The sequence below is a fragment of the Antechinus flavipes genome, chromosome 5, assembly GCF_016432865.1.
Source record: "Antechinus flavipes isolate AdamAnt ecotype Samford, QLD, Australia chromosome 5, AdamAnt_v2, whole genome shotgun sequence".
In the NCBI taxonomy this organism is placed as follows: domain Eukaryota; kingdom Metazoa; phylum Chordata; class Mammalia; order Dasyuromorphia; family Dasyuridae; genus Antechinus; species Antechinus flavipes.
In genome coordinates, this window is record NC_067402.1 from 85,955,367 (window position 1) to 86,099,545 (window position 144,179).

The following is a 144,179-nucleotide window of genomic DNA, read 5'->3' on the forward strand; positions in this document are numbered from 1 at the left end:
TGCTCTCCAGATCTAATGCTCTGACCTAAGGCCAAGCTCTCACTGTTTCTCCCCAATTTCATACAGAAATGCTTGAGCTAGTCCCACATAATAAAGTAACAACAATGCAGATAAAGGCCAGGCATTTTACAGCTATGTGTATGGGGAATAGATTTTCTCTTTTCTATGTATCTGATTAGCTTCCCACCCTGAATGACAAAAGGAGTAGGTGTAAACTACATAGAAAGCGGTAAGTTTCCAGTATAGGAAATTCTATGAAAGGAGAGTTTTAAGAATTGATAGAGTAGGAGTGCTGGGCAGAAGGAGGCAACACCTCTAGAAAAGAAATAGCCTGTGACAAGAAGGAGTTGGTCAGAAAATTAGGCTACCCTCTCGTCTTATTCTGAGCTTTGAGGTTTGTGGGCTTTGCTTCTATTCTGGCAATTCTAAGCTGGCAATTAGCAAAAAGAAGCAATTTTAATTGTATTGGTTTAATTATATTAATGCTTTCTTTGTTGTGAATTCCACAAATGGAGCTGACCTATTAAGATATTCCTTTCTATTATCTTTTAATAAATATCTATATATTTCCATTATAAACATATCCCCTATTCTTGAAAGCCAGGAATACATTTCATAATCTCTTTGGCTTTACTCTAACATATAGCAACAAATGAGAAATCAAAAACAGCCATTGCCCCATTATTCATCGATATCTAGATTTTTCTCAGGTCTATTCCTGGCAATAATGCCAATATTTACATCCTAGTAAAATCAGGCTGTGTAATCTACTCACTGGGAAATAGGCCCCTTTGCTACAGCTGAATTATCTATCAGTTGGAGAGCATTTTTTAAAATTTATTTTATAATAACTTTTTATTGACAGAACCCATGCCAGGGTAATTTTTTATAGCATTATCCCTTGCACTCACTTCTGTTCTGATTTTTCCCCTCCTTCCCTCCACCCTCTCCCCTAGATGGCAAGCAGTACTATATATGTTAGATATGTTGCAGTATATCCTAGATACAATATATGTTTGCAGAACTGAACAGTTCTCTTCTTGCACAGGGAGAATTGGATTCAGAAGGTAGAAGTAACCCAGGAAGAGAAACAAAAATGCAAGCAGTTTATATTCATTTCCCAGTGTTCTTTCTTTGGATGTAGCTGCTTCTGTTCATCATTGATCAATTGAAACTGAGTTAGGTCTCTGTCAAAGAAATCCACTTCCATCAGAATACATCCTCATACAATATCGTTGTTGAGGTATATAATGATCTCCTGGTTCTGCTCATTTCACTTAGCATCAGTTCATGTAAGTCTCGCCAGTCCTCTCTGTATTCATCCTGCTGGTCATTTCTTACAGAACAATAATATTCCATAACATTCATATACCACAATTTACTACAACCATTCTCCAATTGATGGACATCCTTTCATTTTCCAGTTTCTAGCCACTACAAACAGGGCTGCCACAAACATTCTAGCACATACAGGTCCCTTTCCCTTCTTTAGTATCTCTTTGGGGTATAAGCCCAGAAGTAACACTGCTGGATCAAAGGGTATGCACAATTTGATAACTTTTTGGGCATAATTCCAGATTGCTCTCCAAAATGGTTGGATTTGTTCACAACTCCACCAACAATGCATCAGTGTCCCAGTTTTCCCGCATCCCCTCCAACATTCATCATTATTTTTTTCTGTCATCTTAGCCAATCTGACAGGTGTGTAGTGGTATCTCAGAGTTGTCTTAATTTGCATTTCTCTGATCAATAGTGATTTGGAACACTCTTTCATATGAGTGGTAATAGTTTCAATTTCATCATCTGAAAATTGTTCATATCCTTTGACCATTTATCAATTGGAGAATGGCTTGATTTCTTATAAATTTGAGTCAGTTCTCTATATATTTTGTAAATGAGGCCTTTATCAGAACCTTTAACTGTGAAGATGTTTTCCCAGTTTGTTGCTTCCCTTCTAATCTTGTTTGCATTAGTTTTGTTTGTACAAAGGCTTTTTAATTTGATATAATCAAAATTTTTTATTTTGTGATCAGTAATGGTCTCTAGTTCATCTTTGATCACAAATTTTTTTCTCATCCACAAGTCTGAGAGGTAAACTATCCTGTGCTCCTCTAATTTATTTATAATCTCGTTCTTTATGCCTAAATCATGGACCCATTTTGATCTTATCTTGGTATATGGTGTTAAGTGTGGGTCCATGCCTAATTTCTGCCATACTAATTTCCTGTCAAACACTAGATTGCTATAGGCGACTATTCTGTCTTGTGAACCTAACTTATTCCACTGATCAACTAATCTATTTCTTAGCCAATACCAAATGGTTTTGGTGACTGCTGCTTTCTAATATAATTTTAGATCAGGTACAGTTAGGCCGCCTTCATTTGATTTTCTTTTCATTAATTCCCTTGAGATTCTCGACCTTTTATTGTTCCATATGAATTTTGTTGTTATTTTTTTCTAGATCATGGAGAGCATTTGTTAGCATTCAATGGGATGAATTTGTAAGATACATGTTAACTGGTACATGTGATGTGAATATATATGCAATGATCTGCTATAAATTGGCTAAAACTACTGAAGAATAAACAAAGAACTGTTTCACAAGAAAACAGAATTCATTATAGTGGGAGCAATTTTATTCCAAGATACACCAGAATAACACAAAACAAAATTTAGAGATATTTGGAGATAAACATGTATATAGATATTGAAGAAAAGGTCTTTGGGAGAAGTATAGAGATAAGAGTTTATAGATGGAGAAACTATCCCCTCAGACTATGAGAGAACAAATTTCCTATTTTGAAAGTTTTAAACATATTTTGGAGAATTATGTCTAATTGGTTCTTTTAAATATTAAACAATCAAATATTCCTTCAGTCAGTTGTTAGTCAACAAAAATTAATTCAGTGCTTATTTGCCAAGCATTGAGCTAAATGCTAGGGACTCAAAGAAAGGAAAAAACAGTTTCTTGATCTCAAGACAGTCACATCCTAATGGAGGAGATGACATGCAAACAAGCATATATATGTACAAAATATGGATAGAAAATGGAAAGTTATCACAGAGGGACATAATACCAATAAATAAATGGTTAAAAAATAAATCACATTGGCAATTGTATAGGAAATAGATCAGATCAGGAAAAAATTCGAGATCAATTAGTAAACTCTCTTTTCTCCGATTTAGTTGTTTGTTTATTTTTGATTACATTTTAATAATTCCTAAAATTCCTTTGATTTAATATTTATTAGTGATATATTCACCCTTTTTGTCTTTGATACTATTAACTTGGTTTTCTTCTCTGCTTTTTTTTAATCTTATTTATCAATGGTTTATCTATTTTATTATTTCTCATAAAACCAACTTCTAATTTTATTTATTAATTCAATGTGGTTTTTTTACATTCAATTTAATTAATCTCACATTTAATTTTAAGAATTTCTACAGTAGATTCTTGCAATAGATTAGACATGAGGTGATGAGAGTCTACACCAGAATGGTAACCAGTTATTAAAGCAGACTACCAAATGATGATAAAAAAATAACTGAGTCAATGTCTTTAATGCTGAGTTTATCTAATGTACTGGAAAGGAATATTGGCTCCTCATTGGTCACAAAGGTGCTAAAAGGAGGCTGATAAATGCTGGCATACAGATTGCCTGTAATGGTTGGTGTACAAATTATTACCATTGATGACCACAGAATTCTTGATCTTGATGATTTTGAATTTTATAAGAGACTAGATGCATCCATGTTTCCTGGGGGCTGATGATCTAAGAAGAGGACCATTCTTCTATCTCATAATAGAATTTATACTGTTTCAGTCAGAAAGTCCGTTAAAACAGAGGGATAAAAATACTAAATGGAACCATTTCTTGAGACAAGAAAAATCACAAATCTACCAGGGTATAAGGTACTTCCACTTCATCCTTATTTCTCATTTTTTATTTGTTTGGAAAGCTCTGAGCTAATGAAATCTGTGACTTTTCTTGAAGAAGGAAAGCTACCTTCTCAGTATGGATCATTTGTGGTTTCCAAGAAAAAGAGCAGTGAAGCAGTAATAAAAAAAAATCTCTCTCTAGTCATCTGACCTAGAAGTGGGTTTTCATAGACCTAGCATTGGACGATACCTTGGACATTATTCAGTCCAATCCTGTCATTGTGCAGTCAAAGAAATTGAGACCCAAGGATGTTAAATAATTTGTCCAAGATCACATAGATAATAAGTGCCTATAGTTATTCCTTGTCTACAATAATTTATAACTGAAGAATTTCTTCTCCATATTAAAATTTCCTGGAGTAAAACTCCTATCATTTAACCAAGATTAATAATAGCCTCCAGTGTATCAAGTCCTCAGTACAATCAAATTATAGTCCATGCTTCTATTCAACAAAACTTTTATTCTATTTGTTTTTAATTTCATCACTTGTTAATATAAAATTACCTCATAATGTGAAACAAGAAATTCCATTTTATTCCTTTAATTTTTTTTGACTATGAATTTTTTACATATAGATAAAAATTTAGATAGAATACAGAATTTATCAATGAGAACATTTTAGATCCTGAGCCTTTACATTATACTTGGAAAAAGAAGGTAGATCTTTTATATGGGCAGCCTGCCTATGAAATCATAAAATCTTATTTCTTGTTCCACAAAAACGAAACTGGCCTATAGATCCAGAAAAATGTCTAGGAAATCCAAAAATAACTTTAAACAATGAAAAAATAGTTTAGTATCAACATTCTAATACCCTAATCCCAAACAGAATGACAAAGTGAATTGTCAGCTTCCCACTGATTTTGTTGGCTAGGTCTAATCATATAGGCAGATGAGTCAGTTGACTACTGAATATAAAAATGTGGACATTTACCATCTACCAGTCTAGTGACAATGCAAAAAAAAAAAAAAAAAAAGGTAGCTGAGGTTTATCTGGCATGACTTGTTCTGGATCAAATTGCTTGGATTCCTTATGAGTAACACTTCTTTTTCTAGATGCTCACTAATTATCCCTTTGAAAATAAATTCTAAAATGTTGCTATGAAACTATATTGGCCATTTGACAAGAAGGGAAACATAAGAACATGTATAACTCCCTCAGTTCAAATCCCTATTGGTCAATTTTGTTTCCTCTTTTCCAGTTCTAACTAATTCCAGTGCCCCGATCACTATACCATGCTGCTTCACAAACCAGAAAGTGTTAAGTATATTGAGTATTATGTTGCATCAAAAAAGAAATGGTTATGTCCTGACTGATGATCTGGGTAGGAATCAGCTTCTGAAAAAGCTCTCTGTGTGCAGTCAACCTAGCAACTTCAAATAGCAAACAGTAAAATCAAATAAGAAGGAAGAATGTATTTGAGGCTACTCCAGCAAGTGACATGTGGTGCATACCCTGAGGAAATCAAAGACATTAAGTCTTGTAGTCCAGAATTGGGAAATGCCCCAATTACGTGGGTTTCCCTACTGATATGCCTTTCTGCTAGGTTACTGTAAGTTTGTGCTCTCATTACCTTGGTAGGAGAGTGTGACCCAGATCTGTGGTGGACTGTTACAATTATTCTTACTTTTGCTTTCTTTTTTTTTTTTTCCAAGTAAATATTTTGTTATTTTTCAGTTGTTTTCATTCTTGTCTGACTCTTGGTGACCACATTTGAAGGTTTTTTTTTTTCTTGGTAAAGATACTGGAATGGTTTGCCATTTTCTTCTCCAGTTTATTTTATAGATGAGGAATTGAAGCAGACAGGGTTAAATGACTTGCCCAGGATCACATAACTAGTAAGTGTCTGAGGTCAGATTTGAATTCAGGAGGATAAATCTTCCTGATTCCAGAGCCAGTACCCTATGCACCATAGCATCACATAGGTACCCATTAACTGCTTTATCATCGAGTTAATATTATCATTTTAGCTGATTTATTTAAATGGAAAACACCAGTATTAGGACTTAGTAGCTATAGTTGAGTAGTAGATAGTTCCTCCATATCAATAGAGTGTTGTAGCTACCTCTGTTATGAACCCTCTGACCTGACAGTCTGTGAACCAAACCAGAGATTAGTCTAAAAAGGAGTTACCTAATATGTTACATTAACCTATTTCCAATTTGGATCATGAGCTTTACACTTTGTAATGTTCATCAGTTTATATTCCTTGTTTGTAGGCTTCTGTCCTATTGCTACTGTGAAATGAAAGAAGAAAATTAGAGCTTAGACAAGTCCTAGACAAAACTGTGGAGTTCAAGATGGTCTTTTTTCTGTGTAGGATTTCCCTTCACAGGACCTACCTTTCCTGATTATCAGAGGAAAGCAAAACCTGCAGTTTAAGAGAAAACAAAGCCGTATACCAAAGCTTCAATTACAGAATTTTACAAATTGATCACTAAGTGGGGCAAGTTTTGGTTTGTTTTAAAATCTAGGTTGTGGACAAGAATTCCTTTCTGGAAATTTAATGGGAAATTCCTGGTTACTAACATGAGAGTTAGGTGGGCATCATTAACCCCTTAGAGCAAAGATCAAGATTAATATACTGGAAGAAAGAATAAAATAACAAAAAAGGCATAGTGTGTAATTAAAACAATTTACAAGAAGTTACTGAAAATGAAAATGACCCATGGATAGGAAGACATTGAAATTATGACAACATTTCATGTGGAAGTTTAAAATTGATATTGGCTGTATGATATATTATATGATATATAAAATATGATATTGACTGTAATGAGTAAATTGATCTGACATAAACAGCTAATTTAAAAATGATCTATATGGACATTTCCTGCTCATATTTATTATTATTACCATTTGGTGTTGATTATGTGAAGCACCTTCCAAATCTCTTCTTGGAGAAAATATCCATCTTATACAAATAGGAAGTTTCTTTGGATTCAGACTTTTTTCTTTTTTTAATCCTGCCTCCTATTTTCTAACAGTTTTACTAATTACTCTTAGGCTCAACTTTAAATTGAAGTGACTGAATATTAAAATGTATATGGATTTAATTTAGAAGGATATTGTCAAATCCTGCAATGAATAATTCTATCTCCTTGTCCTCTACAAGAGATGTTGGCACCTAAGTTGCAGTTATCTTCATGGATGCCTTTATAAAGCTCATCATCAGCTTTGCTAAACTATGTGATCAGATGTCTTAAGAAATGACATTCCTCATTATTTTTGGATGAATGATAAAACAAACTCTGCCAACTTCTTTATCTTCTTCTCTAAGAAGGACTCCTGAGTCTTCTTACCATTTAGCTGAAATATCCTTTTCTCTTAAGGTTTTATTTATAGCCTGATTCAGAGCGGTAACTAGCACAAGGCTGTTGTTTTTGTATGTTGTTCAGTCATGTTTGACTCTTCGTGACCCCATTTGGGAATTTTTGTGGCAAAAATACTGGAGTGCTTTGCCATTTTCTTCTCCAGCTCATTTTACAGATGAGGAAACTGAGGCAAAGATCGCTAAGTGACTTGTCCAGGGTCACACAGCTAGTGAAGCTGGATTTGAACTCAGATCTTCTGACTCCAGGCCTGGCACTCTATTCACTGTACCTACTACTTTATTCCAGAGAGCTGATATAAGAAGAATAGTTTGGGTACATTTTCAGTCATGCCGGGCTGACTCCACAGAGGACTACAAGGTTTAGAGGATTATCTTAAAGATGAAGAAGATAGGATTTCAGTACTGAGAGGTAAGAAAAAAAAAGATCCCACTCTTGTTCTAAGGTTCCCAATTTCCAAGGATGGTTATCATTGTTATGCTTCTTTCTTATGCCCAGTTCCTTCTATTGTTGTGCTGGGGCAACTTCTCCCAACAGAGAGTACTGGGGCATCCTTAAGCTACTTATGCTGGGAATGTCATTATAGGGGACAACCAGACCAGCAGTGATCCAAGAACAGGCTGACCTTGCATTGTCCTCATCCCTACATGCCCTGAATTCTCAGTCATGGCTCTGACAAGAATGTCACATAAGACTGATGTGATTGCATTTCCCAGGAGTATGTCTGCTTATCAGTCACTGGGTAAATATTTAGAAAGTCTACTAAGCTAGGTTAGTATCTATAGGGTGATCAAAAAAGAATGTGATTCTTAGGATTCTTTGCCCTTTTTTGGACACTCAGTCATTGTCATTAAAAAAGTATAAAAGTGCACCAGCCCTGAAGTCAGGAGGGCCTGAGTTCAAATCTGACCTCAGACATTTAACACTTCCTAGCTGTGTGACCCTGGGCAAGTCACTTAACCCCAATTGCCTCAACAACAACAATAACAAAAGTGTAAAAGGCTACCATGAAGGACCAAAGGTTATTTTGTATTTTTCTTTGTTTCAAGGACTGTCATAGAATTTATTGTAGAATGGTTAGTGTATTGGTGATAAACCTCTCTGTAGTTAGCTAGACAGGAACTGTAAAAATATATCTGTCTGTCTGTCTGTCTGTCTAATTATTCTCTTGCTGAGACCATTATTTGAATCATTTCTACCCTGATAGAAACTGCCAAAATTTGAACTCTTTGTGTATAGTCTTTGAAAAGCTAAGATTACTTCCCTGCCTCAGTAAGGCATCAGACTCTGTTAATATCATTAGAAAATGTACCAATGTAAAACATCTCCATTTCTTTTGGTAGATGCTAAATTACCTACCCTTTTTATATTAACCCTATTTTGTTTTCTGAAGGATCACTCTATAACTGACAGGCATTTTTATTTGAATATTATGAACAAATTTCATTAATGCTTTATTCGTTTTTACCTGTTCTGGGTTTATTAAGATGGTATTAAATTAAACAGCTCCATCAAATCTCAGCAGTTGTCACTGTGCCCCACTGAGTATCACAAACTGAAATCTTATGATTATTTGGGGGGAAGCACCGTAATTACATGACTAAGATGAAAATCCTAGTGGCCAGGAGATACATATATTTGTGACACTTTCATTAAATTTCCTTTCAAAAATCCTGAAAAATATTACTTATAATGATAGTTTGTGCTTACTTTGAGGCCCTTTCCTCCATGGATCTCAAAGATTTGATTAGTATTAATTAGCCCCAATTCCCCTGTTTTCTTATCGGTCAAGCATTCAGATTGATCTCTTGAGTCTTTTGGAGGCTAAATCATGAAGTAAAAAGAACATGACTGGGAGTTGGAAATCTTGGGTTCCAGTTCTCAATTCTGCTATTAACTCACTATGTGATCTTATGCAAGGTTCTAACTCTCTAAGGGATTACTTTCCTCATTTATAATACAAAAGTGTTGGACTAAATGATTTCCAAGGTCCCCTACTGCTCTCAAACTTTGTGGGCAGTAATTGGCAACTTCAATAAAAATGATTACTTCTCGTTTATACCTATAAATGGTTCTTTTAGTTGAAAGGAAAAGATATCATAATGTACTTAATTCACAATTTCTTGACTACATAATACATGCTCAGAGAGAAAAATGGCAGAGTAGATAGTCAGTCTCCAGTTTGGAACAAATTGGGTTCATGTCATACCTTCCAAACATACTAGCTGTGATAACTAAGCAAATCACTTAACTTCTTGGTGTCCTTAGGTGCTTGGTGATCTGCATTGTTTGAGGATGAGTTAAAAAGAAAGTATATTCAACAACTCTGCTAGACACCGAGTCTATTATTGCTATGGCTAGACAGAGCACTTATTTTATTTTGCCTTATTTTTATCACTATCTTTTATTTTTACATCACTTTCATTTCCATATATATCCCTCATCCTTATTCATCCATTGTAACATCTGTTGTTAAAAAACAAAACAAAACTATAAATCAATCACATATGACAGTATAAGTAATTCTCCGCTTATCTTTTTCCAAGTCTGCAAAGAAAGGATGAAAGTAATTTTATCAATTCTTCCCTTGGGTCAAGTTTGGTGTTTATCCAGGATTTGGTTACACTTTTTTTTGGTTCTGTTTTCATAGTTATAATAATTGTTTAAACTGTTTTCCGTTCTGCTTATCTCACTCCTCTTTTTTATCCACTTCTCTGAATTTTTCAGATTCATTATTTCTAAGAGCACAGTAATATTTCATTGTATTCATGTATCCCAATTTGTTGGCCTATTCCCTAATTGATAGTCATCTATTTTGCTTACAATTCTTTGTTATTCCAAAAAGTGATGCTGTAAATAATCTCATATAGATTCTTCTTTCTGTTTTTGATCTCCTTGGGACATATACCAGCAATGAAATCTCTTGGTCAAAGGGACATTTAACTCATTTATTGGCGTAATAACAAATTGATTTCCAGAATGGAAATTTTACAGTTTACCTGCCAAGAGTGTGTTTTTTCCATAGTCCCTCCAATAATTTCCATCTTTGGTTATTTTTGTTCATTTTCTAGGAATGATTTAGAACCTCTGAGTCATTTTGATTTGTATTTCTCTTATTTTGAGGGAGTTGGGAGGCTCTCTTGTATTGTGGCTAATAGTTTGTAACATGTCTTTTGAGTTTTTTGACCACCAGTACATTTGGAAATGGTTTAAGCAAAGTGTTTAACGAGCTGCCTTTCCCATACATTTTCTAAGTAAATTAAACTTAGAGTTTCTATTGCTACAATCACAGTTGTTTTAGATTTTTAAAATAAGAATGTCTAGCAGGTTATCACACTGCTCATATCTACATCCTCTTTGACATTTACTTAATTGACACTTAAATTTCTCCAATTAGACCTCATTATGATTCATCTACCATAGTAAAGGGTTCCCTCCCTATATTCCAACCAAATCACACTCATCTCTACCTGAATTGTTTTACTTATGCAGGCTCTCTTGCCTGGAATGTTCTCCTCTCCAAATTTCACCTTCTCCTTTGTTCATCAGCCTTCTTCTTCTATAAAGTCTTCTCTGATAATATGACTTACATGAATATCCCTTCTTTTAACTGCTAGAGTATTTGTTGTCTATAACATGTTCATTTAGTTATATATATATATATTCTTATAAATATAAATATATTTAACAATAAGCCAGAAGGCTCGTGCAGGAGTCTGGAAGATCAGTGTTTCTATTTGGCCTCAGTGGATAATCACTCTTTTTCCACTGAAGAAGGAAATGGCAAACTACTCCAGTGTCTTTGCCAAGATAATCCCATGGGCAGTGTAGACATGCTGTGCTCTTCACCAAGAATCTGACAGGACTAAACAACATGGACATAAGCTGGGGGAGGTACTTTACCCCCGTTTGGCAGATTACTTTCAAATGAGGGTCACACAGCTAGTTCCTCAAAGACTTATTTTGTTTGGTCATTTGATTTTTCAATAGGATTATAAGCTTCTTGAGGGCATCTTTTTTTTCTCCTATTTTTAAGATCCCCATAATGCATAGCACTGCCATGAGCCTTTATCAAACACTTACTATGTGGCAGTCATTGCTTGCAAAATAGTATAATTTGCAGTCACATGAATAACTAATAACTCAAGAAATAGTTATTTAACTTACCCAAACACATTTTACTTAGCTCACTTTTTATTCATTTTTGGGGGAGAGTTAGAATTTTTAACACAAAATTAAAAAAGATTTCTTTGTCCACTGATCAGGTCACTAACAGTCAATAGTCAATAAACATTATAGCCACTATATAACTCAGGCACTGTGCTAAGTGCTAGGGATATAAAGGTTTGAAACAGTCCATATCCTTAAGAAGCTAACAATCTAATAGAAGATAACATTTAAAAATATCCTACAGTGGGGTGGAAAATGATTTGGGGAGATGTCAATTTCTAGGGATAATGAAAGCCAGAATATCATCTGAGTGGGAAATGACGAATTGAATTTTCTAGTTGCTGACAAATCAGGATCAGGCACTAAGAGGGGAAAGGAACTAAGTTCTTTTTAATCTTATGTTTTACCTTGATAAAGGCTTGTTGACAGTGCTATACACTATGGGAATGAACTCATGCTAAGAGCACTAGACTTATAGTCAAGAGAAATTGAGGGTTAAACCTAGTTTCCAGTATTTGTGAATCACAAGACACGGACAATCATAAACATTGTCCCCTCATCTGTAGAATGAGTATTTTGACCACCTGTAAATGCCTTGTGACAGGGTTGTTACATCATATGATATAAAGTACATAGAGAAGGGTTTTTTTGGTATTGTTATTATCAATATCAATGTTAGGGAAAAGATCTGAGTTTACATATTTACATGAATTTTGCTTCACAATGAGCAATGTACATATAATATATACTCATAAAGTAATAAGATGGATTTCTTTAAGCTATATGAAAATATGGTATTATTTTATAGTCATGTGGCATGTTTATAGAATATCTAAAAATCATTTATTTAGATATAACAGAATACAGGAAAAAGTAAAATTTCCTCCTTTTAATAGTATTTTATTTTTTCAAATATATACAAAGATAGCTTTCAACATTCATCTTTACAAAACCTTGTGTTCCAATTCTACCCAGCCCCTTCCAAAGATAGCAAACAATCCAACACAGATTAAACATGCAATTCTTCTAAACACAGGAACAAGTAAATATTAACATGTTATTTATCCTATAAGATGGTTTTGGCAAATAAAAATCGCATTTATATATCACTTTAAGGTTTACAAAGTACTTTACAAACATTATCTGATTTGATACTTATGATAATCCCAAGAGGTAGGTTATTGTTACCCCCATTTTATAAATGAGGAAACTGTGGCAAACAGGATTCTTAAGTGACTTGTCCAGGGTCACATAACTAGTAATTGTCTCTGGCTAGATTTGAACTCAGATCTTCCTATCTCCAGATTCAGCACTCTGTTTCACTTTGTTCTACTCTTTCACACTTGTTCCACATTGTTTAGTATGTGAAAGGGATTTTACTTCAGTACCTTGGGCATCCATGATTTCATTGATTCATGGCATACTGTATCCCCAGTAGAGAGCTAAAAAGCCTAGAAGCCTTAATTTGTCTTTGTGAATGACCATGGCTGAAAAAAAATGTCAGCATCCAACAAATGTTTTTCTAGTACTAAGTTACCCTTAAATTAGATTAGGGCTATGTGATGACATAACCTTTGACATTCTCCCACTTGTCTTCAAGCATGGTCTCCTTTATTCCCAGCATCACTTTTCATTTCTTTCTCATGCTTAGAAAACTTTAATCACATCAACACTCACCAAGTCTCTGAAAAGAGTACATTACTGGATGAACTTCATTGAACCACTTATCTGTCCCAGTGGACAGTTTCCTTCCTTGGTCATCTATATCCTATATGTGTCATCTTCCCTTTTAGAATTTGGGCTCCTTGAGAACAGGGATTGCCTCAGTTTGGGTATTTTTATCCCCAGCACTTAACACAGGCACATAAGAAGTACTTATAAATGCTTTTAATTAACTGATTGGTTCATTCAATACAAGTTACTTCCATACATAATGAGGAATTAGAGTCAGACTTAGGATATTGTATATATATGAAATATTTCAAAATTATATTTATATTCTTTCACTAAAATCAAATAATTGTAATGTTAGTTTTTAATGTGAATTCTCCATTTTTTCCTAGAAAATCTCTTAACCTTTTCAATTTAATAAAACATCTCATCCACTGAGTTCTAATTGATAGAAATAAATTGTTAATACTAATACATTTTTATATGGTACATGTACTTACTTTAAAACGATTGGGAAATAGCCCTTCTAGTATATGACACCTCACCTAAAAGACCCTTTAATCTATCCAACTATTTTACTGATCATAAAGCAATAAATGCAGAATTTGACAATTCTCCCTCTTGTCATAAACTATCTAATTATTGAAAATTAAATAAATCCCAGTAGAGGATGAATCATTAAATATATAGTAAATAATGAGGTTAATTAATTTAACCCTTTCTAATTAGGGAACTAATTAAATCAGAAAATTAAAACTGAAAAAAGATTGAAATCAGTATAAATTAGAGCACTTAGGTATACCAATTGTCTATTCTGGCTTTATCTACTCTAGTTAGATAACTATTATTTAACTACAAAGGCATAATCAATGGAGTGTTCTCAAGCAAGTTAGAGAGGAAATAAAATATTTTTTAATATTTTATATTTTGACTATGTTTTCTTGATCCTATTATGTCCTATTATAATTAAGTAATAAAATTATAAAAAGTAATTTAAAATTTTTCTTAATCTTAATAATCAACAAATGTGACCTGACTTACTACAGTTACAAGCTTACCTGACTTACTACAATTATTTAACAGTTGGCTAATATGAAAACAATATTTTTTTCACAAATGGCTTTTGTTACAGACATTCTGGTAATTTTTTTTAAATTAAAAGTTTTTATTATGAATCTAATCATTAACCAACATAAGTATACTTATGTTACTTAATACTTAAAACTCAATAGTATAATTGTAAATCCTTAAAACAGTTTATTTTTAAAGAGGCAAATATATTAAATTTGTTATGGTTGTAACAAAACTACTCTATATCTCCTTCTGCAGTTTTTTCTTCTAAAATGTTTTATTAATGCTTCCCCTCCCTTCACTTATCCACTAATCTATTTTCTCATCTTTTTTCCTCTCTCCCCAAGTCATCCCTTATAACAAATATATGGAGTATAATAAAACAAATCATTATATTGGTCATTTCAAAGAATCCATACCTCATTCTGACTCTCAGAACCAATATTTCTCTGTCAAGAGATGAGACATATAATTTCATCATCAGTACTTTGAAATCACTATTATTTGCTGTTTTGGTTAGAGTTCTGAGATCTTTCAAAGTCATTTTCCTTCATATTATTATTATGACTGCATAAATCATTCTTCTGAGTCTGCTCATATTACTTGCTCAATTTGAACAAGTTTTTCCATGTTTTTCTGAATCTATCATTTTTGTAATTTCTTATGCAATAATTTTCAATTATAATTTGTTCAGTAATTCACTAATTTCTGGTCACTTGCAAAGCTTTTTCTCATTTTGCCTTTTTTCCAACTAAGCTGTAATATTAGATTTTTTTTGGAGGTTAATTCTTAGAAATGTTTTGTAAGAAATCTAAATACAATAAGCAGATGTGAAATCTTATTTCTTTGAAATAAAAATATAGGATTCAAGCAGAATTTAAGCTCCATGAGGGAAGGGAGTATTTTCGTTTTTTTCTTTGTATCCTATATTGCAATAAATGCAGAATGAAGGCAAAATGAGAAAAGAATTTGGTATCACAAGAAAGAAGGGCATATCATTGTAATGATCAGCATTAGGATTCCATAGGAAAACAAATTGGAAAATAGATCTGAACAGTTAGAGATGATCCTAGGGTTCAAATGATTTTTCACTGCTTTCGTTCTGGTAATGCACCTGGGATGTGTGTATATGTGTCTGTTTGTGTGTCTGTATTGTGGAGCTGCATGAAGATATCTAGAGTAGGTATATGATTTTGAAATTTAGAAAATTGGGGAACTGACTAGAAGAGGAAATAAGGCAGAACTTTCAAAATAAGATAGTGGAATGGAATGGCAGATAGTGTGTGTGGGGAATGAGAGGGCATTCTTTCAAGGATATTCCAAGATAAACAGGCCATAGTCATGGCAAGATATTTTAGGGTAAGGGGACTCAGGTGCTAAGTAAAGTTCCAGGATGGGGCAGTAGAAGAGATGGTGGTTTTGAAGTACACAAAGTCAGGAACAGGACCAAGGAGGAGCATACTCTGATACACTTCGGTCCATCAAAAACAGGGAGCCTGACCAAGGATAACAGCCTGAATCCTAAGTCATCGGCAAACAGTTAAATGAAAATTTTTCCCCAAAACGTGAATATCTAATTCGCTGACAATAATGAATAGAAATAACAGATGCTTCCATGTCTACATTCGTACTCTACAAATGCTTTTAGCAAGCAGTACAGCTCACAATGACTTTTCTTAACCCTCGTTTGAGAGGCCATATGTAAAGCTCTGAAGTATGGCATATACCACGTTCGTGGTTTTCTGAAGGAAGTTTTCAGCTTAAGCATTTGCATTTTATGTCTTTCTCAGAGAGGGAATATCAAAATGGAATTCTCAATCTACAGATCCTTCTTCATCAGGGTGTTTCACCTGAAATAATCTACTTTCAAAAGCAATGTTTTCATAGTAGTGTGCCATTAAAGGCATAGACTTCATGATGTGTGGAGTGTGGTAATAGAATGCCTTCTTTTTCCCCTGCTGGTTCACTAGGAATTAGACCCATAGCTTCCAGCATTCTGATGACACTGCCTAAGAAGCTGATTTGTTGGGTTTCACAAGGTAAGATATAAAGAAAAGAATTTTTCCCCCCACAGGCAAAACATGGATAGTATAGGGTGAAAACTCTACAAAACAACAAAAAATTGGTGAAACAAGTGGGTTTGGAGGTGGAAGGCTTAGGTTCAAATGCTGCTTTAAACACGATGTGACATTTAGCAACTTGATACTTGAATTGTTTTGCAGATCATTTTCCTCATTAGTAAAATGAGATGGTTTGACTCAATGGTCTCTAAATCCTTTTAAGGTCTAAACTTCTTATTCTGTGATAAGATTCTATGAAACCTAATCAGCATATACTGATTGGTTAAAAGTGAAAGGTGAACCTTACTCTCTCTTACATGTGTCTGTATTTTTGTGTTATTCTCCTCCTTGGTTCCCTATTTCCTTTCTACCTATTTATTTTTCAAATTCTACCTCCAATAGTCTTTTTTTACTGAAGCTATCTTTACTGAACTTCGTTTATGACATACTTCACATTTTAGCACTTAATTATTGAACATTTAATCATGTTTTATGTTGTTTATGTGGCAAAATTTCCCATCTTATTTTGTAAGTTCTTGAATGAAAGACATATATTCCATTTGTTTTCTGTTCCTTAGTATACTTAATCACAGCTCTGGTTTTCATGTGTTCATCAAATACTTCTTGATTGTTGAAATTTATTAGGAGTTTGCTGTTTTAAAATTCTATTATGATACTTTTGTAAAGCAAATGATTTCCCTGGAATTTCAAAGTCAAGATTTTGATATATTAAATTGCAATGTATATTTATATTTAGTCATTTTATAAATTGCTTTTCATTGTGGTAGGTGCTATGGAAAATATGATGATGTATGTATATTGAGGTTCAAAAGGGAGACTGCAAAATGTTGGAGTCACAGACCAGTATCTCGAGGTATCTCAAAAGAATTTGCAGACTTAAACTCTCTCCCAGTCAAGCAGCAAAGTTTATTGTAATTGTAATGCCAATTGAAGTGGGCTAAGTTCCAAAAGGATTTTATCAAAGAACCAGGAGCAAGAAGACAAATTTATAGGAAAAGACAGAGATCTGCTTCTTCATGACAATAATATTAGCTTAATTTTATAGCCCAGAGGTAGAACTGAGGAGTGGTCTATTCATTATTGTGTCAGGAACTTGGTTTTTACTGACCAGCAGATTATCTATCTGACAGTTAGCAATATTTGTAGGATTATCTTAAAGCCAGAAAACTTTAGAATCATTGACAGACAGATTGTTAGAACAATAGCACTCTAAGATCAGAGGACCTCAGGATTACTGCTGTATTTTCCCTAGAAGCTGTCCCCTGTCACATACATATGAAGGAAAGCTGGGTGCTTGGAGCACTAAGTCTGGAATCAGGAAGTCCTGAGTTCAAATCTAACTTCAGATGTGTGACCTTGGGCAAGTTATTTAATCCACTTTATCTCAATTCCTCCACTATAAGATGAGCTGTAGAAGGAAATGGCAAAGCACTCCAAAATATTTGCCAAAAAAATCCCAAATAGGGTCACAGAGTCAGACATATAAATATGTGTAGACACACAGAACTAGTGTATGATACTTGAAGATGACTATTAATTTCATTTGTTGTTGTTGTTGTAATAAGTGTTGCAAAGACTAATAAGTAACCAGAATTCTTTTTCATTCAAAAAGAATGTTCTTTGTGTTCATGGTTCTAGTTGCCATTTATCAAACTTAATTCTACTTGTGATTTTTCCTCCACGTTGGCCCAATTTCTTTTCATGAACAGAGCTACTTCACTGTGGGTCCCTGTGTGCCAAACTAGTGGAAGCTCTAGCTTCCCAGTTTCTCCAGTTCTCATTTGACATTATTTCCTAGGATTTACCTTCTATCTGCAATGAGTCATGATTTTACTAAGTGATCTTAATGCATCATAGTGTCTAAGTATCCCATTGTCATTCACTTCTGAGGTCAGCTCAGAGCACTTATGTTAGAATAATTCAAGCATTCATTAAATAACAAGTGTTTATATACCAAGGTGATGGGATTAATAAAAAGACAAAAATTGCTACAAAGCTACTAGATGTAATAGCTGTATTCTAGGTTCTTATATTCCCATTAAGTATCTTATAGGCAATATGGATCAGTTACTCAAGATTCTGAATCTGAAAATAACTATGCAGTTCAAGATTTAGTTGAAAAACAAACAGAAAATGGAATTAAGGAGATATAAAGTATTTTGGAAAGGTGCTGTGGTGCTAATGTGGTAGACATCACATGCACTATTAATGTAACTTATTCATTTTGATCAAAAGGTAGTTTTTCTGATTCTCTTGGTTGGTAGTGTCCAACCTCCTACAAACCTTGTTTTGTTTACATCATATCTTGTGCTGGCTGATAACATTAGTTCAAGTCTATATCTGCATGAAAAATAAATCAATGAGGCAGCTGGTGTGAGTTGTTGAAAAACCCTCTCATACTTAAAATTCATAATTTAGGGAGTTTATTTTTGGTTATTCAAATAATAGGCTCAAATTTCTATTTCTTTCTCCCTCTGATTTAACCTTTAGTAAAAGCAAAACAAAACAAAACAAAACAAAAACTTCCTGGTTTCTAAGTTCTCACTGACTTTCTCAGCAAGCTTAAGTAAATTAGTTACTTGACCTGAAGCTCATGTTGTAGATTAGAAAATTGAGGGGAGGAACGGGGAGACAGTATTGGTTTACAGCATCTAATGAATTAAAAAGGGGAAAAGAGCAAGTATTTATTAAGCTCCTATTAAATGTCAGCCCTCGATGTAAGTGCTTTACAGATGTTATTTCATTTGAAGTGATTCAGAAAATTGGAAAGTTGCTCATACCATGCTGATTTGTATTCTACTAAATTACCAGACCTAGACAATCAGAGTTGATGAAACCTGATCATTTTAAAGTTTAGGGTAACACAACAAATATGTAACAAAATCTTAAGAAATGCAAAATGCTTAATCTAGTGTACAGTTGTTCATACTACACAAGACATACTGTAATTAAATAGCTGTGTGCTACTTTATGTATAGAGAATAATAACCACCTATTTGGGGAGGGCTCAAAATATAGTCATTTTATTTTAAAAATTCTCTGTAGAACCAATTTTGATAAGCTTCATTGCTTAATTTTTAAAAATAGAATTTTATTTCCAATCTGTTTTTTGTTTTTGTTTTGTTTTTTTTTTTTTTTTTGATGCTTTTAGTCAGGGTTATTCTTCATGACTTCAGGATGTCAGTTTTGTGGACTTTATTTTTCCTACTTGCCTAGCACATCTACTCTCTGAATGAAATTAGATTTTGTCTCAAGATTTTTATTTATCATAACTGGCCAAGAGGAACAGTCTTGGTCATGATTGACACACTCTTAATGAACATTTTCTTTGCTTGAAACTGGTTTGACTCTGGTCCTTTGTGGTGATGGCTCCCTAGGATTTAAACGTGTGCAGCACACTGACCTTGCATAGTTAGCATCTGATATTTTATAAAGTCTGACAGGTTGATGGGATTTTAAATATCAGATGGACACCTTAGTCCTACAATTTACCTTATTGAATAAATATTGAAAGTCAAAGTGGAGGTAGCCTATTTCTGCAATAGAAAAAGCTACAAGGATTCTTCCTTTTAAAAATCCAATCAAATACTTGTTTGAGTTGTATCTTTAAGTCTTTCAGTTTAAAATCTTATAGATATAGACTGTGCCTAACCAAGCAAAGCAGAAACGTGAGCAATTATCTTTTTAAAAAAGAATTTGACACCTTTTGCTTTTTTCTGCTACTAATCATTTTCCCTTGTTGTGCCCCCCAAAACCTACCCTTATTTAAAAAAAATGTTTATATGCATTTATAATATCTCTTCCATTGCTCTTTTGTGTTTAACATACAAAGAAACCCCCAATGAAAATTAAAACTCTCATAATAAACATGCATAATCCAACAAGACAAATTTCCTCACTAGCAAACCTAAAAATAAATGTCTCTCATCACTTCTCCAGCAGGGTAAATGATGTATTTCTCAAATTCAGCTCCCTGGACTCATGGTTTAGCACTGCTTTGTTCTACAGTCTTTCAAAGTAGTTTTTCTCTGTATGAGCTCTTCTTCTGTTCACTTAGCTTTATATCAGTGCAGAGAAGTCTTCTCAAGTTCCTCTGAAATTATTTTGCTATTTCCTATGGCATTTATTCTATTACACTAATAACCAATTTTTAAAAGTCATTCCTTAATTGGAGGATAGTTCTTTAGTTTCCCATTTTTGGCTTTTGTAGAAAGAATTGTATTTTTGAACATATTATATCCCTTTCTTGTAAAAACCTAATAGTATAGCTGAATACCTTTTGGGGAATAATTTCCAGATTGTTTCCCAAGTGGCTGGACCAATAATTCATATGCACAAGTAATGCATCAGTGGGTCTGATTTTCCACTGCAAGTCAATCAATAAGCATTTACTAAACACTTACTATGTGCCAGGCACAATGCTAAGCCTAGTTCTCCAAGTTAACATTTTCTGCTTTTGTCATCTTTGCCAGTCTGATGTATGAAGTGCCTCAGAAGGTTAATAGTTAAGTAAGACCAATTTATGTTCTTGTTCAGTCATATCTGACTTTCCCTAACCTCATTTGGGGTTTTCTAGGCAGACACTAGAGCGGTTTGACATTCTTTTCTCCAGCTCATTATAAATGAGGAAACTGAGGCAAACAGCAAGGTCACAGTGTCTGAGGTCAAATTAAAACTCAGGAAGATGAGGCTTTCTGACTCCTGCCTGGGGTACCACTTAACTACCCTCACAGCCACAGCAATCCTGACAATATGAAATACTTCATACCTAAACTCCCATTCTTTTACCAAGATACAGTCTTTAGGAGCCAAATTGACCACTGCTTTTAATCTGGATATCCTTTAGTGTCATTTTCTGTTACATTATTGTAGGTGTATATATATATATATATATATGTAAATATACATATACACATATATGTATATTTTGTCTTTTTTTTTTCTTCTATATTAGCTCATGTTTTCCCATGCTTTTTTGCACTGTTACTTGTTATTTCTTATGGTACTATTGATTATATTTTATCATGTTCATTTGCCATTTGTTTAGTTATTCCCCAATGAGGACTGGGGTAATCAAGTTTATTTCCAGTTTCTTTGCTATCACAAAAGGTATTGCTTTAGACATTTTGGTTATGCAACATGTACTTTTGTCAGCTATTATCTGAGAAGCAGTATGGCATGCTAGATATAGTGTCAGCCCTGGAATCGGAACTTGAATTCAATATTCACTTACTGGCTATGACTATGGGCAAGTCACTCTACTCCATGTTGTAGACAGTTCTCAAAAGATAGGACTTAACATGGGGTTTCTGAATTTATTTGTAAAAAATATAACTAAATTTTGATATAATTGGCTTCCTTTGTAAATCTCTATATTTTATGCATTTAAAAATACTGAGAAAGGACCCATAGATTTCAATAGGTTGACAAAGGTCCCCGATACAAAAAAAAAAAGTTGTCATGAATTGCAGAGCTGCATTGATAAGGAGAATGCTTCATGGTTCCTTTTTCCAATAAAGTGACAGGTCAACATCCCAGAAAGTAGCAATAAAAGGGCACATGAATTAATTAGAGACCTAGTATTTAACATTTTCTTTACTACTTATGTAAAACATTGTGATTAAGTATGTAAACATCTGTGGGCAATATTTTGCTTAATCTTGACTATACTAAGCTGGCAAAAGAGCCAAATTGTCAGTTCTTGAAATCAGTCAGACCTTGGTTCCAGTTCTTTCTTTTAAACATACTAAGCAATGTGATAAGGCCTCTAATTCTCTAAAACTATCAATTTATAAGGAGTTCCTGTGGGATTTCTATCCTCACACACTCCATTCCTTGTTAACTTGTATAAAGTATACCTGAAGCAAGGTATACTTTTTTTCTTTATACAAATGTAAAGGTTAATTTTAGTTTACTTGGATTTTAGTTTCTATACACTTTAAAATTAGATGCACTTATATGTAGCCAATAATTAAAAATTGTGTTAAAAGGAATGGGCAGATCTGTCTAGCTGATCCTGAAGTAAATCATCTACATTTGCTTATATTTTTGGAACTAGTGTACACATTATTTCCTCCCTGGATTGGAGAGGAATTATAGTAATGATGGCCAATTTTTAAAAAGGATGAAGGAACGAATTAATCTGCTGTATTAAGTGCCTCAGAGTAAAATAACCCTTGATTAAAGGATTTCAATTATTTTTCTCTTGCCCTCACCATACACATATGCCTCAAATTAGTTTTCTGTTTGTTACATGGAAAGGAATTCTAGGAAGAATAGTTCGTATTTCATAAAATGTAGTTCAGTTAGTCAGAAGGAAAAATCTCTGTGGAAAAACAAATTTGATAGCTAAAACATCTCAATATACTCCTTAAGAAATTACTAGCCTACTTCTGGTTAGAATGCACATAAGATGAAGTACAGGAGGTGTAGAATAATACAAACTTTGTTTTTTTCAGAACATTTGTCACAAAAGATTTGAGACTAGGTTGTTCTTAGTTCCACAAGGCAAAAATTTATTACACTTACAAATTAAGAGAAAAAAAAATTAAACAATCCTTGCTCAAAAGAAATTATGTTCTACGAGCTCATGTTCCCCAGTTATTTAAACTGCAACTAAAAAAAGATGGAAATTTAATCGGCAGAGATTTAAGCATACAAAGCTATCCCGAATCGTGTAGGTAGGTCCCTTCTCCGCGTTGGGTGCCTAGAGGGAGAGCGTTTCTTTACAACGGCAGTGCAGACTTCATGTACACATCACGATCCGTCCGTGCCACCTCAAGTTCTGAGTTTTCTACGTTGGTGCTCCTTTTGGGTCACCTAGATTTCAGGATTCAGTAAATAAACGTCACGGCCAGAACTGGGAATGCAGGAAGTAAAGAAAGGGAACTGCTGGGCTCTGAATGAAGGGGGAGTTGTGGAGAGTAGAAAGATGGTTCCAAGCAGGCGAGGGGAAACCCACCACAAGAACCACGGGCCAGGGAACAACTCGGCCCTTAGGATTCTTGGTCCTTAATCCAAAACCTCGTTTCCCAAATTACCCACCACGGACTAGGCAGTGAGCGAAGAGCAGCGGCCAGGGACCGGCAATAAACTGAGCCAGAGGAACCGAGGCTCCGCTCCGCTCCGCTCTCCTCCCCTCCCCTTCCCGCGCAGTGGTCGCCGGGTCAGCAATGGTGGCCGGCGGCTCAACCCCCACCTCGGGCCCTAGAGCTGCACGTGAGCAGCAAACCAGGCCCCAGGGGGCGCATTCGGGTTCGGGTTCCCCCGGCGAATAGCCGGGGCGCCAGTCCCGGTCACTTCCTGCGGGAAAGAGGCGGGACAACTGTTGCTCCTCGTGTGACCCCCGAGAAAAAGGGAGACGAGTTCCTCAAGGTCACACACACGTGTGTCCCAGGGAGCCCCACCGCTCCCAGCTCCGACTCCACCCGGGCATTCGCCGGGTTTGGGCCGCTTCTCGTTCACGCGGGAGTGTGGCGTGGCGGAGTTTTGAACTTGTACGAACCCCACTTTCCTAATCACTCCTTGTGGGTCTCGGCGGCTCGGGAGCTTCGGTTAGCGATCGGGGCTGGCCAGAAGTGCACGGATGTTCCAAGTCCTGGCTGGAGAACCCAACCCAATGGGCCGAGGTCCCGGGCCCCAAATGCTACCTAACCTCCTCCTACTGTTCCATTTCCATTTCCACCTCCACCTCCACCCCAGCCCGGGCTTGACAGCGGGGCTGGTCCTGACCCCCGCGGGCCCCCGCCGGCGCTCCGCCCCTTCCGCCCCGCGCCTGCGCTGCCCAGGGTGAGTGTGTGAGGGAACGTGTGTTGATGGGAGGGGCTGCCCTACCCCCTTTCCCCGGGATCTGCTCACTCTTGCCCCAACGTGGGGGTGGTGAGGCTATTCGAGCCCTCGGGTCCCGCCGGTGAGAGGGCTGGTCCCGGGGCCACTGGTTTTCTCTTAGAAGCGGGGTATGCGAGGAAACCGCCTCCGCGCCCCTCGCCCCAGGGAAGAGGCGGTGAGAGCTGCCGGCCCCGCTTCCTTTTCCCTTGTCCCCCTTACTCTCCTGAGGGGAATGGTGTGCCCCGCAGGGCGCGCGCTGCTCCCGCGCTTTGGCCGTTCTGAGAGGGAGGGGGGAAAAGAGGAGGAGGAGGAGGAGGGAGGGAGGGAGGGAGGGAGGAGGGGGGAACCGGACCCCGATTCGTAAAGACTCCGCCGGGACCGGACTATCCGGGCCGTATAAGCCGGAGGCGAAGTCGGGGTGCGCGCGGGCCGAAGTGGGCCTCGCTGGGGGGGTGGGGGGGGTGGGTGGGGTTGGGGTGGGTGCCATCGTTGATTCTTCCGGATCCAGGGAAGCCAGTCGAGCCGCCGGGATCATGTCGGACGAGGAGTTGAAAGTTCCCGAGGAAATGTTCAAAGAGGTCAAATTTTACGCGGTGGGAGACATCGATCCCAAGGTACCGCATCCGCTTACTCTGCCCGGCTCCTCTTCCGTTACCTCCTCTACTCCCCCCTCCCACCCGCGACCCACTCCGGGTGGATATGTACCCTCCTTAACACCTTCCACCCCATCTCGCTCTCCCCCTCCCCCCGTCCTCCTCCCCCTAGTCTGCGGCCGTACCATTGTCGAGGTGGTCTCGCGCCGGCCTGCCCGGGCTGGGGAAAAGGAGGCTGGTCTCGCGCCGGCCTCGCGCCGGCGCAAGGGGCCCCTGGGTGGTTGAAGGAGGAGGGTGAGCGTGAGGGCCGGGCTCGCGCCTGCTCCGCGCTCGCCGGCGGCCGGGCGGGGGGGAGCGGGCTGCGGGCGAGGAGAGAAGCTCTCGCCGCCGGCTTGGGGGCTCGGAGGAGGAGGAGGCGCTGGAGGAGGAGGAGGAGGGGAGCGGACGGGGTCACGCTGGCGCCGTGGACTGCCCAACTCGGGAAAGGGAACGGGAGCGTTTGGGGGCGAGCCGGCTTTCCCTGACTGGTGGAGGCGGCGGCGGCGGCATCTGCGCAGCAGCCGCCTCGGGCCCGGGGGTTGCTTAGCAGGGCTTCCGCGCCTCTTGGAGCGGGCAAGGGAGCTCGGGCCTAGTTGTCCCCGGCTGCCGCCTGACGTCGCTCTTTGACGGGGGAACCCGGCGCTTTGCTCAGTAGTGAGTAGCTCTCCTATGTCCGTGCTATCGGCCTGGGACAGCCGAGTGGGGACGTCCAGGGTGCTCGATCGAGTGGCCGTGCGGCTCGTAGGGCTGCTGCGGACGCCTCGGCATCGGGACGGGACTGAGGGAAGGAGGAAGGGACGTGGGTGACCAGCCTAGAGATGTCGAGCGGTTTGGGCACAATCTACAAGTGGGATCGGGTTTGCTTTAAGGCCGGGGGGCGGACTCTAGGGTAAGGGTCCTTGCCCCGAGGGTCGGGAACTGGTTATTTTTTATTATTTATTTATTTTTTTGGAAAAAACGTCTTTAACTATTTCTACGTCTTTGACCTCTGGTAACCCTGTGTATTTTATGTATCTAAAAATCGTGGCTTCCGATGATTGTCAGAGGGGTTCATGACAAAGAAAGGTTAAGGACCCCTTCTCTGGGCACTCCTGTCTGTGTGGTCAGCTATCTTTTATCCAGCCCCTGCAGCATTAGAGACCCTGTGTTAAGGAAGGTCTACAAAGAAAGGGAGCCCACCAGCTCATGTCAAATCTATAGGTGCCTTTATAAAGATAGGATGCGTCTAGAAATGTACACATACACACATGTCCCTTTAGCCATGTTTTGCTAGTTAAAATGATTTGGAAGGATCATGCTTAAAAGCAATGAACCAGATTTTACAGAAAACTAAAAGCTATCAAATGGCAAAAAGAAACAAGCTAGTTTCACTGAATTTTAATGTCACAGATTCCTCTACAAATGTGTTTTCTAAAAATAAATTTTATGGTCTTGTCAAGAATTTTTGGGAAAATACTAAACAATTTTATATTTTTGTCTTCTACAGCTGTATTAATAGATATGGGGAATTTTATTGTGTACATACAAAACATGAATTGTCATCCAGTTTTCTAAATAATATATTCTCATTCTTAAAGGATTGTGGTGAGAGTACCAGATTTTTCATGGTGGTCTTATTTTTATGACCTCATCTTTTGAAATAAACTTTTGTTTGTAATTTATTTGTATAGATATAACCTGGAGTAATGAAAAAGTAAGACAAGCCTCTTAATTTCAAGGAACTTATAGTTAAAACCATTCAGATGCAGGATACACAGTTACTAAAAGAATTAGAAAGGAGGAAGAAGGAAGAATTGATTGGAATGACTGATGAGTTCATATTTCAATGATTGTTTCTCTCATAGTCTTAAGTAAATTCAGTATGTATGTTTGTTTTGTCTTAGTTTTCTTGTGTCACTAATTTAAAATTAGAGATTAATACTTCAAGTTTAAAGATTGGATGGAATCATAAAAATTACTAAAGTTGCATCAATATATGTATAAATATAATCACATAGCACTTTATCTCATATGAAAGTAAATATGAAAAGTACCCTGGGGAATGCCATAGGATATTTAAAAAAATAGGATATTTTAAAAATAAAACTTAATGGACATTTAATAGTTGTCTTTGACAGGAATCTTTCAGAAAGAGGAGGGATCATGTATTTTACAAGTATATTGATTATTTTTATCTTGTTACTTTTATTAGAACTTTCATGTGTATTTTAAAAGCACATTAAGGAAACATGGTATAGTGGAAAAGAATATTGATTTGGAGTTAAGAGTTCATGGGCAAAGTATGTCTCTATCCATGAAATGAAATTAGATTAGATAACCTACCTCTAAATTTATGATTCTAAAGTCTGGTTGAAAATTTTGGGAGATTTCATATGACTTTGTGTAACTTTAAGTTTTAGAAGTTCTTCTTGTTTCTTGGTTTAAAAATAAAGGTTAACTTAGATTTTTTTAATTAAATTTTTTTTTCAGCTGTCAGATATTTTTTTTGTCTTAAATCTTCCCCCCTACCCCCACTCCCCAAAAAAGGGAAAAACCGAACACACAGTTAAGCAAAGCAACTTTCCACATTGGGAATGTAGAGAAAAATGTGTGTGATAACTTCTGATTTGAAAGTTGGCATGCATGAGGTTTAAAAGCTAGCACGCAGAAATAAATAATAAACTATTCCTCATCTGGACACATTTTACATAATAGAGATAAATACAATTTTGAATTGATTTGAAGAAAGTAATAGCACTATCTGACCATAGTTAAAAATGCTTTGTTTTGATTTTAATACATTTTAGGAAGGCTATTGACTTACTGGAGGGCAACTTAAAGATTAGCGCACTCAAAATTATCATAGTTTCATTGAAAAAATTGAAGATGGCCCAGAGAAGAACTTGGATTATAATTATTTTTCTTTAAATAATTGAAGAATTGATTTGTAGAAGATGATGTTTGTTTATTCTGCACAGCTATAGAAGGCAAATTTCAACTCAGAGTATTTCCTAATGATTGGAGCTGTCCAAAACAAGTCCACTTGTTGAGGAAGTTATAGAGACAGTATGCATGTGTCCGATGGAAGTTAGACCAGATCTGAAGAGGTTCTAGATCTATATTACACAATGATTAATATTTTAAGTATACAAGTATCATTATAAAAAGATATTGGTATCTTTTTTGTGGGCTTTTGGAAATTTCTTATAATCTAAGATTAAAAGTTTATATGCCATAGTTTAGTAAAAACTCTATAAATCATTTTATAAAATTATCTTCATTTTAAAAGGTAATAATGAAAACTGTCTATACTTAATTATAAATGGTAATTATTTGAAGTTCTTAGAAATTTTAGTTACTTGGAAAAAATGTTCTATATATATGGCATATTTTTAAATCTAATCCTCTTCATTCAGTTTTCATTCAACAAATGGAGTACTTAGGGAAGTATATATCACACCTATCATGACTAGTTGGAGAGAGAATGTGAAAAATTAACAGTTCAAGAGATTTTAATTTTCATTGAATGCCACATTCATGATTTTGGGTTTAGAGGAGGTACTATTATGGGAATAGAATATATGGAGAGATTTCATGGAAGAAGTAAAAGTTAAGGATGGCATTCAAGATTTGAGACTCAAATTCATAGCAGTGTTGAAATGATAAAAACAAATTTTTTAACTGTAAAGTACCTTAATACTTTAAGAACCTATACAAATGGAATTGTATGTGTATACCTTACTCCTTAAAGGTTTTTAATTTGACAGTAAAATATTTATTGAATATTGAATGAAACTCAAAACAAACCACTTACTACAGAATTCTGTAGCACTTATTACAGAATTCTATCATTGAGATCCCAATGTGGTAATAGAAATTGAAAGATGAATAATCAGGAGATGGCATAGATCAAATGCTGGAAATGGAAAATGCTGGACTTGGATTCAGGTCCTGTTTCTACTGTTGCTACTGTGAAGTGGGGTCAGCCTCAATTTCCTCATTTGTAAAGTGATAATTGGACTAGATGACTTGAAATGGTTTTTCTATCTCCAAATTTATGATCTTGAGATGTTTTTAAGCAATTTATATTTTTTCTCTTCTTTCTCTCTTTAATTTGATTCATTTGCTATAAATGGTGCTTTAAAGGTTATTTATCAGTGAAATTCTGGTATTTTCACAAAATACTGAGAAGAAAATGCTCCATTAAAAAAAAAAAATCTGGCCTTGAATATGAGAATATTCTGAAGTTAAATAGTAACTGAACTGTTTCATTTGATTTGATTACTTAGAGATTATAAATATAGGCTCAAAAATACTTCTAGACTGTCTACATAGTACTTTATTCTTTCAGGAGTATTTGTTGAGCATAATTGATATGTAATGATTTGTGATATTTAATGATTCAATTATAAAATGTACTGAACAGGTTCATTTTGTGAGCTAGAAAAATTGTGTTGTTAAAAGGGGCTTACTTTCATGTGTTAAAAGACTCAAATTTGCTGATTCTTATTCACAAAAAAGGGTTTTATTGAACTGTCATGATTTATTCAAGTGAAGAATGAAATATATTGGTTTATTTCAGTGCAGATATTCTTTTTCTAGGTTATCCAGTTTTTGAAAGCTGGAAAAGCTAAGGAAGTTTCCTATAATGCACTAGCTTCACATATAATTTCAGAAGATGGGGACAATCCAGAGGTTGGAGAAGCTCGTGAGGTCTTTGATCTCCCTGTAGTAAAAGTGAGTAGTAAATTAAAATTTTTGTATTTATTTTACTGATGAATAATTTAGACAAATATATTAAAATCTAAATATGATTCTTCTCAGGGCCCATGTGGTAGTACCAACCTTATATCTGAACCCTTTTTGATAATCAAACTTTGGTTGATAATGACAATATACCAAATTCTACTGGGTGGAGATTCCAGTGTTACTACTGGACTCCCACATTATTTGTATTGTAGATTATACATAGGCTTGGGGAGCTCTGAAGTTAACCATTTCATAGTTTCATTCCAGTTGAATAGATGTTTAATAATAATAATAAATAAATATATATATATATGAATTATGTGGTTGTGTATATTCACATTTTATAGATAAGGAAAATAGCCTCAGGTGCCTGACTTCCCAAAAAGACTGTTCATTGTAACACGCTACCTCTAAAATGCTGGAATGGGATTCAAGCCTATGGCTAATTTAAAAAAAAAAAAAAAAAGAAACTATTGAATTTCAAGCCTAATTTAGCCATCTTGATATATATCATACTTGATATACCATATCAAGCACTCTTTATGCTTTGTCCTGGACTGTATGCTTGACAGTAGAAGAGAAGAAGAAATTAAATAGACACTGTCTCTACCCTCATGGAGCTCATCAATTTTTTCATGAAATTCTTGGTGAACTGCCAGAAAACTTATTTTTAAAATCACTTTTAAATAAGAAAATAAAAAAAAAAAACCCACTTATTCTTTGCAGCTGACCCAAGCCAAAAATTTCATTTGGTTTACCTTTTCTTTCCCTATAGTAAGGACATTTGTTATGGAAAGTGAACATGCAGTCCAAGTCCAGAGCCAGTTTGGGTATTTTAAAATTATGTCATGAAACACATTTTTATTTCTCTAATCATAGTGTTTTGCTGTTAGAAAGGAGATGCTGTCCCTCTGGACTTGAAGTGGAAGGAAAGGAATCTTATTCTAAGATTGCTTTCTTTATGACTCAATATCAGAATAATATGAGGGAAATAATCCTAACTTGAGGGATAGGCAGAAAAGCATCCTATTTGCTATGTTTCTCATCTGGTTTGGGTATCACAGGTATGACTCTTTAAGATTGGTGAGCATTGTTTAGCATAGTTTAAAATTCTAACATGGTTTAAAATTCCTCAAGGCTAAGTTATATTGAAAATTTATTTTAGAGTCATTGCCCATAGCTTAAGCTTAAGCCTAAGCAAAACTTAGGGTTTTTCATTATCTGTATTTTTTTTTTTTTTTTTGGGGGGGGGGTCTCACTAACACAGATAACTGAGAATTGACTAGCTTTTTGTTGTCTGTATGTAGTTTATTGTCAGTTAATAGACATTTACTAAGGACCTCTAGGTTAATAGCTTTCTTTCTGTCTTTATTTGATTCACATTGACTATTTAGCTTTCTGGATCCCTATCTGTTATTTTTTGTTACCTTCTATTTAGATTATGAATAAACTTGTATATACAATTTTTTGGCTTTTTTTTTTTTTTTTTTTTTTTGGTCCAAGAATGTGAACTGCTTGAGGGCAGAATCTGTTTTTGTTTTTTTTATATCTCCAGCACTTAGCAATGCCTTGCATATAATAAATGTTTTGTTGATTGATATAACATTTCCAACACAGTTTAATTTTTAAGCTCTAAGTTCTAGTTGTAGTTCACTCACTAATTGTCATTGGACACAAAGCATAAATTTTTTGTCTGTAAAGTTGGAATTATAATAACAGATATTTGATTATGAAGATAAAATGCAAGAATATGAAATTAGCAAAATGGCATTAGTAAAATATTAATTTTTGCTATGTATTTAAGTTAATGAAAATTTCTAAGTTGAAAGCATTACTTTTTAATAGCAATAACTGATTAAAAAAATAGTGCTTTAAAGTTAAGGCAACAAGGAAGTTTTGGTTTTTTTACTTAATATTCATTTGTAAAATTTATTTATATTTGATTCTACAAACTTTAAAATTTTTGAACTTTGCCTTTCAGGATTTTCACCAGTTAGTTTTATACCCCCTGCTTTTTATTCTGCTCTAACTCAGCTTTTCCTGATAACTTACCATAATTTTTCTTGCCTGTCCATATTCATTCTTTGTCTAGATCATCTTAACTTCGTAGAGTATATTTCTTTTTGCCAATGTTACTTGTTTTTATCATATGAAGGATAGCTGGATTGTAGGGAAATTCTGCTATGCTTACAAATTTATGATGAAAACTACAATAACATGTAGTTGGACATCAAATTTTATTTTTCATATATACCATTCCTGGTGACAAATTTCTTAACTTTTCAAGCTCCTTGAGGACAGCTATGATTTTCTGTTTTTGTCTTTGTATTATTTGTTTATTTCCAACTAATTGGTGCTTAATTATTTTTAGTCCAACTGGTCAACAAGTTTTCTACTGTGTGGCAGGTGCTGGAGATATAAAGACAAAAATGAAAATTCTCTGCCATTTAATAGTTGTAAAGCACTTAACACTTACATAGTGGGCACTATTTAAATGCTTCTTTCTTTTTTTGCTAGCTTACATTTTATTGAGAGATTCTATATGCATAAATAAGTGCATATAAAATCATGGTAGGAGAACTTTTAGAGAAAAAGCTCCAGCAGTTTGGGGTGGGTGGGGATATATGGCCTCATATAGAGTCGTACTTGTAACTAGCTTCAAAGGAGATTAGGGATTCTTAAAAGGTGGAGATGAAGAGAAAGGGCATTCCAGGTATAGAGGACAGCTAGAGAGGTAGACTGCTGCCAGATAATAAAGAACTATTGGAGATAATAAGGAACCATTGTGGTTTATTGAGCAGAAATGTGAGATGGTTGTATTTGTACTTTATGAATATATCACTTTGGTAGTGAATAAAGAGAAATTGAAGATTAGAGAGAAGGTTCTTTATTTAGTCAATTTATTGTCTCCAGCTCTTTGTGACACTATGTCACAAAGATGCTGCAGTGATTTATCATTTCCTTCTCCAGCTCATTTTTCAGATGAGATAATAAAGCAAACAGACTTAAGAGATTTGCCGAGGGTCACACTTCTAGTAAGTGTGTCTGAGGCCAAATTTGAACTCAAGTCCTCCTGATTCCAAGGCCAACAATCTTTCCAGTATGTTGTCTAACTGTCTTAGAGAGAAGGAAGGTATGATTAAAGGAACAAGCTTTCAGAGAAAAAAGAAAGGATTAAAATTCAGAGACTTTTTTTTGTTTTAAGTATAAGATAAAGCCTTCTACTTAAAAGGAAAGGAAGGTGGTAGTATAAGAGATTTAAAGGGAAATGGTTTGGAGCACTATGCAAAATCTATCTGGTAGGCTGTCAATTGGCAAAGGATTGCTGAGTTGATGATTTAGTCAGACCTGAAAGAGATCAAAGGGAATTGACCAATTTGTCAAGAAACAAATGGGAAATCTTTGAAAAAAAGCTTTGTGAAATTTGATGTAAATGTGCTCCATGGTCAACACTGAGCTGTTAAAAACTGACCTTGAATATGACTTTTCTGCTTAGTTGTACACACATAACATCTAGATGTTTTATTATTATTTTTAAGTGTTTCTTAGAAGAAATATTAGCGAAATATGAGGTTTTATTTTTGTTATAAATTACAAAAAAATTTAATTTCATTAATTTTTCTTTTCTCTTTTAGCCTTCCTGGGTGATTTTATCTGTTCGGTGTGGAGCTCTTTTGCCGTATCCTTTTAGGGGATAAGGGAGTAAACATATTGAATTTGAGATTATAGTAAATTCTTGATTAAAAGACTTTTTAGTTTGGAATTAACTTCTACTTTTCAACTCCATTTCCTAAATTACCCATCCCACATGAAAATTATTAGTTATGTAATGGCCATTACCAGTGTAAACAAGAGGCAAAAGAAAACAAAATAAAACTAGATCACTGATTATTTACAATTTAATGGAATATTAGGTCAGGATAGAGAAAATGAAAAATTGTTGAAGTTGAATTTGGCTATGTTCAATTTTGTTTTATGTCATCTTTTAGTTATATTAGCCAAAAGATTCATAATAGTGATTTGAATGGTAAAATTTTGTCTTATCATTTTCTCCCATAGTTTTGAAAGAATTTCTCCCAATGTCTTATATCTTAATAACATGGAAGCTGGTGTTTGTGTTGTCTTCTTTGTAGTAAAAAATGGATTTTGTTAATATTTGTTACCGAATTCCCAATGTTTCTAGCTCTTGCTATATAATTTCCAATATACCTCTTCATTGCTTAAAAGGAAACCACATCTTCAGTTTATTGCCTCCTCTCCTTATATGACTCTTTGTTCACGTTTAACTTCCTTTAGTGTCATATTTTCCTTCTTAATTCAGTTAGCTCTCACTTCTTCCTCCTGTTCTGTTACTAATCTTTCTTGTGATTCTAATCCCACTCCTTCCTTGTATCTACCCCTGGTCTGTTTATAATTCTGTTCTTGATGCTTCCTTTTTTACTGTGGTTAATGTTCTTAAAAGAAAATCCACTATATGAAAATTTCCACAAAGCAAAATAAATTCTAGAAAAGATTATTTGAAAGAAATATCTGATATTATAGGGAAGGCATAAAGTCAAAGGTCCTTGACTAGAAAGTATTTAGAGATCATCTGATATACTGTCTGCTAACTTTATGACTTTAGTATCCGCTTAGTATCCGCCTAGTATCCGCTCTGTCATTTAGATAAGAGAAATGAGTTCCAGCAAGATTGTGTCTTCAAGTTTTTTGTAGAGCATAGACTTTTAGAGCTTAGAGAAAATTTAGTGATCTCCAGGTCCAACCCTCTCACTTTAGAGATGTGCCAGATAGCTCATTTAAGTGCATTCTGTAGTCCATTGTAGTATCATAAATGTGAAGAGAAAGGTCAGTTTTCATGTGTAAATTTTTATAGATGGCTTTAAGAGGCAGCTTGATGTACTAGCTGTATGTACATGCATGTACATGTATACTACTATGGATTTGGAGTCAGGGAAGCCTAAGTTTAAATTTTGCCTCAAATACTTAGTAGCTGTGATAATGGGTTCTGTGTCTCAGTTTTATCATCTGGAGAATGAAGGGATTGGACTTGATATCCTTAGACTTCCATTCTAGTGCCAAGTTTATGATCTGGTGATTTAAAATTGACAAACAAACATATCTTTAAAGATGATTCTTCTTAAAGTCATTGTGCCCAGATTAGTAGGAAAGCTCTAGTTCAGAAATGAGGATTCTAACCTTCAGTTTGCCATTGATTTTAACTATCTGGCAGTGGGGAGTTAAAAGGTAATTGGTTTGTCTGGTACTGGGAATACAAAGACAAAAACCATGCTATCAAGAAATTCAGAGGTGGGTTATATGTTACACATACATGGGTCTAAACAGGATATAAATGACAAGGTAATAAGAGGACAAGCATTTTGGTAAAAACATTTGGTAAATAGATGACTCTTAAGGAAACTAGGTTTTAAGGGGCAGAAGCAAAGTAAGATATCATTGCAGACATGAGATAAGCACTAAGGTGAGATCTAGTGTTGTATTTGAGGGACAGCAAGTAGGTAATTATGATTGGACCATTTAATTTGTAGATTAGACTTCATTTCTATAAAGCGAAGCAGTTGGTATGGTCTTTAAGATTGTTTCTGTAGAAAGATTTTATAATCGTATGGCTTAAAAGAATCACTAGAGTGAGTTTTTTTGGAAGTGTTATAGTGATGTATGTCTTTTTTTTTTTTTTTTTTTTTTTTTTTAGTTATCCAGAAATCATTTGGGCTAATAAGTCATTTCCCTTGAGTCAATTTCAGTAATGGGTATATTTCTCATGAAGATTCTTGAGGCAGTAAAGAGTTGCTCTTCAGGCTATTTGCTGTGCCAAGAATACTCCAGGATTTACTTCTGATAGGATTTAGACCCCTTTGATCTTGGAATCTCTGGAAGGAAAAAAAAAAATCTCTTGAACTGCTATATTGCAGGATCAGATCTTCGATATATGGAGCTCTATGTCCTGCTGTTTTTTTTTTTAAATAAGAGGCCTAGAATTTGAAACAAAAGAGTTTGAAATCTCAATTGTGTTTCTTGTCTTCCTATTTCAAAATAAGGTTTAGCTACTTTTCTACTTGGTGAAAAAGTACTTTTCAGAAATTGTCCTTTGAAAATTATAGATACATTATTTTAAAAAGCAATTTTTCTTGAGTAGAATTTTTGAAAAGTATCATAGAAGCTTAGTTCACCCCCTTTCATTTTGTATATTGAGTCTTGTGATATCCAAAGCCACACAAGTATATAATGGCATATTTCAGAATAGAATCCTGGTCTCTTGATTTGTAGTCTAATGCCCTTTTGGTAAAAGTATCTGAATAATAATAATTTCATCCTTCTCCTTCCCAAATCTGTTCTATTTAATATGTACTTTAAAAAATTGCCACATTCTCAAATTTGAAAAAGCATGTACTTATTTGTGTATGTATATTGTTAGGATTTAATTTATTCCATTGGCTGTGTAATTCAATTTTTGTAGCAGGTAGGAAAGTGGTTCAGTTTTGTAATTTGCTTTATATAGCTCATTTAATTAGTTCATAAAACAAAGGAATTCGATGTCTACCCTCTCCCTTACCTATCTCCATGTTATATTTTCTCTTATTGTCCAAGATTCTATTCTTAGACTTTCATTTTTACTTAATCTAGTACTTGTTCACTGTGGCTTAACATGCCTCTTTGCTCACCCTCAACCCATTTCTTCCATAAAGACATTTTAGGGGTAATTTTTTGTTGTTGTTGTTGAAAGGGGAAAGAAAATGTTCAAACATTGGATGCTTGAAATTCTAAACATAGAATGTTTTGTTGCATTGTTAATCTTAATAGCTGTTATCCAGAGTGAATGGTTTTTCTCCAGAATCTTGTCAGATCTTTTTTGGAGTCACTGCCTGCCTTTCTCAGGTAAGCATCATTTTGAATGATTATGATATTTATAATCCTAATTTAACAGATTTCTGAGGATTTTTTTGAAACCTTTCTGAGATAATAAAAATCCAAAAACAATTTAGGGGAGATATTAATTAAATTGAATAATATAGATTTGCTAAACATTTTACATCATAATTATAGTTATTTTTAGTACCAAAATTTATTTATTTATTTTGCTAGGTAGGAGGCATTTTTAGGAGAAGAGCATTCTAGATTAAATAGTTCAATTAATAAATTTTATTCATGATTTGAAAGTGATACATAATTCAGGCTATATAGCCAAACCATTTGAAATTTAGGAGAATTTTTAGGCCTAGTCCTAAACTCTCACCCAGTGTGATTTGAGAATTTTGTTCTAAATACCCAAAGTTCTTTTAAAAATTGCAATTCTCCCTTTCCCTCCCCATTTCATGGAGCTTCTGAAAGCATTAATTTTGAAAATATAGATAATAGTTCTTATCTACACATAAGCCAGTTGCTTGGGGGGGAGGGGGTTCTTTGATCCATGGGACAATATAATTTTGTTTTAAAAATTATTAATCTGTGTTTTAGACAATGAAATTTATGTAAACTGTTTTCATTTAACAATTTTGGACTTGGATTTAAACTCTGTGTTCTCTTTGGGGGCCATAATCACTTAACCTGCCTGGCCTTTGGTTTTCTAATCTTTAAAATGAGGTAGTTGAACAATATCTAAAGTATTTTCCAACTCTAAATAGATAGCAATAGCATTATATCAACATATAAAATGTCTATGACATCAGTTATTTCCTCTTTTCTTCCTTCATTTTCCTTTGTCCATTTGGCTACATTTTGTCTTGTAATCTGTGTATATATTTTGTTTTTGTTTATGCTCTTAGGGTCTAGCTTTTTTTTTTTTTTAATTCCTGTGTGTTTTTAGTTTGGTTTTGGGAAAAATTTCACCAATTTGTAGTTTCACTAGTGTACACTGGGCTTCTTTGTTTTCCAACCTAAACAATGTTAAATTTTTTGGCATTTTAACCTTAAGACTTTGTCTAATACATGAAAATTGGTTTTTTTAAGTGTTGAAGTTAATAAAATTTTCATTTCTGCAGGTGATGATGGTATTTAAAAGTGGCCATTTTGAAAGCCTTAAGACACCATATAAAGCATAGATAAAGTGTGTATCTTTACTAATATGCAGTCTCTGCATTTATTGAGTTATTTCTAATGCAGTGAATTGGATTTCTAAATTTCACATTCAGAAGTTCATCAAAATCCAAAGGAGAGATAGATTTTGAATATACTTAGTGGATTTAGGGAGTTAGATCATTTTAACCCCAATGAAAAGTCTAATATGAGATGCTTGACATAGGGGAAACTGAGGGTATATCAATTAAGAAATAATTCTTGAATCCCTGCTTTGTGTTTCTTAGGTCCTGAGGGAAAAGGATGTATATCAAATCCTAAGAGTCAGGATTTGTAAGAACCTTTATAGATGAGAATGTACTGAACCAACAAGAATATATTTTATACATTTATTCCTGCTAAAATTCAGTTTTGTATTTGTTTTCAAAAGTCATTTACCAAATCATAAAATATTCCATGTACTGTAGGTTCCAGGCTAGTGTATTACGTAATGATAGGTGTTAAGAAAAAGCTTTTGTGATTATAAGCTATATATCTAGAAATACTCTATCAAAATCCAGAAAAAGAATGCTTGTTTTAATTTGTGTCCTTATCTGGAGTAGTGTGCTTAGTTCTACACACTGCATTTTAAGTGAAATCAATTTGCTTTTAGAGGAGGGTGAGCAAGATGGTGAAAAGTTCAGAAATGTATCAGTTCAAGATTTTTTGAGGAAAGTATTCTTCAAGCTAAAAATTTAGCTTGAAGAAAAAAATTGCTAGTGGGAAGATTATAGTGGACCTTGGAAATTATATGAAGGAGTTTGAATCTGATCTGATAAATTTTAGGGGGGGGCGGAGCCATTGTAGATTTTTGAGTTAGAGGAATGATGAGATTTTTATAAAGATTAATTTGGTTAGTGGTATTTAAGCCAAATAGGAGGGAAAAGGATATTAGCTTTAGAAAATTCATGTGAAAAATTGAAGGCTTGGATAAGCGTAGAACTTTGGGGAATAAAGGGGAAAATGATGAATTTTAGGGAAGAACTGAAACTACCCCCTACCCATTTCTTTTCAACAGACTACTTCACCTCTTTATTGGGGGGGGGGAGGAAGGGAGAAGATTGCCTGTCCTTTTCCCCTACTTTATATTTCATGACTTCTTTACATTGTCCCCCATTCTTTTTATTCTAGCCCTTGAAGAAGGCGGGTAGCCCTTCTTTTTGCTAAGAACAGTCCCTCTTCTTAGGCTTTTGATCCTGTTTCATCTTGGCTACCTTGGAAATGTTGCCTCTCAGTATATGCCCTCTTTTGCCAGTTCTGCTTGCCCATTACCTCCTTCCTTGCTGTTTAAAAATTTGGTTTCCCCATTGTTAAAAAAAATTGATTGGATCTTGCCATCTTCTCAAATTATCATTCTATATCCTCTCTTTCACAGCTAAACTCTTAGAATCACATGCTAACTAAAATATTCTTTTCATCTTTACTGTTCTCTTTCTTTTCGGTCCCCAATTCCACCATATTACTACTGAGTGCTCCCCAGTGATTTCTTAACTGTTCAGTCTGATGGCCTTTTCCCATTGTAAGCGAGCTTGATCTCTTTTTGCTTTTGTCACTCTTCTTTTCTGGTTTTCTTCCTATTTATTTGATTTGTTTGATATCTTTTGCTGGATCATTATCTATTTCCCTGCTATGTGGATATTCTCTAAAATTCCTTTGTGGATTTTATTCTCTTCTCATCAGTTTCCATGATTAATTTGTCTCATACGATTCCCAAATTTGTATATCCATGTATGCATATAATCCTAACTTCTACCTTGAACTTTAGTCCCACATTGATAATATTTCTGAACATCTTCAACAGAAAATTTCAAACTCATTATATCAAAAACAAATACTATTGTTGTTTTTCCTAAACCTCCCTTTGAGGATACTCACCATTCTTCAATTTAATTTAGATTTGGAACCTCTGTTATCATTTACTATATGGTGTCCTCAAAGTCTTAGCCATTTTATAAGCATTTATATCTAAAAGCTGCAATAATATTTTTGGAGCACCATGTATTCTACCTCAGTTAAATCAGTAACCAAGACATAAATTCTATCTTTACAGCATTTCTCATGAGTAGTACCCTAGGTAGAGCCCTCTTTATCTCTCATAGACTATTTTCAATACCCTAATTGGCCTTTTACTATTTATTCACTTGCTTCTCCAAACCACAATTCTTCCAAAATGATCATTTCATATTTATGCTAAAAAAATCTTTAGTGACTTTTTTATTGCTGCTAGGATAAAATAAAGACTCAATTTGCTCTGTCCAGTTTGAAATCATCGCATTTTTATTCACTTAAATACTTCACACTATAGTTGAGTCAAACTGAGCTATTTCTTGAACATACTGCTCCAGGCCCTTTTTCTATGCTTTCTTGCAGTCTCCCCCCTTGCTTGGAAACTCTCTTTTTAAGATCCTTAATTTCCTGTAAAACCTAGCTCTTGCGCTACCTCTAATACAAAAATATTTTCAGGTTCTCTTATATCTCCCCCTACTACTGAATGCTTGATTCCCTCTAACACCACTGTGAATTTACCTATTTGAATATATGTTATTTATCATTAGAACAATATAAACACTACATGGACATGAACTGTTTTGGCTAAAGCCAGGCACTTTGTACCCCCAGTATGTAGTATAGTGTTTTGGAGTGCTGTATTCAATTGAACTTATCTTACAGGTGAAGTGATTGAGTCACACAACAGTAGGAGAGCTAGTATGTAGCTGGCTAATAGTAATACCCTAATTAAGAGTTACACTAGAGTTCAGGTTGCTAGCATTATTTTCATTATACCATGTAAGATATAGAGAAATTCCTTTGTTATTTGTTTTGAGTAAAAAATGTGAAATTGCAAGGCTAGTAGTTACTTTGTTTTCACACTTGGCTGTATGTAGTCTTGATTGGCATATGTTGTATGGATTTGAGTCCTGACTCTACTTATAACTTATGATATGATCTTGACCTGTAATTGCTTTCTTTTTCTTATCCTTGTTTTCCCACCTATGAGATGAGAATATTGAAATTTTGGAGCTAGCTAGTCAAGTCTTCATAATATGTTTCTTTGTTATGGTATCTATAATAGTTTTATAAGGTAAATTATTAAAGAGAACATTCAGTTCAATAAAGATTAATTTATGACATAATTTATATATTATTTTTATTGGTATAGTAAGATTCTAGATTGTAGCATAATATACCATTTTAAATTAATATTATCTTCAAAAATGATTAAAAACAATATTGGACATTCCTTGATGCTTTTTGAGTAACAAATATTAGTTAAAAATTAAATGAAATATATTTTTTCTAAATTTTGTTATTAGTACTTTTCTATGTAATTATTTAAAATTTAAACAAAATAATACTAACAAAAGAATAAAACGATAAGGCAGAAGGATTTTCCTGCTGCATAGTAAAGATTCTACCATGAGTACCAGAAGTTGTAAAACAAGCTTTCATGATTAAGAAATGAGATTTAAAGGCAGCTATTAATGGAAAAACAGAGCAAATCAAGTTTTTAAGAATATGGAGAAATTCAGTGGATGATTTAACTGTTAAGGTAGGTATATTTAGATTTTAAGATATTCATGCAAGTGGATTTGTTTGTAGTTATATTTATTTTGAAAGTTGAGCACATGTATTTTACATGTTTTAGAAGTATAAAAATTGAATTTAGATTTATGGAAAATACATATATCATTAGCTTATTTCTCTTTCTTTATTGACGTTTTATTCCCTAGTGGTCTAAATATTTTCTCCCATCAACTCTCATACTTTTTGTAATTATTTGAAGGTCTCATTTCATTCTTCAATTTAATTTTATCATATGACAAAAATGACAGAAAATTAGTTGTGTAGATATATGAAAAGATAGTATCATTGCTTGTTTTCTTCTGTCAATTTCTCAGACAAGATTGGATTAATAGTTTTATTCGGGCCTTTTACTGCAGGTTCTAGATATTTTCTGGTTATAGATATTTTTGGTCACTTAATATTTAACTATAAGCACTTAGGCCAGTTACGTTAATTTGAGAATGTTCATATAATTTAAAGAATCTTCCAATTGAAATGAATCTTTGAACAATGAAACAAATTTTTTTTTTAAAGAAAACATTTTTCTATTTTATCTTTTAGGTTAGCAAAGAAGAAAAGTTTCTATTTTGAAAGAGATGTTATATTGTGTTTTAATGCATAAGTTAAAAAAAAGACATCTAAAGAAAAAAGTACATTACATAACTCTAAGTTTTATTTTTAACTTTCTATTAGATTTCATCTGAAGACCGAAGTGCGCTGTGGGCTTTGATTACATTTTATGGGGGGGATTGCCAGCTGAGCCTCAATAAGAAGTGTACTCATTTGATTGTACCAGAACCAAAGGGGGTAAGAATCTTCCATGTACAATCCTTTTATTATATAGCACTGAAGTATTCCCAGATACTTTTTTTTCCTCTTTGAAGGTTTTCTTCTGTGGTTTATTAGATTCAGCTGATGATTGCATTTACATCTTTCATGTTTTTCAAATTGTTACAGATACTTTTGAGCTTTTGAACATTTCCAAAAACATTTTAGCTTTTTTTTTTTTACTACTTTTGCATCTTTACATTTTTAATTTAAGTAATTTGAGTTATGTATTATAGTATTTCATTATTTGATTAGTGTGAATCTCAGCTTTAGAAATATGTTTCAAAATAATTATTGTATACATGCATTGTCTTCTGGAGTAAGGGAAAAAACAATTTTTGCCAATACCAGATCCTTTGCTTCAATGTAAATGAAACTGAAAAGTTTATTCTTATATGTGAGCAAAAGTTTTTCTGTCTACTGAATCATTTAAAAAGGTCCTAACATGATTACTAAAATGGGAACTAAGTGGAGTTTTCATATTTGCTTATTTAATGGCCTATAATAGCTAACATTTTACAAATATTTAGAGTATTTAAGAAAAGCTTATTTTTCAGAGTTTTGATATTTTAAAAGTCCATTTTTAATACATCAAAACCTTAAATTTTCAATTAATGATTTTGTGATGATTTTCAAAAATTTATTTTGCTGTGATAAAGTTGAAACAGATACGTATGTATCCTAAATTATATTGTCTTTTCCTTTTCCTTGATTCTGTATCCAAAAGAATTTTGACTTTTAGAGTATTCATTTTGTTAAATTGCATATTCTCCAATGATGAGAAAAAAAGTAGAAGATATAGAATTTAATGAATGACTTAAATTTACTTATCCACTTAATGTGTGCAAAATATTGTTCTGTAATAATGATAATGCTGTCTCTGAAACCAGTATGACTTACTCCAGTGTCTGCAGTTTCAGAAAAGATATGCTTATATCAGGTGGCTTGAAAATTCTGGGTTTGAATTCTAGCTTGATTACTTCTGAAATAGATGATTATTGGGCATTCATTTTATTCTTTATAGCCTACTTCTTCATTAGAAAATGAGAGGGGTGAAAATGATGATCCACAAAGCCACTTTCAGCTAATTTTACAAATATTTACCTTAGGCTTTGAATTTGATTTTCATTCATTTTGCCTTAGCCCAATGTAATTATTTTTCTTTTTGAATCAAGTTCAACTGCAGATATTTTCCCATGAAAAATACAGTGAACTCTTCAGGAAAGGAATTGAATAGTGGTAAATTAATGTTTTGAACTTCACTTTAAAATTTGGCTTGAATTCAAACTTATCATCAGTTTTGGAGATTTTTGTTTGTTTTGGTATTGTTGATTAAAATCTATCATCAATTTTTTAAAATTTTGATATTCCTGATTCATCACTTAGAAGTAATAAATGTTATTTCCTGATTCTACAACATTTCTTCTCTCATTCCAGCCCTCACTAATGTTTTCTTTGGACTTTGAGACATAATTTGTTAAAAATTGATTAAAAAAATTTTTTTTGAGCTATTGTGACACTTGTAGAAGTAATTCCTGATAGTAAACATTAGTGGTTACTGTCCCAATTAGTGATAAAGATTATAGTTATAAGTTATAAGTTATTAATAAGTACCTACTTTAATTTCAACTCACATTTTATTTTTATTTTTTGTTTTTGGTAAGGCAATTGGGGTTAACTAACTTGCCCAGGGTTACACAGCTGGGAAGTGTTAACCTTAAATCTGAGATTTTGAGGGACTTTAGGGCTGGTGCTCTCTACTGCGCCACCTAGCTGCCCCTTTTGAAAGTAAAAGGCTGGAGCAGAATTCACTATCCTTCAGCTGAAGCAAAAAAAAAAACAGGGGAAGCATTTTTTTTTTTTTTTATAATAGCTTTTTTTAAAAAAAAATATGTAAAGCTAGTTTTCATCATTCGTCCTTGCTTGTGTTCCAAATTTTTCTCCCTCCCTTTCACCTACCCCCTAGACAGCAAGTAATCCAGTATATGTTAAATATATGCAATTCTTCTATTCATATTTTCACAGTTAATTATGCTGCACACACAAAAAAAATTTGATCAAAAAGAAAAAAAGGAGAAAAAGAAAGCAAAATGCAAGCAAACAACAAAAAAATGAAAAAAATTTGTTGTGATCCACAACTATGTTGTGATCTACATTCAGTTCCCACAGTCCTCTCTCTGGGTGCAGATGGCTTTCTCCATCAAAAGTCTGTTATCATTGGCCTGAATGACCTCATTTATTAGGTCCTTACTGAGTATGCTCCCTAGTTCCTGGGAGCATACAGCTTGTACAGAGTTAGATAAAAGATAATAATCTGAGGAGAAAAAGAACTAGCAATGGGGAGAGCAGAGAAGGATACACAGGAAGTAAGGCCCAATCTTTGAAGGAAGGTAGCATGATCTCATCTTGTTTAGTGCCTTCATTTTATAGAAAAGGAAATGGGATTGAGGGTTGGGCCCAAGGTCACACATAGTTGATGAGAGAGAGCATGAATCCAGCACCACCTTCTTCCTTTGTGATAAAGATAAGGGCTGCATATAATCAATTATAGAGTTATCTACATATAGCTAATTTAATTTTGGGTGTCTGATGATAATATTAGCATAGGAAACCCTCTGGTAATCTGGGGAATACTATAGATCCCTTCTCTAGATAATATTGGAAAAAAATATGTAGACTTAGAAAAGAAACCAACTGTACTGAAGTACAATTATCAAAAAAAAATTTTTAAATAGTTCTTCCCTCTTTCATCTAGATGGACGTATTGAGAGAAGAAAAGTACTTTCAATCCCGAGCTTCAGGAGATGCCCTTACTTAGGAAAATGAGCGCGAATCACCAAAGGATATGAAGGAGTAGATAGATAAATCTATGAGACAGGAGTATCATGGAAGAGAAAAAAGAATATCTAAGAGGAGGGTGGTGATTAACTTTGTCAAAAACTACAAAGTAGTTAATGAAGATGAAAACTGAGAAAATGTTAGTGTTTAACAGTTATTAGATCATTGATAACCTTAGGGAATGGTTTTAGTACAGTGAAGCAGAAGCCCTATTTTGCTACAAAAAGTTTGAGAAATGGAAATGACAGTAAGTTTGATCAATATTTATATGTAGCACTTTAAGGTTTACAAATCACTCTTCACAACAGTCTTCTGATATGGATATTACAAGTATCATTATTTCTCTTTTACAGATGAGGATAATTAATACTCATTGATTTGCCTGTGTTCACATATCTGATAGATATCAGATTTCATTCATAGTCATATTCATATTTTCATTCATATTTTGGTCTTAATTGACCCTAAGATAACATACTGCTTGTAAAAAAAAAAAAAGATGATAGAATGACTTTTTAAGGTTTACAAGGTATGTTATAATGTAGCTGTCCATCTCATAACAGAGGACTCAGAATGTGGAGTGAGATGTGTTTTGACATGGCCAATGTGGGCATTTACTTATTTTTTTTACTATTCATATTTACTACATCAATATTGTTCTTTTTTCATTTTGGGGATAGGGAATGCAGCAAGAAGAGAAAAAAGAACATGAGGCTTTTCCCCTCTCTGCCAGCGAACTGAAAATTGATCATTAAAATGAAGGTGGTGCTAGGCAAAAACAGAAGGACAAAATGCTTAAATATAGTAATGTAGTTTAAATAGAGTAATATAGTTTATTAAATAAAAGTAAAACAAAATTTAAGATGACAAAAATCATTGATAAGCTCTGTAGAACTATGGACAATTAAAGCTCACCCAAACATTCATCAAATATTCATTTCATATAAAGGCCCCACAAAAGGTGCTTGACACATAAAAATAAAAACAGCACACAGAGATTGATCAAGTTCAAGTAGTATTGCTTTCTTCCAGGGGTCCTCAAACTGTGGCCGGTAGGCCAGATGCGGTAGCTGAGGACGATTATCCCCTTCACCCAGGGCTATGAAGTTTCTTTATTTAAAGGCCCACAAAACGAAGTTTTTGTTTTTACTATAGTCTGGCCCTCCAATAGTTTGAGGGACAGTGAACTGGCTCCCTATTTTAAAAGTTTGAGGACCCCTGCTAGATTCACACAAATTGGACTTCATTATGATAATGGCCTTTTTCAGATCTACCTATATCTCCTAAGAGGTTATATTATACTCCTATATATAGGAGCAACTTAGATGTATCTGAGATTCATTTCTTTTATTACTGTACATAAAAGTTCATACACTTCTGGATCCTTCTATAAATTGGTTGAAATTAAGTGATCAAAAACTAATTATTTAAATTGGGAGCATGAAATCTGTTTTTTGCTTGTTTTACCTGTGAGGATTATTCTGAGTTAAAATTCGTAGATATTTACCAATTACTGCTTACCAGTAAGTCATTAACATAATACTTATTAATCCTAATATTCAAAAATAGGCTAATTGAAAAAAAAAAGTTAAGAAAGTTATTCCTTGTTGTGAATGTATGCCTTTAAGACCACGTCACTGGTATAAAAATTCATTTTTTTCCAAGATTTTAAGATCATTGAGTTGCAAGACCCCTTACTCTATATTCATACTGCTACCACTGTGATTCAGGCCCTCATCTTTCACCTTAGATTATTGCTATAGCTTCACAGTCTCCTTCCATGTATCTCACCACCAGTCCAGCCAACATACTAACAAAATAATTTTATTTTGGCCCATATTTGACCATGACTCCCTTTCTCACTCAATTCCAGTACCTTCTTATTGCCTTTAGGATAAAATATAAATTCCTACTTAGCTTTTAATGCTCTTCATAACCTGTCTCCAAACTATGCTTTATCTTTGCTGCCTTTGCTTTGATCCATCCTCCCTGAATGGACTGTACTCTGCTTATCTTTGCCTCTTTGAATCCCTCCATTCCTTTAAGACCCAGCTTCTTTTAAGACCCATATGGGGTTCTCATAAATGAATGTGGGGATCATGAAATTAGGATTTATTATCAGTAAATATTTGATTTGTATACCTATTTTATATACCCATGGTCATGTAAAAATTTCTCAGGTGAAAAAGGATGGTGAGTAGAAAAAGTTTTAATAAGCCCTGCTTTAAGATTCAGTTTAAGCATTTTTTTCTGCATGAAGCCTTTGCTGATCTCCCCAATTACTAATCCCTTAGCTAACTTCTTAACTATTTTGTACCTGTATTTATTCACTTTCTATTGCTATTATGTCTTTGTCATTCTTGTTAGAATGTAAACTCCTTGTGAGTAGGGGTTGTTTCATTCTTTGTACTTGGATGATGTCTGTCACATAGTGAGCACTTACTAAATACTTTTATTGAATGGTATAAAATATTATAAAATGACAAATCTTAAAAATGCTTCTTTCAGTAGGGATGACATAATATTGTTTTGTTAGGTAATAGAAATTAATAACATCTTGAATTCCTGAAGCATTTAAATTGACATATTTTATTGACTGTTTTTGTGTTTATATCACCATTATGCCCTGAATTCTTTCTTAGGACAGAGAAAATCTATTAAGCAAAAGCATCCAATAGAAACTGTCTCTAAAAGTAGTCTCTCATCTTTCTGCCACAAGGGAACATTATGTTTTATCTCTTCTCTTAGACTTTCATTAGTTTTTCAATTAATACTTAAGCTTCCTTTTATTAATGTTTCCATTTACATTGTTGCAGTTGTATATAATAGCTTTTTCAAAATATTTTTTCTCTAACACATTGTGATGACTTGGCAAATTTAGTTTGGATAGATATCTTCATTTTATAAATGAGAACACTGAGGCTAAGGTTAATTGACTTATCCAATATTGTAAAATTATGATCAGAGCTAGAACCAGTTAGTCTTGAATGGACTGATTAGGTGAAGTTTTCTCAGATTGAGACTAAGTCATATAATTCCTATTCTCAGAGCAAGAAAATCAGGTCTTGAGCCCTGGGTTGAAAGGTATCATGTGGTCTCTAAAAATCAGACCCTCTGGAAATTAGTGAAGTTACAGGAAGTGATAGGACCCACAGGAAGCAGACAACATTAGTCAAGGGTGGTTATGTCCTTTTAGTCTACCCAATGAAAAGGCTTGGGTCTTTTGCTTTTTAAATCCCCAACAAGCCTGAAGCTGGTCAGGTTTCATGAATACATGGTAGGAGTTGGGATGACTCTCAGGTGTGTGTCTGGGCTTCTCCCTGCAGGGACTAAATAAATGCTTTCTCTTTGTACCTGAAGATGTCTCTGATCAGTTAACTTGGGAAAGGGGTCTAGCACCAGTCTCACACAATCTGTTCTCATGAGTCAATCTAGTTCTTTTTCTATGATAATTTTGCAGCTAGAAAAAGTTATGAGTTGAAATAGAGATGACTGTAGACTAAGTGTAAATTAAAAAAATTTTTTTTTCATCACAAAGTTTATCTAATTGAAATTGAGACAAGTTGAAGTGGCATTTTAAATTCAACTGAAAAGACTGAGGAATTTATTTCTTAAATCTTAAGTCCTTTTCTGAATTATCTGAATGAAACTTTATCAGTACTTAAACTTCTTAGGGAAACAATGTCCTTCACCAATCCTTTTTTTCTTTGCCTGAGGCCTACTATCTTTCTTCTTCGTATATACATAAAAGGTTTAGAACTAAAGCTCTTGTCTGGGAAAATAGATTAAGGATAGTAAGCACACTTAGAGAAGATAGCTCTTATTTAGTTAAGGTTGTTTTCTTTTTCATTGCTTTGTGGAGACTTAAGATAATGATCCATCTTTTGGGCCCACCCTCTTTCCTCCACCTATCCCTTGGAGATAAGGATTTTCTTTGATTATTTCAATTAGTGGAAATATTTCTTGGGTTTATCTTTGATTTGCTGGAGAAAAAAAATTCTTGTAGAAAAGAGTGGGCCAAGGAATAGTTTTGGCAAAATGTTTCTCTGGGGCTGTGTAAAAGTTAAATAATGATCATCCTATTTGATGAAATAAATTCTTAACTGTAACCGAAACTGTGGATACCTGTTCAATTTTGTTATGAAGTATTCAAGATCGCCGTATAATGTGAATTACCGTGATTTGTGTTAGATGTCATGTCTTAAGGCATGAAGAAATGCTGTCAATTCTGTCATGACTGAAATTAAGATAAAGAGACACAAAGTTCTGAGCAAATTTACTTTTATTGATAAACAATTACCAATAAAATGGTTCTTGGCTCCTCAGCAGTCAAAAGACTACAAAGATAGGACTTACTAGCTTTCATGTAATTACATGTGAAATACAAGAGAACAAGAGGTTGTTTCTAGCTCTACATTCCAGACTTTCTTCTAATAGACAGCCTCTCTTTCCATCTTGTTGCAATAAAAAGCTTACTGATGGTGTCTACTTACATGACTGCTCAGTGTCATAGTACTAACCAACCAGACTTGCTTCAAGGACAGTTAGTATTGCGAAGATAACTAATTTCTTGGAGTTCACCTGCCTCTTGACTTTGTAGTAAGATAACAGATCTCTTAATTGCATGTTGGTGTGCAGAGCTCTTTAATGACATAACAAGTCTACTGTAATTGTTCATGGACTATAAGATGTAAAGATGTATTTTTTTTGAATTAAGGTGATCTGTAGGACAGCTGAATTTTAAACTAAAAGAGGGGAAAATGGAACTTTTGGACTCATGAACTTCTGAACTTAATTAAGAAGTATGACTCAGGCAATTAACAGAATAGAATTAATTATAGAATAGAATCATGTAAAATAAAAAATTAATATTTGAATTTCTCAGTTTGGACTTTTATCTTTTTAAAGTAAAAATGCTCATTATATTTAGAAAATCATTTAAGAAGAAAATTACATTTTAGACTCATGCCTGCCAGAAATAAACTACAGATTGTCTTTCTAAAATAAAAATTTTTCAGAGTACAATTTATTATTACTTGTGTGTCTGTGTGGAATATATCGATGTTTTATTCTTTAAAGAATATCTTTTTGAAAACAGGTTCATTTGAAAAAGATTTGACTAAAAAATTTCAGTAGAACAAAATAAAATGATCTTCTTTGAAGGTTAACATTTTTACTAAAATTTCCCCAAGTAGTGACTCTAAAAAGAATAAAAGAAAATGATGAGTTGTGTTATGGTAGATGCACTAAAGTGGAAGACCACTGAAGGATAAATGTCATCATGAGATGTTTGTCTTCTTCATTTCATCGAAATTTTTGAGTCTGAACAATTATAAATATCTGTAAATGCCAAAATGCAGATTGTCATCTATACTGTTTATATTGCAATTTAATTGCTTGTTGCAGATAATGATTTATTTCCTCATGACAAAAACAGATTTTGGTAAATACAGTTATATTTAGTATTATTTGCCAACATAGTCCAAATGAAAAATACAAAATACTTAATTTAGCAGAATTCATCTTAACATTTTTTTTCATATTTATTTGGATATTAGAAAAGCTTTCCTTTTGCAATTATAAATTCTGGTTTTAGAAGTTCCTCACACATAGTGCTCCCTCTCCATATTTTGAACATTTTCATTCTTTCTTTCTTAAGCCTGCAGTGGTTTTGTTCCTGGTCTCCACCTTCTAGCTTTCCTGATTTTCCTCAAATCTTGGATTCTACAAGAAGTCTTTCTTAGCCTTCAGCCTTCCTTAATTTTTTTGTCTTCTTTTTTACCTCCTCCCTAATTTCCTTTCTCAGATTTATCCTGTTTTCAGCTTATTTGTACATAGCAGTATGTAGTTTTCAGTTGTGTCCCATTAGAGTTTGTTAAAAGTGAGACCTATAAGGTTCATATCTATTAAGTCATAGAAGGAATATTGAAACCATTGCCTCCTGGTATTTATATTAGTATACCTTGCTGTTTCTTGAAAGTATCCATAGTATACTTTCTGGGGGAAGAAAATACGTTCTGCCCTAAACTATTTTTCAATTTTTTTGAATTGTACTTAAAAAAATATTGCAAGTTTCTTTTTTTTCCCCCTTCTTACCTATTTTTCAAATTGAAAAATGAAGAAAAACAAAATCTTTGCATAAGTCAGGCAAAACAAATCCCAAAATTGACCATATCTAAAAATATATTTTTCATTCTGTTCTTTGCCATCAGTCTCTGGCAGCTACATGACAATGGATATTGTGCCGGTCTTGGAGTCAGGAAGATCTGAGTTCTCATGTAGTCTCAGGCACTTCTTAAGCCTCAGTTTCTTCAACTGTAAAATGGAGATCATAATGCATCTATCTCATAGGACTATTAGGATCAAATGAGATATTAGCTATAAAGCATTTGGCACATAGAAGGCACTTAATAAGTACTTTTTTTTCTCTTTTTAGGAAGTAGTTACTGGGCAATTAGGGCACAGAGTAGAGTGCTGGACTTGAGGTCAGAAAGATTCATCTTAGTTCAAATTCAGCCTCAGCCACCAGCTGTGTGGCCTTGAGTAGGTTACTTAACCCAGTTTGCTTCAGTTCCTCCTCTAAAATGAACTGTAGAAGAAAACGTTAAACTATATCAGCATCTTTGCCAAGAAAACCCCAAATGGGTTCATGAAGAGTTCAGTGTGATTGAATTGATTGAACAGCAACAATAAAGATTTCTTCATTATGGGTCTTCTGGAATTATAACTTGTCATTGTATTGAGAGTTCTTAAATCTTTCAGATTTATTCATCTTTACAAGGTTGTTATTGTGTATTCTTTTGGTTCTATTCATTCACTTTACTTTGCATCAGTTCATTCAAGTGTTTCAAAATTTCTCTAAAACTTTTCCCTTATTTCTGATGGTATAGTAGCATTCCATTTCCATTTTACTTGTTTGTTCACCCATTCTTCAGTTGATACATACCATCCCTTTAGTTTCTAGTTTGTTGGTACTATAAATAGAACTACCTCAACTATTTTCAATAAATCCTCTCCCTTTTTCCTTTTTCCAGGCAATTGGTGTTAAGTTGCCCTTGCCTGGGGCCACACACCTAGGAAGTGTTACTTGCCTGAGACTAAATTTGAACTCAAGTTCTCTTGATTCTAGGGGCAGTGCTCTATCTGCTGTGCCATTTATCTGCCCCTGCTCTGAGTATTTTTGTATATATGGGTCCTTGTCTTCTTTCTTTGATCTCTTTGTGGTGTAGGCTTAGTAGTGGTATTGCTGGGTCAAATTATATTCACATTTTAATAATTATGGAGGTGTAATTCCAAATTACTTTTCATAATGGCTGAACCACTTTGCAGCTCCACCAACTGTGCATTTCCTGAAATCTTTCCAACAATTGTCATTTTAATTTTTCATCCACTAAACAATATTTTTGTGTGGCCATCTGTTCGTTTTTGCTTCAACTATTGTTCAACTTCCTAGCTGATCTCTTGAATCTGTCTTTCCTTATTCAACTCTTTAGTAACTGCCTGAGTAATCTTGATAATGCATATGTATGATTGTTACTTATTTAACTGAAAACCTTTAATATCTCCCACACCCCTAAAAACACCTTAAGTTCCTCTACAGTCTGGCTTCAGTTAATACCTTTTCTAGCTTTATTTCATACTTTCCTCTTTACAAGACTTTGTATTCAAATTATACTGTCATATTAGTAATTTTTCACTCCTGTAGTTTCATTCCCCCATTCTCTGCATTTGTGTAGATTTTCATCTGTTTCTTAACTCTAATTCCTTCCATCCCTTTTCTGTCAAAATTTATCTTTTCAGCCCACGAAGTATCATGTCTGTCAAGCCTTGCCCAGTTCCCTCAGATGAAAGTAATCCTTCTCTTCAAATTATTATAGTACTTCTCCTTTGTCCTTATCACCTGCTTTGTTTTATGTTAATTTGTATATATGTCTGATTCTCCCATTAGCTTAATAGCTTTTTTGGAGCAGGTATTATGTTTCTCCATGGGTCGAACAGTTTTAATTGATATTTCATGATAGTGTGGCAGTGATACTTGAAACCACACATTGAAGAGTTTATCATATTGAAATAGTTTTGCCTATGTTTGGAGAGAACTGATTGTTTTTTTTTTTTTTTTTCAAGAAACAGCCTTAATAATTAGTAGTGATTTATAAATAAAAAGTTCATTGTTATGTTTTTCTAATACTCATAAAGATTCTACTTTAGGTGAAAGTAGAAAGATAATTATTTACAGGGAGTATTTGTGTTTATGAAATTACTGATTCTTGAAGGATGTCCAGTGCTTAGCAGGTATATTTTGTATATTGTGTGTGCATAATAAATGTTGAATTGAATTAAATGATTCTGATATTTTTAATGATCTGTTAGCTGTAGGAAGATGGTCATATCATAAGAAGAAATAGGGGAATAGGAATGACATTTTCAGAAGAGAATGAATTCAGTTTTAGAAGAGATAATGACTAACATAATTTGAAATATGATTCAGAGTTAGAGCTGGATCTATAGTTTTAGGAATCATCATAGAGAATCTAGAAAAAAAAAAACATAAGTGGAAGAATTGCTTGACCATAATTGAATTTAAATTTTCTTTGACTTCCCTTGAGAGGCAGCATGGCCTAATGCCCTGCCTGTGAGCACTTGAAGCAACTTTCTGAGATTGTAGATGGAGTTTCCTAATGCAACTATTGTTTGTATTAATGAAAGTTTGGCTCCTCTCTAGTTCTGTTCTTGTTTTCTATTACCATTAACAGAATTCTCTTTCTAATTCTCTTGCTTCTTCATCCTCTTACATTCTAATATTAAAAGCGATATCATTATAAATTTAGTATTTTCTAAACTAGGTGTACTTTATTATAATCCTACATGTAAAAATACATTTTACATGTACTTTACAAAAAATTGTCATAGAATTCCTCAAATAGAAGTGCTTTTAATTTTTTAAGTGTGAGATTTATTTTACAAAAATTTATTTTATATTGAATTTTTCATGAATTTATAAAATGAGTCCTCTAGTCATTTAAAATAGACATTTTTGTTTTAAGTTCAGCATGCTGTGACTAAATGAAAATTTAGGTTCTTTCTACAGGTAAGCTTAATGTAATCATCTCAGAACAATTTTTTACTATGAGTTTTAGTTCCATAGTGGTTCTTCTATATTGTGGCATGAAAACTGTAATCTGTTTTTATTTGTACAGGCTTCCAGGAAATTAATTGATTACCAAGTTATAGTGAAAGGAGAGAAACTGAATTGTAGGGCTTTTAATTTATTTTTTATTTTCTCCTCAGGAAAAATATGAATGTGCTCTTAAACGAGAAAGCATTAAAATTGTGACACCAGACTGGGTCCTGGATTCAATATCTGATAAAACTAAAAAGGACGAAGCTTTTTATCATCCTCGTCTAATTATTTATGAAGAAGAAGAGGAAGAAGAAGAGGAGGAGGAGGAGGAGGATGAAGTTGAAAATGAAGAACAGGATTCTCAAAATGAAGGCAGTACAGATGAAAAGTTGTCAAGTCCTGCAAGTTCTCAAGAAGGATCAACATTAGGTGATCAACCATTTTCACCTAAATCAAACACTGAAAAATCTAAAGAGGAATTGATGTTTGATGATTCCTCAGACTCCTCACCTGAAAAACAAGAGAGAAATTTGAATTGGACCCCAGCTGAAGTCCCACAAATAGCTGCAGCAAAACGCAGACTGCCTCAGGGAAAGGAGTCTGGTTTAATTAATTTATGTGCCAATGTCCCACCAGTTCCAAGCAACATTTTGCCTCCAGAGGTCCGAAGTAATTTAATGGCTTCGGGACAAGGTCTCCAAAGCTCTGAAAGACCTGAAATGATGGCTACTTGGAGTCCAGCTGTACGGACATTGAGAAATATTACTAATAGTGCTGATATTCAGCAGATTAACCGACCATCAAATGTAGCACATGTAAGTCGCACTTTAAAAAATTCCAAAATAATGGATTTTCAATTTCAATTCAAACCTTTCAATTAAAGGTTTTATATGCATTAGTCATTTCTAGTAATATTGTATATTGTCATTTTATTTTCAGGATTAATTAGTTTTCATAGTATTTATTTAGATCAATTGAAACAATAAGAAGTTGGTATCTTCTTTAAATACATCTATTTTAATTGTTTTAGATAGTAGAAGCTGTGGTCTAAGGAGCAGAACAGTAGTTAAAAGTTTTCAAATAAATTGTCTAAAATAGTAAACTAAACAGAAAACGATGTATCTTGAACATTGTATTTATTAACATGCCTGTACATTTCTAAACCTTAAAATGAGAATTACAGTTACTAAATCATTAACATTTATACTTAAACTGATATAAGGGCTTAAAAATCATTAAGTACCTAATTAAGGCTCTGATAATTTTGTGCCACTATATATACTATATAATACATGATTAACTTTTTGATTAATTTGTTTATAAAATACAAGCAGCTCTGTATATGCAAAACAAGTCAGATAGTTGGTTGAACATCTAGGATGGGAGACAGTAACTACAAGGAACATAGCTTTATCAAGAATAAGTCATACCAGACTAATATTTATTTCCTTTTTTTCCAGGATTACTAAACTAGTAGATGAGGGCAATGCTATGAATATAATTAATCTTGTTTTTAGCCAATCTCAGTGATTAATGATTCATTGTAAATGTGATGGAAGGGGCCTTATTATGTACCTCATGGATTTGTTTGGCCTTGTGCTGTTTATGTCTGAAGGTCTGGAGAACCTCATCTTTGCAAATGACCCCATAAACTGGTCCTGGAGCCATAAACTGGTAGGGTCCAAAAGGCTCTAGAGAATCTAGAGCATTAGCTTGAATCTATTGAGATGATAACCAATAGGGATAAATGGAAAATCTGGTTCTTTAGGTAAAACCAAACATGAGATGGATGAGGAATGGATAGACAAATTCTGAAAAGGATTTGGTAGTTTTGGCTGGCTACAGATGTACCTAGTATGAATCAGCAGTGTGAAGTGGCAGCCCCAGAAGTTGTGTGAATTATAGGATTCTGGCTTCCAAAAATAGGGAAGTAATCCTCTGTTGGACTTCATCTGGATTATTGTGTTCTGTTCTGGGTGCTACAGTTGAAGGACCTTTTTAATCTGGAGGGTGTTCAGAGGTCAGTAGCTGCAATGGTAAAGGTCCTTGAGGCTCTGATAGGAGAATTGGTTGAAGAAACTGGTCATATTTAGAAGGGAGAAGATTTGGGACATGACAGCTGTATTATTTGAAGAGCTGCTATCATTTTGAAGAGGGACTAAATATGTTCTGTGTAGTCCCAAAGAATAGAATCTGGAGAAGGGACTAGATAGAAGTTGTCAAAAAGCAATGTTTGGCTTTCTTCAGGAAAAATTTCCTAACAATTGAAGTTGTACAAAGGTGGCATGAATTGCTTTGAGAAGTTCCCAGTTTTGGGGTGTCTAAAAGCAGAGGCCACATAATGATTTTTAAGTATATTCTCGTGGTTATTATTTTCGCATGTGAATGAGTTGAACTAGAGGGCCACTGAGGTTCTTTCCAACTTTCAAATTCTGTGCTTCCGAGTTAAAATTGGAGAGGAATAATAACTTGGAATAAAATTTTGAAGATTTAAACTGTAGTTTACTTTATAATAATAAAAAATATTAAATTTCTAAAGTGGCAAACATTATGTTACGTTATTATGTTGTTTGCTTTAATAGAAATTTAGAATCCTTAAATAATAAACATAAAATAAAGTTGCTGAATATAAATATTTAAAAACATTATTCACTTATTCTGTACCATTTCTTTTGAGAATAAAGTTTGGAGAGGACTTGCACAAAGGAAAAGGGACTGGAAAGAAAATAAAATAGTTATTATAGTAACATTGTACCAGTATTTTAGAAGTGGATTGATTAATTCCAATGTGTTGCTCTTACTGGACATCTTTTTGTGGGCTACCATGAAGAAGCCGAGCCAGGTACATAGCGGAATGTACTCTCAGGAAAGCCTTTATGCTTTTAAAACTGGCAAGAAAGAGAATGAACAGCAAAGGAAAATTATGGTTTATTTGAAGGTGCTTTAGTTTATGATTAGCTGTTTTAGAAACTATTTGCCTATATCTAATACTATGTTAGAAAAGCACATGGGGTGTGCTGGAGCCAGCTTGAAGCGTATTGTAACATTTTTAGTATGAGCATTTTTACCTTGGAAATTGGAGAAATCACATACACACTTACTTCATTGCAAGTCATTTAGTCAGTGTTGGAGAAACACACATTGTGCTCTTCCCCCCATACCCACACACCCTCTCTTCATTACAGGTCATTCTGGCAGTGTTTTTTAAAAGCTAAGTTATGCCAGCTACTGTTTTAGAAACTGAAGATGCAGAGACAAAAATGAAACGGTGTCTGCCCTCATGCAGCTTTTGTGAGGCCAGGTCAGAAAGTTAAATTAATGCTTGATTGTGGGAATACCTTGAATGCTAAGGAATTTCTAATTTGGTTTGGTGGTAAGTGATAAACCATTGAAGATTTCTGAGTAGTGCAATAATGTGAGTTAATGCATATTGTTCTAGTAGTGGTAAAAAGTTTAAAATGAAAGACAAATGAAGAATTGAAATAGGGAAATTGGTTAGGGGATTATATTGTTACCTTTGAGAGTAAAAGCAAAGGTGACTGATGGCAAATGATTAAAGTTTAGTCCATTGGACTTGGTCATTGTCATGGCATAGACATTCAAGAAAGGTGTAATCAAAAATGACTTTTAAGACTTTAAGAAGGTTTGACTAGTAGGAAGATGGTAGTGGCATATATAAATAATATAAGGCAAATTGATAACATGGAAGATTATATTATTATAATGATCAAATTTGACTCCCAAAGAATGGGAAAAAATCACTTTCTTTCATTAGAAAAATGGGTGTATAATATTTCATGTATTGTCTGATAATGTCAGTGTGTTGATTGGTTTTTATTTAACTGTTTAAATTTTTTGTTTTAAAATCATTGTTAAAAGGAAAGACTTATCTGAATAGTAGAGGGAAGGAGTATATCCAGAAGTCAATGGTTACATAAAAACAAAATGTTAATGATTTTTAAAAAGAAAGAGGGAAATTTTGAGGGAGGAATGTGGTTTTTGTAGGGAGGAGTTTGTACTTACTGATTTTGGGGTAAAAAGAAGAGGCGCAGTAGACAGTTGACATGGCTCTGAAACTTAGGAAGGAGAGGTGAGAGATAGAATTACAAATTTAAGGATTATTTTTAAATGGGATGGTCATTAGGAAGAATGTAGAGATGATGATTGAAACCCACATATAAAAAGAGCAGAAAAAACTGTAGTGAAGAATGCAGAAAGAGAGGCTAAGAAGAGACATGGGGGAATGCAGTTAAAAGAACCAATATAAAGAACTATACATAGATTATCAAGATGAAGGAAGTTGCTAAAGTGGCAAAGTCTGGAGGGATTCAGGAATATGAATATTGAGAATTTGGTTATTACATGGTTATTGAAAAACATTTGAAACGATAGTTTCCCTAGTCATGAAATGAAAGTTTTTGCAGAAAGTTGATATTTTAGTGATTATGCAGAACTAGCAATCTTTTGGATATTTGAAAGTAAGAAAAGAATTGATAATAGTATTTTCAGAGGCATTGGTGTATTTAAGGAAAGGCTTTTTAGGGTAAGCCAACTGATGCATATTTGTAGGCAGAAGAGGAGCCAGTGGCAAGGTAGGTATTTATGTTTTGCTTATTTTCAATTTTTTAAAAATGTCATTAATTTTCTTTCCATTATCAAGCATTTATTTTTTCCCCTCTCACCTCTCTTGCCCCTGAAAAAAAACTAACTTTAATACCACAAGGTGGGTATTAAAAATGCAAAGGAAAGGATATACTAGTGGAATGAAGTTAAAATAGAACTCAGGAAGGCTTGGAATCAACTGAACAGACTTGCTATGAAGATTAAATGAGAAAATACATGTAAGGTTTTTTGTAAAGAAAAAAAAAGTTGTGTAAACATCAGTTATTATACCCATTAATATAACTATATCGAGAAATTCACTATCACTTGGAACTCAGTGACATGAATGGAGTGGTTTACATTGGGTCTAAGGCAATAAGGACAAAAGTATGGATGAAAATATAGAGAAATTTGGAGATATGAGGGAAGAAAATTGAGGAAACTAATGTCAGATGTCTTTGGTTTCTATAAGTGGAAAGTAAAGTTGTAGAGAATAGTAAATTGGGGATATAGGGAATAGAGTTTTGAGGAGAGTAAAAAAGATTTGAAACAACATAGTAGGAATTCAGAAGATTTGAGAAAAGGAATTGCCAAGCAGAAAAATGAAATAGTCCTCTTGGACTGTTCATGATCATAGCATGCTAGGAATTTTATTTTTAGTTCAGGGCACCACATTTTAGGAAGTACATTGATAAATTAGGAGACCAGATTGGTGAAATGCCTTGAGATCTTGCCATATGAAGATCAATTGAAGCAACTAGAAATATTTAGCCTGGAAAAGACAGGATAAAGCATAATTCACTTATTTGAGGGACTTTCAGGTAGAAGAGACATTTAATTTGTTGAGAACTCAGAACAATCATTGGAAATTTCACAGAGTAAACTTAGCCTATATAAAGAATAACAATTCTTAATTACTATTATATGAAGTGGATCAGTCTACTTTGGGTTCTTATTAAAGATGGATAGTCTCTAGTACTAGTGAAGATGAGGGTCTTAGTGGAAAATACATGATGCATCAGATAGTAAAGTTGGGTCTAGATTTAGGTAAAATAAGTAAAAATTCTCTAGTCAGAACCTGATGAAGATTTAGAAAAATAGGAACGAGTTAGAGTAAGATGAGCTCCAACTAAAATACTCAACTATGGCTTCAGTAGGATGAAGAGAATGGAGTTGGAGGGGCAAGAAAATGGATAGAGTAAAATTTCAATATTGGGAATTTTTTAGCTACAATAAAGTCCACAATATTGATGAATGACTAATAATAGTTGATGGTTTTATAGTTTTTTAAGATTGCAAAATATTTTTAAGTATTTTATATCATTTGCTCTTCAAAGCATTTCTGCATGTAGTTATAGCAGCTTATTCTTTTCATTTGACATATGATTGAAGATCAGAGAAGTTGTGATTTGCCTGTAAACATAGTACAGTGAAGGAATACTGATTCTGGATTCAGAATCTTGATTTTAGTAACTGTGTGTTTGAGCAATTAGCCTCCCCTCATTTTCTTATTTGTAAAATGAAAGTGATGGCTTTGAAGAAGTCTAATTTGAAACCTTTTCTCTTGAGTCCAACTAATACACTTAACTCAGCTTTTCTACCTTTACAAAGCAAACAGTAGAGATTAAGATTGTTGCAATTAAAGACATTTAGAAACTGTGAAGTCAGGCTAGTAGACTTCTTTTGTAAAGGCAATGCAATATTGAATCCTTGGAAACCTTAAAAGTTCACCAAGGTCAAATCCTAGTTATTACATAAAGATTTTCTTCAGCAAAATAAGGCTGAAAATTTTTGCTTTTTATTTTTTAAAGAATAGTTTGGTTTTCAGGAGTCTGGTAGGCAGAATGTAATGCCAATTCTAGACCAAGCAAATGTTGGTCCCATCTCATGAGAGAGAATGAAATCTCAAGATCAAAGATTAGTTATATCTTATTTTATATATGATTCTGAATTTTGGATTGACCCATTAATTGACCTGATATGTCAAATAGTGATATACTTCTGTGTCATGTTCAACATTAAAAGGCAAGGTAGGATTAGCAGTAGTGAGGTACTGGAATACTGTTATTAAAATGCTGTTTTTACTGTAATACATTTCTTTTGGCTAACCATAGGCAGAGAAATGAATGTCAGTAATGATTTCTAAGTAATCTTGGTAATTGTACACCAAAAGGCATGTTAAAGGTATGCTTTAATAGATGCAATTTAGTTTTTAAATTTTGGGAAACATAAATAGAAAGACTAGTGTAAGGCCTTGCAAGGAGCAACTACAAACTACAAATTCGAGGGCAATTTTTTTAACTAATACGTTGCTCAACTTAGTTTGTACTTTGATTCATTATACCATGGGTCATCTTTTATGGCATGGGTTCTTGGAGACATAGCACAACTCTGAAATGTTCAAACTAGTCTAGGAAAGGCTTCAGGTAGGAACTCGGCAATGATTATATGTCCTTTATCAGAGGACCAGCCTAGCTAAATTCAAAGGAGATATCCTTAGAATTATCAGAAGGTTGGATGTAGAGAGATCAAGTTTTTGGTTATAATTATTTCCAGAGACTGTGATCTGTTTTAGAGGAGGGAATGCTGTCCCTTGGAGTGGGTCAGATTACAGAGCACCCTCAACTTATACATAGGAACTGGGACTTAATGGGATAGCTATTAAGAAACATTATTTAATGGGGAAGAACATGAAGAAAAGTTTTTTTGGAAAAAATTAACTTGGCAAATTGAAATGAAATGATGGAAAAAGTAGAGGTAAAGAGATCAGGTAGGAGACCTGGTGATGTAAAGAGGACCTAGAGAAAATGGGAAGAAAAAAATGACTCAAGATTTCAGTTTTATGACAGATCATATTTAGTGTTTGAAAGTCCCAGCATTATCCTTTATTCTCCCCCTCCTTTCTACTTGAAGTACTATCTTTATCCCTAGCTAACTTTAATCACAATTCTTGTATCCTCAGCCCTGTGTTATCCCATCTTCTAGAGGACTGTGATACTGCAGTCTAATCATTTTTATCTTCTAATGTTTCCCTGGTTCTTTCTTATATGTCTACATATATGCATATATTCTGTAATCTTAAACAAGTTTTTCGTTTGCCTCCAAACTTCTCCATAAATTGTCTAATTCATTGCTTTTATTTCTTTACTGTCTCTCCATTTTCTTCTCCTTAATCCTTTATGATCTAGTTTTTTTCTCTAGTAAAATGGTTCTTTTGATAGTTCTTATTCTCATTGCCAAATCAATTTTTAAGAAATGTAGTATTATTCCTATCTTCTCAGCAATATTTGATACTGGTGAACACCTCTCTCCCCTTCCCCCCTCCCAATTTCTCTCTTCTTGTTTTTATATTGCCAATGTTTCTGGTTCCTCATTTTTTCCTCAATTCCCTAAGATGTATGTTTCTGAAGTTTTTCTCCCATTCTTCACTTATAAAGTACTTTACTGACTTAAAAATATTGTTGATAGGCTTTTCCAGCAACTTTTGATACTTCATGACCCAGTTTGGGTCCCATAACTATTAAGTGTCCAAGGTCAAATTGGAACTCAGATTTTTTCACCTAATCCTGGTGGTCTATCCAATGTGCCATCTAGCTGGCTGCCAGCTCTTTAGAGTTGGAGGGAAGAATTACAGATGAGAATATAAAGGCCCAGGGAAATTAAATCACTCACAGTAATATCAGATTATTTTGAACACAGGTCTTTCTGACGCCAAGTAGTCCAGCATATTCTGTCTGCTGTGTCAAAATGCCCTTTACCTTTTAGTTCTTGTCTGTCTTTTCACTTTCTTTTTAAAAAAAACATTAATTCCATAGCTTCAACTATTACTTTTTAATCAAATGATGACCTCCCTCCAGCTATTTTCCTAGACCTGACTTTCATTTATATTTTGAAAAATGTTTTCTGCAAAAAAAAAAAAAAAACCCTCAAAAATTAACTATTCAAACTATTTCCAAAATTGAATTCATTATCTTTTTTTGTTTGTTTTCAGTAGTATTTACTTTTTCCAAATACATGTAGTTTTTGATAGTCATTTTTGTAAGAATTTGTGTTGCAGATTTTTCTCCCTCTACTTCCTTCCCCAAGACAGCAAGCAATTTCATAGATTAAATGTGTGATCCTTTTAAACATTTCCATATTTATCATGTTGTGCAAGAAAAATCAGACCAAAAGGGGGGGAAAACATAAGGAAAAAACAATAACAAAAAGGTGAAAATAATGTACTTTGGTCTACATTCCGTCTTCATAGTTCTCTTAAGTACAGATGGCATTTTTCCATCCAAAGTCTATTGAAATTGTCTTGAATCACTGCATTGTTGAGAAGAGGCAGGTTTATTACATAAATTTTGTTACTGTGTACAGTTCTCTTGGTTCTGCTCACTTCACTCAGCATTGGTTCATTTAAGTCTTTCCAGGCTTTTCTGAAATCAGCCTACTCATCATTTCTTATAGGAGTTCATCTTTTTAAAAAATATTCTTGGACCTAGATTTCATTTTATCAAACCTGTTTCTAAACAGAAACTCATTTATAGTATCAGTTCATTCAGGACTCACCCAAAGTCCCCAGAAGTACAACTTAAATATCTCATCTCTGGACTTAAAATTCCTAATTCATTAATTTCTAGTCTTCTTAGCTTCCTGGTCTCCTTTTTCTTTCATTTGTCATATTGTTTTTTAAAATAAAATAATGACACCTAGATCTGAAAACAGTATTGTAAAGATGATACAATGTAATACAAGAAATTTTTTTATTAACTATCTCTAATGTATACATAACACCATGAATTGGGGAAAGATAAAAATCTTTAAATAAAATACCAACACTAGCTATAATACTTAATATTATATTAATGCAATATAGAGTTAGAAAACAAAAGTATAGGATCTGAGGAGGCAAATTCTTACCAAAGCTTTAGTGAAGAAAGTTTAAGTCTTCATGGACAGTTGAGTTAGATTTGAAGCACAGATAGACATTCAGAAAGCAAAGGAAAGGAGGGGAGGGTATTTAAGGAATAGTTGAATGAAAACATGAGTGTAATGATTCAGTAGTAAAAAGTTGTTTAATTTGTTTGGTGTATAATACACAGTTGCAAAGATAGCTAATACTGCTGGGCTGTATTCCTTTAATTCTTGAATGTCAGAGGAATTTAAACTGGAAACAATTGATTAAAAAATATTTATTAAGCCTTTGGGGCATTGTATCAGATTTAGGGATATAAAGACAAATGCTTACATTCTTTTGGGAGAGACCACATGTGAATAAATATATATAAAATGATAATGTATGAGTGTACATATGTATAGATAAATAAAAATATATGAGATATATGCAGAACTAATAAAGGTGAGTTCTTTTTGTTGGGAGGACATAAAGGATGAAATCAAAGTTTTATGTAAAACAGAATTTTAGCAGATTTTTTGGAACTTGAGCAGATTATTTGAAGGAAACAAGGGATTCTGAGAGTTAGAGGAGTCAAGGCATGGCAAGTAGCCAATACAAAGATATAGAGATAGGATTTTGGGGGGGGGTCAATGGGGAGCAAACATCAAGGTGGCCTGTGTAGCTGAATTAGAATGTGGGGAAAAGTATGAAGCTTGGAACAAGGTAGGTTGAGGCCTGGTTATAAAATACTTCAACAGCCAACCAAGGGAATTATATTCTGATCCTAAAGTCAGTAAGGAGCCATTGGAAATAGCATAGTCAGAAAATTGGGTAGCTGTATAGAAGGGGAGAGACTTGAGTCAGTGACTCAGAGATCTTGGCAATTTTAACGGTGAAAAATCAAGGAAGTCTGAACTAGGCTAGATAGCCTTGTAAATAGAAGGGGCTAAATAAAAAAGTGTTCTGAAGTTAGAAATTACAATATCTGATAGCTGATGAGTTGTGTATAGTGAGAGCAAGTCACTGGATAATGTCAAGATTGTGAACTTTGGGGATTGGTAATATCCTCAGCAGAAATAGGGAAGAAGAGGGTGGAAGGGTTTAGAGAAAAGATACTTTTGTATTTTGATGTGATAAGTTTAAAGTCTTTGAGGGACAAGTTCAAAGTGTGAAAAAAGGGATATAGGGATCAGGATAGAGCCAATGACTACATCCAAGTCAGGGACAAGAAAAGTGAGTCAGTAAAGGAGACCAAGAAGGAGTGAGAAATAGATGAGAATCAGGGAGAACGGTGTCATGAAAACCTAGAGGTTATTACTGTGTTGTAGACATTGTGGGTTATCGTTATTTGAAATTTTTTTTTCTAGATAATCCTCATGTCCCAAGAGATTACCTTAAACTTTCTGTTTGCATCAGTTTCCTTTGAATTATGAAATCAGAAACCAGATTACCAAGATTTGAGAAATGAATAAAAAGAGAGGAAGTGGAGTCAATAGGAGTAGATTGAGTTTGGTTGTGAAAGGGGAGAGAGAGATACAGAACAGGCTTGAGAGAAATGGTAGCATATAGTGGGGGCAAAAACTGGATTCAATGTCAAAAGGACCCTCTTTGGATCATTTCTTCTACTGTTTGACCCCTGGCCAAGGCTTTCTTGGCTTTGGTTTCCTGATCTTTAAAACAAGGATGATTGAACTAGTTGAAGTCCTTGTAATCTTATGAAACTACTTTTCAGGAAACATGGAGGTTGGCATTTGTTTTTGAGACAATAATGTGGAATTGTATAAACCTGGTCATATCTTTACTTTATGCAAAAAGCCCTTCTGTGATCACAAGTAAATGACTTGCTTTTCAAGTTAAATTGAAATTCCTTACCTTGCACTGATATTTCCTATTAGTAATGACTTTTCCTTCCCTTGGACCATGACTCACTTTTTAATTTTCTTGTAGGTATCATGTCTAACTTGTATTAAAATTATTATTATCTTTTTTTTACTAGATTGTGTAGCCTTTAAGAGATTACCTTAAACTTTTTATTTTCCTTATTACCTTTTTTTGTACAGTATATATCTAATGCATGTTATTAGTTGGCATTGGATTTAAGGAAAAAATCATTTGGTAAAGAATGGAATCAAAAATAATTGTAAGTTTTTAGGCTTATGGGAAATGAAAACAGCAGTGATCTTAAATGGAATTGTTGGCTAAGGAAGCAAGTTATGGAAAATAAAATAAATATGCTTAGCTCCTGAGCTTTTAAATCCATATACAACCCAGCTCCAGTTTCTTTTTCCAGTCTTAACTGGGAATTACTACCTGTCCTAACTCTGTGTTTTAGCCAAACTGGTCTTCTCACTGTTCCTCACAAACAGATCTTTTTATACTGTCTCTCTGTTCCCTGTCATCCCTGGAATGCACCTCCTCTTTCCCTAAAAAGCCCTCTTTTTTTTTTTTTTTTTTTAAGGTAAATCTTAGGGCACCATCTTTTTGCAGAGTAATATCTTTCTGATTCATCCCCCCACCTCTCCTCCCCTTCCCCCTCTAATCTCCCCTCTTCTGCTCTACTAATGCCTTTATTTCCTCCCCAACTACCTTGTATTTAACAACTTTGTGTTTGTTAACTTATGTAATGGGTACTTGATTGGTATTTATGCTATTTGTTTCATATGTGTTTATTGTCTTACCTTATTAGAATGTAACCTTACTGTGAATAGATATAGCTTCATTCTTGGACTTTTATCTCAAGTAACTATTAGCATAGCACCTGGCACATATTAAGCACTTAATACGTTTATATTGGATGACTATCTCCTTTTGACAAATGAGGAATTTGTGAGAAATTAAGTGGGTCTCATAGCTAGTTAATATTTTGAGGTCAGATCAGAAATCAGGTCTTTTCTGATTCTAGGTCTAGTAGTTTATCTAGTCTGCCACCCAGCTGCTTTTATATGTGATATTATCAGAAGTATTCTAAAAGATACTGCTAAAAATTATAAAATTCTGAGTAAGAAAAACAAAATCCTGTTTCTAGTAGATGGCAAACATACTTGAACTTAAAAAGGAAGATTTGGGATATTAAAAAAATTGCTTTTTAAGGTGGTATTTGAGAAAGGGCAGATATTTCTGAACAAAAAATTAAAGTTAATGAGAATAATTAAGGATGGAATTCATCTAGTGATGAGGGTCAGCAATAAAGCCTGCAGTCTTGCAAATTTAACAAAAAGGACTAAGCTGAAAAGGAAGATGAAAGGAAGAAACTACTAAGCTTATATAATATAAATCCAAGGGTTCTTAACCTGGGGCCCATGAATTTGGACATCTTTAATTTAAAATAACATGGTTTTTCTTTTTTAATCTTATATATTATATTTTGTTCATTTAAAACAGCATGAGAAGGGATCCCAAGACTTACTAGGTTGAAAAAGGGATGCAAGACACAAAAAAGTTTGGAAATTCTGCCAGAGAATAGGTATAACACACAAAAATTAGCAATAGAGATGTTTAATAGTTAATAAAGGATAAAGTCAAAGAATGAAGGCCAGCAACATCAGTGGTTTCATATATCTGCTCAGAAAAATATGATTAACTCATGGGAACTAGAGATCCTAAAAGAAGGATCCAAGTTTAAAGGAGAATTTTTTTTTTTTAATAGGGCAAGCTGGACAGACAAGGAAACTTGGAGTTTTAAAAAATGTATACAGTGGTTAGGTATCGGGCAGCTAGGTAGTGCAGTGGATAGAGCACCAGCCCTGAAGTCAGAGGACCTGAGTTCAGATTTAGCCTCAGACACTTAACACTTCCCAGCTGTGTGACCCTGGGCAAGTCACTTAACCCTAATTGCCTCAGCCAAAAAAAAAAAGTTAGGTATATATTACATATGTTTAAGGTCAGTTGAAAGGATGAATACCAACTATAAAAGAACAAAATGGTTCTGTGAAATTATTGTTAATACCCTTTAAGTACAGAATGGGCTAGTGCTTGGTGAAGAATATTAGAGATTGTAAATGAGATTTTAAAAACTAGTTCAGGGCTAGGAGAATCAGAAGAAATAGGATCCCTGCTTGAGCATAGAAGAACTGAACTACTTACTGGGTTCTTATTTAGCTGCTTTATCTGTCAGGGAGAAAGATCTTTGAATTGGAGACAACAACACAACTAGCAGGGAACTGAAACTTGAGTTCATAAGGAGATAATATTGAAAATGAGAGCACCTCTTTGCCTTGATGAACTCAAGTCACCAGGCCTACATGAATGAAACTCCCAAGATGTTGAAAGAATGGGTGAGTGGGATTTCTAAAAGATTATGGAGATTGGGAAAAGTTCCACCAGACCAATTTTGGGCAAATGTCCCAAGTTTTTGAAAATGGGTAGAGTGGAGCATGTAAATTATGGACTAGTGACCTTGGATTTTAAATAAATTTTAGAATTCTATCAGGAATCAAAAAGGATGATTATAGAACATCTAGAAGAAGCAATGATCAGTGATCACAAAGGGCCAGTGTGACTTCACCAAAAACAGGTTATACCTCACTAACTTCAGTAGCAGATAACAGATAGGAGAATTTTATAGATCAGTTTACATTGATTTCAGTAAAGCATTTTGTGAAGTTTTTCATGTTTTTTTTTGTATTGGATTCAAAGATATTGACATGTGTTGAGAGTAATTCAGTGACATAATAGTGAGATTACTAGACTAAAGGATAGATTCTCCCTGACACTTCATAGCTGTATGACCCTGTGCCTCACTTTCCTCAACTGTAAAATGGAGATAATAATAATAACACCTACCTCACAGGGTTGTTGTGAGGATCACATGAAATAATATCTGTAAAATATTTTGCAGTCCTTAAAGTATCATATAAATGCTAGTTATTAATCTGTTGGACAGTTGTTGGATTTTGTTCAGGTTAAGTGGCCAAATTCAAAGTATCATAACTAGTAAGCTGCTATCAGCTTAGAGTAATATCTCTTACAAGGACGAATATTATTTAATATTTTTGGTTCATTTCCTCTTCTACAAAATAATTTGAACAGATGAGGTGATCTGTATGGTTCCTTTTAGTTCTTTCTAAATCTGTGGCTTTTATATTAGTAACTTGGATAAAGATGTGGGTGTCATATTGATAAGTTTTGCAGATGACACAGCTGGGAATTATAGCTAGCATGTTTAATTCATGGAATCCGAAAAGTCCTGAAAGGCTAGAAAATTGAGTTGAATCTTCTAAGATGAAAATTAATAAGGAAAACGGTAGAGTTTTATAGTGGGGTTCAAAAAATACTAACTTCACCAGAATAGGTTGCAAAGAATGATTAGAAAGTTTATCTGCAAAAATGGAGGTTTTAGTGTTCTACAAATTCAGTATGAAGCAACAATGAAAACGACTGCTCCAGAAAGGTAATGTGATGTTAAGTTGCATTGAGAACCACAGTAGCTGGAGTTTATAAAGAAGGTGATAATTCAGTTGCATTCTATCTAGTTTAAACCATACCTAATGTATTGTTCATATTTAATAATGTTTGAAATTTCAGAAGAATGTATGTTACAAATTAAAATGTATGTTAAAAATCATGTCTGTCATACTGTGCAATTAAAAAGCAAATAATGTTGTAATAATCTAAAATGTTATTCTGAATGGTAGTAAAATCTCTTTTCATTAGAATGTAAGCTTGAGGGCAGGAGCTGATTTTCTTTGTATGATTAGAAGATAAATAATGATGGTTTTGCATTAGAAGAGCTATAACAACAACTAATTATTGAAGGTTTGGTTTCTGTTATACTCCAATTGTGTCCAATTTAGTCATACTAAAACTTTAGAGAGGAAGAAGTGAACTGGAGACACAATTCATTGGGGGAAAAAAATCAGAAAAAAACCTTTTATTTTCTAGTATCAGTAGTTGGCTGCATTAAAATAAAGTCATCTTTATTTTAATGGATCTTTCTGTGCTAGATTGGCTCAGATTCAAGCTAAAAATACAGTATGTTTCAAGGAGGGCTTCTTTGAGTGTTAGAATTAAAGTGATGAATTAGTGCCTACTACTCCTTAAGACTCCATACTTGCTAGGCCTTAATTTGTTTGGAAAGGAACACCCATCAAAATAACTAGAGGGGGAAGCATTTCATGGAAAAATGATTTAAGCTATAGCAGACCTCAGGATAGCAACTATGTAACCTGTCTTCGCTAGTCCTTTGGGAAAGGTCCTAGAGTGATCACATTCTCCTACATCCAGAATCTTTTCTGTTCACAACACACCAATCATGAATTCATTTTCATTAATATTCATTTTCATATCCTTTTTTATGATCCATTAGCTGTAAATTATTTAATCATATAAATTCAAATGTTGATGGCTTTTGCGTATCAATGTTGATTTACTAAATTAGTTACCAACATTACCAATTAAAGTTTAGGATACTTTTTTTTTTTTAAGTTTTTCAGAGTTCGTTTCTCATGTTATTAATATGTGATAGCCTTGAAAAATGTACTTATTTTCTTTCAAGTAAATTATTATCAAAGTGTGGCCATATCTTGTATTTTTGATAATGACACTTCATTAAATCTTTGTTTTCTAGATCTTACAGTCTCTTTCAGCACCTACAAAAAATTTAGAACAGCAGGTAAATCATAGTCAACAGGGACATGCAAATGCCGTGTTGTTTAGTCAAGTAAAACTAGCTCCAGAGGCACATTTGTTGCAACAGCAACATCAAATACAGCAACAGCAGCAGCAGCATCAGACACAGCAGCAACAACATCAGACGCAGCAGCAGCAGCAACATCACCCGATTTTACATCTTCAACCTCAGCAGCTGATGCAACTTCAGCAGCAGCAACAACCACCACAGATTTCCCAACAACCTTATCCTCAACAGCCTCATCAATTTTCACAACCACAGCAGCAAGTCCATCAGCAGCATCAATTTCCACAGCAACAGCTACCTTTTCCACAGCAACAGTTACATCCTCAGCAGCAGATTCATAGACCTCAGCAACAACTACAGCAGTTCCAGCAACAGCATGCCCTTCAGCAACAGCTCCATCAGCTGCAGCAGCAGCAGCTGCAGCAGCAACAGTTAGCACAGCTCCAACAGCAAAACTTACAACAGCAGCAGCAGCAGATACAGCAACAACAGCAGCAGCAGCAATTACAACAACAGCAGTTACAGCAGCAGCAGTTACGTCTGCACCAACATCAGCAGCAACAGCAACAAATGCAAAATCAAACAGCACAACATTTGAGTCAGACATCACAAGCCCTACAGCAACAGGTTCCACCTCAGCAACCACAGCATCACCACCAGCAGCAGCAACAGCAGCAGCAACAGCAACAGCAACAACAGCAGCAGCAGCAGCAGCAGCAGCAGCAGCTGTCACAGCATCATCAACTCTTTGGACATGACCCAGCAGTGGAGAGTTAGTAATTTTTTTTTTTCCTCCTAAAAGTATTGGTTTATTTTGAGGGTGGGGATTTTATCATCACCACTACCATCATCATCATCATTATTATTCAGCAGGGAGAATGTGAATCTCTAAAAAGAATTTACTATCTCTGGAGGAATTGTCTAATGCTTTCAGGGTTTAAAGCTTTTACTTCAGTGTATAAATTATTAAAGCTCTTATATAACTATATACTTAGACATATGTATAATCATTTTTTATAATCCAACCTAGAATATCAGCACCAGTTTTTAGTTTATAGTGAGTAGTAATAATAACTGTTTAGCTACCTTTAATTCAGTTTATTATTTTAATAAATTGAGTTGAAAATTTTCTTGCAATGATTTTCAAGTCTTTTAAAATACTTCTCTGGCTGATAAGCCCCCAACCAAACTAATTGGTCTCCAGAATTTCAGATTTTGCTTGGTAAGATACATTTTTAATATTTGTTTATTAAAAGTTTATGGGTTTAATATATTTTGTTTTCCTATGCAATTCTTTTTTAGTTCCAGAAGATGGTTTCTTATTGGGATGTGTATTTGCAATTGCTGATTATCCAGAGCAGATGTCTGATAAACAGCTGTTAGCAACCTGGAAAAGGGTAAGACATGTCTCAAAGAACTAATAAATATGTCTTAGTTAAGAATTTTTTTTTCCTGTACATCTGAATTTAATAGTTAATAGGTAACTTTTACATAGCATTTTTAGGATTTTCAAATCACTTTACATAGATTATTTCATTTGATTTTTCCTGTAAAATTGGTATTACCTTTATCTGCATTTTTCAGGTAAGGGAACTGAGACTGAGGCTCTGAGCTGAGACCTTGACTTAGTCCACTGCTTTATCCACTAATCCTGTTTGTATTATAATTTTTGCAAATAAGTTGTAAGTAAAGTGACATGATTTAATGATTTAGAGTGCTAAATGTTTGAAATCCTCATACCAATATTAGCTCTGTGACATTTAGCTAATATTGGTATGAGGCATATCCTGTACCTCAGTTTGCTCATTTGTAAACTACAAATCTTAACAAGGGTCAAATCAGGTCATTATTTGTAAAGCACTTTGCATGCCTTCAAGGGCTATAAAATTGTGAGTTTTTATTATGATAAATGTTTATTTTAAAAAGAGAAAGATGCAGGAATCATATAAATAGATGAATAAAGATGGGAAGTAAACTGAAATGAACCATAGAGTTTTCTTAAGTTATTTAGAATAGAAACTTAAGTGTTATAAGTGCAGTTTGCAAAGTATTATTAAGGTTGGCCTTAGTTTCTTCTTGCTGTTATTGCAGTTAATGGAAATAATCTCATAATAGTACTTTCTTCATTAATAAAACATGGTTATTTTTTTTCTCCTTTTATTTTATTTTATTTTATTTTTTATTTTTTTATTTTTAAATTTTATTTTATTTAATAATAACTTTATATTGACAGAATCCATGCCTGGGTAATTTTTTAGAACATTATCCCTTGCACTCGCTTATGTTTCGATTTTTCCCCTCCCTCCCTTCACCCCCTCCCCAAGATGGCAAGCAGTCCTATATATGTTAGATATGTTGCAGTATATCCTAGATACACTATATGTTTGCAGAACCGAATAGTTCTCTTGTTCTACAGGGAGAATTGAATTCAGAAGGTAAAAAAAACCTGGGAAGAAAAACAAAAATGCAAATAGTTTACATTCATTTCCCAGTGTTCTTTCTTTGGGTGTAGCTGCTTCTGTCCATCATTTATCAATTGAAATGGAGTTAGGTCTCTTTGTCAAAGAAATCCACTTCCATCAGAATACATCCTCATACAGTATCATTGTTGAAGTATATAATGATTTCCTGGTTCTGCTCATTTCACTTAGCATCAGTTCATGTAAGTCTCTCCAAGCCTCTCTGTATTCATCCTACTCGTCATTTCTTACAGAACAATAATATTCCATAACATTCATATACCACAATTTATCCAGCCATTCTCCAATTGATGGGCATCCATTCATTTTCCAGTTTCTAGCCACTACAAACAGGGCTGCCACAAACATTTTGGCACATACAGGTCCCTTTCCCTTTTTTAGTATCTCTTTGGGGTATAAGCCCAATAAAAACACTGCTGGATCAAAGGGTATGCACATTTTGATAACTTTTTGGGCATAATTAACATGGTTATTTTTAATGTGACTTTGTAAAGCTGTGATGCGAAATCGTTAACTAAGCGACCATCACCTTGACAAGAAAATATTTTCTATTTAGCTGTAACCATTAAAAAATTTATGCTTCACTTGAATTTACTTAAACTGAAATGTGTTCTTTATATACATAATGCTTTGAGCATTCCAGTTGGATAATTGAATTTTGTTTATTTAAGGCTTAATTGTTTAAGGTTTCAATCTTTTGAAATCTAAAAATCTATTCATTTTCCTGCTTTAGCTAATAAGAATATCCTGAATCTGATTGATTCTTTCTGTGGTGATTGTGGATCAAATAGTGGGTACTTCAGGATTTTCATTCTTGAATTCAGTTCCCATTGTGCAGTATGGTAGACAAATAGAAGATGTAGGAAGAAGGAATGAATTTTTTATTGAACTTAGGTTCTCCTCTGTAAGATATTTTATGTTTGTTTAATGAAGTAAATTTTTTGTATGTTTTCTTATTTTGCTTTTCTCTCCTTAAAATAGTGATGGTCTCTATCATTCCCTTCCTTACAATTTTAAGTCAGATTCATAATTAAAATTTAGGTTTTGTTGTATTATAGATTAGAGACATCTTATAATTTCATATTTTGTAAAAAAAATTAACGTGTATCTTACAGTAAATTTATTGATTGAAGTTCATAATTGGTTAGACTAATAAAAGACGTGAATTGATTTTTCTTGGATTACCAGATAATACAAGCACATGGTGGCTCTGTCGATCCTACATTTACAAGCAGATGTACACATCTTCTTTGTGAAAGTCAAGTCAGTAGTATGTATGCACAGGTAAGTAATTAAAATAAGTGATAATGAAAAATATCTAATGTTAATAGTTTTGTTGACATAAACTATGTGGTTTTGGCAAATTTTCATCATTTTTTGGGAGAGAATCTTAATTACCTTCAGAAGAAAGAAACTTCTGTTTAATGGTGAATTTCTGTAGTTCTGTAAGTTGTTCCTGTGGTATGCTATTGATGAGGGAGAAAGGAAGGAGAAATTCCAGGTAATCTTTTAGCTATGATAGGAATAAATCCTCATTATTTGCTTGCTGCTTCAAGCAATTCCTGGTTGATTGACTAAATTGTGGGTCACTTTTTTATTGCTTATAAGAATGGATTTGGAAAGGTAAGTGTGGATTCTTACTATTTCAGGGACTTTAGAATTTCATAGGGACGTAAGTTTTGGGTCAAAATTTCTGCCTTTCTTATTGGTTACTCCTTGGTTTCTTCTTAGTTTTATTTGTTTACCTAATGAGTCTTTAACTATGTAATTTTATTATCTTTGAGGAAGCATGCCCAATGTCTTATCTGGTTAACAAAAGTTGCAAATTCTGCTTCTGGCCATATAACAACCAAAAAAGTCTGTAGAAATGTTTGAGTTTTTTTCCCTAAGTGATTTTTTTCTAGGTTGTTATTGTTGGGAGGTTAACTTTGCTGCCTCAATATTTCACTAATGAATAAAAAAATCTCCTGACCTTTCATTAATTGTATCTTCTTATAAATTTTGAAAAGTAAAATCATTTCAAATAAACTGAAATTATCCAACTATATTGTTAAATCAAATGCACAGTAATTTAGTTTAGATCCTTAGTAAGTCCCATTGCATTTCTTTGATTTTGTCATTCTAAACAAAGATGATAGTTATATTATATATAAGACAAAATGTAGTTAAATGGTTAGTCCTACAGTAAAAATTCTAAAATTTTGTTTTGACAGGCGCTGAGAGAAAGAAAAAGATGTGTTACTGCACATTGGTTAAATACGGTCTTAAAAAAGAAGAAAATGGTACCACCTCATCGAGCCCTTCATTTTCCAGTGGCATTTCCACCAGGAGGAAAACCATGTTCTCAACATGTAAGAAAAAACTTCAAGCTAAATATATATATATATATAAATGTATATTTTTGAATAATCTATTAAACCATTACTTAAATCCTATTGCAATTCACTATTCCTATTCTACTCTTTCTTGGGCCAAAGTAACATGATAGCCTTGGTTATATTGTGGAAGAAGTATTTAAACAGAAAAAATGGTCGATATTTTGGAACTGTTGTGTTAACTGTAGTAATGTTGGCTATATCTCATATTTGCTTTTGATATCTCTTGTATTATTACAGATATGCATTGGGTTTTTTTTTTTAAATAACAATAGGATTTATATAGTATTTTAAAAGTTTGCAAAGCACTTTATGTATATTATATCTTTTGATTCTCACAACCCTGTGACATAGATACTATTATAATCATCCTTTTTTTTTAGGTGATCTTATTAGTGGTTTAATGATTTGCTTAGAGTCTTGAAATCAAGCTTTCCTGACTCAAGTCCAGTGTCATCTACTGTGTCATCTTTAAATATCCATCTATCTATCTAGATATACATATATAAATAAATACAATTTGTATTATCTTTAGCATATAGCTTCTTGTATACATCTTGTATACATATTTAGTTAAGACTTGTTTATTGATTTTCTAAAAACTATCACTTTAGGTTTTTAGATTGATTCCTAGATATACCAGTTGATTGCCTCAAAGAAGGTGTTTTTTTGATGTTTTGTTGATTTTAAGGATTTTTTTTAATCACATGATTAAATAGACATTTCCTCTTTCTCTTTAAAAATTCAACTTCCACTATGTAGGGTTAGGAAAAATATTTTCATTATACTTAATTGATTTCTCTTTGAATGCTATCTACATTACTTTGACCATTAGTGCAAATGAGAAGCCTTAAACACATTGTTGCTTTGTTGATTTGCAAATATGTTGTCACCTCCATGATAATGAGGAAGCTCCTTGAGAGTAGCTAATTGAATTTTTTTTTTTTCTTTAGATCCCTAGCACTCATTTTATTGTCTGATATTCAATTGGCTCTTAGGTTTACTGATTAATAATCAACCAATATGTCCCCCAATTCTGTGTGTTCCTGGAACTTAAAAAAAAGAGAGAGAGAAAAAGTAGTACTTTGGGATTTTATTGTAATGTCTTTTATGTGTTTTTTAACAGATTATTTCAGTGACTGGATTTGTTGATGGTGACAGAGATGACCTAAAATTAATGGCTTACCTGGCAGGTGCCAAATATACAGGTTATTTATGCCGTAGCAATACAGTGCTTATTTGTAAAGAGTAAGTGATTTAATGGAAGTATTTTCAATTTAAGTCTCACCAAAAAATTATGCACATTCTTTATATGGTATATATTTCATAATTTTGTTTTTCCTACTATAATAAAATTCTTTCTGTCAAGCGTGCCACTGTACTTCTAGTTTGCTAAGTTCACAAATTCAGTCATTCTGGATTCCTTGCTCACTTTAACCCAACATATCCAGTTAGCAAGCATCTTGGCAGTTGTGCTTTCATATCTCGTTACATCAGTCCCTTTTTCTTTACTTAAACTACCATTACTCTTGTTCACGTCCTCATCATTATTGTAGCAGCTTTCTAATTGGTCTCATTCCAGTCCATCATCCGTACAACTACTAAAGTGATTTATCTTAATTGAAGATCCAGACATCTTTACTCTTTGCCTTAGAAAATTCCAGTGGCTTTCTCTTGCCTCTAGGATAAATATAAACACCTCTGTTTGCCTTTTTAAACCCATCACAACCTGGCTTCAACCAACATTTTCTGCGGGATTATATTGTCACTTTATTTCCTCTACAGGCTTGCCATTCTATCTTGCTATTTCTTACAGATGAGAAATTTGAGGCTTACCAGAGGCTCTCAGGAGTTCCATTTCTCATCTCATACTTTTTAAAATACAGAACATTCCATGAGTTTAGAATCTACTACCTCTACATCTCCACCTCTTAGATTGTTGATAGTTTATAGCTACATTAAGTCTGTTGATTAGTACCTCCCCCCGCAGAAAAATTACTTTGAGTTTATTTTATATATATTTTGTATGTTTAGTGCCTCAGACACATACATATACAATCTCCCTGATAGAATTTGGAAACAATGAAGTTTCATTTTTGTCTTTATAATCTCAATTTCTAGCAATAATGTCTGACACAGAAGATGCTTAACATATGCTAAAAGTAATTCTTTTTAAATATAAGTAAAAGTGCTCACAGTAATGGTTGTAGACATAGCCATAAAAAGTGAATTACAGTATATATAAGAATATAAGGAAAAGCAAATGAAGTAAAAATAGGACTTCAAAAAATTAAATTGGTGATGATCTATTCCAGTATGACTTTTGTAGTGTGGATTGACTGTTCTGCTGCTAAATTATTGTTTCAGTTTTAATGTGATTTAATATTTTCAACAATTTTATAAACAAAAGAATTTCAATAAAAACTTTGAATTGTTTTGTTAATTAATTTTCTCCTTATATATAAAGGCCAAGTGGTTTAAAATATGAAAAGGCCAAAGAGTGGAGGATACCATGTGTGAATGCCCAGTGGCTTTGTGACATACTTCTTGGAAACTTTGACGCTTTGCGACAGGTGCAGTGCAGCCGCTACACAATGTTCAACCTGCAGGATCCATTTGCTCCTACTCAACATTTAGTTTTAAATCTTTTGGGTAAGTAAAAATTCAAGTATTACAAATTATAATTCAAAGAATTAAATACAAAGTGTTCTAGAATTATTGAGAACAAATACTTGGATAACAACTCAGTAGTTAAAAACTGATTATATTTCTTTTCTTTTTCTTCTTCACATCTATAAAGTTTTTCAACCCATGATTAGTTGAAAGCTTAACTTTAAAATCTTATCAAAATAAGCCAGTAAGTTTGGATTTATAAGACTTACTATGTATCCCTATGGTGTTTTTCCTTAGACTTTACAGGACTTATTTTCCCCACTTAGTGCGATGATTTCCTCTCTTAATCTCCATAAAAAAATTGCGTTCAAACCTGTGCCTAAACACTTTTAACAATGATGAGTGTGTTATTTGAGAAGGCTCTTCCAATTTATTTTTTAGATAGGTATTTTCTTTATGTTGATCCAACATATATCTCCAAACATATATTTCTATTGTTTGTCCTGATTATGCCCTTAGAAACTATACCGAATAAATCTGTTCCTATTTACACTTAAAAAATAACTCATATTTTCCGTGTTTGTGAGGTAGGTAGGGTATTGCCATCTTTTACAGATGTGAAAACTAAGGTCCATAGGTTAAGCTCAAGATCACATAGCTATTAAATGTTAGAGCTAGAGAACCAGATTACTTGACTTCTTTTGTTACCATTCTCATTCTTGTTTTCTAGATAAGATATTCCATGAAACTGCCTTGTTATAACGCCCATAGGATTTAGTACATTCTCTTAATTTGTATATTAATTTTTGTTTGCATACTTTACCTTCTTTTTGTGTTAGTTCCTTTAGGATACAAGACTATCTCATATGTGATGATTCTCCTTTATAATTTCCCTTAGTGCTTAGCTGGGTATTGTATATATAGGATATACTTAAATGTTGAATGAATAAAATATGTCCTTGATATCTGGCCGCACTATTTACTTATATTGAATTTAAAATTATTTAAAATCTATCGGTCTTTTGCACTGATTACTTTTGTTAAGCCACATGTATGATCAATGTGTACAGATGATCTTTGAATCTAATAATAGCATTTTTAAAATGTTTTATAATTTATATATAATTTACAAAGCCAGTTTCACATGCATTATCTCTGTTGTGAATATTGTGTTTAATATTTTATAGGCATCCATGTAATCGTGTTAGTGGCAACTCATTTATATAGTCTTTTAATCTTTTTTTTTTTTTTAACTCTTTAATAGTCATCCAATCTGTTAGTTGTCCAGTGTTGTGTAATCTGTAAATTTAATGATAGTAATAGCCTGTCTTTATATAGGACCTTTCCTATAGAATTTACTTAGAAGTAAAATCTAAGAAAACACTGCCAACTTGGACTACCTTCTTCCCAAAGATAGTGTAGAACCTCACTTTATAAGTTCTTTTTTCTCTTTTAGTAGTCATATTATCCATAATGGAAATAGTGATAAACAAATGAGTTTTTAGAATAGAAAAATTCTGCAGTATAATTTTTCTGACATTTTATGCTGAGTTTTGGCAGTTGTGTCACTTCTGACCTATGCATAGCATCACAGATTTATTGATATTAGATTGTAACCAAGTGAACTGACTAGTCATAAAGAAAATATGAATGTACTGTATATGAAGCCTTCTTGCTTCTAATGATGTAATTGTAAAATATTGTATTTTTCTTTTAGATGCATGGAGAATTCCATTAAAGGTGTCAGCAGAGCTACTAATGGTATGTTGTTAATAATTTCACTTTGTTTTCCATTTTTAAAATTTATTGAATTATCTAAATTGTAGATTCATGGAATAAACTAAAATATATTAAATGATAGCAAATGTATTACAAATACCTTGATAGCTTAGTAGAACAAAACTTATTTCTAGTAGCTGTTTTTCCAGTCGGTGTGTATTATGTTTTAATCATTGCTAATTAAATATTGGGTTTAAAAAATAACTTTTGCATTTCTCTGTCGTAATTATTTAACTTTAGAGTTAGCGCTATGGATTTTTTTTTTTTGCATGTTTTTTGGTAGAGTCTTGGATTAAGCAGCTCAAGCCTGTACTATTGTACTATGGGATGCTGTATAAATTTTTGTTAATCTTATATTTCTATCGCAGAATTCAGAGTTTACAATCATTTTTTTTTTTCACATCTTCCCTATCATGTAGATAAATTAGTTGGATGATTATTATTTTGTACAAGTGCATAAAATGTGACTTATTTTGAGTAAGTAACAAATTGACCTAGAACCTGATCTAGTCTGATGTTCTATTTACTTTATTATTATTATTGTTTTTTTCCTAGAAGTATTTTATTTTTCCATATATATGCAAAGATATTTTTCAGCATTCACCTTTGCAAGATCTTGTGTTCCAAATTTTGCTTCCTCCCTTCTCTCTATCCTTCCCCAATAGTCATAGGTTGAACACATGCAGTTCGTCTCAACATTTTTCCATATTTGTCATACTGCACAAGAAAAATCTTATTATAATATTTTGATCCCTGTTGATTTTTTTTAGCATCTTCTGAGTAATCTCTGTGAATGTCCTATTTTATTAAATGCTTTTAGCTGTATGATAGCATTTATCTCCTTTTATTTTGGGCATAAGTGAATACTACATTTAATTTGTCATCAGAATAGTATTTTTCTGACCAATAACATTTTATGTTTACAGAGCATTTTACAACTTTGTAAAGTGTAGTAAGTGCAAATAACATTCACAATTTATAGAGGAAGAAACAGAGACATGAAAAAATTAAATTATCTTACCTATATTGATATAGCTAAGAAATATCAGAATCAGAATTCCAATCCAGATTTCTTAACTCTTAAGTTATTGTTCTTTTCACTCACAACACAGAGCCACCCTAAAAATCAGTTAGGTGAGGTGAATTATGGTCATCAGAGTCTTTATCCTACCAAGCACAAATTTTATCTTGTATGTACTTAGCAGCTTTTGGAAGCTCTCTGGCATTTTTTTTCATTCTTAAAATTATAACGATTATAGTGTATGATATGTAATTTTTCTTTATTGGTCTGGAACTTTTTTACAGATACTTGCACTGTGTCCCAGCCATTAGAACAAGACGAATTGGGTAATGTTTAATCAGTATTAACTTTAAATTTCATTTCCTTTTACTTTGTAATCAATTTGGAGACCGATTAGATCTTGAAAAATAAAAATATAGATGAAGCTTACTTTTATCTAGGGTGATAAATGTATTTAACCAGAACACTATAGGTCTTCTAAGAAAACTATAAAAGATTTCTTCTAAGAAAACAACAATAAAACTTTTTCCTCTATTTTCTTTAACAAAAAACTCCAAAACTCGACTAGGCTTTTATCATGAAAATATCAAAAATGTGTGTGGAGAGAGGTAAATGGCATTGTTTCTAAATGAATTGTTTAATAGATTGTAAGTTCCTCCCCAGTACCTAGCATACTATCATGAATGTATTAGGCATTTAATAAATGCTTATGAATTGAGCCAAATTATCCCTTCAACTGGAATTCCTAGCATGCAGTAGGTTCTCACTTATGTAGGCATTTCATTTAAAAAGGGAAAAAAAGGGAGTAAATATGCCATTTTGTAATTTGTGATTATTTTACTATGTATAAGAAAGGGCATATTATCAACTATTTGTTTTCAATGCTATGTTAAGTATTCATGGAGAGCTTGTTATGGTCAAATTATAAAACAGTTCCTGCCAGGGTTTATACTCTTGCAAATAACATAGACATAACATAGCATAGTTAAGAAAACATAATATATGTAAATGCAAAGTAATTTTGGAGTAAGATAAGCACTAACAATCAAGAAGATCAGGGAAAACCTTGTGGTTAGGATATAGCACATTAACATAATGACACTTGAAAAGAACTTTCTGGACTCTGGGGACAGCACCTGCAGAAGCAGATTTTTTTTTTTTTTTTCTTTTGGGGAATAAAAGATAAGGCAGTTTTAACAGGAATATAATTGGTGTGAAAGAAAATTTTGTAAAGTTAGTCAAGAAAGATAAGTTAATCTTTATCTTATCTTATTTTTAAGTTAAATGTCAAATAGAAGAATTTCTATTTTATTTTACATTTAATAGGGAACCTTTTTTGTTTTGCATTTTAATTTTTTTCAATTAATGAGCATTTATTTACTCTCTCCCAGTTTACCTCCAAAACTCAGTTCATACTTCACCTTTTGCAAGACTCTTTTCCCAGGTTATCTTGTATCTCTTCTTTCTCCATTTCTAGTGCCCTCCCCTCTGATATTAACTTATTTAGAGTGTTTATCTTTTTTCTTTAAACACCATGTACATTTTGTTTATCCTTAGTCGTTTGTATATCACCTCCTTCATTAGATTGTGAGCTTCCAGGGAACATGTTTTTGACTTTGTTTATAGTATTACTTTTTGTGTGTATGTGTGACCTGGCACTTTATAAGTTCTTGACAGAATTGAAGCTTGTATTACACTATTTGTGTAGACGCATATATGTGTAATACCCATATATTCATAGGTATATTATACAGATATATTCATAGATATTTCCCACTTTCAGATGATAAATCACCATTATTTAAAATGGTTTGTAAATTTTTATTCTTTTAATCAATGTGTATAAATTGATATAATAAAGAATCTAAACTAGTTGTCTTCTGAAGGCCTATTATACAGATGTATATCTTAAAATTAGGATACACATTCTTCAGTGGATACATTTGTACTATTACAAATTATAAAATTACAATTATACAATTGTACAGATGAGCTAATTGTCACCTTGGAAGCCAAGAGGGCATGGATATGATGGCATGAAATATGGAACAGAATTAAGTTGAGGTAAAAAGGAGAAATCTCTGCTTGAAACCAATCTAGGAGTTGTTGATACAAAATTATTTTACATTTACAAGTTAATGAGATGTTAACTCACAAATTTATAGCCTCATAATACCAAAACTGGAAGTAAAGCCACAAGAATTTTATATATCATAACTGCAAGAGTATAAAAAGTCGATGTGAAGCAGCAACAGAACTCTGGTCAAATACCCTGATAGTAGTAGTATATCCTCTACAGTTAGCGCTTCTGTATTGTAATTTTCCCCCATTGTGGTTTGGATATACCACATAAGAAATAACAATGGGAATCTTTGGGAAGTTTTGTGGAAGCCATAGGTGGCATTGCAAGTTTAGTAGACAAGGCAGAAAAAATTTAGAAATTCAGAAATGCATAAAATAGATATATAATATAATATAATATAAACTAAGACCAAGTATTCCAAATTTTACAATAAGTAAAATACTCCATAAAAGAAAAAAAAAAATTCAGACTTCTTTTCTGGATTGAACAGAGGGCCAGAAATATTTGTGTGAATTTTCTAGATCATGGGAGGTATAGTACCCCTGATTCCTGTGATGTTCAAGGGAAGAATGGAATATTAGGATGTATCTTTGTCTTTTAATAACGTATATTTGGAAGTGAGGGCATGATGAATGTTGTCTGAGAAATATTTCCAAACTATTTTAGTAAATAATTTAGAATAATTGAAAAATGTTGCAGTGGTTCACATATGAATTGGTGACGATGTTGCTTAAGATTATGGCTGTCATAATGAAAAAGAAAAATAGGTTGTGATATTAAGAGGAAAACCAGGGTCACAGAGCTTCTCACAGTAATTTAATGATTATATTCCTAATGGATGAACTATGTGCTTTTTTAGGGAAAAAGACTCTGATAACTATCACCCCCTAACTGCCCGTTTTTTGGCACACAAACACTTACAGAATTGGGGGAAAACGGTACTATTTCTAACCAATCATCACTGTGACTTCTTTTTATTATAACAGTATGTGGGATTTAAGAATTATTTTTAAAGATAAACCAAAATAACTTGATACAGACAATAGAAGGAAGAAAAAGTTGAATGAGACTCTTAAGGTTATAATTTTTTTTTAACTTTTAAAATCTTTAAAATTTTTCTACTCTAATCTTTGCTTTTCTTGTCTAAGTACTGTGTTTTGCTATTTTGGCTCTTGGATGTTTGCTTGTTGAAAAATATATGCACAAACTATTTTTAAGAATAGCAGCTTCCAAAATGATTTCTTTGTAAATAATGTATATGATTCAAACAAAATATTTTAATTAACAGGGTATGAGGTTACCTTCTAAACTGAAACAAAATGAAGTAACTAACATCCAGCCTTCTTCCAAAAGAGCCAGGTAATGAGTTTTCAATTATTGTTACTAATTTTTATTGTAGAATAATCTTAGCTATATTTTAGAAAAGTGATAACACTTCTTGAATTTTATTAATGTACCCTTACATTAATGTATACTTACATTTCTTACAGAGAAATTTTCATTCAATATTATAGAATACATTATTTTTAGAATACATTTTCACTTATTTTACAGCTTTCCTATGCATTAACAGCTCTGTCTCATTTTATAGTTAAAGAACTTAAAGTATCCAAATTGGAGCTATAGTCTAGGACAGGAGTTCTTAAACTTTTTCTACTCGTGACCCCTTTTTGCTTGAGAAATTTTTATATGACCCTCCAAGTATATAGATATATAAAATAAGTATACATATCAAACATTTATTGATAATTAATAATTTCATTCCCCTACAGGCAGTTAACTGTATATGAAGTTGCAAACCACAATTTTAGAACCTGGAGTCTAGGGCACTATATTCCAACTAATGATTTGTTGTTTTGAGACATGTGCTGTCATTTTAGTTTACTGCTTCAACTTTCCCAGTTTTTGAACTGTGTGTGTGTATGTGTGTTTAGTGGAGAAAAGGGGATTTTGCCTGATAAGTTCCCAGGTTTGTCATAGATTAAAAATGTTTAGAAAACAGTGGTTCATATTTACATAGTACTGATAATTTTGGTGACTCTTTCTTCTAATTATGTGACTTAAAACAAGTACAATATATTTTACCAGTGTAATTTGATTTATAATTTAGCTTTTGTTTCTATTTTTGCTTTTTTCCCTTCTCTTTTCTCTTTTCACAGCATAAGCCAGGGGGCCTCAAATTTTTTAAATAGGGGGCTAGTTCATTGTTCCTCAGACTGTTGAGGGCCGGAGTATAGTAAAAACAAAAACTTTGTTTTGTGGGCCTTTAAATAAAGAAACTTCATAGCCCTGGGTGAGGGGGATAATCGTCCTGAGCTGCTGCATCTGGCCCACAGGCCGTAGTTTGAGGACCCCTGGCATAGGCTACATTGTGTTCCTTTTCTTTTCTTTTTCTTTTTTTTGGCTGAGGCAATTGGGGTTAAGAGACTTGCCTAGGATCACAGAGCTAGGAAGTGCTAAGTGTCTGAGAACACATTTGAACTCAGGTCCTCCTGACTTCGGGGCTGGTGCTCTATCCATTGTGCCACCTAGCTGCCCATTCCTTTTCATTTTTTTTAAAGTAAAATTTGGATTGTATTGCAAGTATCTTCAGAATGATTGAAGTATCAGAAATTGAATTTTTAAAAGTCCACACATTATCTTCTCATTGCACCCTTAAGGAATAATCTAAAATTTTTGAATGAGAAAGTTTATTTTAGTGTAAATAGTCTTATATCTCCTGAAAGATAATATAAAGCTAATTGGGAACTATAAAAGCCAATTCATTTCTTTTTAAGTTGAAACTACAGTTTTTCCTTTTTTCCTGACTTCTTACTACTATTGACATGTGTCAGTGCAATTTAAATGTGGACATATGTATAAAATATGGACATAATTTTTGTATAGTTTTATAAAGTAAATACAAACTCAGTAGAATTTAAATTTTCTATTTAGCTAAAATTTGGCATCTCCTTTCTCACTTTTTCAAAAATGAAGGCGTTTTTGTTTTTTGTTGTGGAAGAGAGTTTGTTATAACTAAAAATTAACTTTGACCTCATAGTTCATATTAAATTACGGGGAGTTGGCTATGAAAATATTGGAATATAATTGGGAAAGAGTAAAGATTCCATTAGCTTTAGTATGCATAACATACATTCACATTTTGTTGATGCTTTGAATATGAATAATATATACTCCTAATGTATTAAGTAATTAAATTTATTAGTTATGGGTGAATTTTAAAAAGTGTACATTCTATTATTTGAGCTTCATAAAGATCTATTGTTAAAATTTAAAAAATTTTTTAAATTAATGATATTTAAAAATACAAATCTGTCCAAAGAATTTGATGTGTAGGAAAGAATTTCTTCACCGGTCAAGTCACTAATCCCCAGTTATTTATTTAGTTTTATTAAATCCTAGGGTCTTTTTAGTGATAGCTCATAAAAGTTACTCCTATTTCCTCTCCCTTCTATATTTCATTTTCTTTGTTCAGAGTCTTTAGTGAAACTAGTTTACTTTTCAGGGTGGGATAGGGTGAAGTAAGGGGGAAAGGGAATGAAGAGGAGGTGAGAGACAGAAACAAAAAGATGGAAAGAGAAATAGAGTGGGGGAGATAGAGAGAGTGAGTGAGTGTATGTGTGTGTTTAATTAAAACAAAATTTTACACTTAGTTTTGGTATCACAACAGGATTTGCAGAATATTGGAGATAGAGAGATGTATCCCAATTCAGACAACTGTAGTATGTGTTAAATCCTTAGAAGTCAGAAATGTAATCATAATTTTAGTAGTGGTAGGACTTTTTAAAAATCCCCCAAGAGTTTGCTTTTCAATGTAATGAAAGCCTCAAAAATTGAGAAGTAAGAAATTGAGGGTTACTTTTGTCAGAAATATAAAATGGTTAGTTTTTAAAAATGTAAATTAAGAAGACATTAAGGTATACCTACTTTTATTTGTAATATTGGAGATTATGTATATATTTCACAGAAAAAAATTTTGTAGAGATGTTTACAGTTTTAAGTGAAATAAAGCCTTTATTTTGTAATATATTTATTCATTTTGTAGAATTGAAGACATCCCGCCTCCCACTAAAAAGTTAACACCAGAATTGACACCTTTTGTGCTTTTCACTGGATTTGAGCCTGTCCAAGTTCAGCAGTACATTAAGGTGAAAATTTGCTTTGATTTTTATCAGTAACATGTAGAAATCTAGCAATTCTTAGTGTTCTTGCTGATTAGGGTTAGCTATAATATTTTACTGAAAGGAAATAATAGTATTGAAATAGCCTATTTAATTCTACATTATTATTTAAGCCTGAAGTATTTGCTCTTGTTAGTAGAAAAATTTGGGCCAGATATGTAATCTGCTTCCTGAATTTTAGAGGCTTATTGCTATTTTCAGACCACTGGAATTTCATTTATAATATATCTTAGTAACCTAACAGAGTGACTGCAGCTTTTCATCTTCTATAAATTTACTCAGATACTAGCCTTCCCACAAAGATCTAGTCAGTTTTTAAATTGTAATTTGAATAAAATATTTAGAAATATAATTTTTGAAAGTTTTTTTGAGTGAATCAGCCTTTTTTCTCCCTAGTAAAATAGTGTTAAACCAATGGAACATATTCTATTTACCTGTTTTCTTTCCTAATGCTGAATTTTAAAAACATTTTAAATAGTGTACTTTGAAGCACAGCCTAATTTTGTGCTATCTTAAGAAAATAACTAGTTTTCATGAGTCAAGTTTTTTTTAATTTCATGCTCATGTTTTTTCAATTTTCATGTCATCATTCTTAAAGAAAAGAATAGCTTTTTTGTATTCATTATTAGCATCAAAGATATTCTTTTTATTTATTTGTTTTTCTTACGTGTAAGAGGATTCCAGGTTAGACAACCTAGAAATCTTCCTTACCATGAAATGGACAATGCCATTCAAGTCATTAATATTAGTCACAGATAAAATCATCGAAATGTATTATTGAAAATATGATTGTGTATATAACCTAATGTAAAAATGCAATTATATATATTTTAAATCCACCTCACTTAGAATTAAGTGACTCTAGAGGTATATATTGTTAACTTTTTCATTATTTTATCTTTTTTCCCCTGTGGTGTTTTTACTCTGCCTGCCGTATTGTTTTGCCACGGCTATGAATTATTTCATACATTTGTTGTAGTCTTTATAAATGCTTTAACTCCAATTGAAAGGAATACTGCTCTAAAATGCAAGGGTTTTTTTTAGAGGAAGTTACCTAATTTTATTAGGTATGTAAACAATACTATTTCATAGTCTTTTAAAAAATAAATCTGTCTTGAGATTAGTCTTCATATGTTTTACACCCCATTGATAACGTCTTTATAGATTTTAATGATTTAATTTCTGATCTTACTATGTTTGTACAACTTTTAGAAACTCTATATTCTTGGGGGTGAGGTAGCTGAGTCTGCACAGAAATGCACACATCTTATTGCCAGCAAAGTGACCCGCACTGTAAAGTTCCTGACAGCAATTTCTGTAGTAAAGCATATAGTAACTCCAGAATGGTTAGAAGAATGTTTCAAATGCCAGAAATTTGTTGGTAAGTAAAAGCACCAGTAACATTTTTTAAAATGCCAAATGCAAAAGTTTAATTAAACCATTGGGAGTTGATTTGTTCCAAAGTGTTCTAGATGTAATTATTGTATAATCACAAGCATTAAGCTTTTACAATTGTGAATAATATGTATGAATTAATTATAATTTTATAATATTTCAAGCTTTGGCAACTCTGGCGCCTACTGCTATTTTAAGATAAATGCAATTTGGTTGATGTCCTTTTTCTGCCCTAAATAGAAGCATCACATTAGTAATGAAAGTTTGGAAAGTGTTTCAAACAGACAAAAGAGACAGACACATACACACAATGTATATATACATACAGAGCAGTTTATTTGAGCTTTACTCCATTTTCATCCCAACAAACATCTAATTTGTTCTTTAATCATTTAATAATCATCAGTTAACACATGAATTTTGTGTCTCAGAATTCTTCCATGTCTTTATATTTTCAGATGGAAAAGTAAAGGCTTAGGAAATTTGAACAGTATTAGGAAAGAAAAATTACTTGTATAACATTGCTTTATTTTTTGTTAATAATATACTTGGTTACAGATTCTTTAGTGAGAGGTTGAGGCAAACTGATAGCCCATTCTTTCTTCACTTGTAGTCTAGTTATAAAAAAATTTGCCAATAGAATGTAATCTGTCATCAAGGTATGATTTAGATTCTCCCTTAGGAAGAATAGGTTTATATAAATATAGTAAAGAGAATGGCCTAATTTTCCTGGTACCTAAATATTGTAGAATATTTTGAGTGAAGCTGTAGAACTTGTAATCTTTTAGCAATTGCCTATTGTGTGCCATGTACTATTATACTAAGTGCTAGAAATTAAAAACACTCCCTCAATCCTCATGTGTAACAGTCCAATCCCTGAATGAGCTCACAATCTCATTTTTGTCATAAGAGACATATACAAATATTTATAGAGTAAATACAAAATAAATACAAGATAGTTTAGGAGAGGAAAATATTAGTAGCTGGAGGGTAAGGAAAAGAGAGCCTAGAAAGATTTAATGTAGAAACCAGAGCTAAGTCTTAAAGGAATTAAGGAATTCTGAAGCTGATGTTAAAAAAGGGGGTAGATCTAAACCTTTGGGAACAATCGCTGCTTAGACAGTATACATACAAGATAGTATCATGCATGAAGAATAGTAAGAAGATCAGTTAGGCTTGATTTCAGTTGTATGAAAAAGGGAGCATTATATAATTAATCTATAGAAGGTAGACCGAGGTCAGGTTGTAAAGAGCTTTAAAAGTCAACTAGATATTTTTTATTTATCACAGAGAAAACAGGGAGGCCCTAGAGTTTATTGAATAAGGATATAACATAGTCAAACTTAGGCTTATGGAAAATTGTGTCGGTAGCTATATAGGGCATGGATTGGCACAGTTAAGACAGGGAAAGCAGTGAAGAGAATCTTGTCCAAAAAAAAGGTAATAACTTTGGCAGTAGAGCAATTGAGGCATATATAAAGGATGTGGGGGCAGAAATATCAAGATTTAGAAACTGACTGGATATGTGGTAGTAAGTGAGAGTGAACTACTGAGGAAAGCTTTCACTGGAAAGTTAGTGGTACCCTCAACAGAAATAGGGAAATTTAAAGGAAAAGTGATTTTTAGGAGGGAAGATGATTAATTCTGTTTTGGACATACTGAGTTGGAAATGTTGGGAACATTGAAGTTTCCAAAAGACAGTTAAAGATGGGAAGAAACAGAACTAGGGGAGAGAAATGAACTGATTTGGGAGTCATATGTATAAAGATGAATGAATGTATGCTTGAACATGTATTGAACAAAAAGCATTTACTGAGTATTTGCAGAATCATATACCAAGTACTAAACTAAGCATTTAAACTGACAAGATCGTGAAGAGTGAGTATAGCGCAAGAACAGAAGAGTCTTGAAGTATGTCTTTGGTTAGGGAGTGTGATATGACCAGCAAAATGAAATGCACTTAGTGATTATTACTTGTTTATATGTTGGCATGAAAAATAGAAGTACAAGGGAGACTGTGTATTATAAATAAGGATTGGTCTTATTGGAGAAAATATGGGAGGTGTAATAAAATAAGATCTGCTATGAAGGAAACATGTTTGCTAGCTTGAAGGGTAAAATCAGATCAATTGTTGATGGTTTAGTTTTATGTATCTTAATTTCTCTTGAAAATTGTATACTGCTCTGTAATGACAGGGAAAGAGCTTTAGAAGTACAACTGCAAATCCGTTTAAAGAGTGGAGGCAGGCAATGCTTGCAACAAACTGCCATTACCACCTTGATCACTATCTCTCCTTAAATCCTAATGGTGGTAATCTAGGGTCCAAGAGCCTTGGGAATAGAAGTAATTTCAAAACCAGCGGACATCCTTCCAGCCTAGTCCCCAAAGCCACTATTAAAAATAGGGTGAAATTGTAGAAAAGTGACCCACCTTCCTTATCACCAGCAGCAACAACCATTCCAACAACAATCTGATACCAACAGGTAGGCAAACACAGAAGCATTGCAATGATAGCAGACCACTGGTCTTTCATACACACTAGTCCTCGCAGCCATTATCAATCACAGTAGAGGACAGTGTGGCTAGCCATTCCCAACTGCTGCCCAAAAGGTAGGCAGGTGAGTGGGGCCTTTTCTTTTTAACTCCATGTGTGTTATCTTCCCCATTAAAATGTGAACTCCTTGAGAGCAGGGACTGTTTTACTTTTCTCTTTGTATCGCACTTAGCACAGTGCTTTTTGCACATAGTAGGCACTTAAGTGTACTTAGGAAAGATACTACCTATTACTAATAGTAAAGGTACTACTTCTGTATCAGGTAGTTACTGTTCTGATGTATTTTGTAAAAAGGGGAATTCCAGTGGTGATAAACTTTGTTCCCTTTTCTGTTTTGCTTTACATCAAATTCCATATGTGCTACTTGAAATCATATCCTCTGCCATCTTTGTCATATGAGCTTTGAATTGAAATGAGATGAACTAATAGAGCACTAAAAATCTGGGTACAGGTCTCCCTTTTGTCATTCACTAATATGATGACTGTTGATGTTTACCACTCAGCCTCTTGTGGCCTCCTTTTCTTTACCTGTGGAGTGAAGGAGTTGGATTCTTTGCGGTCTCCAAGATTTTTCTGGCACTTAAGTCCTTTGAGAAGTTATGATCTTAGTATATGTTCTAGTTATTTGGATAGTAGTGATAACTAATCTTTATTATTTCATCTGTATATTAATTTGAAGTCAGTATCCTCAAGTAGTTTAAGGGTACAATACATAACCACAGATCCAAATAAAGTCAACTGTTTTTGTGGGGAGAACAGGATAAAAGAAAACCTGATGACTTAAAAGTTGAGTTAAAGAAACAGTTTTGTTTTGGATAAAGATCCACAAATACTTAGATAGTACCTCTTTACAATCCAGTCGGTTATAAGTATTGTAAGTTCATCTATGCAGCATCTTTCAAATATATCTTGTTCTCTTTTTATGTTGCCAACATTTGAGAGTTGTTCTTGTTACTACCCACTTCTACAATAGCTTTCTAATTGGTGTTCCTACATTACTTATACATCAATCTGTTCATATTGCTTTTCCATTTAAAAATCTTAAATAGCCTGAGTAAATAATAAACATCTGCCTCATGTCCAGGATCCTCTTTAACCTGGCACAATAATGTCTTCCAAACTTATCTCAAATTATTATCCTCCATGTCCCCTGATTTTCAGCCAAATTGGATAGCAATGAAAAATAATCCAAACTATCTTGCCTGCCCCCATATCATATCCTTTTCCCTTCTCCCCTCCCCCATTTAATCCCAATTTACTCTCTGTCTACTTGAATTCCAGAATTTCTTTATCTGGCTGTTATCTTTTATCAACTGATTTTTCCATATTCCTTAAGATCCCCTTAAGTTAAAGTCATCTTTAACTTTACTATCTTTCTTTCCACCCCTCAATTGCTCTTGTCTATTTTCTTTGTAGGTGTTTTGCTATTACTGAGCCATGAAAGTTAGTAATGTAGGGATTAGAAACTATAGGGGGAAATCTTAAACAGATAAAATTTGCCAACCTAAGTCTGTAAGTACCAGATGTATAAAGAAATACTAGAGCTTGCAACAAATACTACTCCCAAATGAAGACCAAATTTGATTAGGATATAATTGGGAAATATTTAACAAAACAAAAATATAATAAACACAGATAGCACACTTTAAAATTTCAGTGATATTGTAGTCCACAGTGATCTTTTTATACAGATTAATTGGCTCCTTTTTTATTTAAATGTTACACCACTGACTGAAAGTGACAATATTTGGAATAGTATGGTGGATTAAGGCACTGAATTTGGAATGAGAAAATTTGGGCTTTAATCCAAGCTGTACCACTTAGTTTCAATTGACTGTGGGCAAGTTAATCAACAGTGTCTTTTTCTATATAATGGAGATGAAGTTAATATTCAGTAAAAGGCCTCAGCTTCAAGTCTTGTAATCATGTAATCTTTTCCTAGATTTCAGTGCATTTGAAAGGAAAAAAAAATTTGAATTGAAATTTGAATCTAAAGTAATATTTCTTATGTAATCAAGTTATACTTGCCCTATATATATGTGTGTGTATATATGCATATATACACACACTATTCATGCATTCACATAAATATGCACATATTCCTTCCTCTTCTTCTCTTTTCCCTTCTCTTTCCTATTCAACATTGAGTTTGGAAACTGAAAGAGGCAAAAACCCACACTTTTTTTTCCCCCTAGCAGTCTCTAGATAAGATAGGAGCCAATTACTTAGGAATATATGTTTTCTAAAATTAAATTTTTATATAAGTGATGAAAATAGCATATTGAAATGCTGGTTAATAATGTAACTTATTTGGCATCTTATCTTCCCCCTAGTTTGGTTATTTTGGATACAAAATTTTTAAACTGGTCTCAAACTTTGCTACTAACTAGTTATATGGTCATTGATAAGTATCTGCGTATTTGTTTTTCTTGATGTTATAATTCTAGTCTGGGCAAAAGGATATATTAGAAGTGTTAGGGATATTTAAGTTGGTGTTTTCCCTTTTGGGAAGAACTGAGAGAAAATGAGTGCAGGTGCAGGAAACTGGGACTGTACCTGCCTCTGGCTCCTTTTGGGAGTTCAAGTGGGGTGGGCTGAAAGGGGTTAATGGGCCTTCATTCACTTCCTCATAAGGAATGAGAGAGGACTATATATAGACGAGTATCATGAAGCATGTTTCATTTTAATTATTTTCTTGTTTTTAGATGAACAGAACTTCATGCTCCGAGATGCTGAAGCCGAAGTGCTCTTCTGTTTCAGTTTGGAGGAGTCCTTAAAGAGAGCACATGTCACACCACTTTTCAAGGTAGGTAGGAATTGTTCAAAAAATGGAGGTGTTTTCATGACTTGCATCATTCACCAAGTGAATCTTGATTGAAACTCCTGCCATTGAAAATATGAAAGAAGCAACAATCCACATTTTATAAAATTTGATTATTAAAAGAATTTCTAGTCAGTCCTTCAGGTTAATGAAATTATTTCATTTTCAAGTCAAATGCTAGTGTACTTCAGTAAAATACAGTAAAAAAATTCATTGTTTATATTATTTAGCTTTGCTATTTTGAAAGAATTGGTATTTTAAGCTAATAGTAATAGCAATTTTTGATCAGCACACGCCTAAGGAAAATTTAGAGCTCATTTTGGATTTAACTCAGTATAAGATTTGTACAGTTAAGTTTAAAAAAATTTTTTAACACATTTCCATAGCACTTCACTTATTAATAACCCCAAAACTTAAATATAAGGTTTATTTACTATTAACTTTTATGGCCTTGTTTTTGTTGCTTTTCTGAATGTGTGTGTGTTTGTATGTTTCAGATAAAATTACCTCTTCCATTTCAGGGCAAAATACTATGCAAAGACTTTAAGATAATAAATATAAATATATTATATTTTAAAAAAAAAGAAAAAAGAGGAAATAACCATATTAATATTTTTCTATTTCTGTCTGTGACCAAATATTGTTTTATTGTGAAATAGATATAAATATGTCTATGTTAAATGAATGTGATCATGTGAGTGTCTATCAGACCATATGAATTTGGGCTGTCATATTTGAATAGGTAATTTAGTTTAGTATGCTGTAGTTGTTGTGAAATATTTCTCTGGTTGAAGTATTTATTGGGCATCTACTGTATGCTGCTGATAACAGTGGGTATGGCAGTATAAATCATTGAAAACATTTCACTTCTTTTAGGAAATTACCTAGTTAATTCTTAAATTATCGTTAACATTTATATGTTGCTTTATGTTTAGCAAAGCACTTTACAAATATCTCATTTAATCCTCACAATGACCCTAGGAGGTCAATGCCAATATGGTTGCCATTTTATAGATGAGACAATTAAGATGACAAGAAGAATAAGTGACTTGCCTGTGATCACACAAATAGTATGTATCTGATTGATGCAGGATTTGAACTTCAGTCCTTCTGACCCGCAATTCTAACGTCATCCATTATGCCTCTTCTCATTCTGTCAGTTAACTTAGTAGTACATATATATCTTAGTGATTTGAAAGTACTTAATTTATACTGAAATAAATTTATGAAGCTAAAAGCATTGGACTATCTGTTACTTTGGTTTTATTGAGTTTTCAACTTGGTTCACAAGTTATTTCCTTTTTCTTAATTTTTTTTTAAAGGCAAAGTATTTTTATATTACACCTGGAATTTGTCCTAGTCTTTCAACCATGAAAGCTATCGTGGAATGTGCAGGAGGAAAAGTGTTATCTAAGCAGCCATCTTTCCGAAAACTCATGGAACATAAGCAAAATAAGGTGGATATAAGTAAAATGATTGTTAGAATTTGTAAGAATTTAGAGTTAAAGAATTGTTGTGCATTATTTAGACTTATTATATTCTCTTCCTTAGAGTTTGTCAGAAATAATTTTAATATCCTGTGAGAATGATCTTCACTTATGTCGAGAATATTTTGCAAGAGGAATAGGTAAGATCAGATTGTTATTACTACTTTTATGTATTTGTCACCAAGAATTATTTTTATTTAAGTGATTATTTTTATTATCTTTTAGATGTTCATAATGCAGAATTTGTTCTTACTGGAGTACTTACACAGACACTGGACTATGAATCATATCCTTTTTAAAAGAGATTATGAAATACTATGATAGTGATTCGCTAAGAATAAGAAAACAGTACATTTTACCATCTCCCTTACTTTTTTCTAAACTCTTATCTTTCATTCTATGTATTTATTTTTACAATTTTATAATAACACTGTAGCAATACCTCTTTCATGTGTTTCTTCATGCTTTGAATTTCAGGCAGTTTTGTAGAATAAGAAAATTTTTTCTTTTCTTTCTTGGGCCAGACCTATACCATTATTTTCCTCTGGCAATACAGAATGGCATCTCTTCAGAATGAATTTATAGCCTTATTGTATTATGGCGTACATAGTGTGATTAAATCACTTGTCCAGGGTTACACAATCAGTCTATGTCAGAAAGTCTAGGTCTTTTTGACTTAAAACTGGATCTTTTAATCTAATCTACTGCTTTTTGAATACAATTGTATAAAATTGAAAATATGCAGGGAAAAGAAATGTTATTTTTAACTACTTTTTGAGTTTGTAGCCCTGTAGAATGGAATTGCATTTGTTGGTTTGTTTTTAATAGTGGTTCACACTTATATGATGTTTACAGAACTTTATGTAGTACTTTATAGAATCGATGTGACTGTGGTTACACAGCTATTAAGCATTGAAAGCACATTTTTTGACTCTCAAGTCCATTGTTATTTCATGAACTTGGATGGGACTTTGGGAGATAGTGAAAGACAGAAGGGCCCTGACATGTTGTGATTCAAGGAGTCATGAAGAAATTCACATGACTGAACAACTGAACAACAACAAAAACAACTAGTGTTACTTCTGTTAAATTATTTTGCCTCTTTAAAGACCTTTCATTATAAAATAATTAAAATCACTTTTCAGTTTAAGTTTTTTAAATTGATTTTAGGGATGGATGAATTGTTATCAATGCAAAAATAACTCTTAAGTTAGCATATTCCTTTTTCTTTTATATTGGAAATATCAAAGTTTTTTAGGGTTCATTTTCTCTAACTATGTTTCCTCATTGGTCACAGGGAAAGAATTTTTCATTTAGATTAACATAAGTTAAATTAGTCTTTATAGATGATCTAAAAATAATGATTTTTAGCTTCCCTTGCAATTTCTGCCATCCTGCAACTATCACTGAAAGGGGAACAGAAGGAGGCCAAACAGAATTGAGGCCATTTGCATTTTTTGTTGTTTCATATGTTACTTTGGCCAAAGAGTAACATAACACATGGCTTCCCTCCTGTTGATGGGTTTATCCTTACTTAGCTGAGCTTATTTATCCTTTGTAAGAGACATACTGTTTTTTTTTGGATTGTACTGTAGGTTTTCTGGGATAGTAGGACATATATGAGTTTAGCTTGTACTGACCAAGCCTTTGAAAACTTGAGTCACCTCCACTGACAATGAATCATTAAAATAGGACTTTGAAGAGGTCAAACCAAAAAGCTTTAGTTTGAAACTTTAGATGAAAGTACTCTGAAAACCATAACATGCTATACAGAGAATAATAATTCATATTTCAAAAGCATGAATCATTAGATAGATCATTCGATACAATTGGAGCTATTTACATTCTTATAGTAGTTGACACCTTTTAAGAGCCCTTTAACTACAATATTGTTGGATTAAGGATTAAATGGAATGATGTGAAAGAGTTAGGCTTGCTCTGTTTTATAGATGATGAAATTTAGACTTAGATTAAATAAATTTCTCAGGATCTTATGGCTGATTCTAAAACTTGCTGGTCCACACTTTTTCTACAGTCTCATATTACAGAGAATTTACTATTTCCTTGGTTTTAAGATGTAGGCATTGCCCCATTGCTCCTGATTTCAGAGAATCAGGGAGTAAGAGAGGTTTAGAGATTCCTGGATCCATATAGCCGAAGGAACTTGCACACAATCACAAAGCAGTTAAACAGCTGACTTTCTTTCAACAGTTATCACATTTTCTGTCTCCTTTGCTCACCCTTTTTCATTTCCTCCCTCCCTGTTTTTTAGTTTTCATCCAGAAGATGAGATCAATCCCAGAAGTTTATGTTTGTCCACAGAAAATGAATGTTTTAGCTTCCCACCAGAGAATTTGCCTTTTTAACATCAAAGCCCATTCTAGTTTTGGAAAATAACCGCTCAATTAATTTTCTTATTTCCTGAGAATGGTTCATTTCTTGTGTTTTACTACTGCAGATCAGAGACAGGACCAACAGGAGAGGTTCTTTACCTTCTGTATTATTTTTTGCTCATTATGTTGAGAAACAGTTATGAATATGTGCAATATTGTAGTAGAAATGGTAGTAGTATTATTAGTATTATATAATAAAATAGGATTAATTATAAAAATAAGCAATAATAATTAGAATTTATGTGATGCCTACTATGTGTTAGGCACTTTGCTAAGCATTTTACAAATGTTCTCTCATTTAGTACTTACAATAATCCTAGGAAATAGGTGCTACTATTATCCCATTTTATAGTTGAGGAAATTGAGGCAAACAAGATAAGGGACTTGCCCAAGGACATAGAGCTAGTAAATGTCTGAGGTTAGATTTGAACTCGGGTATTCCTGACTCCAGATTCAGATATATATTAAATGCTTAACCTAGAGCTTGGCATGTAATAGGTGCTGTTAATAGTGCTTATTCCCTTATTCCTTTCCCCCTTATCCAGGACATGAATTTGGATCTTTTTGACTGCTGATTCTCCATTACATTGCTTTTTCTGTGATAGCTGCTTTAATGAAAGAAACAGGATTGCTAGGAAGGAAAAGAGGAAACAATTTAAAATTAAAAGGAGAATAGATCATCATAGAACAAGGCATAGAGTAAGAGGAATTGATGCCATGACTTCCTGCAGTGTAGTACACTAAAAGCAGTAGATTTAAAGGAAACCCGAATTCTCGACTAGTTACCTTGTGTTCTACCTTGTAGAAAAGAAAACTGAGGTTCTAAAGTAATTATCAAATTTGTGATTTTGTCTTAGCCCCTTTAAATGGTATTGAATGATTTTAAAGCCACGTTAAATTTTAGCAACTATAGGTAAAAGTGTAAGTGCTGCCATTTGTTAATTTATCCAGATGAAAGGAACACAAGGACTAGAATTAGCCTAAAAGATGGAAACTTGTAATCTAGCTAGAATCTCATTCCTATGTGTCTTTTCCAGGCAAATAAATATAAGATATAAGTGTTTTGAAACATGTTAGTTTGCTCTCTTAACATAAAAAAACTTACCAGTTAACTTTGATTTAGTATATCTTTAGTTTTTTTTAATAGGGAAAATTTATGAATTTGCATATCATCATTGTGGTAAGGCCATGCTTGTCTTTTTTGTATCATTCTTATATGTACTGGTAAAGCTAGTATCAATAAATTTCCTAATGTAGACTAAGTATACAGGTTTTGTTATCTCTTATTAGTTATTTTAATTTTTTCATGTTTTATAGTCTATTTAACTACCTCCTTAAATTAAGCCACCTTCCTTCTTTCTCTGAAAAGCTGTGATTACAATAGCACATGACACTTATTTTAAAATGTCTTTGAATAACTTTGGAGTAAAGCATTAAAAATAACTAAATTTGGATATTTTTTCAGAATTTTAAAATAGTTTTGTAAGTGTTTGTGGACCCAGAGCTGGAATTAGATAAGAAGATAATGCAGGTAGAATACCAGCCCCATCACATATTATCTGTGGGAAAGTGGACAAATCACCTAATTTTTTTCAGGATTGATTTCTTCATTTGTAGGATGGAAATAACTTGTAGTACTTATCTCGCAGCACTCTTTTGAAAAATGCTGTCAATGTTAATATATTATTTAGAAACAAACTAACTTACTGGTGCACTCAGCTTTTTATTAGTGATAACATTTGAATTTTTTCTTTTTGGAGACAGCTCTCTAAAAATATAATCACTTATTGTGGTGAGATCTTAATGTCAATTACAATGCCATCAACTTTCAAGAGCTTTGATAAAAATGTGATGATTACTTTTTCTGCTTTTCTTCTGATACTATCCAAATGAAAATCTGTTTGGCCATTCCTTCTCAAGGAAAAAGAAGTAGTACTATTTTTAATATATCAGGTAGCACATTTTGGAGGAATTAACTTTAGTGTTTTGTGTCTCATTCAATTGATCTTATCCTGGTATAGAATATCAAAGTTTGGAAAACATTCTTGAGAATAGGGGTAGGCATTTGTGTGAAGAACATGTGTGTTATCAACCATGGCAGGGGAGGGGAGAGTAGGACAGAATATGCTTAGCAATCTGAAGACAAAACTCCCCATGTGTCATACCCTTTCTTGACACTGTATACTTAACTTTAATAATCTGTGACTACACTTAAAACTGTACTTTCAATTAGATATGTAAGTTTAAGTTTATGTTTTACATTGTTTTCTAAGTTATTTTCCTCAACAAGCCTACATATAAATTTACTTGATGGTATCTGAAATGTGATCTTTCTTCAGAGCCCTTGGAGCACAAAATCTGGCTGTTGTAGTTACCGGATAAAATTAACCAGTGCTTCCTGCAGATGCTCTTGTTTTCCAGTTGCTTTCTTTAGGTGGCAAGCCATTTGAAGCAGGAAAACAAAATACCTGCATCTTATTAAGATGTGTAATTTTATTCTGAGAAAACATAAATTATTATGTTTTGTATTATATGAATTTAAGAGCCCACATTAGGTTTTATGATTCCTTTGCCAGTTTTTAAAATGTTTTATATAACTGGTATAGAACTTCAACCAAAAGTAAAATATGGGTGTAAATAAGGGCCTTGCTATCTCTTTAAATTATGGATGTTGAAAAATTAAAATGTTTTGTACTTTGATTATTTTTATTTCTTATACTGTTTTCTTTTATATTGATATCTTGCTCAAGTTTTAAATAAATGTAATTTTAAAGTTTACCTAAAATGTGATTCTGGTTTGACTGTACACTATTCTGTTTTTAAGGAATTTTGAAGAGTCAGTCTTCTAAGTTGTTGAAAACACTTTCTTAAAAATTTAGAACTTTTTAATGAAATATTTGACAATCTAATAAAGATTAGGATGTACAGAACAATAATACTATGCCATTGTAAATCAGTATAATAAGTTCATATAACTGAAAACATATAACATACTAAAGTCTCATTTATTGAGGAAACTATTCTAGAACCTTAAATATAATCCTTCAGTATCAGGCAAAATACTTTTAAATATAAAATAATAGATCCATACTCTTTGTGACTTAATCTTACAGTAAGTTCAATTGAGATGTTCCCTAAAATTTGCATCTTAACTACCTGTCATGTTGGTGCATGTTATTAGGCTCCCTGCTGCTGGAGAGGTTGAGGCTGATGGATCACTCAGATTCTGAATTACAGTAGAGCTAAAGCTAAATTGATATCTACCCAAAGTCCAGGACTAGGACAATGAGCCTCTGATAGCAGAGGGCATCAGGCTGTCTAAGAAGGGGCAAACCAACTCAGGCTGAAGTGGAGCAAGGCAGCAGTAGGATCGGGGATGTCATGGTAATTGTACTAATATAAATGTACAAAATAGTCAGAAAATATTAAGCCCTCTGTGCTAAGCTCTGAGAGACAAGGAAAAAGGGGCTTTAACTTTTGTCTTCAAAGAGCTTAACAAATACATGTATAGTAGCTATAAGGTAACTTTAGAAGGAAAGGGACTAGTAGATGCCTGCTGCTGAAGGTGACTAATACTTGAATTAGCAACTCACGGAAACTGAGGCCTTTCAAGAGGCAGAGGTGAGTAAAAGCATTCCCCATCTAGAAGATAGCTTATTCAAAGGCACAAAGACTGGAGATCATCCAATCTGGCTGGACCATGGAGTGTGGAGGTGAGTGATATGTAAGAACATGAGAGGAGTTTATTTCATAGTAAGAGGTAATAGGATTTATGCAGGCAGTCACTCACTAAACATTGAGTCTACTATATACCAGGCTTATTCTAAGTGCTGCAAATACAAAGAAAAGGAAAAGACAGTCTCAAAGACTTCACAGTCTAATGCTAGAGTTAATGTGCAAACAGTTTTGTACATACATGATATAAATAGGAGAATTGAGTGCAATAATTAAGGGGGAATCTAGATATTAAGACTTCCTATAGAAGATAGGACTTGAGGGAAGGCAAGAGGCAAAGAATAACAGGCATGGAGGACAGCTTTTGAAAATGACTGGAATGGAGAGGTGTCTTGTTCAAGAAATAGCAAGGGGCCATTAGAAGTAAAAATATGTATGTAGAGGTCCCGTAAGATATAAAAGAAGACTGGAAGGAGAGCAGATCATGGAAGTCTGAATGCCAAAAGGTTTTATATTTGATCTTAAAGATAGCAGGGAGCCCAATGAGTAGGGGGAAAGGTATGATCTGTGCGCTAGAAAGATTACCTTGGCAAGTGAATGGAGAATAAACTAGACAAGGGAGAGACTTATGGTAGGAGACCAAAGAGGCTTGCAAAAATGCAGCCACGAAGGACTGAAATAGGATAGTGGCACACACAAAGAAGGATGTGAACTAAGAGAAGCCATTAACAACAAATGGGGAATCAGGGAATGCTTCATATGCAGAAGGTGGTGCTTGGGCTGGGTTCTGATATATAGAAGTGAAGCAAGAAAAGGAGACAACAGGGACCCAGGTGGGAGACTGGGTGAGGAGGATTGATAGGAAGTTGTGGACAGTACAGTAAAAGAAGTGTTTAATGAAAGAGGTTATGGAAGGTATTAAAAGCCAATGGGAAGTTTTGTATTTGATCCTAGAGGCAATATGCAGTTATTGTATTTTATTGAGTTGAGAGGGACTTGCATTTTAGAAACATCACTTTAACAACTATGTAGATGATAGATTGGAATGGGAAAACACCTGAAGAACATCTAGGATGTCGAACTCAAAAAATTGGAAGTTTTTATTAGCTACTTAAGTATAGAGAGTTGTATTGTGAACTTTTGAGGGGATTTATATTTAGTCTTGCCTACTATATATATGCATTTACATGTATATATACATATATATGTATGTAGCTAACAAAGGTTTCCATTTTTCTCACTTTGAAATTTGATTTTCTTTTTTTTGCAGCATTCTACTTTCCTTCAGACACAGTCAATATTTTCCAGAATTTAAAATGTGGTTTGGTTTTTTGTTTTGAGAAAGAATAACATGGCACTTCATGGCAGGAGTGTAGATTGAAATAGTTTGGGAATCCTTTAATAATTTGCAAATTCACAAGACTGACTGAGTTACTGGTTAGTAAGGCATTTTATAAACTCAAAAGTGAGTAAAGGTTAGAAATGAGGTAGAGATGGATTGTGAAAATGGAATCTGGAGAGCATATGGGGATGGGAGATGGGGAATAGTTAAAGGAAAAGTCTACATAGGCCATTTGTGAGTAATTCACAGATGAGTTACTTAATCGCATTGAGCTCAATAGTGACAAATAGATTTGACATCTGAAAAATCATTCCTAGACATTGTGTGATAGAGTACAGGGACTTGACAAATTTAGGGGTGGAATATAGGTTTCCTGGATTTAAATGACCCAACAGATCCCTTAATCACTCTGAGCTTTAAATCTGGAGACATGGCCTGGTTTATTTGCCACAGCACAGTACCTGGCACAGAGTAAGCAGTTTATAAATGCCTATTGATTTGACAAACTAGGTAACATTGGGCAAAGCACTTAAATCTTAGTAGTCTTATCTAAAATGTGGTTGAACTCAGTGACCTGAATACTCTTCCATTTTTAAATCTGTGATCCTCTATTATTTTATGACTCACAAAGCTGTCTTCCTCCAAGGAACGGATTTTAATATTGTGTCTGTATCCCCAATAATTGACATATAGTAAGTTCTTAATAAGTGCTTATTGATTCTTGACTGGTTGTAAAAATTGTATGATTTAATAAAGTGAGAGGGGAATTTAAATGCTGATGTTATGACATTGTCACACAACTAATTCTAAAAATTTTCTATGATTTAACCTTTAAGTAATATGACAATATAAATCCTGAAGCTACCACTCTCTTGTTATAGTTACTTTGAAATAGATCTATTACAACCTTTGAATAGATGCTAAAAAATAATTTATATTTTGTTTTGTATCAAAATTTCAATATTCTCCCTATCCCAAATAATAAGACTGTTTTTAAAGAAGAAAGAGACAAATCAACAAAATCAATCAATACATTTAAAAAGTCTGTAAATAAATGCAATATAACTTATCCATGGACCTCCCACATCTGTAAAAACAGGATAGAAATGTCTTCTCATATTAATTCTTTGGAGCCATGTTTTTTGTTGTTATTGCACCAAAATCTGTTGATTTTGTGGTTATGCTTTTCATTTACATTGTTACAACTGTGAATTGTTTTCTGGGTTGTGTTTACCTCACTTTTCATCAGATTGTGTATTCTTGCCATGTTTTTCTGCATTCATCATTTTCATTGTTTCTTACAGGACATTAATATTGCATTAAACTCATATCACAATTTGTTTAGCCATTCCCTAATCAATGGGCATGTACTTTATTTCCAATTCTTTATCACAAAAAGTACTGCCGTAAATATTTTAGTTTATATAGGGACTTTATTCTTATCCTTTGGGCTATGCTCCTAGTAGTGAAATCTCTGGGGTCAAAAAATATTATAGTTATTTATATAATTCCAAATTGTTTTTCAAAATTGCTGTATTGCTAATTCATGGCTCCATTCCTGTGCCTATCTTCTCAAAAACCCTTTATCAATGACTGCCTATCTTGTCATATTTACCAATTTGTGGGTTTTAAGTGAAACCTCAGGGTTGTTACTGATGTGGAACATTGTTTCATTCGGGCTTTTATGGGAACAGGTTTTTCATATCTGTTGACTACTTAATTTGAGGGGAATAACTTTTTTCACATATATGTTAGTTGTCTATATAGCTTGAATATCACTCCTGTATGCAGTTACTTTGAATTAGAGATGTAAGTTTAAACATTGAGAGTTGTGCTTTTAAAGGTAGTGTTTTAAATACTTGTATTGCCTATGACAGTGTCTCCTAACTCAGACATTTAGTTATCTCTGATACAATAGATGGAATCACATTGCTCTTGAAAATGCTCTAAATACTAGAGAAATACTGGGAGTGAGGAGGAGGTGATTTTTTTTTTTTTTTTTTTTTAAGGTGGAGTATAATTTGGGTTCACATGAATTATTTAAAGTGCTGTCATACTACAGAGAGGATTGAAGAAAAGTGAACATAATTATGGAAAAAATGAACCCCTTGAATAAATGGAACTGTAATGCATCTGTTTCATCATCACTGGAGACAAGGTGTTTATTTAGCCAACCATACTAGTATGGCTGATTTGATTAACCTTTCAATTAGAGTAAAAAAAAAGGCTGCCAAGAAATCGTCCTTAAAGATCTACAGGAGCTGTCGAGAACCAACTGGCTTACCCAGATGTTAGACATTTATTAAGTAACTAGGAGTGGTTTGGATATGAAATTCCAAGACTGAAGATTTGTGGTAGGAGGGTATTTTTTTAAAAAATTGACTTTTCATATAGAAAAGGTGATCACCATTAGTTTTCACTTAGCCTGGCTGTTCTCATCAAAGCAGAGGATGAACAGCTGGTATGTTTAAAGAATAAACAGCTGTGTATTGCTAATGTGACTGCAATAATTTATCTTGAAATATCTAATGTTTGCCAGATTAATACTTTTGCCAATAATTATACTTTTAACCTTAGAGAATCATTTTTTTCTCCCCCCCCCCCCGAAATTGTATAGAATTTAAAAGCCAATGGGTGAATGTGTCAGTATCAAACATGTGAATCAGAAGAAAACATGTAAGCATAAAGATATGCATTTCTTGTACTTATGTGTTAGAGAAGAGTTTTTGGGAAAATGCTTATCACTATTGAATCAGATATTTAATCAACCAATTAGTAAATATTTATTTAATGCTTATTGTGTTCTAGGCAGTATGCTAGGCACTAGAGATAGGACAAAACCAAATAAGTCTTTAAGGAATACATTGTTACAAACATATAAATACCAAGTAAATGCAAGCTAATTTGGATGATTGGGAGAGGCATTAGCAACTTGGGACAGGGAACAAGGATAAGAAAATCTTCCAGTAACTGAAACTTGAGCTGAACCTTTAAGGAAACTAGACAGAGGTGAGGAGTTAGTGCTTTACAGATGTAAAGGACAATCGAGTGAGAGATTGTAATCTGTGCAATCTGTTTAGTCTGTATGGAGAATAGAGATGAAATGTACCATATGAATAACAAGGCTAATGTGGTTGGACCATGATGTGTCCAAAGGGGAGCAGTACGTAATGAGTCTGGAAGAATAAACTGGAGACAGATAGGACTTCTAGAGACAGCTCTGCCATCATCTTAATGGCCATATTCCCTTCTGTTTTATTATCTTTCCTGTTGATTTGTCTATTTGTGCTTTAGGTTTTTAACTGAATTTTCCTTTCCAAGATCTTTGGTTAGTTCATTGTTTTAGTAAATTCAGTATTGTAATCCTATATCTCTTTATGACTCCTTTCTCTTTGATGTTGGATTCCATGGAAGCTCAGACCTCAAAGATGTTTTGGCCTCCTCCCATGTTATGAAATTTACTTTTCACCAATCTTGGCTCCTCAGAGGACTGAATTGGCTCCAACTGGATGCTGTTTCTTTTAAGGCTGGTGCAGCTTCCTCTCATACCCACACCCATACCCATACCCCAGTGCACTGCTCTTGTTCCCTCAGTTCTTTGGTACTCTGGCTGAGTGTTTTTACTTTCCTATGCCTTATTTTTGGTGAGGATATAAGAAGAAACACAAGCATTCAGAAGATCACAAGGTAGTCATTTTATCACTCAAACTTCTAAAAGTGTGTGACTACTTCACCCTTCAGATCCACAGGCACACAGTGGTAGTAGATCAACAGACATACATTGGGTTAGTATTCCAATCAAGAACACAGATCTGCCATTATATCTGATTGTTGTTGCTGGGCAGATTTATAGAGATTGAATAGCATAAGACTTTAGAACAGTCATTCATTGGATATTCTTATTAAATACAAGGAGATTGGGATTAATAAAAGTTAGCTAACATACCCGGATTAGACTTGGTCAATTGATAATTTGCTAATGTTGCATTCCTAACCCTGAATGTAGCTGACCAAAATGGGTACATAGGAGCTTCCAGTACATAGGTGGGTCAATTAGTGGTCCAACTTGGAGTCACTTCTGTGAGCTAGGGCCTTGCAATATGCCAATCTTCACATTCCCCCTGGTCTTTCTACAAAGAGATGGACAGAGTTGAAGCAGCACTAGTAAGAACATTGCTGGGATTTCAGAGATCAAGAGTTTGTACTACCCTCCCAGATAAGAGTGTCTGAGTACTGAATAAGTGACTTTTTGGTATCTTGGTCTGTAGAGATAGCTGCACTTTGTCTCTTGCACATAATTCCCATGTTATGAACTTTTAAGTTTATGAGAACTGGAGAAAATGTTTAGTCTTCCAAATTCGTCGTGTAACCCAGAAGTCTTCTTAACTTCTCTGTGGCTTGTTTCCCTGTTAATAGAATGGAAGATATTGTATAAAATCATTTCTAATGGCCCTTTTCATTCCTCACATTCAGATTTTATCATTGCTAATATTTTTTATATTATTTGGATTCTTGTTTACCAGGAAGTTTGTCATCCTTATAAGGTGACCTCCTTATTGAGTGAATTTTGATTAACTGAATGAAAAAAACATTTCTGTAGTGCTTTTTGTGTGTCAAACACTATGTGAAATAATAAAAACATAAGTGAGATAGTTCTTGCTTCAAAGTGCTTAATAGAAGAAGATAACAAATAGAGGAGAATGTTGGTCAGGTAAGGAAATTTTGATCTAGGAAGTGATAGGAATGTTGAGTTTAGATAATAAAAATATTTATACAGTGAATCAGTGTTGACTGCAGTGCATGAAATATTTCAACTGAGGTAAGACTCAGTAGATGAATACCTATGCTAATGAAATCCAAATCCCTTGAAATATGAATATATCATTAACTCTTCATTTCATTCAGATCGCTTGGTGTTGTAGAAAGCAACACAAAATCAAGAGCACTGATGGAATAAAGTTTTGGATAACAGGAAAACAGAAGGCTTGGATAAGTTTCTAGCATGGAAAGCTTAGCAAGGTCAGGTTAAGATGCAACATGACAAGGAAGAGGAGGTTTCATCAGCATACCAGGGAGTGAGTTGGGGAGAGGACCAAACATGGGAGGTAAGGAAGGACTAGGGATAAATTCTTTCAAAATTTTCATGAACCTGTGTATACCTATCCATATTCAATGATAGTATGCCATATTTTTGCTTTATGGGGGTTGATGAACAGAAGTAGGTGTATTTTTCTGGTTTGTGATTCTCTTCAAAGCCTTACTCTAATGCTTTCTTGTGGCATTGAGATGATTGGAGGTTCTTTTAAGGCTATGCCAGCAGTGAATAAGCTCTGCCAGTTTGTACTATGCTAGAAAGACTTCAAATTTGCTGCTACTAATAGATTGCTTTCCAAGGATCAATTTAGGTAATGGACAAGTTCATCACCAGTAGATTGGCCACTTGCAATCACCAGTAGAATTGGCCACTTGCAAATTAATTCTTTGGTCATGACAACACATAAAACAAAAATACAAAATAGCTCTCTATTGTTTTTGATCCCTAGCCATTTCTGAGATGATGAGGGTAGAGGGTAAAAGCCACAATTTTTAGACTATAAACAGAAAAATAAAGTGGTATGAGGGAGAGAGAGCAAGTCTACAAGAAAGATTTGGGTTCATATCCTACTTTTGACCCATGATAGCTTTGTGACCCTGGAAAAATAACCTCTCAATGCCTTTGGCAACTCTCTTAAGATTATAAATTGCAGAAAATGTGTTGGTGAATCAGAGAATTCCCTATATCAGTGAAGTGATTGGTATAGTCCCCTCTCTTGATAAACATTAATCTGTTTAGTGTTACTCCCAAATATGAGGTGTCTGTTCTCCACTAATAAAACTACTGGAGGGAATGTAACATCACTCTTGGTATTCTCACTATAAATGGAGTCAAAAGATAGCAAAGGAAATTATAGGCCATATAAAACAGGAAAAGGCCGTATAAGGTCCATAATCATAGGCTATAATGAGCTAAGTTCACTAATCTACTGCTTGAGTTCTATTAAGTTGATAATTTTGTATGGCTTGCAAATGTTATAAATATCCAAATGGCCCTTGACAGAAAAAAAAGTTTCTCCACCCCTGTTAATAGGAAAAATAAAGGAATTACTTTTATCATCTTTCTAGTACAATGAAAAAAAAATTCATGAAACATTTATTCATCTCATGTTTTAGTGTTCATGATCAATATTTACAAAAATATTATAATAAAAATAATTCTAGCTTGTTAGAGAAATATTAGTTGTAGAGGGTTAAGTAGAGGAAATCTACAGTAACTTTGCAAGATGTTCAAAATTAAATCATTCTTTAATACTAAATTTAGGGCAACAGTAAACATAAGAGTTGGAAAATATGTTGGGAATCATGGCTCAGGAATAAAAAATGAGGGGTCAAATATTTTTAGATTTCACAGAAACAGAGATAACACAAATACTTTGAGAAAAATTGGGAGGCATTAGGTACTTTGAAAGAATTTATTTTAGGCATATGCTGATTGCTTCCAGAGTATAAAACTAGGAGTAATTGATAAACGTTCCAAAGAGTCAAATTTGGGTTTCAAATAGAAAGAAAAACTTTATAGTTATTAGAGCTTTCATAATTAGAGAGTTATGGGATCCCCTGGTAAGGTAGTGAGTTCCCTTTACAAAAGGTATTTGAGCAATGACTAAATTTTCTAGAAAGGATTTTTGAAGGGTTGGATTGGGAGAATTTGAAATTCAAAATAAATTATAAAGTTTTTTTTTAAAGCTATATATTGTTATCTTTTGACCATTATCTATTGAAAATTGGTTGTTAACATAAATCAATTCCTTATGTACTTTGGATATTAGACCTCTATCAGAGAAAACTTGCTGCAAATATTTCCCCAAATTTCCTTTCCTTTATAATTTTAGCTGCAATGATTTTGTTTGTACAAAAACTTAAAAAAAAATCAAAAACCTTTTTATGTAATTGAAATTGCCCTTTGTAAATTTTCTGTGAACTTTTTTATTCCTTGTTGTGGTAGCGAGGTGGTACAGTGAGTAGGGTGCTGGATCTATGGTAAAGAAGAGCTGAATTTAAATTTTACTTCAAGACACTTGACTTGGGGTATTTACTAAGATAGTATAATAAAAACTGACAAAAATACCTTCCTAAAAGTTTGTGTCATGTTAGAGCACATGTGGCAGAAGGGTAACTCGGATCCTTACATTACTTTTGCTCAAGTCCTCACCCTTAGATTTAGTATAGCTTTTGAGCTAGGTTCTTTGTAGAGCTTTCCTTCTGCATTCCTCACCATAGGCGGTCTGATAAATTGTTGCCAATCACTCCTGTTCTGGGGATAATGCTAGAGTTTCAGGAGAAAGATAGGAATTTTTTTAAAATAGTGCTTTATTTACAAGATATATGCATGGGTAATTTTTCAGCATTGACAATTGCAAAGCTTTTTGTTTCAGTTTTTCCCTTCTTTCCTCTCACCCCCTCTCCCAGATGGTAGGTAGACCAATATATGTTAACTATGTTAAAGTATATGTTAAATACAATATATGTATACATATCCATATAGTTATTTTGCTGCACAAGAAGAATCGGACTTTGAAATAATATACAATTAACCTGTGAAGGAAATAAAAAATACAGGCAGACAAAAATACAGGGATTGGGATTCTATGTAGTGGTTCACACTCATTTCCCAGAATTCTTTCGCTGGGTGTAGTTGGTTCTATTGATTATTGAACAAATGGAACTGATTTGGTTCATCTCATTGTTGACGAGGGCCGCGTCCTTCAGAATTGATCATCATATAGTATTGTTGAAGTATATAATGATCTCCTGGCCCTGCTCATTTCACTCAGCATCAATTCTTGCAAGTCTCTCCAGGTCTTTCTGAAATCCTCCTGCTGATCATTTCTTACAGAACAATAATATTCCATAACATTCATATAACACAACTTATTCAGCTATTCTCCAATTGATGGGCATCCACTCAGTTTCCAGTTTTCTGGCGACTACAAAGAGGGCTGCCACAAACATTCTTGCACATGTGGGTCCCTTTCCCTTTAAGATCTCTTTGGTATAAAAGCCTAGTAGAAACATTGCTGGATCAAAGGGTATGCACAGTTTGATAACTTTTTGAGCATAGTTCCAAATTGCTCTCCAGAATGGCTGGATGTGTTCACAATTCCACCAACAATGTATCAGTGTCCCAGTTTTTCCACATCCCCTCCAACATTGGTCATTATTGTTTCCTGTCATCTTAGCCAATCTGACAGTGTATACTACAATCTGTAGTGGTATCTCAGAGTTATCTTAATTTGCATTTTTTTGATTAATAATAACTTGGAGCATCTTTTCATATAGCTAGAAATAGTTTCAATTTCTTCATCTGAAAATAGTCTGTTCATATCCTTTGACCATTTATCAATTGCAGAATGGCTTGATTTCTTATAAATTAGTTAATTCTCTATATATTTTGGAAATGAGGCCTTTATCAGAACCTTTGACTGTAAAAATGTTTTCCCAATTTATTGTTTCCCTTCTATTATTGTCTGCATTAGTTTTGTTTGTACAAAAGCTTTTCAATTTGATATAATCAAAATATTCTATTTTGTGATCAATAATGATCTCTAGTTCTTTGGTTACAAATTCCTTCCTCCACAAGTCTGAGAGGTAAACTAAAATAGGAAATCTTAAATCCTCTGTATCCTTTGAAGCTCAGAAACCTCTTCCCTAAGCAGAGTAGAGACTGAGAGGAAGCTTAGACCAATACTGAGGCTTAGGTCCTGATCCTTGTTATATCTCTTCACCATCAGAGCCTTCTCAGAGGTTTAGCTGGAACATTATCTCTTTTTTTAATGTTAGGTGCTGAAATTCTCCATTCCATTTAGCTTTATGGTTTCCATCAGCTAGTACAAGTAGGTTTCCTTTCATACCTAGAAAAGTGTTTAGGGACAATCTAAATGTATGATAAATTAATTCATTTTATCACTTTAAATTATATGGGATAATTGTCTAGGTTGACACCCCACTCCTAGGACTGTTCCAAACCATTACTTAAAGAACCAAAGTAAATTAGATTTATTCCAATAGATCTTAGTATTTAGAAATATTCCAGGGGTTACTCTTTAATCGTTTAAGAACAATGTTTGCTATGTGTAGAGACTTTGAAGGAGAAAAAAACTTAGATATGAGGTATGATCGATCCCTTATGGAGGTCACAATCTAATAACAGCATAAAACACTGGCACAATTAATTTTTTTTCTCTTGTCAAAGTTTTCTTTTTTAATTAAGATATTTATTTTTGCATTCATTTATAATGTCTTTATGTCTTCATTGAACACTAGCTATGAAACAAAAACTTAATCCTTATCAACCATGCAAAAAACAAATTCCCATAATAGCTATGCCCCAAACTATATTTTCTCTATATTTTAAGATCATTACTTCCCTGATAGGAAGTGAGTGGCATTTTATCTTTAATCTTCTAAATTTGTGACTTATCATTACATTGATCAGAGTTTTAAAACTTTTGAGCTTTTTTTCTACATAAAGTTGCCATTGTATAAATTGCACTTCTAATTCTACTTATTCGACTCTGTATCATTCATAGGTTCTTCACTAGCCTTTGAAATGCCCATTTTATCACTTCTTATGGTACAATAGAATTTAGTTATATTAACATAACATAATTTTTACCTATTCCCTTATAGTAGGACTCTGGTATGCTAGGTGATACAGTGGATAGAATGTCAGGCTTAATGGAAGACTCTACTTCCTAAGGCACAGTTAATTATGATATGCATGGCATGTTAAGTGAATTATAGAGCTGCATAACAAAGGACTTTGGTGCATGAGGGTAGTCTTCTTGACTGGGGTGATAAGAGATAAAAGATTCATTGAGATGACATTTGATTAAGATTTTTAACAGACGCACAGGAATTCAACACTTGGGGAAAAAAAAAAAACAGACTATGAACTGTTTAACTAGAATGTTTGGGGAGTGATTCTAGTGAATTGAATTTCTAGATAACTAAGTTTAACTCCAAACCTTTCTTAGTTTTTAACATTGATAATGAGCATCTACTGTGCTCTGAATCTGTTTTCCTTTGGTATTTAAAATTTGGTGAGACAAACCTTTTTAATAATTTAAGAATACTTATGGTCACAAAATTAAAATTCTGAAGATCAAGTATTGTCCATGACTGGATATTAGAGGGTCATAGGTTTAGAGCTTATGAGACCAAAGTGGTAGTCCTCTCCAATCCCCTCATTTTACAGATGAGAAACTGAAGCTAAGTGGCATTAAGTGACTTGTTCAGGATCATACATAAGTAGGAGGCAGAATTTGCACTCAGGTTTTGACTCCAGGTCTATTACTTTGTGTACTTTTGCACATTTAATATTGATGTAAGTGTAGATTAGACTAATTGTGCTGAGCCCAGGGACATTTGAAAGTTGCTTTTCTTATAATTTCCCCCCTCACTTATGATTGGAGACCCAAACATTTGGCCTTCCATTTTAGTCCCCAGAAGTCAAAGTGACCATGAACCTTATCAGGAATTCAAGTGTCTGACTTCACATATACCACATCTTAGGGATCCAGTTATCCAGGTGCCTGTTTCATAATAATTCAACAACAACAATAAAAACATTACAGTGTACTTTCTGGGTTTTTGTTGTTGTTTTTGTTTTGCTGAGGCAATTGGGGTTAAATGACTTGCCCAGGGTCACACAGCTATGAAGTATTAGGTGTCTGAGACCAGATTTGAACTCAGGTCCTCCTGACTTCAGGGGTGGTGCTCTATCCACTGTACCACCTAGCTGCCCCTTACAGTGTACTTTCTATAAAGTAACAGTGTGAGGTAGGTAGAATAAGGGTCATTATGTCCATTGTACAGATGAAGGAAACTGAGGCCCAAAGAGGTTTGAATCTACTTTATCATGGCCGGTCTGTTGTAGGATCAGAATGCTGATGCTGTTGCCACCACTATTTTGGCAATGCTAGAGTTTCAAGGGGAAGATAGGAAGTCCCAAATCTCATACTTTTTGAGGCTGAAAGGACTCCTTCTTAACTAAAAAGAGAGTCACAGACCTGAGAAGTTAGAGCCAGTTCTTGAACCCAGGATTACTGAATCTCAGTTTATACTTAAAATAGGGATCAAGGCATTTGAAGTTTCTGTGGGATTGCCTTGTATGGCTCTATCCCTAAGTTTCTGGAGAGGATTGAAAGGTTTATTAGGAGAATAAGGAAGGATGATAGTGAAGATGCATGTGTGCAAAGATAATTAATCCTGACCCCTTCCACTTTGGAGCATCCTTGCAGTTTTTTTTTGATGATTAATCGATCATCAGCCATTTATTCCCTACTTTGTTAATAAAGGGCAGCTTCATATTCAAGAAATGAATTTTTTTTCTTCTAAATTTCACCTTGTTTTGGTGAGCCTCGATAGTTGGTCTTTCAGTTCTTTGTGAGATTGTAAATTTTGATATTTGTGTACATTAACCTTTAAATATGAAAGACTCAAAACAAGTCATTGGCTCTTCTGCCTACCTTACACTATTACATTATAGAAAGTGCTTTGTAATCTTTTTGTTATTTTTGTCTTGTTGTTGAGTTATTATGAAATAGGCAGCCAGGTGGCTAGGTCCCTAAGATTTGGCATATGTGATAAACAGTAGTTTTGAGAACAACACACTCTATATTAAGTATAGGTTTGCTTTGTATCATCAGAAATGGCTTTATGTATAGCTTCTGCAACAGCCCGCCTTTGTTGGAATTTGGGACAGGGACAGTTTGCTTGATATTTTGCTATTTCATAATCCAGATTCACCAGGTATCAGATGACTAGGCAGTGGCCTTTCTGCATAGTAATTTTCTTGTACACCTACATTTAGTCAGACAGCATTCTGATCTCAAATTGTTTCTATGTTGCGATTTTAAAGATTTATTCATTTATTCATTCTCATTCATTCACCCATTCATCCCTTTATTCAGCAAGTGTTTATTAAGCACCTTCTTTGTATCAGAAACTGCTGGAGATACAATAACAAAAAATGAAACAGTACCTTCCCTTAAGGAATTTGTAATTCACTTTGGGGAAGCAAGTATAAAAGTAAATAAATTCAAAATATACAATGGAGGAAATATGCACTCATTAAGTATTCCTTATGTTCCAAGCATTGTACTAAGCACTTTACAATCAATCTTCATAATCCTGAGTAGTAGTTGGTATTATTATCTTCATTTTACAGTTGGAGAAACTCAGGCAATCCCAGGTTAAATTACTAGCTCGAGATCACATAACCAGCAAGTGTGCCTAACTGGTACGATCAAGAAAGATAGGGGCTTCTAAGAGGTCTCTGCAATCTAAAATGTAAAAAATGAAATATACTCATGAGGATGATAGATATGAGAATATTAGCCAATATCAGTTTCCTCAACATATATGTCCACTGTAGGGAAGTAGATAGTCTTTGTCCATTTGATTCACCACTCCCCTTTGTCCTTAATGTAGTCACAAAAAATCAGGGACAGATAATAAGTCATTAAATTGGCCATTGAAATTTGGCCACATCAATTATCCCTTCACTAGACCAATCAAGTTTGCCCTTAATTGAATCCAAAGGCAAGCCTCACTTTTGGCAGGCAGCAATTGGCCTTAAAGTTCTCAAAAGTAGCTAAACCAAACAGCCCTAGAGCCAGTCCATGTTGTTTTGAGAGAGTCTAAGCCTGTAGGACTTTCTCTTTTCCCCAACCTACAGTAAGCCATGGCTTCTAACAGCAGAGCTGTTTGTCTATTAGTATACAAATACTCAGTTAAGAAGGTAGAAAGTTTATGACATAGTTGGAGGCCCAATTGAGGGGTGCAGAATAGTGACAGATTAATTCTAGAGTCTGATAAGCAGTTTGGGAGCTGACTTTAGAGTTAGCAAGACCTGGTTTAAAATCCTGTCTCAGAGGCTCATAAGCTGTGAGACTTTTGAGTGACTACATATTTTGAAAACAAAAAGCTTTTTTAAAAAAAAGGTGGAAAAAACATAAGAAAAAAAGGGGGAGTGAGAAAGTACTGCACTGGTCTGGGGAAACCAATTCTAAGGATTATGAGGAGGGATTGAGGTCAAGAAGGGATCTCATAACTTCTCTTGAGATGGATAGAGTGCTGGCCATGATGGAGTAAAGAAGACCTGAGTTCTCATTGGCTTCAGATATGAACTAGTTGTGGGTCTCTGGACAGGTCACTTTAATCTCTGTTTGCCTCAGTTTCCTCATCTGTAAAATGGGAATAACAATAGCATCTGCCTGTCAGGGTGGATTAACATAGTGCCGAGTAGCCACTTAATATTTTTTTTTTCCAATCTATTCTTACCTCATTTCTATCCTATCTTTTGTCACATCAGGAGACAGAGATATATACACTAAGAAGACTTGGGGTGGGGTGGGGTTTAACCCTTGACCTTTGATTCTTAATGCATTTGCTTTTTCTACCATGTCATGCTATGACACCTCCTATGTACAATAATATAAGTCTTTAATCATTGAAAAGTTGTCGTCTCAGACAAACAGTAACCTGAAAAAGACTTAAGCTTAAAGAGGTGGGATCTCCCTCTGCATCCAGGACCATCTCCAGTTCTGATCTATAACTGCCAATGGACCTAGATAACTCTGGAGGAGAAAGTGAGGCAGGTGATCTTGCAAAGCCCCCATTATTTCAATCCAATTCGTCTGAAAGTCAAGACATTGCCTTTCTGATGTCATAGACCTCTTCAAGAATGAAGGATTAATGATAAGAAGACAATCACCGGGAGAAGAGATGGGGAAAGCTTGTAAGGATCTAAGGCTTGTGGGTGGGACCTGACTGAGGTGGGCTACAAAAAGTATTACATTGGATCATGATCATACATTTAGAGCTGGAAGAAACCCCAGTGGCCCATCTGTCAGGTCTTTTTAAGTGCCTGTTATAGACCAGAATTGGAGGCAAGGAAGAAACATTTTTCCCTTACAGTGAATGACCTTATATTCTAGTCCAATCCCTGCTGAGGACCTGAGACCCAAAGAAGCTAAATGACTTTCTGAAGGTTATACATATACTAAATGCAGGATTTTTCAGATTCTAGATTCAGCACACTTTCCACCAAACCATTTTCCTTGTGGTCTGCAAAAAAACAGTCATGCAAATGTGTAGGATTGTTCAGAGTACATAAGTATCACAGGCTTGCAGGGGGAGCCTCAAAAGATATGTATCCAAAATCTCAAATCCTTTTACTCCTGTAATTAACAACGATAAACTATCATTCATGATACTTTTAAATGAGCAGAGTGTTTTACAAAAATTCTCACTTGAGCTTGACAATAATTTCATGAGGGAGAGAGAAGAGTTATTATACCTATTTTACAGAAGGAAAAAAAACTGAGTCTCAGGGAAGATGATGATGTCTGCCCATGACACATACTTCTAGTCTCTGCTTTTTCTGAATAGTGCCTGCTGGGCTCAAGTGGTATAAACTGCTTACTATCCAACCCAGGGAGGTGAGCCCAGTGCTCCACATTTTTCCCCATTTCCTAGGATAAGAAAGAAGTTTCCCTACTGCCTCTTAGCAAATACAGCAGCAGCAGGTGAATGCCTTGCTTGCCTCTGAAAGGAATGTGTTGGGCAGCAAACATATTTACAGCACAACAGGACGTTGTTTGCATATGTTGCTCAGAAGAATTAATGATGCATCTCCAAGGATGTTACATTTTACATCTAGTAATACACCTTAATTAAAATAAATCGCTCTTAATTATGTTCTGTGCCACACAATTTATATTTGTGTTGATGCAATAAGCAGAATATTAATGTACATTTATATCGGAGCATAAATTTAAATTGCCAGACTATTTCATAGCCACCAGAAGCACAGACAAATTCTGACACTCTCTCTCTCTCTCTCTCTTATTTGCTTTCTCTCTCTCTCTCTCTCCTCTCTCTCTCTCTCTCTCTCTCTCTCTCTCTCTCTCTCATTTACTCACTCTCTCAAATGGGAAGGTAACAAATGCTTGCTTGTCCTGTAGACTTGACTGAGGGCTTACTCTGATGTTACATGCATAATATTCATCTCCATCCAAAAGTAGTTGTATTGAGTTCCTTCTGTGTACAGTGGACTGTGCTAGGTGCTAAGGAAACAAAGCTGAAATAAGGCAAGGCCCCTTGAGGGGTTTGCAATATAATAGAGAAGATAAAAAACATATTGCAAGTAATGATGCAAATTAGAATGTGATAAGTAGGGAACTGATGAATCAGTTTGTAATGTGGGCAGAGCGTCCAGTGGAGATATCTAGAAGGTATGCAGGTTGGAAAATGGAGCTAATGTTTATAGCAGGTCTTTTTTTGGAAACAAGAAATGTGGGCCTGGCCTATAGTAAATGTTTATTGAGTGATTGAATGTCTATTTAGGAAGGCCTGGCTAAATTGTGATATACACAGGAATGTAATGGGATATGACTGCATTGTAAGAAACTGTGTATGTGAAGGATTCAAGGATAACTGGGAGGAAGTGTGCAAACTGTAGCAGATCTAATTAGAACCAGGGCAACAAAATTCACAATGGCCCAACAATGTAAAGGATGACTAACCATAAAAAATAATATTCTTATCAATGCAGGGAGATGGTGAAGCATTTCTCTCCTTGACAGAGAGCTGATGGGTTACTAGTGCCCAAGGAGGCAGAGCATTGTCACACATGGCCAATATGGTTCATTTTGCTTAACTTTCTTTTTTTTTTTTTATTAAAGCTTTTTATTTATACAACATATGCATGGGTAATTTTTCCAACATTGACATTTGCAAAACCTTTTGTTCCACATTTTCCCCTCCTTCCCATCACCCCCTCCCCTAGCTGGCAGGTAGTCCAATACATGTTACATATGTTGAAATACATGTTAAATTCAATATATGTATATATATATATATATATGTATATATATATATATATATATACACATACACACACACACACACACACATATATATATACACACATACACACAGTTATCTTGCTGCACAAGAAAAATCAGATCAAGAAGGAAAAAAAAGAAAAACCAAGAAAGAAAACAAAATGCAAGCAAATAACAGAAAAAGTGAGAATGCTATATTGTGATCCACATTCTGTTCCCACAGTTCTCTTCCTGGGTGTAGATGGCTCTCTTCATCACTGAACAAATAGAACTGATTTAAATCCTCTCATTGTTGAAGAGAGCCACATCCATCAGAATTGATCATCATATAGTATTGTTATTGCCATATATAATGATCTTCTGGTCCTACTTATTTCACTCAGCATCAGTTCACTTAAGTCTCTCCAAGCCTCTCTGAAATCATCCTGTTGGTTGTTTCTTATAGGAAAATAATATTCTATAACATTTATACACCATAACTTATTCAGTCATTCTCCAACTAATGGGCATCCATTCAATTTCCAGTTTCTTGCCACTACAAAAAGGGCTGCCACAAACATTTTTGCACATGTGGGTCCCTTTCCCTCCTTTAAGATCTCTTTGGGATATAATCCCAGTAGAAACACTGTTGAGTCAAAAGATGGGCACAGTTTGATAACTTTTTGAGCATAGTTCCAAATCGCTCTCCAGAATGGCTGGATGTATTCACAATTCCACCAACAATGTATCAGTGCCTCAGTTTTCCCACATCCCCTCCAACATTGATCATTATTGTTTCCTATCATCTTAGCCAATCTGACAGGTGTGTGTGTGTAGTGGTGTCTCAAAGTTGTCTTAATTTGCATTTCTCTGATCAGTAGTGATTTGGAACACCTTTTCATGTGACTACAAATAGTTTCAATTTCTTCATCTGAAAATTGTCTGTTCATATCTTTTGACCATTTATCAATTGGAGAATGGCTTGAATTATTATAAATTTGATTCAATTCTCTATATATTTTAGAAATGAGGCTTTTATCAGATCCTTTGGATTTAAAAATATTTTCCCAGTTTATTGCTTCCCTTCTAATCTTTTCTACATTATTTTGCTTAACTTTCATCACAAGAAGGATGTGTGTGTGTGTGTGTGTGTGTGAGAAAGAGAGAGAGAGAGAGAGAAAGAACTGGAAAAGTGATAAAGTGAGAAAGTTGTAAGAAAAATCATCAGTAAAAATTTATTTGAAAAATATATATATTGAAAAAAAAAACTTTGAAGCTAGAGATGTATTTATTGACTGATAATGGGATCCAGGAAAGTAGAGATCTTTAAAAGACAATGTGGAGAGGAAAGAGACAAAGGTTAACTCTCCCAGTGTTTTATATTTCTTTTGTAATATGTAGAGCTAGAATAGGACAGTGTCTTAAGTGGAACCTGTATGCAGAATATATTTTTTCCTCCCTGAAAAAATGCTTACAACCCAACTGGCTCCATTCCTGTAGTGTGGCCTGTGTTGCCAGCACCAAAGTCTCGTGGCCTTAATACTGCTAACCCTTGCTCCTGAGGCTGTGACCTGAAGCTTCTTTATTTGGCTCAAGGATCTTTGAATAAATAGATTTTAAAAAGTTAAATGATTTGTTCAGAATTATTCAGTTAAGTTTCTGAGTCAAGACTTGAATCCAGGTCTTCTTGACTTCATCTCCAGTGTTCTTTGTAAGTATCCTTCCTTCCCTTCCCCCCTCCCCCCCCCCCCCCCGAAATGTAACTATCACAGGGCAACCAGGGCCATAGTTCAACTAGTATCTGGTGGGATGGGGGTACCTCTGTCCTTTTGACAACTTTCCCAGTTGTGTCAAACTCAAATAGAAACTAAACCACAGAAGTATGCCTACAGTCATGTATTGACTTAGAAAATCACATATTATCATTATCTATGCTCTATTGTATATTTTTAAAAATTTTATTAAATGCTCCTCAGTTACATTTTAATTTGGTTCTGTTCTCTCCCTGGGGAGTGCTACCAACCACACAGGCCTTTAGTTTGGCACCTTTGGTGGCTCTCCACTTCACTTATACTACCTACCTATTCAAAGGATGATTGGAAGGAAAGTGCTTTGCAAATATGAGGTTAATGAGCTGCATGCTCTCAGCTTGCTTCTAAAATCTCACTGAAATTCTAGGGAATAGCAGCTCTTGACCTGGGTAGAGAAGACACAATATGTGGATTCCCCAGACTCAGTTTCAGAAGAGGCAAATGTCCTTACAGTTTATATACAGAAATTAAGTGTCATCACATCTAACTCATTCACTTGAGAAATGAGAAGACTGAGGCCCAAGGTGTTAGGATGACTTGCCCAATATCACATGGCTAGTAAGGACATTGTACTTTCACTCAGGGGACCTGGGTCCAGATCTTGTTACTCCCAGTTCCAGTTTCAAATGAATGTTCTTGAAAGCTGGATTGAAAGCTGTGTTTAAAGTCTTTGACTGGTTGTGTGACTGTTACTGAGTTTTAAGCCAGAACATTGTAGCTAATAAATGATTACTTGATGAATAAGAATAGGGGAATGATGAAATACTGTGCAGGCAGATAGTTATTTCTTACAATGTTTTAAAGAGCCTGAAATAAAGAATCTCATCTCACTATTATCAGGAAAGAAATTGAAGTGGACAGGAATGATGAGTCCTTATCACCCATTGTGACAGAATATAAAATGAAACTGGTGAATCTTTACTCTTATATAAACGATGAGAAGATACTCTTCATTGAGGGAAATGGGAGCTATTCCTTCATCAGGTATAGAGTTGATCAGAGTCTCCTTTGATCTAACTTTGTTTCCTTTTTCATTATTTCATCATGCTTAAAAGGGTCTAAATCACTAAGACCTTGGGACATGGAAACAGAAAATTATACCTGTGATGGTGAATAATAAGAAATGATGGTGGGAATATTAGAATATTTACTTGAATACTTAGAGTTTCTACAGTTTCACTGATAAAGGTAGTCCCTTTCACATATCCTGATTAACAACCTCTGTGCAATTTAGTAGATAATCTCTCAGAATTCTGATGACCAAAAACTTATCACTCTTCGCTGAACAGCAGATAGACGTAGTCCATAATTGGATCGATATAGAAAAATCCTACACTGATGCTGTACCATAGCATGGGGCAGAGTGAGGCAATTTGCAGCTGTGATTTGCCCAGTGAGTGTCTAAGGCCATTCAGATCCTACTGACTCTCAGGGCTGGTGCTCTATCCACTGTTCACTTAGCTATCCCTGATTAGTGTGATTTTAAGTCAAGGTCCCTTCCCCCTAGGCTTTAGTTTAATGAGGAATTAGAGGAATGTTTTCAAAATTAAATAGAAAGGGAGCCAATCTGTTACATAATGATTCCCATAGGGTATGTATTGATTTAGTTTTTAAAATATGACATTATGTCTCCTATTTTTATTTGTTAAATATTTCCAATCACATTTTTGAGTGGGTCAGCAGCATTTAGGAGTATGCAGCATACTTGAAACCTCTGGATTAGAGAACCTTTAAGGAAAGAAACAAGCACTTTACCGTTATATATTATTTGACTCTCACAGCAAACACTGTGATACAGATGCACTTATTACACGCATTTTATAAATATGGCAGTAAGCAGTTAAGTGATTTGTCCAATCACACAGTCTTCAAGTATGAACTCAGGTTTTCCTGATTTGGGCCTAGTGTTTTATCCACTGAGCTACAAGCTACTTCTCAGATCTTTTCAATACTTTACTTCTGTGATCCTGTAATTCACTCTACTTCTCTCTTTCCCCTTTCCCCTTTCCTCAGGATTCTTTGTACAAAAACTTTTCAATTTGATATAATAAAAATTTTCTATTTTGTGGTCAATAGCGATCTCTAGTTTTTCTTTGGTCATAAATTCCTTCCTCTTCCACAGGTCTGAGAGGTAAAAACTATCCTATACTCTTCCAATTTATTTATAATCTCATTCTTTATGCCTAGATCATGAACCCATTTTGACTTTATCTTGGTATACCGTGTTAAGTGTGGATCAATGCCTAGTTTCTGCCATACTAATTTCCAATTTTCCCAGTAATTTTTGTCAGATAGTGAGTTCTTATCCCCAAAACTGGGGTCTTTGGGTTTATCAAACACTAGATTATTAAAATTATTGGCTTTGTCCTTTGAACTTAATCTATTCCATTGATCAACTAGTCTATTTCTTAGCCAATACCAGATGGTTTCAGTAACCGCTGCTTTACAATATAATTTTAGATCTGGTACAGCTAGGCCACCTTCATTTGATTTTTTTTTTCATTAATTCCTTTGAAATTCTTAACCTTTTGTTTTTCCATATGAACTTTGTTGTTATTTTTTCTAGGTAATCAAAATAGTTTTTTGGGAGTCTGATTGGCATAGTGCTAAATAAATAGATTATTTTGGGTAGTATTGTCATCTTTATTATAATTGCTCGCCCAATCCAAGAGCATTTAATATTTTTCCAGTTGGTTAGATCAGACTTAATTTGTATGGAAAGTGTTTTATACTCATAAAGTTTCTGATTTTCCCTTGGCAGACAGATTCCTAAATATTTTATACAATCAGTAGTTACTTTAAATGGAATTTCTCTTTGTAACTCTAACCGTTGGGTTTTGTAGTGATATATAAGAATGCTGATGACTTATGTGGGTTTATTTTGTATCCTGCAACCTTGCTAAAGGTGTGGATTGTGTCTAATAACTTTTTAGTAGAATCTCTGGGGTTCTCTAAGTATACCATCATATCATCAGCAAAGGGTGATGATTTGGTTTCCTCATTGCCTATTCTTATTCTCCAGGATTCTTATGTGAAACAAGAAATAATGGGTGTGAAAATTTTTTGAAAGGTATATCATCTTTTGTCATAGATACTTATATCTACCAAATGATGCTTCCTTGGTAAATGAAATTCATCAAAAGGCTTTATTATTTCATATTGAGAAATACTTATTAATCTCTTTTCAAATACCATGCTAGATGTGATGATTAATAAAGAAAATGCTAAGCCAGCAGTTCTCAAAATGTGAGCTCTAGATTCTTAAGGCTCCCTGAGGCCCTTTCAGGGCATCTGTGAGATCAAAACTTTTCATAATAATAATACAAAATTATACATAATAATGATTTAATACAGTAAATATTTTTTATCTATAACCCACATAATCAAAAGCTCTTTGTTGGGGCAGAGGGTTCCTCAATAATTTTTAAAGTTGTGAAGGCCTTTGCACCTTTTTGAGACCAAAAAATTGAGAACTGTTATTGGGAGCAGTCTCTGGGTTCATAATCTAGGCACTAAGGGAATTTTTTTTTTTTGCTTCCAGGAATTCAGAAATCTGGATCTCAAGAACTATAAGAGGGCCTGGATCTTTGGAGGTCTAGAGTAAATGGAGAGCCTGTCCTGAAGGGAACCTAAACCATTACAGGTGTCTGCATCTAGGTGTTTGGGGGCTGAAGAGACCTTACTCAGGAAGAGACTCTTAGCCATCTCAAATCCTAAACTTCAGATTACTGAGTACTATGGAGGCTGCTTCCAGGGATTTAGAGATCCAGGACAAAATGTCTGAATCACATTGCAGATATTTCCTGATGATGCTTCAATTCCAGATATCTTGGAGTGAGTTTTTGGATTGAGTCTGAAGTATGAGTTCAGCCCAACTGCTAGGCAACCTAAGGTACTAGGGACCTCATTTTTTCTCAGTCACTGTTGTCTCAGGACAATAAGATTTCAGCTACCAATCAGAAGCAATGAGCCCCTCATTAACTCATGCCTTACATGCCCATAGAGGGTGGATATTCCCTATCAGCTAGTGTTATTGTTATAGACTCCCAACTCCTACTCCCCTGATTTTCATGCTTCCACAGTCAAATTCTGCTTTGGTAAAAACTTTCTTCTCCTGTCTTTCAGTGTTTTCTTACTCAACTCTTCCACCACAGCCTATACTGTGTTCTGACTTCTTGTCCTAATGCGTTCTCTGAAATCTTAACTTTTTTTTTTTTTTTTTTTTGGAGAGGCAGTTAAGAATGCTGCTTAAAGTTCCCATAAATATTTCTTTAACAGCTGCCATGCTGCTGGGATTTCCCAGGCAGCTTTTGAGTTAAGACACTGGTTGGCCCAGTTAAAATGCAAATATTATAGGAGATGGCTAATATAGTAAATAATCACTTGCTGTTCAGACCATGGCTACAATTAATCTGATAAATTGACTTCTTTTGAGATCAGGACTCTGAAAGGCTTCCATTAGTAGATTAGATGAGGGGTGATGTAATCACCTGAATGTAATCCCAGGCACCAATTCTGAAATGTCCCCCAATACAAGCCCTATGGCTAATTGCTGCAATCACAAATTTATAATCAGTGTCAGACACCAGGGTTAGGACTCTCTTTCTTTTGAACACAGCAGTTTCATATTTCTTTTACCCCATCAAAAGGAGTAGGCCTTTGAAATAAGACTATGTTCTTCAGTGAGGGCTTCGTTGCTGGACACTGACTTCCCTTTGCCATATGTAAAAGCATGGATGTCCTTATTGAAGACTTTGAGCTGACTGAGTCTCTTATCAACTGCCCTCCTGCCTACATGCCCATCTGTTCTCAGGCTCCCTTGAAACATCTCCTTGCCAGCATACACATGGTGATGAAACTGTAGCTTGATTTTTTTTAAATAGAAAAAACCTTTGGTTATATTTTTGACCTATTAAATTAAACTCTGATATTAGAGAGGAATGCATTTAGGGGACTTGGTATAGTGAAAAGAAACTTGGATTTGTAATCAAAGAAGTGAAATTTAAATGTGGGGTCTGTTACTATATGATCTTGGCCAAGTCACTGACTCAGTTTCCTTGGACCTCAGTCCCCTCATGTGTAAAAAAAAAAAAAAGTTCACCTGGAGCATGGACTAGCTGTTTAAGGTTTCTTTCAACCTTTCCATCTTTTTTAAGGTCTAATTTTATGAGAACAATAACAATAACTAGCATTTACGTAAAGCATTGATTTTGTAAAGCATTTAAAAATATCCCATTTTATCCTTACAACAACTCTGGGAGGAAAGTGATATTGTTACATTCATTTTACAGGTGAGGAAACTGAGGCACAGAGCAGGTAACTTGCCCAGAGTCACACAGTAGAATGTGTGATTGAGGCTAAGTTTTAATTCAGAACTTCTGATTTTAAGATATATTTTTGTTTAAATCATTTATTTCTGAATATATCCTTTCCCTACCATTCAAGTTATTCTGTATAGCAAAAAAGAAGGGATAAAAAGCAACTCAGTAAAACTAATCAGTTTGCTGGAACCTGTTGCATGATACATATGAAAATATTTATACCCATAGGTTTCAGTTTAAGGAAAAACTGGATAGGAAAAAGAAGCATAATGCAAAGAAAGGAATACAGGATCTTGGGTCTAATCTAGCTTCTTCTTCTTCTTGTCAGACATGTTAGTTCACTTAATTGATCTGGACCTCAGTTCTCTCATTTGTAAAATCTAAGGCATCCCTCTCCCAATCCTATGATTCTTTGATATTACAGGAATTCAGTAGTATAGTTCTGACATCACTAACTTGTTTCTTCATTTGTAAAATTAAGATGTTGAACTAAATCCAAAATTTTGAAGGTTAGAATAGATTCATGTTTGATTTTTCGTAACCCACTTATTCTTTCTCCCTCTTTCCTATAATAGTAGTTCTATGGTGTATCTCTGTCTTTGAGAAAAAGCATCTGGGAAGGCATATCAGATGGTAGCACTTGAGCTGAGATTTTTCTTTATTTTTAATAGTATTTCATTTTCCAAATACATGTAAAGAGAGTTTTCAATATTCATTTTTTTGTAAGACTTTGTGTTCCAGATTTTTCTCTCTTATTTCTCTCCTTTCCAAGACAGCAAGCAATTGACTTAACTTAAATAGTCTAATTCTTTTAAATATTTTTGTATTTATTATGTTGTGCAAAAAAAATCAGATCCAAAGGAAAAACAAAACGAAAAAAAGTGAAAGTATTAATGTTTGAACCACACTCAATCTCCATAGTTCTCTCTCTGGATGTGGATGGCATTTTCCATCTCAAGTCTATTGGAATTATATTGAATCACTGCATTGCTGAGAAGAGCCAAGTCCATCGCAGCTGATCATCACATAATCTTGTTACTGTGTACAATGTTCTCTTCTTTCTGTTGAGCTGAATCTTAAAGATAGAGCTAAAAGTAGAAGTGAAGAGAGAGGAAATGGATTTCAAGCATGAGGGATAGCCTGTGCAAAGATCTAGGTGGAAGATGAATGCTAAATTCTGGTAACAGGAAGTAGGCCATCATTGATGGAACATTGGACCATAGAGGGAAAAATTTTTTAGTATGAAAATAGACTTAATTTTTTCTGTAATGACTGCACATTTAAAATCAGCCAGAGTCAGGAATTCAGGTTAAGGGAAAAATCTTCAATCTTTATTGAAGTGAAGAGGTGAAAAAAGATTGCAATAGCAATATGGGCAAGAAGGATTGCGAAAGCAATATGGGCAGCTGTGACAGGAAGCCAGCTAGCAGAGAGACCTGAGCTGAAAGGCCATCGCAATAGCAATGTGAGCAGCTATGTCAAAAACACCAGCCAGCAGTCTCTCCTTCTGCTTCCTTTTCCACTCCCCTGCATCCACCCACCAAAATCGTCATTTCTTATACAACACATCGGGACTTGCACAAAGAGTGGGCGGGGCCATTCTTTCTCCAAGCTTATATATTAATAGAGTATGGTCCAATTACTATTTAGCCTCACGTGCTTGGGACCTCAGTGCATCAACTCGAGCCTCAGCCCATTACGTTTTTCTTTTCCTCCAAAATTTCTCTGCTGCTTCTTCATTCTAAGAGTACTCCATACTCTTTGATCTTGTGAATCAATTTTATGTATTTCATCAATATATTTTAAACCTTCAACAAGTCTTGGTCTAAGTCAGTTTGAGAAATAATGGTTTCTCAGATAGCCTAGCGATCATTTTGCCCCAATTCTCCTGTAAATGAAGTATCACTCTTCATGCCTTCAGACCAGTTCAGGACATTGCCCCCATGTAAAAAATATTCTACTGAAGCTGGAGAGCATGAATAGAGGATTTTTGATAGATAATTTTATACTTTTTATTTTAAAGAGGAATACATTATTAACATCCATTTATTCTTGGGAATGCCTATTTGCTTCACTAAATCATAGATATTTAATCAAGTGTATGTCAAATCAGTAGCTTGGGATAAAGTTTAGGAGTATGATAAATTAATTGGTGTTAGTGTGTTAATAGGGACCATAATCGGTCAAGAAATCAATCCTCATACTCTGCACTTAATAGGATCTCTTCCTATCTCTGCCATCTGAAAGTGGGGATTTAAATCTGAGAAAGAGGGTCTGACAGTGTCACAGACAATAGAAGTGATTTTTAGGGAGACTGAGTATTGAAGTGACTACAGGGGCAACTTCCTAGGCCCTTGATTTGTCTTTATCTAGTACCTATTATTGATTTAGAAAAAGCCCTGGGCCCTCTATTGCAATCCTTTCACTGCCAATAAGATTCCCACTACCTGCAGCCCTTGTGAGATCTGAAAAGTATCCATTTATTCAGAACCCTTCCTTTGCTGCCATCTTGTGTTGATTTTGAGGTAATAGGAAAACACTTTTAGGAAAGAAGAAAAAAAGTCTCTGGAAGACTGACCCAACAAAATGTAACTGAAAAAGACCTAAGAGACATAAATTCATAGATTTATAATAAGAAGGAATTTTACAGGTCATCTAGTTAAATCCACAGAAGCAGAAGCCAATTCCCGGAAACACTTAAATATTTTGCCCAGTCTTTTAGAAATAGTGTCAAAGACATGCTTAAGAACTTTGTATTATATCCTGGAACTAATAGTAAACTCTTAAGATGAAAATGTTGAAATTAGAAAGAGCCTTGAAAGTATCTAATTCAGTATTCCACATCATAGAGGAAACAAGATTAAACATCTCAAACTGAAACCTAATACTCTTCCTACTACCTTATGCATTTTCTGTCCAGTTCAGTTCATTGTACAAATAGAGAAACAGAGACACAGAACAATGAAGTGATTTTCCCCAAATCACACAGCTGATGGAGATGAGAACCTAATACTGAAGCTAGGTTTCCTAAGCTCAGACCTTTTATTCTGTGCAACACATTGTTTCCACTACTACGTGACTGACTTTGACCATGTTCCTTTGATCAAGTCTCATTCCAGTTTTACAGTTGATAACAGAAATGAGTGATTGGACTAGATGATGTCCAAAGTTTCTCTTTGATCTGTTACAAGTTTTCAGGGAATTATGAAGATTTCAAGGTATAGTAATGTCAATGATTTAGTGAAAGGACTTTTTTTTTTATTAAAACTTTTCCTTATGATTTTCCCAGTTGTCTCACAAACCAGTTTATTTGACTTATTTTTTAAAATGGAGAATAGCAGAACAGATAACAAATATCTTAATTTGAATGTTGGAAAAGTAGTAAAAATAAATATCCTGCTCTAACTGAACTTTTTTTTTTTGATTTAGTGCTTTATTGATAGTCAGGACTTAAGAAAATGATAAAATAAATGGTAATAATGTAAATTTGTGCCATACATTTTCTTCCCTTTTTAAAATTAAAGCTTTCTAAATAAACTCTTAAACCTTTAAAACATCATGGGGTTGGGAACAGAATGCTGAACTTGGTGGTCTAGGACTGAATCTTGCCTCTGATACTTCATTTAGCATTTTTGAGCTTCAGTTTCCTCAGTTCTAAAATGGGTATAATAAAAGCAGATACCACACAGAATGGTTATGAGGCTTGAATGAGATAATGTGAGGAAAGCAATGTGTTAAATTTCAAAGCATTATATAAATGAGCTTTAAAAACTATGTATTATGGAATATTGGACTAGTTGCTCTGAAGATTTTTTCTGGATTCATAACTTCCATTTTTACAGAACTAGCTTACCATTATCTTTAGCATATAGTCAACCAGATCTGGTTGCCCTGAAACTCTCTCAATTGTTTTATCTGTGACTTTACCTTTTAGAATTGAAAGGATTAGGGAAAAAATCAATTTGGGTGAAAGGATTGGATCACAAATGCTTAAGAGTGTGACAAAAGTGAGAGAGATAGAGAGAGAGAGAGAGAGAGAGAGAGAGAGAGAGAGAGAGAGAGAGAGAGAAGAAGGGAGGGAATGAGGGAAAGAAGGATGTTTCCTTTTAATAGAATAGGATCTCCCAAACAACAAATCATACCTCAGACCTCACACTGCATTTCTGGGACAAGAATCATTTTTATAATTATATTGCTCCCCAGAGTGTCAAACCTATTTAGTGTAATATAAAAAGTTCTGGATTTGAAATTAGGAAACCAGGGTTCCAATTCTATACCTTTAGTTGGTGTAGCCTAAACTTTCTGAACATGGATTTCACCATCTATAAAATGGGAGCAATAGTAATAATACTTGCACTGTCTCAAGAACCATTGAGGAAAAGTGCTTTGTAAGCCTGAAAACTCTTCATAAGTGTCAACCAACTATGTGATTCTTTGTCTCCAGTGTCACAGGTGTCTTGTAAAACAAGGAATTCTTAAGGTTTACCTCAGTGCAAAAATTTTGCTAGTGAGCATAGAGCCAACTGCCATAACATATTTGTATAGGGCAGCAAGAGAGAACTCTCCATGGTTCTGAATCAATGTTTTCCTGAATACAGGTGTCTATTTTCTACTGAATCACAAACTCCAATCTTACCCTCAGTTGGAATAGAATATATGATGTAATTTGGCAGATTCTGGGAAAACCCCAGTCACCAAAATAAGTTTCCAACCTGAATGCTGCCTGGATTTTAATAGGATTAGCGAGCACAACGGTATCTGAAAGATGGGAAAAGATTACCACCTATAGGGAAAAGGCTACATGTAGAATGAAGAATTTGGGGAAAGCAAAAAAAAAAAAAAAAAAACAAAAAAAACAAAACAAAACAAAAAAACTACCTGATTCAAAATTTTGCTTGCAACCATCCTTTTCTTCTTTGACCTATTATCCAAATTTAATTCCTTATAAGCACAGCATAAGCTTAAGGGAGAGAAGAGTAGTCTAGCAATTGACCCAAGATACTAGTATCCATTAATACAGATTACACCAATAATGGCTATGTTTATTAGGGATAGGAAACAACTGGGAGCAACATAATATAAGAAGTTACATTGTATATACCCATAGTATGAATAATATTGGTAGGAACTCTCTACTTCTTGCAAATGAATTGACACTTCCTATTACCTGATAAATGACAAAAATAAGCTACTGGCATTCCATTGGAAGCCTATAGCATTCTAAAGAACTTGGATCCATTTCTTGATCAGTGTCAGCAGTCAGTAGTGTCAATCAGACCAAACTGGTCTATAACCTATGGATGGCCAGACCTGAACAGAGTAGGCTAGAGACAAAAGAGTCAGGAATCAAATAGAAATTTAATTTCATTAAGGGAAACAGCTTTCAAACAAGGAGGAGATCTAAACACATGTGTCAGGGCCCTATCCCTAGTCAGGGGACACACCTTAATGTGGCCAAACTTTGATTTATATATTTGTGGCTAGACAAAGTATCAAACAATGTAGTATAGCAACAGTGGTGAGACATAACAGCAGGAATAAAGCAAAGTTATTTAGTGGCAAAAGTCCATTCATAGCAAGGCTTCAAATCTGGATCTGCTGGTGCTTGTCCAAGCCCAGGGATCATCAGTTCTGTAATTTAGTTGCAGCAGTGTTCATCCAGAGGGTGGTTACAAAAATTATTGTTATAACAAGCTTAGTACCCAGCTTGCTTGTTGGATCTTAGCTCTAGAAAACAGGGTGACTTCTAGTACCTTGACAGTTATATAAGCATTTACCAAAAGGTTAAAATGGCACATAATAGCAAGACTTAATTACAATAGGGATACAAATATTATCTAGGTAAGCTCATTGATGTTGATGGTAGTAAATTTAAATTTAAACTGTAATATGATTCTATTTCTTCCTCTGCCCATTTTCCTTGCTTCCAACAATCTGCTTTGCCTGACTGCCTTTTGGTAGCATAATGGAGTAAAAGTAGATGATTGCTAAAGTTATTTTTCCTCTATTCTAAAATTTTCCTTCTAATAGAGCTTTTATTTGCACCTAAACACATACACATACAAGCACTGATATCTACATTGGCACTTATATCAAGGTTTCTAGAAGAATTAGGCTTGCATAATTTTATTTGAACCTGAAATGACTAGAAAACGTCACACACACACACACACACACACAACTTTTATTTTCCAGGGTCAAAGTTTTTTTTGTTTTTTTTTTTAATGGCAACTATTGTGAGGTAAGAGTTTTCTCTTTAAAAAACCACTATTTACTTCAGGAGATTGACCAGACATTAAAAGGGGAGATGTCATAAAACAATTGGAAAGATATTGCTTTTCTTACTCATGCTTTCAAAGAGTTTATAAGTAACTCTTAAGTTTCTCAGGCTTCCCCCCACTAGAGGGAGCATGGAGAACTAGAGGTTGGTATCAGAATCTGATTCCCTGAAAGACATTTAACTGTCTCTTAACAGTGTCAGGTTCCAGTACCATTTTTGGCTGCCTAATGTTTTTATTGGTGTCATGATTTAACCCGTGAGCATCTTTCTACTGATAGAGGGTACAAACCACCTGTATAATTCTTATTCATGGCTATTTATAATTCTTCCATAGGAAGATCTATTTAAAATGCTGAATGGCTTCTTATTTTATTCACCTTTCAGTACTACCATTGGAGCCATCAGGCTAAGTATAGTCTTTCATTCTCACTTCATGTCTGGCTTGCTCCCCTTTTGACTATCCATACTTGATAATACCTTGTATTCTTCTTCTTACATATACTGAATTACCAGTAGCATGCCTTACCTAGCACCCTTACCTTGGCCCCTGCTGTGCCTTTCCATTCCTTGTTAGAGTATTTGAAATTTTTACTCTTTGGATATTATTGTGTCATAGGAGTCATAGCCATGTAGAATCACTGGGGAACTATTGATATTAAAGAAATGGATTCAACAAACATTATTGTCAAGTATATATAAGGTACTATTCTCAGTGATAAGGTACAAAGAAGATACTATTGTGCTATGATTCTATAACCATTAATACCCCATTATTTACAATGAAAGGGCAGGATTAAATGCTATGTCATGACAGATTCCAAATTAGGCTGTTCTGCCTCTAATGGAAGTTTTGATATTAAGACTTCCTTGGCTCACCTGTTCAGAATGATCACATTGCAAGATTAATAATATAAGATTTCAGAATGATTCCTCTCTTGAACTGGACATGAACAACAGAGGAACTGCCTGAGAAGTTTATACACTTCACTGCTTGTTAACATGAACTATCAGCATTTTATGGAGAAGACACATAGTTACTTCATAAGTTATTAACACATTACCTTGGCTGTACTATCTGCAATTGATACAGAAATTATTATCATAAAGGCACCGGTACAAAATATTGCTGCAGACTTAGAACTGATTCTGATACTGAAAAAACTGTAAGGGAGGAGAATGCATGCTACTCAGCATGGCTAATGAACCTTAATTGAGACTCTATATTAATTTTGTAAGGACTTCATTATGGTGAACTGATTTTTTTAGAATCAATCACTGAATCCTCAGAGTGGAAAGGATCTTAAAAGACTCCTGAGTTTATCATCTTGGACATTCATTGCAACAACCATAGCTTTGCATAAATTATTTGCAAGTCACAGATTATTAGGAATAAAGAGATAAAATTGTAAAGTACTTTGCAAAACCTTGAAATGCTACTTAAGTGCTAGTTACTATTATCAATATTATTATTATTATTATTATTACTGATAATGTTGCATTTTTCTTACTTGAGTATAGCAGTTTCTTAGAGAGGGTTTGTGGAGAGGCAAGCCCTTTTCCTGATACTTTTGAAACTTGACTTAAGGGGTTGAATGCATGTTTACTCTATGTTGGCTTTTTTTGCTCCTACCTAATTCCTTTTCAGATCTAAATGTATTAACAAATTATTTGCTATCATATTGTAGTAAAGTAGAACAATGTAATTGGGTTAGGAAAATCATGGTAGGATCAAAAAAGACACAAGTAGCACAGAATATGTCAAAAACATTATTTCAAAATTTTACCACCATCCTAACATACTTCCCAATGCTTACCCTGAAGCAGCTACCTACCAGGAACAGGGGACAAAGCTTGCTATAGATGAACATAAAAACGTGTTGTATCCAGTATTTAGATAGCTGTGCTATTTCCCTAATGGACAAAGTTTTGACAGAGATCAAATTCAAGCATTCTGGACTGCCTTGAAGATCACTGAGAGATTAGGAATCAAATGATAGTTTCCATGAAAGAATGATAGAAATAAAGCTCTCTTATATGTTTATATTTGTATAATTTATACCTGATTTCTGTCTATCTCAGGGATGAAGAAGGAAGAAATAGAATTTGGAACTCAAAACTTTTTTTTTTTAAAAAGTGTTAAAATTGTTTTAACATGTAATTGGGGGAAAATAAAATAAATTTAAAAATAAGGTAAAGCTCTCCCCCAAAAGTCAACAAACATTGGGAAGATTAGTCAGTTCTTTTGCTGGAGAAGTAGGAGTGGTGGTGGGGAGGGGGAAAAGAAAATTCCCTGCAATCTCATCAAACCACAGGTCACCTCTCATGCTCATTACTTCTTCTTTCTTCCCATATTCTTCCCAGTGTACATTTTAAAAACCTTACTACCACTATGTGCTTAGAAGTCATGCCCTTGGGCATTAAGCATTTTAGGAAGAAAGTAGGGGGAGGGGAGACTCTATATCCAACCCTTAAAATACTTGCAAGGAACCAGAATATTTTCATCTTCAGATGTATGTGGATAGAAATGTAAAGTATGGATTCTTCCAGAAGAACAATTTTGGGAGAGAAAGCATTTATAAACCACCCAAACAAAGCTTGTCTCAGTAGGGCAAAAAAAAAAAAAAAAAAAAGCTGCATATAGATGATTATCAACTGTCTCTGACTTTTTAAAACCGTGAGTATTAGTCTTTGTTGGAAACAATGGAATTGAATCAATTCTTACCACTATAATTGAGATCATGGTACATATGTCATGCAGCATCCAGTGAATGAAGGAATCAGTCTGACTTCTCCATGTTAGTGAACTGTGAAAGTGGTCCTTTCATGGTAGCATGACAATTTGACTTAAAAAAAAAAAAAGCATTTCTTCTAGAACAGGGCTTCTAGATAATTTTTGTATCATGGCAATCTAGTGGCACCCATAAATCCCTTTTCAGAATAATCTTTTAAAACAATTGAATTTTATGCTAAATTTCAATAGAGTTTAGTGAAAATAAAGATATAATTATTGTCCCATCCAAGTTCATAGACCTCCTGAAATCTATCCATAGACCTCTTGAGGCTCTGTGGACTGCAAGTTAAGGATCCTTTCTCTAGAGTTTTCTGGCAAGTACTTGGGATTCACCAGAGCCTTAAAATGAAGACTTCTCAGGCCATCACAACAATGGAAATGAAGGTGCATGGCATTTCTATACCCACTAGCAAAGCAGAGATAGTTTCCTAAAGGCTACTCTTTTGTTGGCTAAAATATTATGATACATAATGGGAAAAGGGATGATTCAGCTTTAAATTCTTTGGTGCAATGCTGTGATCCCTCCCCCCCTTCCCTCCCACTTTGATTTTCTTAGTTTTGTATCTTTTGAAATTCCATGGTATACTGCAGGGACTCCTAAGCAGTTTCTGCAGTAATAAAGTATAGTCATGTTGAAGGTCTGTTCATTCATCCCTTGTGTGTGCACTGATGCCTACTCAGCACATTTCCTCTACCATGAGTTTGTTTGTCTTTAAAACAGAGAAGTGGTCATATGCTTGCCTCTTTGGAAAGTTAAAAAGATAAATGAGGTTTGAGTTTTTTGAGATTTCAAGATGTTAACATTATTGTGGGTTTATAGATTCACAGACAGTCTTATCCTCCACACGTGCCCTATGGCAATTCATGTTCCTTTAATGCACTCAAAAACAAAGTGATAACAATAATCACCTCTGCATCAAATGATTCCTTTGTAGACTTAACCCTTCTCAGGATTGAGCATCAGTAAGTAACATTCCCCTAACACTTCCAATTGTAAAGCCTAATGAAGCTCTACAATGTACTTGACAGAAAAATACCTGTTCTATCTACTTCACTGGGTTGTTGTCAGTTTCAAATGAAAATGCATATCAACCAGGAGTGTGCTGGAACTAGTTTGAGGTGGCTCTTGAGAATTGACTGTTAAATTTTTTAGTCTGAGCATTTTCACCTTGGAAATTGGCAAATGCTACAAATCAGAGCTTGATTTATTGTTTTGTTCATTTTCCAGACATAAGAAAGTGATGGAGAAAATGTTAATAATGCACTTTTTTTTTTTGCATTGCAGAATGTGTTTTGCCTTTCTCTTCTTTTTCTTCTCCTTTGAAAAGCCAATGATTAAAGATTTATACTACTGACCAAAGATGACTTGAAAGTTTGTCCAGAAAATAATGATGGTATACTATGTGATTACTTTATTGATATGAACATTAGGTACAATAAATGAGCAAGGAGATAAAAAATAATCAAATGACTGCTGAAAACAAGGGAATATCTTTTGAATAAGTTTTTTTTTAAATGCTGATGCTTAGACATCCATTCTTTTGATATTTTCCTGGTTACTGCTGAGAGGTAGTATGCGGGGAAAGACCACAATAGCTTTGGAGTCAGAGAACTATGGTTTGAACACTGGCTCTGCCACTTGCTGCTTTGGGCAGGATATTTTGCATTTCTAGAATAAGTTTCTTCTTCTATAAAATGAGAGAGTCATCCTGGATCTTTAAGGTATCTTCCAGCCTTTTAAGACTGGAAATGGTTCCTAAGTTATTTAATTGACATCTACTTCCCTATTACTCCCTAGTTTTATGGATAAACTAAAGCAACTCCAATACTTTTGGTGTAAGGATAGGAACATTTAGTCTTCATGGTGCTAGAAAAAGAAAACTAATACTAGCATATGTATTTATATGTATGTATAGTACTTTTAAGGTTTGCAAAAATATAATATCTCATTTGATTCTCCTAAGAACCCTTTAAAATAAGATCTATTATAATTCTTATTTGTCAAATTTGGCAACTAAGACTGAGAGATTAAATAACTGGCCCATGGTCATACAGCTATTAAATGTCTGAGGCAGGATTTGAAATTGGATCTTCCCAATGCCAAGTCCAGCAATCTATCCACCTAGCAAAAGTAAATTCCCCTAAGATCCTGGCCTATGTACTAGCTGATTTTAGATGTCAAATTTCTAATACAATTCAGTTCAATGGAGAACAGTTAAATCAGTATTTATTAAGACCTATTATGTGTCCAACATCATGGGGCATACAGAAGTACATGGTTTCTGTATTCAGGAAGGCTGTAGTTTGAGGAAATAAAGTATTTACATGTGAAATATTTACTGCAGAGTTTTGATAGTTACCACAAAACTCTCTGATACTTCTGGTCTTTTTTAAGTGGAATCCCTGAAATTCTTATATATTCCTAAGAGTGAAGTTTGAGGTCTAGTAGTAAATATAAATAATTTCAACCAGTATTTATTATGATTTATAGAATTATGTAATGTAAGAAATAAGATCTTAGAGTTCATTTAATATAAACATCTCATTTTACAAGTGAAGAAATGGAGGTTCAGAGAGGTATAGCAAATTGCCCAAGATCACAGAACCAGGATTTGTATCTAAGCTTTTTTGGGTCTAAATAAAGTGCTCTTTCCTTCTTATTCCCTCACACCCCGTCAATTAAATAATTTCCAAGTCTTGATGATTCTATCTCCACAATCTCTCATCATCTATCCCCTTTAACCTACTCACATGGCCACTACCTTGGTTCATCCATGCATCCATATCCTTTTCCTTGGACTACTGCAACAAATTTGGGGAGCCTTGGTAATGGTGAGTTAGATCCAAAGGATTCAAGAGATACACATGGCACAGGGGATATAGTATTCTACTTCTATTTGCTAACTGCAAGACTCTGAGTAAGTTACTTCCTTGAATTTCGGATTCATAACCCACATGGAGAAATTAGACTAGATGGCTCCCTTTGTAATATTGGAGGTCAATCCTCCCTTAGTTGATGAACTGTCTTCTGACTTCTCTGTTCTTACCTCAGTTTCCTCATTTATAAAATGAGAACTAGATGGGTCTTTTCCTGTTCTAAATTTATGATTCAATGCTCTCTTTTCCTCTCCCTCTCTCTCATCTCAAATTATTACATATATACTTAGCAATAGAATCCTCAGTTGCTGATATGAATTGTCAAAGCCTTCGACTGAATTGTGATCCCTTGGTATATTTATAAAAGTCAATAGGATTAAACTGTAGAGCTTGAAGGGACCTTTATGGCAATGTAACTTAACCTTCTCATTTTCAGATAAATAAATTGAGTCTAAGGGATATTAAGTAACTTGACAAGTGTTGCATAGCTAGTAAGCATCAGAGGGGTGATTTGAACCTAAGATCTCTGACTCTTTTAGTATAAGTATAAGTTTGTACTTATAAGAAATCATTTCTAATTTCCCTAATTGTTAATATTCCCCTATTACTTTGAATTTTATCTTTCATATACACTTTATTTACTCATCTATGCAGGTATTGTTTCCCAGCAAATAGAATGTGAATTCTGTAAGGGTAGGTATTATTTTGCTTCTGTATCCTCAGTGCATTTATGCATTTATGGAATACTTTACTATGTGCAAAGTGCTGGTGATTTAAACAGAAAAGTAAAGTAGTCCTTGCTTTTGAGATGCTCATATTCTAATGGGGGAGACAACATATGTGGAAGGTCTCAACTACAAATTAAATAGAAAATTCCTGTGTTTTTAGGGTACAATAATAAAGAAGATGCTAATTCTTCTTTACTGTCATTTTCACAGATAAAATGATACCCGTTTCTGATGTTAAACCACACAGCCTTGAATCACAGAACTACTTTGATAGCAAGAACTTTCTTTTTTAACTCAGCAATATCTGTGGCTGTAGCACAGATAGGATCACTTTCCAGGCTGCATTTTCACAAGGTGGAATGGCTGAGAGCATTAAGCCAGGAGCATGGCTATTCCTAAGCTTCTTGGTTTCAGAATTTTGTGCTCTCTGTACTAGGATCTGAGGAGAGATAATCAAGATGGTGGTGGTGGGAATGGCTGTTCCCTTCTCCATAGGCATTGCTTCCCCTAGATGATGGAGATAGTATCTTGTACATAGTAGGTGATTTACCAATAGGTTGGCTTAGATTTTCTATATACTATATTTCTACCAATAGCAATATCTCAAAAACTTTTTACTTTCTCTGTTTAAAGGGAGATTTTAGCATATGAATGCATTGTTGAATTAATAACTCAAATTTACTTGCTTATTTGCTAACAGAATAATTTTTCTTGGTCACTAATTTTCTTTCTTTTGTGTATGTGATGAAGGAACAATTCAAGTCTATAGTGAATTATCAGTCAACCAGCAAGTATTTACTAAGTACCTAGCTGTGTTCCCAGCATATTAGTAAGGCAATAATTATCTGCTATGGGCGGGGAGAGGAATGATCCACAGCTAGGATGGAACAATATAATGGTGATATAGGAGAACACTCCATATAGGGACATTCTGTCAAAGTAGTGGACCCAATTCCCTAAATCACTGCCAAGTCTTTGTCCCTCACAGAAGAATCCCCACTTGCTGATAAGAATTGTCAAAGCCTTCGACTGAATTGTGATCCCTTGGTATATTTATAAAAGTCAATAGGATTATACTGTAGAGCTTGAAGGGACCTTTATGGCAATGTAACTTAACCTTCTCATTTTCAGATAAATAAATTGAGTCTAAGGGATATTAAGCAACTTGACAAGTGTTGCATAGCTAGTAAGCATCAGAGGGGTGATTTGAACCTAAGATCTCTGACTCTTTTAGTAAATATTTGATCTCATCGGTGTGAATAGTATCTCTACCAGAGCAAATCACAACCTGCTCATATTTTCTTGTCCAATATAATATATGTCCATACCTTTCTATAAATTCTCCTGAAAAAATCCATGAAATCTTCTGGAGACATTCTTTTGAATTTTTTTTATCTCTCTTTGGGTCAGTCTCTGTGTGTCACTCTGGAATATAAACGAATTAAAAAATATGATCTTTGTCTCTAAGTTACTTACTATGGAGATAGGGGAAATAAAGAAAACACATAATTAACAAAGCAGCTTTGTGTAAAGCATTGTATAACAAATTATGTGTGGTCACGTAAGTATATACTTAAGGACTCAGTCATGTGGAATCAAGAAGGGGACCATGGATGAAAAGATACTATTTTGTGCATTGTTTTGTTGTCCAGTTATGGCCCATTTGAGATTTTCTTGGCAAAGATACTGGAATGGTTTGCCTTTTCCTTCTCCAGCTCATTTTACAGATGAGAAAACTGAGATAAGTAGGGTTATATAACTTACCCAGGGTCACACAGCTAGGATGAGTCGGAGGCTCAATTTGAACTCAGGAAGATAAGTTTCCTGACTCCAGACCCACCATTCTAGTTATGGACACCTAGCTGTGGATAGGTTTAAAAAATGTGATGAAGACAGAAGCTTAATGTTTTTCAGGCCTCCTTTGAGCTTCCATTAAATATTGGAGTAGTACTAGTATCTTTTCAAGTTACCCATGATTCTCTTTGGACACTTTACATACCTAACCAGATGACTGATTACAGCTTTTTTTCTGTAGTATTTACAGCTTTACCAATAAGGAATCAGATCAAAACAATTTCATCAATAGTTTACTATTCTCTAAATAATTATGGAGTTACTCAGGAATCAGATTATTCAGAATAACCCCCTCCCCCTTACTTTCTTAGCACTATTAAATGTATTCAGTGAATGGAATTACCCAGAAGTATTTGTAACATCTATTCAGAATAAAACCTCCTCACTCTCTTAGCAGTATTAAATGTATTCAGTGATGGATAGATAGAGTCTTCCCATGACTCCCACAGCTGGACACATCACACCTACCTCAGAGTTCCCTAGCTTTTGGATTGCTTTTGTTTGACCATTCACCTGGGATTGAGGGGCATAAACTCTGATTCTATACCCAGAGTGAACTTTGCCTCCCCAACCTGTTTGTCCTTCCTTTTTTGTTAGGAAAGAAGGGGAGATGTACACTTTCTGAAAAGAACATATATGATCCCATTTGATCCTCTTTTGTTATATATAAATTGGTTTCTGAAGGTGATTTTGAACATGGTGTTATCATAGCATTGACTAGTTAGTCATCCTAGAGCTTTTGAAACAAAAAAGAGATTAGTGTGTTATCTGGAAAACTTTATTCCAAAGGACTTCAAGAAAAATTTAAGTCATAGGCATCTTTCCAGGGAGGATTAAAGATACTTTCAGGTTCTGAAACCTCATTTTATACTTCACTTATGGAAGCTCCACTCTAATGCCCAAAGAGAAAACAGAATGCCCAGTAACCTTTCAAGGTTTGGGAGACAGAGCTTATATTTCATTTACAATTTATGAAATGAGTGTTAAAGGCATTTAGCAAATAAGATAGCACAATCTGAACATTCACAGCATGGAGGCAACTCTTGAACAGGTCTGCAAATGTTATTACACTTGATTAACATGATCTATCAATGTCTGATCCAAATGAGCAGAGATGATGAATACTTTTTGCCAGGAGCAGAGCTCTTCTGTGGAAAATGCTCTCCTTAACTGTCAAGTTCTAAAGCTCTTGTGGCCACTCCAGCTGTATATTCTAGTTCTCTGTATTTATAAAATTCAGACTGCAGATGTATAACAAGAAGTTGAGATTGTGGGTGCCTCTCTTTTGTTACCCATTCCCTCCTTATCTTCCCTAATGATAAAACATACTTGATGACTGGGAAAAACAAATGATTTTCTTTCCTATTCTCTCAGGACTGTCCCTGGGTTAGTGCTGAATCCTAATGAGATTAAGTCCTTGTTTGGAACCCTGTGTGGGGATGGCGACTTATTTCTGATCCATATTAATGGGTAGGGCATATACCTGGCTAGACATTTTGTCCATGCACATTGTTGGTTTTAAGGAGAAAAAGCTAAAAGTGTGAATCCTATCCCACAGTGAAGTTCTGATAACCATTGACAGTAATAATACTAGTTATCATTTGGTTTGCAAAGTATTGTATGTGTTTCCTTTGATCTTTACAACATTTCTTTGACATAGGTGCTATCCCCATTTTACAGATAAGGAAACTGAAACTGATAGAAATCAAGAGACTTGGTCCAAGATCACACAACTAGTAAGTAGCAATCTATCCATTATACCACCTACTTGCCCCAGTATAACTTGGAATTATATAAAATTAAGTGAATAGCCTATGGTTGGTATGGTCACTGAATGCAAAAGTGTATATACTGTATGTACTGTACACAGATCACTGGATGCCAGAGTGATCATTCTTCCCTGCCCCTCTCCGTGTGTGTGTGTGTGTGTGTGTGTGTGTGTGTGTGTGTGTGTGTGTAATACAGCATATCAAATTATACTTAAATCTGCAACCTGTTTGCATCAAACTTGACACTTGATTTCCTCAAAAGCTTTGGCATATTATCAAGGCTGGATTAAGTAAAAACTTGATCTTTTATAGATGAATTCATCTGTGTGTCCAATTATATATTCACTCTCCCCCAAAGATGGTAGCCCAGACTTATAAAATACTGACTGCTTAGTCAGATGAATGGCTTAACCCAGCCATTCTTGACGTACTAGCATTTTGTACTTGTCAAACATGACTCTCTGGACCACATCCTTTCCATCTCCTGCCTTTTGGGTTTCTTAGTTCTTCTACTCTGCTCACTAATACTCATTCTATTCATCTGTATGAAATTTTATTTGTTCTGCCTTTTTCCTGCTATTTCTCTGTGTCCCAGATGGTCCCAAAGATACCTGAGATAGGAGATACCTTTTTGCCAGTCCATTGTCCTGACCATTAGGACAAGATGGTGGATAGAAACAGATAAGCCTGTGCTGTCGATATGACAGTTGCTCAGCTGAGTTGTGCATGTGGAACTCTCTCAGTCATCCAACAGCAAAATGGAGTCATGTTTTCCTGGTCCTTACTTAAGAAGAAAAACAGATGAATATGACAGTGTGATTGATCTATCTATCATTACACAAATACTTATTAAGTACCTACTGTAGGTCCTGAGTTCAAAGAACTTAAATTCTATGGCAGAAAATAACATCGAGGCAGATAAGTAATACAAAATTCATTCAAAGCAAACACAAGTTTTGAGGTATGTGAGGGAACATATGTCTTAACACCAATTCCTCACCACATTCCCTGCCAGTTTGAAAACTGTTTGGAAACCAGTTATCAAAATGGAAACTATTGAAATGCTGTCTTCCTTGGCCTGGAACTGGTAGTTTTTCTTTGTCCATAGTTGCTCCTTCCTGTCTCCTGATTTCCCTGGCTTCCTTCAGCTCCCTGCTAAAATTTTGTGTTCCATAAGACTTTCCCAATCTTTCTTAAATTTTCTAGTGCTTTCACTCTATTAATTATCTCTCATTTATATTGTATATATCTTGTTCATACATAGTTATTTGCATGTTGTTTCCCCCATTATACTATTAGTTCCTCAAGGGCAGGAACTGTTTCCGCCTTTCTTTGTCTCCCTAGCATTTACTGAGAGTACCTAGCTCATAGGAAAGTTAATAAATGACTGACAGATTTTGCATTGTAATAGGGACCCTCAGTATCTGAAATCGTACATTAGTGCTAGGCATTCTTGTTGGCACAAAGCACGATGAATTTCTGGAAATTTCCTAATTTGGCAGTTTCCTAAGTTGTGAATTCATGTGGGTTTTTTTTTTTTTTGTTGTTGTTGTTGTTTGATTTTTTTTTAATTTTTAAAGCTTTTTATTTTCAAAACATATGCATGGATAATTTGACAACATTGATCCTTACATAGTCTTGTGTTTCAGATTTTCTCCTCCTTCTCCTCACCCCCTACCCTAGAGGGCAAGCAATTCAATATATGTTAAACATGTTAAAATATATGTTAAATCCAATATGTATAAATATATTTATACAATTCTCTTGATGTACAAGAAAAATCAGATAAAAAAGAAAGTAAATGGGTAAGAAAACAAAATGCAAGTGAACAACATCAAAAAGAGCGAGAATGTTATGTTGTGATCCACCCTCAGTTCCCCCAGTCCTTTCTCTGGGATGGCTCTCTTCACCACAAGATCATTGGAACTGGCCTGAATCATCTCATTGTGGGAAGCAATCACATTCATCAGAATTGTTCATCGTGTAATCTTGTTGTTGCCATGTATAGTAATTTTCTGGTTTTGCTCATTTCACTTAGAATCAGTTCATGTAGGTCTCTCCAGCCTCTCTGAAATCATCCTGCTGATATTTCTTACAGAACAATACTATTCCATAACATTCATATACTATAACTTATTCAGTCATTCTCCAACTGATGGGCATCCACTCAGTTTTGAGTTTCTTGCCACTAAGAAAAGGGCTACCACATGAATTCATGTGTTTGACATCATTTGTATAAAGTCATGAGATCTGATAAAGGTAGGCAGAAGTGAGGTCAAAATAATTAACAGGTAGCAGTGAATGAGTGGACTATGGAGATAAAAAGTAAGGAAAGATGGGGAATGCAAGAATCTGGGAGTTATTTATACATTTAGGTGAAAGAATGCTCTCTCCTCCTTCCTCCATCCTTCCTTCTCCCTTCCTTTCTCTCCAGCTCTATCTCTCTTTCTCTCTGTGTTTCTCCTCTTTTTCTGTCTCTATCTGTCTCTCTCTCCTTCTCCCCCTCCTTTTCTCACTCTTACCTTAGTGCATAAATTGCCCTGTTAGACCCCACATGAAAATTTCAGAAAGAATCCTATTATCTCTTGTCAAGTACCCTCAATAAACATTTAAGTGATTCTGATCA

The 144,179-nt window shown here is 34.1% G+C and overlaps 2 protein-coding genes across 4 annotated transcripts; one reads left to right on the plus strand and one right to left on the minus strand.

Moving 5' to 3' along the window:
• Nucleotides 1–22,755: 22,755 nt before the first annotated feature.
• On the minus strand, nt 22,756–24,581 carry LOC127538018 (SH3 domain-binding protein 1-like). 2 transcript variants are annotated; one of them, XM_051961473.1, is made up of 3 exons: nt 24,125–24,581; nt 23,772–23,868; nt 22,756–23,086 (listed from the first exon to the last, which is right to left on the minus strand). In XM_051961473.1, the coding sequence occupies exons 1-2, from the start codon at nt 24,579–24,581 to the stop codon at nt 23,822–23,824; spliced, it is 504 nt and encodes a 167-aa protein (XP_051817433.1). In that variant the 3' UTR covers nt 22,756–23,086; nt 23,772–23,821. The 2 variants fall into 2 exon arrangements, with proteins under 2 accessions (XP_051817433.1, XP_051817432.1); XM_051961472.1 differs by having other exon boundaries at nt 23,772–24,581.
• Nucleotides 24,582–24,614: 33 nt separating this feature from the next.
• On the plus strand, nt 24,615–99,961 carry PAXIP1 (PAX interacting protein 1). 2 transcript variants are annotated; one of them, XM_051961466.1, is made up of 21 exons: nt 24,616–24,708; nt 29,308–29,442; nt 33,090–33,133; nt 36,285–36,348; nt 41,782–41,895; nt 54,043–54,690; nt 69,925–70,765; nt 71,296–71,390; nt 73,662–73,757; nt 74,687–74,824; nt 75,975–76,096; nt 77,316–77,500; nt 79,179–79,222; nt 83,633–83,703; nt 86,390–86,492; nt 87,738–87,906; nt 93,181–93,281; nt 94,619–94,753; nt 94,848–94,923; nt 95,009–95,068; nt 99,471–99,961. In XM_051961466.1, the coding sequence occupies exons 1-21, from the start codon at nt 24,628–24,630 to the stop codon at nt 99,485–99,487; spliced, it is 3,339 nt and encodes a 1,112-aa protein (XP_051817426.1). In that variant the 5' UTR covers nt 24,616–24,627; the 3' UTR covers nt 99,488–99,961. The 2 variants fall into 2 exon arrangements, with proteins under 2 accessions (XP_051817428.1, XP_051817426.1); XM_051961468.1 differs by lacking the exon at nt 54,043–54,690 and having other exon boundaries at nt 24,615–24,708.
• Nucleotides 99,962–144,179: the final 44,218 nt, after the last annotated feature.

What these genes read in the sequence shown, in the direction of transcription:
- LOC127538018 (XM_051961472.1), bottom strand. Translation starts at nt 24,581, where the DNA reads ATGGCACCCACCCCAACCCCACCCACCCCCCCCACCCCCCCAGCGAGG.
- PAXIP1 (XM_051961466.1), top strand. Translation starts at nt 24,628, where the DNA reads ATGTCGGACGAGGAGTTGAAAGTTCCCGAGGAAATGTTCAAAGAGGTC. An exon ending in TGTTAGCAACCTGGAAAAGG is followed by an intron (nt 71,391 to 73,661) that starts GTAAGACATGTC and finishes TTGGATTACCAG; the next exon opens with ATAATACAAGCACATGGTGG. An exon ending in AAGTTCAGCAGTACATTAAG is followed by an intron (nt 86,493 to 87,737) that starts GTGAAAATTTGC and finishes TACAACTTTTAG; the next exon opens with AAACTCTATATTCTTGGGGG.